We start from the raw sequence: 144,179 nt of genomic DNA on the forward strand, positions 1-144,179 counted from the left end.
TATAACAAGATGTCATAGTGATACATTATAAATATAATATTACATATTAATTTAAATTTCTGGGTGGGTTGTTTTACTCCAAGGGACTTAATTGCATATCAATATTTAACTAGTTTCGGTGCCTAACTTCAATCATATGGAATAATGATTAAATTTGTGCAGGATTGCTTCTACTCATTGAGATGAAAATACCAATGACTTGAGCAAGAGATAGACAAAACCATACCTCTTTTATTTGTCAGCAATTTCCTTATGTCTCAGAGAGTTGCTAGTCTAAAATACTCTTTGTCTTGTAGGGTGAATTTGTGGATTGTCACTTGAGTGCCATAACTGAAACTCAAAGTTAAATAGACATTGTTGACCAATGTATAAGCACCAGCCATAGCAGGAAAAAAATTGATGAATCAGCGAGCCTTAAGTGTGGTGGATTCAACTCAGATCACCCTGTGCCCAACACCAGTGTGATTGGGAGGCGGAATAGGAGGTGAGTAAGAGTTCTTGATCTGCTGCAGCATTTGAACTCTAGTGTCACCTACTATTGATGGTGTGGATTCAATTAGGGGGGAAATCCAATGGTTTGACCCAGTTGCTAGCACCAGGAAAGTCTACACATATCCTTGCAGATAACTTTAGAGGCACCTCCCAAGTGTTCAAATCTTTCTACAACAAAGGAAGGACTAAATTTATTGAAAATCAGTTGTCATACATTTTGTACTGCCTTTATACCAACTGTTTACTTTTGCAAGCATATTTCTTTAATTTGTTGGAGTTATATGTGCTTCAACTTATATAATGCGAGTTTGGGTAATTCACAGAATTGTTGGTTTTAAAAATTTGTGGAATAGTTAATTCAATCTGATCTAAATATTCAATCACTATGGAGTAGGGTTAACAATTTTCATAATTTGTGGACACTTGAATTGCATCGATTTTCATAAACCCTAGTTCTTAAATTACAGTCTGCATCATTTTGAATCTCAACCCTGAATCTGAATTTAGGACATATTGAAGTATAACGATCTGAGGGATTTTTTTTTGATAAGGAGGCTGACACTTCCTTGGTTGATTGCTACCTCTGTTGATCTCTCCTGGGTGAGAGGTTTACTTGATGAATATGTTGATTAACTATTTAATTCATCCAAAAGAATGCTAAAGGCTAACTGGCTCTGATTGTTCTGTTGTATATTCTTCATTTTTCTGTTAGTTTGTCCTAGCTTACAACCTAATGAGAATGCTATTATAAACTATTGTAATCTATAAGTTTTTTGTGAAGTTTCCTACTTGGGGCCCTTTTTTTAGTTGACTCCTTGTGAGAGGATTGCCTTTATAGGGTTTTTTGACTCTTTGAGGACTTGCATGTTGAGCATATATAATATACAATTTAAATCTAATAATCTGCAACTAGGAGTCTTAGTTTCTCAGTTTAATAATCTGCAACCACATAGACAACAAATTTGGACTTCTCCCTTCTATAATGACAACAGAAAACAACAGCCATGAATAGTTTCCTAATCAGGGAGATGTCAATCTAGGGAGCAAGGCACTAGAAGATAAGTTTTTCTAGTTGGAGTAAGAACTCATATTAAAGAATCAATTATGATATGAAATATCTAGGTACATGAATAAATTCTGTACATATTTCTTTTGGCATAAAAAAACATATTTGTGATTTTTTGAAAAAGAAAGCTTATATGGTTTTTTTCCCTCAGTTTCCTTGAATAGAAAATGCAAATTCTGTTGCAATTGGAGGCATGTATATGTTTTTTAAATGTATGTTTCTTATAACCCTTCATTAGAAAATCCTTCAAAGTTGAAATTCAGTTAATACCAGAAGAGACGATATTTCAACAAACTGTACTAGAAATTGAAACACAAGGTATGTTGTCCTACAGAAGCACTCCTTAGCTAGCAACATTGTTGTATCAAGTTTTAAAGAAAATGACGGGCTTCCGTATTGATGATGCAAAATCATTTTAAAATCTTACCTAGTTCTATCGACATATAATTTTATTTGTTCAAAGACATTTAGAAAAGTGGGGAACTATTTCAAGGTAATCCTGATGGAAGCCATTGAGAAAATTGAGGAGATTTCCAAAATGATGTGAACATAGATTTGGAATATGTGCAGGGTAATCACACCTTAAATAACAAGAGACCTAGAAGAAGTTTCACCACATAAATAGATCCTTTTTAAGTAGCATCAACTGGTTTGAACAAACTTTTCTTTTGTTAAACAAAAAACTCAAGGTCGCTGGGAAACAGGAAGACTTGGAGGACTCATGTACTTGTACTGGTACCAGTACAGTTATTTTTCAAGATAGGGTATTTAGAGATGGCAATTATTTTTTAGTACTTTAAAGAGTATAATACTAAATACAAAATAGTGAACTTGTAAAACTAAATGACTAAAGAAAATACTTATAGTAATATTATTTTAATATAGAATCAAATAGTTCAAAACTTTAAATATCTCAATCATATCTAATTTTTGAATATTGCATATGATCATCATCATATCAGATTAATAATTGCTAAGATTAATATTGCATAATCAAATTTTGAATTCAAAATTATATAGTTTGATGCTAAATCGCTAATATGCAAACAAAAAACTTAGAACTATACAAACAAAAATAAGAAATCAATCTAGTATCTAGTATGATGATGATACTATCATCTACTCCACAAGGTTGTGATCCACAACTTTAAGTTTCAACAAATGCCCATCATTGTTGGTAGGGTTGGGAATAAAAATAAAAATAAAGAATGAAGTTTATAAAATAAAATATTTCTAATGTCCTTTATGTTATTAAAATAAAATATTTTTAATCATCACTAGCTGGGTTGGATTCTGGAATTATGGAATATAAATGAAAACTGTTTGTAATGTTTCTTAAGTTATTGAATAACACATAAAAATGACTTCAATGATTAAATCATTTAAATTGCAATTAGTTTTGCATCAAAAAACATTACAATGAGGGCCAAAATATATTGAATAATTTAGTATTATATTTTAAATTTATTTTTTATTCAGGAGACTTTGGGGAGACTTCGCTTTTTAGATTTGGAGACTTGGATTCTTCAAGAGACTGTCTTGAAGTCTCAAAACTTTTTTGAGGTCTTCAGAGATGCGAAAAATCTTTGAGATGCACCTCCAAGGGGAGACACGTCTCCCTATAACACTGAAAAAATTGAGTGGGAGTGATTTTTATCATAGTTTAAAAACTCGTTATCAGCAATATCTCGGCTGGCCCAAAATTTTTGAAAAACTTGACGAAAAATTTGACAATAAATTGGCACTTTTATCAAACATTTGAGAATATAAAATTTCTTAAAATATTCTTAAAAACACATACATACACCAAATTTGTAGAACATATAAAAATTTGAAAATTGAGATATCCTATTATCTACCATATATCATTCAAAGTTTTTATTAATTAGTTACCTTAACAAAAAACACATTTTAGTATTTTACAAAATAAGCTATAGTTTAAACAAAAATTATCAACAATATATAAAAAAATGTCCAAATCACTCCAGACAGACTCCAAGACCTAAGGTCGAATGCAGACTAGAGGTCGAATGCAGACAGTAGATTGAATGGTAGGCTGGAGGTCAAGACTCAAGAGAATATCGAACATTGGAGGTCGTTTGCAGCTTTGCTTCACCGACTGAAGACAAATGAGGCTCAAGTTCGTTAGGCATCGTAAAATATCATAAAATAAAAAACCCTAAAATCGTGACGACCTATCAACAAAAGCAGCGAAGACTTTTCAATGGGTTTTTGGGTGGTATTTTGGTTTATTCCGTGATTTTAACCTGTTATGTACTGCATTTTTTTTTTCATATATCGGTGCCGATATATGACACGATATATTCAGCCACCTTAGATGCCCGCGATATACCGCGACTTTGGCAATATATCACCGTTTTTTAAAACTATGATTTTTATATATTAACTTTTCAGTTGGACACTACACAAGGTTTATCTGCCAAATGTGTCCTCTTGAATATGGATCTATGCAGTTTTGAGGCATGAAATTTAGGTAGCAACACAGAAAAAATGTAACACAGTGGAGTAAGGACCACTGAAAAAATATTTAATTGACTTAATTTCAGCTAGCCAAGGTAGATCTTCAAAAAAACTAAAAATATCTCAAAAGATACTTTGAGACAAAACTCTCTTAGAAGAGAGGTGTGTGACATTCTAAATTACATCACACAAGATTACCAGGTAGAAGAATGTAATGTCCCTTCCAATGATATTCCTGATTTTTGCTTTAAGACAATTATCCTTGCTCATAATGATAATACCTTTGTCAAAGATTAAGAATTGATTATAATATTCGGATAAATAAGTTAGTGTGACTCCCTATGTCGATTTTATCTTAAGTTCTTTGAAAATGCTTTAAATTTTAAAAATCTACAGAACTAGAGGCTGTTGTCCCTGATTCAACAATGCTAATATCAAGGGTTTTCATCATTAACTCACCAAAAGCATTTAACAGTTTTTATCCTTAAAACTCTTGGTCTACCTTGGTGGGATTTTTGTCCTCCTTGACCAAAATTTGGATTTCTATTCAAGCTCAAAATGAGCAATAATCTTAAATTGTTGTAGACTCAGAAGAGATTTCATCCTTCCTGTTTGCAAGATACTTTCTCAATTTAAAAACTAATATGTCTGGTGGTTATAAATAAATCTATTAACCACTAAGAAAGCATAACCAAAAGGTCTGTGTGCTCAATAACTACTCCACAATATTTAGTAAAAGAGTCCAATAATTGTTAAAATTCACAACATAGTCTAAAGGAAAAACCAACTAAAAAGTTGGTATAGGGTAGTTATTTGGTTTACTTTGGTTCCCAAGGATGGAACATGCATATAATTGATTGTAATTCTTGGAAGAATGGGTGCTAGTCGAAACAATTTAGTTTGGAATGAATAAAGAATTACTTTCTGCAATATTCCATGATTTTGTGCAGCTTTACAATCCATTTGCAAGCCATTTTCATAATAATTTTGTTAGTACATAGTCCAAACAATTATTGGATCTTGTGGAGACATGAATTCATCAATTGATTTGGATAAGAGTTGAAAATGTTATGACATTTTTTGGTGTAACCAACCTTTGCCTTAAAATCTGCATCATTTTCATTCTGAAAACAGTCTGTTTCAAGAAAATGATCTATTGGGATATGTGACATTTGGTTCGATCCTTTGTCATATTTAATTAAGGTCTGAATTTACTTATTCTTGTCTTTTATTTCATCTTATTACAAGCTGTGAAAGGAAAGATGTTCAAGCTTTTGTGTAAAGGTTATCAAAACTCTTAACTAGGGCATGCTGAGATTGTTCAAAATGCAATATTTTTAATATTCACTTTGTTATGACCCCAAATTGGGCATGTAAGTGGATTTATTTGTATATTACATGTCTTTGAATCTGCAGGTGACCATGCAGTAGTTTGCACTTTTTTGCATAATAGAATAAGACTATGGATATATCTCTGTGATAATATATCAGAGACAGAGTTAAGTTTGAGACTTTTGTCCACACCAAGAGTAACGGAAAATATCATGAGAGTGGAGAGGAGTGTATTGATAATACAAGAAAGGGTCTAAGAGGTTTGTAGGGGTGTGATCCCTAAATCAAAAGAGTAGTTTTTTAAATATTGTAAAGAAATGTGTAGGACTGTTATGTGTCAAACAATGAGAAGTTGAAGTATTGTTCATAGTCAGAAAATGCCCAAGTTGATAGGGTGTTATGTAGAGAGGGAAGTGTGGGAAAGAGTCATAGAGGTGAAGTATTTAATCCCAAGGTCAAGGGATTTAATCAAAGCAAGGGTTTTTAGAATTTTATAGAAAGGGACATACACATGCCAGTTCACCATTTAAGGGAGATTGACTTGGTTAATAGGCATTGGGTAGCCTTAAGGACAAGGGAGTTTGGGCATGGTAAGAACCCTATGAATGAAAACAAAATATTCTATTAGGATCAACGGGAATGAAGGATCCTAAGGTGACCATGCAGTAGTTTACACATTTTTTGCGTAATAAGACTGTGGATATATCTGTGTGATAATATATCAAAGACAGAGTTAAGTTTGAGACTTTTGTCCACACCAAGAGTAACAAGAAATATCATGAGAGTGGAGAGGAGTGTATTGATAATACAAGGAAGGGTCTAAGAGGTTTGTAGGGGTGTGATCCCTAAATCAAAAGGGTAGTTTGTTTAATATTGCAAAGAAACGTGTAGGACTGTTATGTGTCAAACAGTGAGAAGTTGAAGTATTGTTCATAGTCAAAAAATGCCCAAGTTGATAGGGTGTTATGTAGAGAGGGAAGTGTGGGAAAGAGTCATAGAGGTGAAGTATTTAATCCCAAGGTCAAGGGATTTAATCAAAACAAGGGGTTTTAGAATTTTATAGAAAGGGACATACACATGCCAATTCACCATTTAAGGGAGATTGACTTGGTTAATAGGCATTGGGTAGCCTTAAGGACAAGGGAGCTTGGGCATGGTAAGAACCCTATGAATGAAAAAAAAAAAAATCTATTAGAATCAATGGGAATGAAGGATCCTAATCCTCTACTGAATGATTGGACAATTGGTATGGTCATGGGAATAGCCTATACAAAATGGATAGAATCAGTTATTATTCAAATATGTGATCAGCACTTTTAGGTGTGATTAGAGGATGAATGTTGTCAAGATGTGAATCACTTTTAGGTGTGATCAGGTGAAAACTAGATCCTTCCAAGGATTGGCCAAGAAGTAAATACACTAGAATAAGTTGTCACCAAATATGTTGAAAGCTATAGTAGTATGCTTAGCAGTAGCAGATGTACACAGTCCTTAAGTAAACAAAGGTTGCTTCCTTAAGTAGACTAACCTATCTCTCCATGTAATATGAACTATAAATTCATTGTTTAACTTGCAATTTCTTGCCATAAGAAGCACCTCTTGAGAATACTTTTTGAGAATCATTTGAGCCTTGGAACATGAAGGCTTATCATATATAAAATGAATGAGCTAAGGAGATCTATAATGAATGCTGAAGATATTGCATATATGGTAGTAAATGAAGTGGACTTAAATGTAGGGGAAACTAGCATAGTTCAATCAGATCACTACCGGTGCTGGTGACTTAGTTGGAATTTCAGATGCACCTAGTTTTTATAAGTGATATGCATTCAAGAGGAGTGTTCTTGTGAGCTATTATTCTTGAAATATGGATCATAAAAATGATTTCATAGATGAAATTATTCAATCTTGTGGAAGGACAGTTCTTGTGGACTATTCTTTGTAAAATATGATTCATGAAAATAATTTGATAGTAACAAAGAATAGAATCCCAAATGATAATAATAAAATCTAAACAAAAATTTAGGTTCAAAATGTCAACCAAATACATACGTGCATATTAATACATGATTCACCTTGTAACACTATACACAATAGATTGAAGCTTATTCTGAGAAGAATTAATCTGGATAACCTACAAAATTAACGATAATTCCTTGGATATATGAGCTAGTGTACATGAACTTAAAGAACTTAATGCACTCAAAACAAGGGAATTATTCTTCTCTGTGGCATGCGATTACCTGATTAATCATAAACATATAGTGATATGCAAAGTAACTTTGTATGCAGCTATTTAGCTTATCTATTATCAGTTTACAAAGAGATCTAATTTCCTCTTTAGGGAACATAACAGAGAGATATGAAGTGATGTTGTCTTGGATCCTATCAGAATTGTTCTTATCTCCCCTCATGTACTCTTTAGCAAGTTTAGAAAGGTGTGAATAACCATCAGGTGTCAAAATACCAAGTTGCCAAATTGCAACATGTACAAGTAATTTCAATTTAACTCTCTGTTTCTCTAGACAAGAAGTTAGCTAACAAGAATGAGTTCCCAAACACTAATCTTGGAAAGGAACCACACCCCCTTTTAACTATGAACAATAAAAAAAACTAGCAGATCTGTACAAATATTATAAACTGGGAGGTTCTGGTACAAGCTTTAAGAGTAAAAGAATAAGATCTCAAACAAGGTAAAACAACTTGAGAGAAGGATGTAGATAAAAAACTTGAGAATCCAAGATGTGTGAAACTAAACACACCTACATATTCCCCAAATGGCTCAAGCTTCTTGACATGGCCACCTTCTGTCAGATCTATTAGTGGCACCAACTTATCATATTGCTGAGGCCTCTTAGAGGTTTTATGTATATAAAGTTCTTTCAGTATTGTTTGTGCTACTATAAATAGCCCAAGAGTTGCTACAAGAATATGCATATTGTCTGCAATAGTTTGTTCAAGCCATGTAAGTGTATTGAAAAACAAAGAAAACCATAAATGATTATGCCTTTCCAATTTGTTAAAATGGATATTTCACAAACTCTTGTAGAATAAATACTTATAAAGTTTTAACCAAGCAGCGTATATGACAACATAATAGAGATGTTTGCACGCAAACTCATCCCTCTATATACAATCTAAAAATTTAAATGAATCAACCAATATAGATAAATATGAAGGACATAGTAAATCTGCAATATATTATGGGTTGAATCAATTTTAAGTGAAAGAAACTTACTGGAGTCAAGTGTTAATGAATTAGAGTATTGCTTTCACAAAAGTTCTTGTAATGAGTCAATGAAGTGCTTGAATTCATATATTTAGGCCAAATATTAATCAAAAGAAGTGTAGGACAACACTAAGATTTTTAAGTTAACTTTAGAAGACGGATAGCCTTGTAGAAGGTTGTAGTTAAAGAGGGATTGTAGCCAAACTATGAAAAGGTGAGAACATCTGGATCAAACTAGTTTAAATGGGTCATGTAAATCATGAAGTGACATTAAAAGCATTAGTTTTTTTATGTAATCTGAGCAGCAAAAAGTCCCATGCATTCTTTGTATGGCAGATTTAATTGATCTACTTTCTAGTTTTAGATCCTGAAGGAATCTATCCATCTTAGGACAGGGAAAAAGTTGCATATTTTTCTCTATTCATATCCATGAAAGATATGATTTGATTACATATTTCCTATTTCACATTACTTGTATCTATCAAATATTTGATTTAAAACTCTGATATGATCTAGATAAGATTTGGTTTGATAGGATTAACAATTTTCTTGATGACCTAGTCTTCTTTCTCCAGGTACAGGCTTATCCTCCAATTGCAAAGTTGTTCCATAAGAAGAGTGTCCTGAGCTGAACAATGATGGATAATGGATAGTACCAAACTAAGATGAATCTAATGTTTCAAATAATGTAGTTGATTCAGGGGAGGATGTCCCAGAGGATTGTGCATCATCTTCCTCCCCATCTAATGCTTTTAGAAGTATTTTTGCCGACATATCATCATAACTGATAGATGTCGAAGAGGTTAAGTTTTGTTCTTCCACTTTAGGAGCATCAATACCTACTCCTGTAAGATATTCATTTACCAGGTTAACACCTAGGGCATAGTCACCCAATAAACCATCACAGAGATGTGCTACCCATGCATTTGCAGTTTCCATACTGGCTGATGTATATTGAGATTGCCCAAGTTTTCTATCAAGAATGTTTGATCAAAAATACCTTATGCAATAGCTAGATCATTAAAGATAGTTGCAACACCTATATGGTGATGATTTTGATACATATCAATCAATTTAGAACTTATTAGACCAGGAGGAAAATACTTGGATCGAGGAAGATAACAAAATAAAGAGACAAGATCGAGAAGACACTTGTGGGTCTCATAAAGCTTTCAAAGTTGATCATCTGTCCACTGCTACTTATTGCTCTCATGATTCCTCATCTCTTTAATCAACGCATCTTGTGATTTGTACATCTCATCTAGGACCCTAAACATTGGAGCAATTATAGAACTAAGGTCAGTGCCACTTGCTTCTTGGTCTTCACCATTACTAAGTTGTTTCTCAGTAAATTTTGTTAGCATTCCACATTGAGCTAGCACATGAAGGAACTCATATATTTGCAATCTAAAAGGCTCACCTAACCTTATCTGTATTGTAATGAGAGTTTGGGCTGCTATAATCCTTACCTCCCAGCCTCAACTAAATTCCCATTTTTGAAGGCGCATCAAAGCTCCACCAAGTGTTAAATTTCTAGAACTAGCAGCTGCTACCATTTTATCTGCATCCAGCATCATCAAAGTAGTGCTAAGTGGTGTAGCGAACTCCCAAGCATACTCAGATAGAACATAATTTTCATTCTCCCCCAAAAACTAGACAACAACCTACACTAATCATTGCAGTGCAAGTGTAGACTTTGGATCTGAAGTAGAAACACGATCGATGAATGAGAATCCCTCCATAGATTCATGTTGCAGTGGTGACAAATCAAGGACTATGGTAATTGCTTCCAAAGCAGTGTGCTTTCCACTTGGACTAGCTCCAACAAGACATATTTTCCACAAAAGTTGAAGGATGTCTACATCTATCTTCCTAGGAACTTAGCTACAAAAATCCTTGCAATTTCAAGTAATGTCACAACCATTTTTGAGTAGCCTTGAAGCAAGCACGAAGGGTAAGCAAGATATCATTTAGTAATGAGGATGACCAGAATGGATCTGAAAGCTTATTGGCAATTATTGCTTCAAGTTCATCAAATGACTCATTTGCACTCTGCATCCATATCAAATCCTTTATGATTATAGCCCACACATAGACACACTCACGTGCAACAGTGATGCACACTACCTCCATGAGAGATGCTAACATACTTGCAATGGACTTTGAATCCATATCAAAGCCTTTATGATTGTAGCCCGCACAAAGACACACTCACAAGCATCAATGGTGCGCATTGCCTCTATGATAGATGCTAACATACTTACAATGGTCTCTTTACTTGAGGGTAATGGAGCAATTTTTGCCTTGGTACCTTCATAAGAAGAATTATCTCTATGCTCAATATATGTTGATTCGGACAAATCCCATGCTTTCATTTTCCAAAAAAGCTTCAGGATGGCTATCCTTGTCAATTGCATAAACACACAAAGAAAATGTTGTAACTCAGGTTAAATGTTGTAGCTCAACTTTTTCCCATCTCTTGAACCACCCTTGCTACTGCATGTAGCACTAGCCTGGAGAAGCTTTGGAAGGTCGAGTCCAACCTTCTCATGACTAATTTGATTAGAGCTTGTAGCCTTCTTAGTGTTGGAGTAGGTCACCCATTTTGAACTTTTGGAGGAAGTCCATCTTTAGATTGAGTTGCATTAGATTTTATGTCAGGCCTTTCATCCAGTGCATGAGCCTTGGACAAAGTAAAACATATCCTAGAAAGGTACACCCTAGCTAGAACATCATGTAAGTAGAGAACCTCTTGTAAGGCACCTCCAGGAAGAGAAAGCTTGGCTACAGTCATTTCCACAGCATATGGATCTCTAGTTGCTATATCAGAAGCCATTTCCAATGCATGTCTTACCACAACAGGATCAGCAAATGAAATCCCTTATATAGCTCGGTGCAGAAAGGTTTGATTCCTAGGATCTAAAGGCAATTGCCTAAGAGAACTAATGGCTACATATTGCAGATTACTTTGGATGGCAGACTCTTTATCTAATGTTTGTCTCCAACATGACGTGGCTATAGGAATGCCTAAAGTGCACACCATTTATAGAAATAAAGGTTCATTGGAGTTTTCCACAGGATTGTAGCAAAAAAAAAATCAAACTAGCAATCACACCTTAGTGTGCAATAGGTACATCGTAGAGTTGTGGAAGGTCATTTTTGTTAGGATAAACCACGGATAGAAATAAAAACTACATAAAAATATAACCAATAACAGAAAATAATAGATCACACAAAAATGAACACAAGGCACCAAGATTTAACATGGTTCACCTAATCCCTGGGCTACGTCCACCAAATAGCAAGTCCGATCTTATTACAATCCAGTGATTACAACCTAATTACAATCCATAATCCCTTACAGCTCAATACTGCCGCAAGAACCAATTTTGCATCACAACATAATAAAAAATACCCAACCCTAAACCCTTTTATACAAGTATTAAACCGCTTTAGGGTTATAACATGCCGGCCATAATTAGCCATAACTTTAGTGGCGAATCTACGAATGGCGAATAGTACCAAAACAATTGGCGAATAGTACCAAAAAATATATTTTCCCGAACCCCACTAATTATGAAGTATGTACAACACTTTCCTGATCAGTCACCACAATCTAACAATTTTAGTCTCTCTCTCTCTCTTCTCCCATCCTCTTGATATTTATATGTATCTTAGTCTTTCCTATTCCCCCTACATTTCTAGACATGTCTCCCCCTCTCTATCCATCCATCTCACTCCATCATCTTATTTCTATTTCTTTAAATCTCTACACCTCTATATTTCCTCATGATATCTCCCTCTATCTCTATATTGTTATCCTTCTCTATTTCAATATATATCCTCCTTCCTACCTCCCTCTCTATCTCACTTTCTACCTCTACATGCAAACATGCATATACAAACATACACACGTGCATACATTTATTGTTTGACCATCTAGACACATCTCTTGTTCTCAACAAACCTACTGTGGCTTGTCTCTTGACATTACACTTATGAATTCAGCCCTCAAAGTAGTTGAGCCTAGAATTTTGAAAAGTATATGTAAGAAAGATTATACTTGGAAATGCACAAAGAGTTATGGTATAAAGATTAAAAAGGTGCATGCATAAGAAAAGTTACCCAAGTTCAAACCACTAAACTATAATAAGGAAGACTTAAACTTGGAAGCCACATGCTAAATATAATAGTGTACCTAGAATCCTATTTCAAGAATAGCCTGAGGCTAGTGATCTTTGTTGTTATAATTAGAGTACAAAAGTGAGCATACCTTGTAATTCAAAGTATTAACTTCTACACAAATGGGCATCTAAGATCCATGAGTACAAGACAACTACATATATTCAAGTTGCTAACCTTATTTGCATTCTATAAAGAGAGAGTACCTAGCCAAATTTCTTTGCAAAAAATTCTCTTGCAAACTAAAAGTATCCCTCGTCATATAAATGTTAGGTGCCCCTTTTATTAAAAATAAAGAGATTAAGTGCATTGAGATAGGAAATAGACATTCCTAATCATCAACCATATTCAACACATCATTGATGAAAATATTACAATCTAGTACACTAAGTACAATGTAAGGATGAATTACATATAGCCTGTAGGAACTATTAGACTAAAATAAGAGGAGCTGACAAGTTTAAAATAGGCCATTTCGAGGGTTGAACCATTTCTCATATTTCCATATTTCATAGGTCCCATTTGGATTTTTAAATCAATCACCTACCAATAGACTGAATATCCAATAAACTCACAGGTTCACTTTCAGATTTAAATTCAAATATATGGTAAAATCAACAATCTTATATTTGATTTCCAATGTATCTTGAAGGAAAACGAATTCCTCAAAACAAATCCAAACCTTTAGAAGAATTTTATTTAGCTAGAGTACAAATAACTAGAGAGATAATTGTAACTCACCAGTCTTTGTAAGAGTTCTTCCCTTTTGTTTACTTCCATCTGACATCTGTGATGTTGAGAGAGATAATTATCTAGTGAAAACTTCAAAGAGTCAACTTCTTCAACTACCTGCTCCAACTTTCTGCAGAGACAATACAAACCATGTAAAAGGTCTCCATGGTCATAAATTTGTTTCAAATGCCCTGTCCTCACAACAACTAACTCAACTAGCTCTGCTATCAAAAAAGGACTTGGATTGCATTTTATACATTGTGATGGAGCATTAGCAGCATAAGTAATCACATTTGGGTTTTCTAGGGTCTGAGTTATTAATATTTTAGGTGCTACCCAATGGGCCAACTGTACTATTTCTTTCACAGATCTAAATGAGATTTATGATCAAGAATATTTATTCATTTAATTGTCTTGAGGGCATTGACTTATTTAAATTGGTCATACTATTTGATTCCTTAGCTTTCACTTTTATAGTGAAGGTTTCATCTTGTAGCTTTATATCAATTTAGCTTAACCTTTAGGAAAGGAGTTCTTGAAATTAACATAGTTGACCTTAGGATTTCTAAGATTCACTCAGCCAGTGAGCTTCAATAACTTTGAGAGAGTATTATGATGGGACTCAAATAAAAACTTTCTTACTGTCAACTGGAGATTCATCCATCGAAGAAAATGGTGCACTTATAATACAGTCAACCCAATAATTTTTTCAAAGCTATATGTCAATCACTAGATCATGACAGTTTTTTAACCTAGGATTAAAATTAAAATGTCTTTATTGATGTTATTGATCTATTAGGATGATTTTCTAAGGTTTTCATGAGTAAACCTCAATAGAGCCTTTTATTGAAACAAAATATTAACAACAAAATTCAAACCAATAGTTTCGTAGATAAGCTCAATATCTCAGTGAATCTCTATTAGAAAAGTTTGATTTATTTAAATCTTTAACATAGAGAACTCTAATTAAATATTATGAATTGGGGTTTGTATGTAGAAATGGAGGGAATTTGAATGTTACTTCCATGGATATATATGATGACCTCTTCAATGGAGTGAAGGACGCTTGTAGAGAAAAGAAATTTCTTAACATGAGTCCTTGATGCCCTATTTCAGCCACCTCGATGACTTACAGGCATATGTGAATAGCCTTGAATCTTCTCTATCAAGTTGGGAATACGTATTCCATGTCCCTACCTCAACAATTTCTCTCCATTACTCTTTGCATCAATGTCCTCTTAAATCACTCACTGATTGAAGAAAAAAAATAGAGCCAATTCTCAATCAGTCACAGATTGGAGGAAAAAAAATAGAGCCAAAGCAATTAGGGATTTAGATCAACTTCTCGCCATTCCTATTTCTTCCGATTCATTAACAATATAATGTTTTTGATAATAAAAGCAACCAAAAGCAAGGGGGTCGGCCCAAATACCATCAAAAAGCTGGTAACCAGCACATTACCAGCTAGAAACACCAGTAGTCAAAAAATTAACTAAGAAAAGATCCAAAAGTTTGCAACCATGAACAAAGACCAGCAACTAAGCTAAAACCAACAAAGCTACAAACTAACAACTAGATTTCAACACTGTCCAAAAAGGTACTTGAGCCAACCCAAGTCCTAATTACAGTTGATAACTAGCAAAACCAATACTGCCAGTAAAGTTTTAAAAGTCTTTGGATCCAAAGATCCCAGTAACTGACAAGAACATAAAAAAACTTAGTTTTCCTTTTTCCCTTTCCCCTTTGCATGTAGTAGGATCTGGGTCCAGTCATCAACAAGAAACTTGAAGAGCAACTTATGGTCCTCCATATCCAAGCCCGCATCCTCCTTTTCATGTGCCAGCAATTGAAGGGTTGTTGCCGCAACATGGGTAACTTTAATGCCAAATTTGGAGAAGGTGAAGAACACCTCCTCCAAAGCTTTGACCCTTCTTTGTAGATGCATGTATCACTCATCCATTACCTTGGTCCTATCTTTAGGTCCCTCGTCTCCCTTTGCAGCAACCTCCTTCCTTTTTTGCACCTGTGATTTATCCTACAAAACCCGTGGGTTAGAGGAAACCTTTGAATTCTCCTTAATAGGTGATGAAATGGTTATGGGGGAATCATCATTCTTGATACTCTCTTCACAAAAGGTAATAGGTTTGAGGGAGAAGTTGGAAGACACATGGGTGGTCTCAGTTTTTCCCCACTTTTCCATCAGACACCTAGGTTTGAGTATCATCCACCGAATTGTTCCCAGAGTTAAAAATTTTCTCCCCCTCCTCATTACCATCATCCTTCTTGGAGTTGGGAATATCTTCCTCCTCCCTTCTATCACTGTTGTTACCAGAGATATCTTCTTCTACCTCCTCCACTGGATATGTAAGGGACTTCTGTTTGCACCTAGCCTGGGATTTGGCAAGCCTACCAGACCTTCTTCTAGGTTTACCCCCATTATCCTCCCCCAAATCCTCTCCAACAACCTCCACTAATTTTTCAATTTTAATCTTCTTGTTTCCCTTTTGTTCTAAGGCTATGTCAAAAAATTTCTTTTTCTTAGTTTCCTTACTAGGGGATGGCCTGGGGGTGTGCATTTTCAATCCTGTAATTGAGCTCAGGGGGGAGTTCTAACCATGGCGTGGGTTTTCCACAACCACCTCACTGGGGGGGCATAAGGCGAGGTGAAACTGATAAAGGTGAGAAATTAAGCCTTGACGAATAATGGTAAAATTTAAACCTTTACTCTTTTTTTCCATAACATTAGCAACCATGTCTTCAAGAGAGTGCAACAAAAAAAAAGAAATAGAAATTAAGTCCCTATTTTTGAAATGATTCAACAGAGGAAAATGGTTGTAATAGCATACACCAAACCTGCCCTCCAGCATCAGATACCTCATAAGGACCAGGTACACATCATCCCAAGGAATGGGTAACTTGTCTCTTTTAAACCTGCCTCTGTAGCGAATTAGCTCCTCACCCTTCGCAAAAAAGCTATTCATGCTAGCCTCATCAATAATTTTAATAACTTTCCTCCATTTTTTTCCCTTCATGGAGAGGCCAGTCGCCATTGCAATAAATTCCTCTGTGACTTGGAAGGTGATACCATTGATGGTCACCTTCCTATCATTCCAACTATTCACAAACTGGTGTGCGCAATTCTCATCATATCCAGCCATTGACATCATGTGGGGCAAAAAACCCCCTTCCTTCAGTAAGAACCAGGTAGCCATTCTATCCTTAAAGTTCTCAATTTTCGTTGGCTCCAACCTATTCAGGTCCCCCCCCATTTCAATTTCTTCAATTTTTGACTCCCCTTCTTCAGAAATATGCATTTGAAATTTTTCAGCTTCGCTCTTTCTGTGACTACTCTCCTTCTTAACTCTTTTGAAAAGATAAACATAAAAAGTGTAGACCTGTGTTTGATGAGCTCCAAAATCCCATACCAAGTTATTATGGGATTCATGGAAGTGAACAATCATAATTTTCTCACCCCAATGATTTTTGACATCCTGATTAATGATATCCTTCGTACTTTCCTTTGGAGAGCAATTTGAAACTCGCAACAGGTTTCCATAATTACAAAAAGACATTTTTCTTAATTCATAATCACTTCACTTGCCGTTTGTATGGCCACATCTGCCCTTACCTTCCAAAACACAATAGTTTGATTTAGCGAGAAAAAATTGCCATCTTACCAAATTTGGCCTTACATTTAAAGTTTATAGACTTCATCTTGAATTTATCCCACCTTTTTCCTTGGATATCAACACCCTTAAATCTTCGTTGAGATCAAGCTAAATTCTCCCAACACATGATTTTCATTGCATTAAACCCCATGGCAGCAGCCGCGTCTGCCACCTGATTGCCCTCCCTGTAGATGTGCTGCAGGTGGGCCATTTTCATTCCATTCAAGATTTGCTTAATATCCTTCCCAATTTAGCCTCCCCCTTAACCTAATCAATCACTAATTTGGAGTCCCCTTTTATTATTAACTCCATAATTTGTCTTTCCCTAGAGATTTGAAGACTCCATAATAATGCCATAGCCTCTGCCACATTATTGCTACTATTCCCCACCTTACCTGCATAAACCAATAGCACATCACCATTCCTGTCCCTCAGTACACCTCCTGCTGCTCCAAATCCTCCTTTTGTAGCACCATCAAAGTTTAGTTTATACTATGTTATGGTGGGAGGTCTCCATTTTGTCTATTGTCTCCTCCTCCTAGCTAAGTTATCAAAAAGGAAGAAATCCTCTTGACAACCCCAATTTTCAGCCACCAGGCCTTCAAGTCTACCTGGCTTCTCCTTTGGCATTTTGCATTTAGCCACTCTTATATTTTCCTTTAACAATTTATTCACTAGTACAATTTTGGCAAATAAATGACTACATGACTAAAACTTTTAGTCACAAGACTAAAATTTTTAGTCACGTGACTAAAAGTGATGAAATTCTAGTAATTGTTTAAAATTTATAAGTGACTAAATAAATGATTAATTTGGTTAGTGGGTAAAATCAAAAGGCTAGAAAAAGATAAGTGACTAAATAAATGATCAAATAAATGGTTATTCATACTTAGTCACCAAAACAAAGGACTAAATGAATGATCAATAATTTTTTAATCCTATTAATACATTCTTTTAACATTTTCATATCTTTTATTACTTATTGATGAGGTTTTTGTCCTATACATATATCATTATCAATCTTCCTCAAATATCATCTCAATTGATATTAAATTAGAAATAAACTCAAAATCACCTCAATATGCACTCTAACTCCTCAAAATCTATCTCTGTACTCATAAAGAAAATAAAGACCCTCCATGCACTCAAAGGAAAACTTCAAGTCTATCTATGCAAAACAAAAAGATTAATTATCAATTAGGTATTTTACAATCTCAAGATATAATTTCTATCAATCACATTAATGTCATGTAATAACCATCTTTATAAATTATAACATTATTTTAAAAAATTATTACATTTAAATATTATAGTATTTAGTAAATTGTGAGAACCATGGTTAATGGATATTAAACCATGAAATAAAATGATTTAATAAAAACAAATTATGATATAAATTATATTTATTATTAATAATCAAGCTAATAGATTTTTAATTGTGGGAACCACAATTGGCAAAAAAGTGTTGGATGTGAGAAAAGTGTCAAATATGAGAAAAAAGTTGCACTTTTTTTGTGAGTATTCTTTTACGAACAATTAAGAGAACATAAATGAATCATGGAACATTAAAATACATGAAGGTGACCCTTAAAAGTAGTTAGTTATAGTCGACCCATCAATCATTGACAAAAACTATTTGGTAAAATGTTTAATACTAGAAAAATGTACATGTAGATTTTTCCATTAAAATTTTTGTTAGCTTAACAAAAAACTCTCTGCTAACCCCTCTTTTTAAATATTATTTTTGTAGTCCTTTATAGTTTTCTCTCAATGGAAGAATTGTTAATGCAATTCAAAATATTGAGTAAAAAAAATCTAACATGATCTGTCCCAAAACTTTTTTTTTCAAATAAAACATATGTCAATAGTAGAAATTTGTGTTGAATGATGGATGGGACGTAGAGTTTCCAAAAAAATAATTTAATTGTTTAATTAAATTGATTTTTTTCCTTACTTTTGGGATTATTAGTGCCCCATGGGGGTAAATCCAAGGCCCCACTAACACCCTATATAGATGAAATAAGGTTATTTGACACATTTTCATTGCACATCTTGTGTTCTAAGTATTTTTTCAATTTGGAGACTTCTACACCAACATCAAAGATCCATAAATAAGTGCACTAAATAAACAACATCACTCCTTTATTCTTATAACATTTGATAATTAAACTCATTAATTAATTAAAATATTTAGCTCTTTTATGCTTATAACATTTGATAATTAAACTCAATAATTAAAACAATATTTCAAATAGAGAGATTGCTCCATATAGAAATTTTTCCCTATAGGTATGACACAAACATTGCATCTTTAATCTATGTTACTTTTTAGTTTTTCTCTATATAGAATTTTCTTTTTCTTTCCTTCTTAAATTTGGTTTGCTTCTTGGTAGAAGACAAAGTAAGAGGACAATTTCAAAGCTTGGAAAGAGATTTTTGTAAATAAATTTGAGATCTAATGAAGAGGGATATCATTTCACAAAACCCTTGTCCACTTCACCATCATATTCCTAGCTTTGTACATAGTGTGGTTGTAGCTGAATTGGTAATCTTGTTCGACTACCAAATATTGTATTGCATGATTTATTGTATGGTTTTTTCTCCATTGATTTGCAAAATTTTTGTGCCCATAAAAAAACTAAGCTTCAATTAGCCCCTATGAAAAATTCTATGTTCTTCAACCTTTTTTGATATTTTAATTTAATTTATATATAATAAAATGACCTATTATTTTATATTTTTAATATACATTTTCTTAATATATATTTTTATTCTTATTTTTAAAAATTATTTATGTCATTTATATTTAAACAACACCATATACTTAACTCATTTTATATAAAATAAAATATAGATTTTTCTTCAAATAAATTAATATTAAAGTAATAAAAATAGAAATGACAAATATGTTGTAGACTTTAAAACAAAGCTATTTCCAATCTTAATTTGGAAAGCCTAAATCTTTATCAACTATAAAGTTTTTTTAATGATTTCTGCAAAATAAAATGTGAAATCGAAATCCCCATCAACGTTGTTGCATACTATTTGTGAGGAGGATTTGGGATTGCACGACTCTAATCATAAATCTAGGAACAATAACAAAATTTGTAAAGTACCTATAATCTTTAGCCGATAGGATTTTTTCCCTAAGGCCATAGGCCACCAATTTCATCTCACAATGCCAGCTAATATCTCATTTCATGGCAGTCTCCCTACCTTTGGCCACATTTGACCTAATCGTATTGGCAGGTGCATTTACAGCCTTCGTAAAATGAAAGCATGCTCAAGAGTGCATTGGTGCTGCCAGAGAAGTGCTCACCACTATCGGGCCATCAGTTGTGGGATCCAATTGCCTCCCTCTTGTAAACCACGATGTTTAGAGGAGCTTTCCACGGTGTTCACATGGACATACCCATTTGTATTTGATGATCTACACCAGTGCTTAAGAAGTGCTTGCACAAGTTTGTTCCTCATTTCTTCTATACTGACTTTGTATCTATTCTCCCTTCTCTCTTCGTAGGTTTCTTCATAGGTCTATCTAATAAAGCCCTATCTATATAAGGAATATGTCTAATCCATATATGTTGATGGGTATGGTTATGGTGATTGAGATTGATAGAAGGATGATTCCTGCATATAATGGGGCATACACGCTTTTGTTATGCATCATTCCTTAGAGAAAGAGTCCCAGAGGGGATGGTATGGATGAGATTCTTAGTTCCTCTATATCAATTATTCTTTCCATTACACTCTTCTTACCTCAACAAGGGCTTTTTAATTCCATCTTCCCTTTTTTGATTTTCTACAAGCTTCACATAAGCAAGAATGGTAATATAAGTGTTAACATTACATAATATGAACTATTTAATAACACTTGTGAATAAAAACTTGTCCTCACATGAACTGTCAAGATTGTGAGATAGTAATCATTGTCATCAAAACAATCAACATTGGCATATGACTAGTTTCACTTGAGAGATTGTTAATCAAATGTGATTGGCATGTGTAAAGCCAAATTCCCCAACGTTTTTAGCATCCTCCCTGCCTATGCCAAATTAAGAGCTTTGGAATAGAGATGGACATCCATAAAAGCTACGGAATAGAGTGTGGACATTGACCAGAGCATAAGGGAAGGGGGATTTTTAATAGACACTAAGTTGTAACTATCTTGGTAGATATGAATTCTAAATGTAGAAGCATAGATGTACTATGTAAACTATTTGACATAATGCATCGAAGAGATGTCTCAGAATAAATTTGTTGATAAAACTTTAGAAACTTTTAACCAGGTGTAATAGGCAAGAATAAAACCAAGCTCCAAGGTAAGACACTACAACTAAAATATGATGATTAGTAAGCCACTATCGAGGAGTTTCCTTATCTATTCTCTTTCCTGACCGAAGTTATAGTGGGGCCAAAAAAGTTACTATGACATTAGTTTTGACCAAGATGATAATGGTAGAGCTCAGTCTGGGCATGGCATTGGCAATATGCATATTCATGTAGCCCTTCCTTCTTCTTTTGCTCCTTCAACTTCTCACTATACTTGCCCTACAAATTATGTAGCTCATCAAAAAAATGGGTATTCTATGGCTTCTTTAGGTCATGTTCCACCATCATCATCTTATACAAATGTGCACCCTACTACAGCTCTTCATTAGCCAACAATGATGAGCGATGACTACACTCCATTACTACTAAATGGGTCCCTATCCAATTTGTCAGATTCTTCTCTCAATTCTACTCTTGTGCCATTGCCCACTCCAGCTAATGGTCATGGTCATGGATACTACATGGACTCATGCCTTGATGAGAAGTAGAGGTTTTTAAGTGCAGAGTTTGAGAAAAGATAGAGTTTGATTACTGGAGCTTTGGAAATTCAAGTATTGTACATGCTTTTTTGGTTTCTTGATTATTTTTCAAGAGATGCAAAATTTTTCCCTCTTTTTGTGGCTAGTTATCATCATTAGAAATATCATGTATCTATATTGGTTAGTTTTTCCATTCCAGCGAGAGCAGGTCTATGGAGAGTTTGATTGTAGAGACATCTCTTTTTTAAGACAATTTGACTGCAAATATTCAAGTAAGCATTACTTTTGTTTTTCCCTTAATTCAAGGTTTCAATTCCCTCTTGTATGTTTGGTTTTATATCAAATTCTAGTCATGTCCTATCATGACAAACCATTGGATGTCATCAAACACTTGTTTGAGAATCCCCCAGACAGTTTCAAAAGCACCAGAGGTTTCACCTTTGTTGCAATAGTTCCCTCTTGTATGTTTGGTTTTATAGCAAATTCTAGTCTTGGCCTATCATGAAAAACCATTGGATGTCATCAAACACTTGTTTCAGAATCCCCCAAAAAGTTTCAAAAGCACCAGAGGTTTCACCTTTGTTGTAGTAGTTTCGTTCATCTTGTAGACAAACCTGAGATTTCTTTGTAGTTAACCACTACTAGGATATTTCAAATTGATCATTCTTTTTTTTTTGGAAAAATCAAAGGAATTATTTTTCTCAAAATATCAAATAAGAAAATATTTTCCTTGACAAGAGATCAAATACCCATCTACAAATTCTAGATGGAAAACTCAAGTGAACTTGCACTAGCTCCTAGCATATTGGAAATTGTAATTATTTTAGCAAAATGGTTTTATTATAAGGAACCAAAAAAGTTGTTCAAACTGCCAAAAAACAATGTCTAAATAAGTTGTCATCACCATCATAATATTAGCCTTCATCTCAACCGTACTTCTTTCCAAAAAGAATTAACTAAAGCTGGTCATATCCAGCCAAGACTCCAGCACTAGCAACAACTTGCAGGATGTTTACACCAGCACCCTTGAATAGAGACTTGCCACCTTTCTTCTTCAAAATCGATTGAAAAGTATCCAAAGGACTTTTGTATTTCACCACCTCACCAGATGTCATCATCATTCTTCTATGTATAGTGTTAATAGGATATGAAGCAAGAGCAACACCAATTGTAATACCCCAACCAAGAAGAAAACTTCCAAGGAAGTTATTTTGAAGATCCCCAACCAAAACAACTGGCTTTAGGGAATCATACATTTCAAAGTATAGACCACAGTACACAATAATCTCCACACATGAGATGTTGAATCCATGGTATATGTATTGAATTGTCTATCTCCACCTTTCTTTGCAGCCATTAGCCAACCTTGTTTGAGCAGAGTCCAAAGAATAAACAAAAAGAGATGATGCACCAGCTACACCACTAGAAGAATGATTTCTAGCAAATTATTTCCAGTAGCCATCCTTATATTTCTTAAAATCTAACAAGTTCTTAAAGTAATCCTTTAAGGAAAATTTGAGCACTGAGTGGGGAAATAGTGAATGACATTGGCAGTATTTCGTCTCCATAAAGGAATGATACCTTCATCCTTGAATATTGTTTGACCAAAAAAATCTCCAATACCTCTGTATGGCTTAGAGAGATGACTAGACTTCCACATTTCATCCTGATTCTTAATCAATAGCTCGACTCATTCAATGGGGGCCGCTGCCATTTTGGATACAACAGTAGAGACATGCATCAAAAAAATCAATCATGAAACCTTTCACACCTTTCTCTGAAGGTGTTGAAACATAAACCTGTGAAAGCTTTGGAGTTGCCACAGTCAGATTTGTCCATTTAGATGCATGGAAGAGTGCACTATGTGAACAACCATAACCCTGCAAAGGGGTTGATAGTTGTCCCTTAGGACAGAGTAAGGAATTTTGGCTAACCTGCCAGTTTGGTGAAGGTCTTGAACCAAGGAATGTTTGACTCGATAACTTTTGCACAACTAATAAAAACTAGTCCGCTCTGACATTGTGAGCTGAAAAACATAAAAAATTGATTTACAAATTTTCTATTGATTGCAGTATGGTATTCATAGAAGTAAGATGCTAGCCACAAAATAGATGAGTGGAAATTTTGAAAAATGTAGGAGACTATATTAACTTTTATAAGTCTCAGTTTTCACACATATAATTTCCTAACCTATTAAAGAGTTTGAAAGATTATGATGTCTTTAAACTTTGATGCATGTTCAAATATACTATTTACAAGAGAATAGTGGAAATTTTGAAAAATACGGGAGGATTGCAATCACGTTCACAAGTCTCTCAGCACTCACTCTAAAATTTCCAGATTTGTTAAGAGTTTGACAGATTATAATACCACAAACTTTGATTCATGTTCAAATATACTATTTGCAAAATAGATAGATTCATTTGACAATCAAAACAGTCATATCATCAAACAATGTACATGCAAAAATAGCTGGAGAAAAGAGAATGATTTTGGTTGCATGCAGAAGACACCTAGATGCTTGGAGTGGACTCTAAGATATCTGCTTGTACAATGGTGCAGTGGGTTTTAGTTGGAGCATATTTTTACATATGATTTTTCCTATATTTCTAAGGCTTGTTTGTATGCAAAGTGGTATTTTTGTCCATTATTGGGTGCATTTCAGACTGGTCTTGCCTTACAAAGTTTCTATGTTTTCTGGTCTCCCTTGACTGGATAAAAGTAACTCCCTAAATCTAAGTTTCCTTAAATGGATTTAGATCTATCCTATTGGGTATTGTCCTCATCATATTTTTGAGCTCCTTATGAAGATAATAATTTATCTAGAGCCTAGTTTAAGATGGAGCACAGACAAGGTTATAGAGAATATACTTAATGTACATAGAGTTTGGACATTTATGCAATGCTACCCTTGTGCCACTACCCTTTTTTATGATCCATAACTTCTGAATCTCTTTAAAAAAATTAAAATTGCAATTTGTTTGGACTGGAATATTTTGTTTCTGTATTATCTTTCATTTTTCCTATGTAGTTTGACAATTCATCATGCCTTTTAACTTTAAATGTGCCTTCACAAGCAAGACAATTTTGTTTCTCTTTAAATGTGCCTTCACAAGGAAGACAATTTTGTTTCTATCTTGAAGATGGTCATGTTATTGGATTGGGAAGAACCTATTAATGCATCAAATGGTGATGAGAATGATCTATCCAATCATTCACAAGCACTGATGGAAAGGCTCTTAAATGGGTTGCTCTTTAAAAACTCCCTACTTATGATAGTCTCAGAAAGATCATTCTCAGTGAAGTTGCTGCAACTAAAATTTCAAATATGAGAATGTTGAAGTCACAACACTTTTCATTGAAATGCAGAGGACGTTCATTCATAGAGTGTTGCAGGTTGCTGAAGTCGATAGTAAGCGCTTTCTTTCCAATTTCAAAGAAAGAGTAGAGAGGTAAAATTAAAACTCAAATCTTTTTGCAATAATGACATTCAAAATGGAGAAGGGTAATAATAATAAAAATGGGTACAATTACAGTGGGGATTGAATTGCCAAGTATAGAGGTTTGGTTCAATCACTAAACTATTTTCTTCTTGGTCCATCTAAATGTAGGAAAACTATACTACTAATAGCTTTGGCTGGAAGACCTGATCGCTATCTCAAGGTAGCTTGAAGCTCTACTTGTTTTATAGTGCATTGAGACTCTATTTGTTTTTTAGAGAATCTCTGCTCGTTCAGACCTATTCAAATGTTTGCATACATTTTTTGTCTTCATTTGGTCCCATATTAACACCGAGTTGATGTATGTGATGGCAACAACTTGTATCTTTTTATCTGTTTCTCACAAAGAAAGCAATCATATGCTTTTCTCCGGATGCCAGAACTGTGACATGCAAGGGACACTTGTTAACAGAGTTTGCACCTCAAAGAACATCTACTTACATTAGCTTGGGAGATCTGCACAATGTGGAAATGACTGCAAGGAAAACACTAGATTTCTCTAGACAATGTCAAGGATTCAAGTCAAGATATGGTGGGTTTTTGTGCATGCATTGTGTTTCACTCAATCTTGTAAGCATATTTCATACTAATATATTTGTTTCGTGCATACCTACTGCAAGAAGTTTTGAGACATGAAAAGGAAGTAGGCATCAAACCAGATCCATTTATAGACATCCTTATGAAGGCAAGTACTTCTCCTAGAGCATGAGATTTATTAAATGTTGCTCAGTGAATTGTTTGCTTTATGGTTTTAGCCACTTATTGTACATTGGAAGTTGCACAATGGCTACAGGAAACAACAATTGAAGGCCAAAAGACTAGCTTTGTCATAGACTATCTATTGAGGGTTTGTCTTAAAAAATTCTATATCAAGAGGTACAAGGTCTTCCAATGTTTTGAATTTTAGATTATTCATCAAGTTAACTGGACCCTTATGTGTTGTAGCTTTTGGGACTAAATATTTGTGCTAACACAATGATATGAAATCAAATTTTTTGCTTTGATTTTATGGAATTTGGAAAGAAAGCTTTTAAAAAGAAATTTATTTTGGATAATATTGTGACAACTTCCAAATGATTCATTATGTTGAAATCAACTTTTTCCCCCAAATTTACTTTTTAAAATTCATGCTAATGTGGAACAAATGAGTTAGCAAAAAGGCTTGCAAATCATAAAACAATCATACTTTGGGTAGAAGTACAATAGCTTATTTCATTCATTTTCACAAAACTAATTGTAAATAGTATAAATTATTGTCTCTTCACACTAGTTTGATCGGTGGTTATTCACAAGCCTACATATTGCTGAAATTATTGTGCTACAATACATTATATCACCTCTGCCAAATTTTGCAAAATTTATACTGACTAATTTCTCGAAGTTGGATATCATGGCTTTATACCAAGTACTTCATTTACTTTATCAAAGCCATCAATTTTTTATATATTAGCCTATTCAATCTAAATACTTACTTTTTTTGAAGTGAGGGACTTCTATTTAAAATCAAACTATAGATGTTTAAACAATGCAAGAAGCAAACATTATAAAGCATTTACTATTTTCAATCCAAAAACATAAAATCTTTTGCCTAGTGGTTTGAGATATCCAAATAAAAAATCTAGTTTTTGATTTCATATGTGATTTAGTATTATTAGAAGTTTAGATGTTCTGTAATTAAAACATTTTCATGTAATTTTAGTGTTTTTTAAGAATGTTTAATTGAGTTACAATTGAAACATCCTAAATACAATTCTATTTGAAAATTAGAAACTATAGATTAAAAAATATTAATTTAGGATGAAATAATTAGAAAAGGTTAAGTAGTTTTATAGTTGAGTTTTTAATTATATAATTAAAACATCTTTGTAAACATAAATCTATCCAATAAAAATAAAAATATGAGTTTTAGTTTTTTAAATATCACATTTTTACATAATAATTTAGTTATTTAGTAACTAATTGAACCTTAATACGAGGAACAACACCACTTAATATATAATTTTAAAAAGCTTTAATAGATACTTGTCTTGATAATTAAAAATAAATGAATAAAAAATATAATAAAAGAAGAATTCAACCTATGTAACAACATAACTAAAAATATTTAATTAGAAAGAGTGGTTTTTCATTTTTTTTAGTACATAAATAATCATTTAGAATATCTATTGTATGATTTAGATAGAATTACAAAATAAATAGAAATATTATATGATAGTAGATCTAATGTTGGGAAGACAACTTTGTTACTTTTTTGAATAATTCTTTAAAGGGTACTAGCTCAATGGAAGAGCACCTGCTTTATAAGTAAGAGGAAGGTGGTTCAATTCCATCGTGCCCTAATATGACTAAATTAATGATTAAATAAACTACCAAATATATTACCAAATATACTACCTTATATACTACCCAAAAAACTACCAAATCAACTACTAAATATACTACCAAATCAACTACCACATATACTACCATATATACTACCCTAAAAACTATCAAATATACTACCAAATAAACTATCAAAATGACCAAATAAGCTACCATATAAACTACCAAGTAAAAACAAAAAATGACTAAATCAATGACCTAATCAATGATTAAAATAGTTTAGTCATAAATTTGGTTGGGAGATAAATGTCTACCAATAAACTACCATTGGTCATGTGATCAAAATTAGTCACATATCTACAATTTTTAGTAGTTTATTTAGTAATATATTGTTGTTTTTGTACTAGTGATTCATTATTCCAAAAACGACTTCCACTGTCTTGCTTTCGTCCCTAAATATCCTGTTATTTCTTTCTTTCCATATGTGCCAGCAAACATATGGTGGAATAATATTCCAGAAAAAAACTAATCTTGGGTGGTAAAAGGGGTAATCCCAACACTCCACAAACTGACCCAAGTTATCCTTCATAACCCAAGCCACACCAAATCTTTCCCAAACCTTAGTCTAGATCCCTAAAGCAAATTGACATTCTATGAAAAGGTGGGAAATACTTTCTTCCTTTTTCCTTACACAGACAACAATGGTTTGTTATATAGAACCCCTTTTTTTCAAATTGTCAAGTGTTAAAATTTTGCCATGCTGTGTCGTCCACCAAAAGAAATTGATTTTAGGAATAAGGTTAGTGATCCATACGTTACGCCACAGAATTGGGCTAAGATCCTTACTGAACATGAAAGTATATGCAGATTTTATAGTGAAGTTCCCATTTGGGGTTAATTCCCAAGCCATAATACCCTCCTGAGGCAGTAAGGGGAGTCTCTGTTCTTTTATCAATTCTTCTGGTTCCTTTAAGAGAACAACATTCTCATGTGAGTAGCCCTCCTTATGTAGCTTCTTCCACCTCCTCCCTTGATCAATATAGTCCCCAACTTTTTCCCCTATATCCTCTTTGAGAAGTTCCATTAAACCACTATATTTACTCAAGGCCAACAGTTTCCCATCCATCCATCTGTCTTCCCAAAATCTGATATAATGTTATTTTCTATTCATTTGTGAATTTTATACTATTTATTTAAAACAACTAAAGCAATATTTGAAGTATTTAAGAAGAAATGTTCAACAATATTTAGTATTTAAGTATTTGATTTAATAATATTTATTTTTGATATTGTAATTATTGAATTTAATTTAATGTTAAGAGTAAAAGTTATAATTAATGGTTGTAAGGTACAATACTTGCTAAAGGTTGTTTAAGTGTGTTTAACCTATAATGAATTTGGCTCTGAAATAACTCTTCTCAATACTTCTATTAAATGCATTTGACTAAAATACAGTAAGATGCATTTTTTGGATTAGATTATGTTGAATATTTTTGCATCAACATTTCAAGTCATGTTCAATTTTGCATCTAGATTCCATTGTTCTTTTAATTACTGCATTTTGTTCCCTCAAATGTATGAGGGTTTAGAGTGATGTCCTCTTTCACAATGACTAAGCATTCTTAGAAGCCATTAATTTTAATGTAAAAATAGAGTTATTATATTATCAAATCTTATTATAGAGGATTAATATTCATTCATTTACTAATGTATTAATTAACAAATTTCTATAAAAAAGATAATAATAATAATAATAATAATAAAAGTTGAGAAGAACTATATCTAGAAATGGCTCCTTTATAATTTCTATTGTCTGATCAAGGGAATAACATTTTCTTTTTGTTTTCCTTTGTTAGTTATTGTAATATGCTAGATAGACAAAATAAAGAAACCTAATTTATTACAACTTAAATTCGATAAAATAAACGTCCTACATAGTTAATCTCATTGTCGTATCTACAAATCTATGGTCTAAGTCCTCAACCAACCTAGTGTCATTTTTAAAAGCCATACAAAATTAAATTATGACTCAAAATGTGTTATTTACAAAAGAAAACAAAATCGTAACCATAAGTAAATGTAATATATAGCAATATGAACAAATAAAGCAAATTTGTGCTACTTTTAGAAGGGTGGGCTTATTTGATGGCATTTACTATTGACTTAAAAAGCAAAATGATAGATATGGTGGTTCTATTTTTGTTGGAAGTGTGGAAACAAGGCCATGATCTTCAGGCTTGGATGGAAAATAATACTTTGCAGAGTTAAGTAGGCATCTTTGAAAAGGAAAAAAAATGATGATTCATAAAGTGAAATATGAAGGTTTAGAAGGGTGAATATTTTGCAACACGGACATGGATTTTTCACCCAGTAACATCTTATTGATCTATGTAGAGATCTTATTCAATCCCATATAAAACTTGATGAAATATATAATATACAAATCAATTGCAAGCCTTCAATATTGATTCACAATTGAAAGCAATTTGAAGAATGCCAAAAAAAAAAGGTGAACACCAAAGAAACAAGTGACCAATCTAAACCAAAAGTTAAAAAACTACAAATTTGTGTTCTAATAGAGTTGTAGAATATGTGTTGTTATGATGTTTATATCAAAATTTAATTGTGTAGTTTTTTTGGGTCAAACTCATTGACCCATAGTTCATTAGTAGTGGTTCACAATTGGAATCCATCTCACAAGAGAAAGAATGTAACACTTAGCACTCAGTGGATCTAGGTGATTCTCGGAGAGGTGTTGCACTAGGACTTTTAGGAGGTCACCCATCTCAGTACTAGTCCAGCTTGAGCGCACCTAATTAATTATGGAATTTCCTTCATGCATGGGTTAAACTCACCTTACTTGCAACCCCATTTGCAAAGCCTTCACCAATTGTTGTACATTATGAATATATAATTCTTTTAGATGTGAGTAGTGGAATAAACAATTAAGAATCCAAATGAGTAATATAACTAGAAGACAACTAGAAATTAAGAAAAAAAAAAATTAATCCACCCATTTATTGATATACCTCTTAGAAGAAAATTGAATTAGTTTGTAATATTGTCAAAGAGCGCAAAAATGCTAAATAAATTTTTTCAAGCCCTTTAACAAAGTATCATGTATCTGGGAAGATGCAAAGTACTACCATGATTAGTATGAGTAAGAGAAGGTCCAAGGGCCATGAATGAGTTATGGAAAATAAAATTAACCTAATCCATTAATGAATAGATCTTAGAGCAAAGGAAGAGAGAAAGTGCAAATGACTAATTATCAGTGTCTATTTTTCAGTCATTTATTTAGTAGTCTATTCAGTCACTTGTGTTTTGGTGACTAATTATCCAGTCACTTATTGAGTCGTTTATTTGGTAGTCTATTTAGTCATTTATGTTTGCTTGATCTTGTTATTTTACCCAGTGAGCAAATTAGTCACTTATGCCTATAAATGACAGAGAAATATTAGAATGTGATTAGTTTTAGTCATGTAACTAAAATTTTTAGTGGTGTGACTAAATGTTTTAGTCACGTAGTCACATATTTGCCAAGATGTACTAGTGTTTTGTGTTAGAAAAAAGAAATAGACACCTATTTTAGGAAAAATAATATGAGAAATAATAAACATTAATAGAGAAAAGATGGTACTTTTGAATTCAAATGATCTATTCTATCTTAGATAATTCTTATTCTATCTATGATATATATAAAATTTTGATAGTTTATTTTTTTGGACAATGGATTACAATACTATTACCATCCTATTCAAATACTTGTTTTTATCAAAACTCTATTTGAATCATGCCAACCTTGTAAAATCTTAAACTAGCAAGTACTAACACATTATTTATGACACTGCACTCTGCAACTCTGTTGCCCATTGCTGCTCCTTTTCAAAATTTGAATTCAGTCTCATGGCGGGCCTTGAGCCTCCTGACCCTCCACCATGCTTGGACTTTTAGATGGTGTTAACCCTGCACAGGGATTTGGATGTCCCGAAAAATTGGTGTGGGGATGTAGAAGTGGAGAGGAAGACATCCTCTGGCCCTACCCCCTTGGGAAATGGAAAACTTGTTGTGATCTTGTGGAAGACGGAAAAAAGCTGACGGATGGGACCCTCAGAGGATGAAAGAATGCACTTGTGGATACCAATGTGGCTAGATATTCAATGGAGGATCCCAAGATTGCACATAGTGCTAATGGGTCAGTGATCTCCCTTCCAGATACTTTGTTGGACAATGTTACTTCTAGCCTCAAACTATGTGTAGTTGGTAGATTTTTTGCCTTCAGACCCATAATAGAGATGGTTTGAAAGTGGGTAGGTCAAAAATGGAAGATTAAGGGAAGCGTTGGTATTTTTGCAATGCCAAGCTGCCTTTTTTGTTTCAAATTCACTACGAAGGAGGATATCAATTTAATACTTTTGAGAACTTTGTATTATGGAAAGCATTGCCTTGCCTTAACAAGCTGGCACGTGGGATTTGACACTAGTGTAGAGCTCAACAAGATAACTCCTATCTAGGTAAGGCTACCTAGGTTAACCCTTGAATTCTAGGATGAGAAGATTCTAACGTAAATAGGGAATTCCTTCGATCATCTTGTTACTATGGACATGGTGACAATGCAAAAATCTAGACTGATGTATGTCAGATTTTGTGTGAATGTGGCATTAAATCGAGCTCTCCTGACTGTGGTCACTCTATAAACTAAATGGGGAGAGAAATACCAACCTATAGAATATGAGAATGTGGGACTTTTTTGTCAAAAGTGTGGACAATTTGGGCATGTTATTGTGGACTATAAAGCCTAACTATAGAAGGAGAAACAAAAAGAAGGATCCCTAGGAATCATAAAAGAAACAATAGGGGAATCCTTGGAAGCTCCAAGACTGGAGGAGTTTGTTGCTGGCACTCAAATCTTGGAGGCTAACAAGGTACAAGATACCCCTGTCATAGGGTTTGGGGGGCTAAGTAAACTCGAAGAGGGGGAAACTTTAGAAGAAAAGAAGAAAATGGAAGAGTATCTATTTAGATGTGAGATAGAGGAATTAATAAGGCCACCTTTGGGGGGACCCCAGGAAGGCGAGATGATGGAGGAAGGTGAAATAGTGGTACACCACTCCCTTCCTAGTTCTCCAGCAAGTTTGAGAAGCAAGGGCTTACAGGAACACAAGTTTGTTGACTATGTTACCTAGAAGAGGTTATGCACCCCTCTAAGAATAATGAAGGCCTCTCCAATGGAGATAGCAGCAAAAGTGATGGCAAGTTTAGATAAAGCTGAAAAAGAACTAAGCCCCACTTCCTCACAAGCGGGTGATAATGAGGAATGGGAAGTTCAAAAAAGGAAGAAAAGGGGGGGGGGGAACCAGATTTAGGAACTTGTGGTACAGTTGGAAGACCAAGCAGCAGAGCAACCAGGACAAAACAAGCAACAAGGGACGTGGCCAGTGGTAAGCAACTTACACTGGAGATTGTAACAAGAGGTAAGAAATGAAATTTCTTTCTTGGAACTTAAGGGGGCTAAATAAACCACAAAAACAATATGCTTTAAAACAGTGTATATTCCAGGAAAAGGTTGATTGTGTGTTAATCCAAGAAATCAAAATGTCTAGTTCTAATTTTGATAAACTAGTGAGTCATGTTTGGCCTGTGGCTGCCTTCATGCATATGGATGCTGATAGAGCCTCAGGGGGTATTGCTACCATGTGGAACTTGTGTTCTATGACTGGGTTTGAGATATGGAAAGACAATTTTTCTAATAACTGAGTTCCAAACTAGTAATCAAAGATGGGGGCTTATCAATACCTATGCTACTAATAATAAGATAGGGAGAAAAGAAACATATGGAAAGCTGGAAAGGATAATGGGCATTGTGAAGAATAAACAGATGATGTGTAAGGGAGATTTTAATACCCCCCTCTACCATTCATAAAATTTGGGTGGAAATAGAAATTGCCTTGAAAGCTTGCAAGATCTTCATGATTTTATGGGGAAAATGGATTTAATTGATGTAGATTTGAGAGGGAACCCATTCACCTGGACTAATAATAGAAAAAGAAGTGATCTCATTCAAGTAAGTCTGGATAGACTGATGGTGATGGGGAACTCGAATCGACTAAGTGATTCCCTTCTGGAGAACCTCACAAGAACTGCTTTTGACCATTCCCCTTTAATCTTTCATTGGGATGATGGTATGAAAGAAGGTCCAAAACCTTTCAGGTATGAAATAATGTGGGAATCCCACCTGGAATTCAAAAATTGAATCCAAGAATGGTGGAACATAAGGATAGACGATACTGCAACGTACAAACTAACTCAAAAGTTAGATATTATATGGAGAAATGTTAAGGGCTGGGCTAAGAGTTCCTTTGGAGATTTGTTCAAAGTCAAAGGAGAAGTGGAGGAAAAACTTAAAAAATTGCAGGGGGAGATTGCTAAGGGTAATAATTTGGAAGAAGCTACACAAGAAGAAGAAGAGCACATAAAAAATGGAAGGACATCATTTTGAGAGAGAAAATATTTTGGAAGCAAAGATCGAGAGTTTAATGGTTAATTGAGGGGGACAGGAACACTACTTTTTTTCACATATTGGCCTCAAACCATAAAAGAAGAAACACAATCAACAGGTTGGAAGGATAAGGGGGAATAGAATATAAGGACCAGGAGGAGATGGGAAGACATGTTGTGGAGTACTTTAGCAAGGCTTATAAAAAGGAAATAGAATAGGAAATCAAGTAATAAGAAGAAGTTTGATAAATATGATCCCACAAGTGCTAGGAGAAGTGGAAAATAATAACATTCTAGGAAACATCACGGAGGAGGAAGTGAAACGGGTTGTGTTTTCTATGAAATATTACAAGGCCCCGAGACCTGATGGTTTCCCCCCATCATTTTTCCAGCAATTCTGGGAGGTTATTAAAAATGAGCTGCTTTGGACTACCAGAGATTTCTTTAAAACAGGGAAGATGCTAAAAAGGATAAATAAGACTTTTATTGCTTTGGTCCCTAAGACTCCGACACCCACAAGTCTCCTGGACTTCAGACCTATAAGCCTTTGTAACATAGTTTATAAGGTTTTTGCTAAAGTAATGGTCAATAGGATTAAGTCCTTCTTGAAGAACATTATAGGAACACCACAAAAGGGTTTTGTGCCAGGAAGACAAATCCTGGATGCTGCGATAACCACTCATGAGATCATACATTCAATGGAGAAAAATAAAATACCTGGTATGGCCTTCAAGCTGGATGTATCTAAGGTGTATGATAAGGTAAGATGGGACTCCCTTTATGATGTTCTTGAAAGAGTGGGGTTTAATGAAAAGGTCATAAACCTTATTAAGATGATGGTGAGTACTATCTAGTATGCAGTCCTACTAAATGGATCTCCTTGGGGTAATTTTGAATTGGGGGGAGGATTAAGGAAAGGAGACTTGCTATCTCCCAGCCTCTTTATTATGGTGGCAGAGGTGTCGGGGAGATTATTTTCCAAATTGGAAAATACAGGCTGTGTAGAAGGTATTAAACTTGCCATTGCTGTTGAAACTAAAGTGTTACAAAAATTTGTAAATGACACTTTTCTTTTTGTAGAATCCTCTATAGTGGAAGCCAAAGCATGGAAGAGTATCCTTAGAAACTACAAAGACAACTCAGGTTAGTAAATAAATTACTCTAAAAGTAAACTTTATTTTTTTTTAACATCGATGTTTTTATGTAGAGGAAGATTAGGAACATTTTAGGCTGTCAGTTGGCTAACCTCCCAGGTACTTATCTTGGTTTACCCTTAACCACTAATGAGGTAACAAATGACTTATGGAATACCATTGTTGAAAGAATTCAAAAAAGCTGGCAGGATGGAAAGGGAAAATTCTCATTAATGCTAGAAAACTTCAGCTACTCTATGCGGCTTTCCAGGGCATTCCAATTCACTTTCTATCCCTTTTTAAAATAAACCAAAACATGGCAGACATAATTGAGAGAATACTAAGGAATTTTATTTGGTTAGCAATAGAGGAAAAGAACAAATTGAATCTAGTCAAGTAGGAGGATGTTTGCAAACCAGAGAGGGGGGGTTTGGGAGTGAGGAGACTTAGAAATTTGAATAAAGCCTTTCTTGCTAAAGTTGGATGGAGGCTGGGAGAAAACAACATGGATTGGAGCAATATCATGAAAGCTAAATATGTATCTAACTCCCTATTCACTCATAATCTTTTTAACAACGACCTCCTAGGAGGATCCAAAATATGGATGAATATTGTCAAAAGTAGAGGTATAGCAAGGGAAGGGGTGAGGTGGATTATGGGTAGTGGGCAAAACATTGGGTTTTGGGAGGATAATTGGATGGGGGGGAACCACTGGTTTACATCAAACTTAGAAGACTAATTGAAACATTGAAGGTAGAGGTGGGGTTCAGAGTGATGGATTATATTGACCCTAGAAGGAAGTAGAAGAAATTACAAAAAGATACATGTCTCCAGAAGGATATCCAACTTCTTAAAAAATTGAAAGAGTTGATAGAAGCTCAAAGACTCCCAATTCTAATACAGGAGGATAAAGTGGTGTGGGATACAACCTCTAGAGGCCATTATACTATCAAATCTACTTACAAACTCCTCTTCTGTAAAGACTTTTTTCCCACAATATGGCGTAAAGTCTGGATTAGTAATCTTCTGCCCAAAATCAACTTCTTCTAGTGGACTATTCAACATGGTAAGATAGTAATATTGGACAATATGAAAAAAGGGGTTTTTATATCACAAACAATGTTATCTTTGCAAAGAAAAAGAGGAGAATATCTCTCAACTTTTCCTTGAATGCCCGTATGCTCTAACGATCTAGTTGCTGGTGTGGGAAAAATTTGGACTATGTTGGGTGTTGAAGGAAAATATGAGTCAATTTGTGGAAAATTGGTACTGTCCCTTTTATCACTCCAAGATGGTATTCCTATGGAGAATTGTCCCACCATACATTTGCTAGCACATTTGGAAGGAAAGAAATAATAGAATCTTTTAGGGAGAGAAAAGGCCTAAGGAGGTAGTTATGGGAATTATGGAGAAACTGCTAAAAGAAAATATAATGATTGCCAAATGTAAGGTACCAAAGGAAGAACAAGGAAGGAAAGAATGCCAAATAGCAAAAAGATGGGGTATTCATTGGAATTTTAATCATTTTGATAACTCTAAGGCAATAAAGAGGCAACAGACAAGATGGAAACCACCAACAATAACACAACTTAAATTAAACTTTGATGGTGCTACAAGAGAGGGAGTTGGGGTGACGGGTGGAGTGCTAAGGAATGGAAATGGTGAAGCACTGCTAGTCTATTCTGGAAAAATTGGTGAAGGAAGTAATAATATGGCTGAATCAATGGCTCTATTTTAGGGCCTATAATTGATTAGTGAAATGCAAATAAGGGAAATAACTATAGAAGGTGATTCTAAATTAATAATTGATATGGCGAAGGGAATCTCTCAGCCAGGTTGGAATATCCAAAATATTGTCACGAATATTAGACATATCCTAAATGGGATGGAAAAAGTCCAGTTGCAACACATATACATAGAAGGTAATATGGTGGCAGATGTCACTACTGTCATGGGTTTTGAGTTAAAGGAAATGACGTGTTGGAGTAGCATGGATATCCTAAAGGAGGAGATTAAGGCCCTGATTTGCAAGAAAAGGCGGTGGGGGGAGGAGCAAAAATTGAGCATGGCTAAACAAATAAAGATTAGTGCCAAATTTGGCAGTATCATATCTAGGAAGGTGAAGTTTGCTAAATTTATTAAAAAGTATAAGGGAATGATGAGGAGACACTGTCGTACAGATTGGATAATAAATATATGCAATTTGAGGCAAGAGTTACTTCACAATTATGGTAATATAATGCAAAATTCAAAATATTTTCTTTTTGAAAATACAAAAATATCATTACTAATATTGTCATAGATTTTAGGGATGTTAGAGTTATGATGCTAAGTACACATGAATCACATAATGAAAATGTATGGGATTTTGAAGCACCTAGAAAACTTGCTTGTAGGATGTTTAAAAACCCTATAGATTTTATTTTGAACATCAAAAAAATATCCCTGTTGGCAGCAAGCTTGAGGGCAAGAAGGTTCATATGCAAATTATTGAGGTTGGGGGATCAGGAATTAGTGGGGAAGAAATCGGTGGAGATTTGAATTGATTAGAGCCAACAAAGATAGAAAATTTTAAGGATAGGATGGCGACCTAGTTCCTGTTAAAAAAAGGGGGCTTTCTTCCTTATATGTAGGTAATGGCAAGTTATGACGAAAATTGTGCTCTTCGATTTGTGAATGGGTGGAATGACCGCAGGGTAACCATAAATGGTATCATGTTCCAAGTAAGTGAGGATGGTATTGCGATGACCCTTGGGTTGTCCATGAAAGGGAAGAAATGGAAGAAGGTTACGAAAATAGAAAATGAGGCCAACATGAATAGTATTTTTGCCGAGGATGAAGAACTTGTTCGCTATAGGGGAGGCTTTCAGAGGGATAAGCTACCAACTCCTTGGGATGATGTATGTCTGGTGATCAAGAAGTACCTCATGCTCGAGGCAGGTTTGGAGTTTATTATTATTATCACTTCCCCCTACTGAACCATTTTAGAAATAGAGACTTTATTTGCATTTCGTTCTTTCTGTTACATTCCCTTGAGGACATGATAAGTGATGTTAGGGAGAAGAGAAGGAAGGGTAATAATTTCACTATCATCTACCAGGGTATGATTTTTAGACTTTACCAGTTTCATCTTGCCCTCTATCCCCCTAGGGTTGTTGTTGTTAATAATCAACACCACCATTAGAATTCCTTGCCGAGTACCAGCACTGGAACTAGAATCCACATGCCACACCCTTCCCCTAGTAGGGTTAATAAGAAAAAGAAAAACCCAAACATGGTTTTTGAACAAAAGGATAGTAAAAAAATCAAAAAGTGGAGGTGGACATTGGGGATTCACAGGAGGAGGGAGGAAAGGGTAGGAGAAGGTTAGGTAGGTTAGCCAAAACATAGGCAAGGTATAAACATAAGGCAAATAGATTTAGGGTCGAGGAGGCAGAAGAGGAGAGTTCTGAGAACAATGAAAGAGAGCTGGAGGAGGAGAAACATTCTAACCCCAAGAGAGAAATGGGGAATGAGGAGAAAGAAAAAAGTGAAAATTTTGTTGATAATACCTGTTGTCACTTAGGTTTGCACCCTTGTCCAAGGCCTATGCGCGAGGACAACCTAGTGAAACATGGAAACAACCTCCAAGCTGTGGGACTTGAACTACGAGGTTGAGTCTCCGTAGAAGGCCGGCTTCCTCTTACTGTCAGGGCGCACCTATCTATTCTCAGAAGGGAAAGGGAGAAAGAGAGCGTTAAAGCAAATCTACCTAGTCTAATCTAAGGCGGTGATGCACCAAAACAGAGTGTTCAGACTCATTCCTGCCCATATATACACTACAAAACCAGGGTAACATACAAAAGTCATACACATCCAGACTTATATCGATCAATAATCACATACAGATTAGAGGACCAACTGAATGACACCAGGAAAAGGGGATTTCACTTGTAAATTATCCAATAGGCCAAAGATAGATACAGTATGCAGATCGCTGATCTCAACAATACACCAATGGGAGGCAAAATGATGCTCATGCACACTGATGGCTGAAAGAGATGATACAGGGTATTACATGGCTCAAAGGCAAAGGGATTTTACACTGCAAGTCTGCAAGTAGTAGCAGAGAAAATCAGGAAGAGTCCCCCAAGAATAGATCACAAAATTGCCTTTATAGCTCAGGCATAACTGAAGATTTCTGCATTACATTCACTTCTCACCTACTGGCATTAACTCCATACTGAAAATCCAATCGGAGATCTGATTGAATCTTGACTTGCATACCAAGAAATATCATATCCTTCTGAGAAGGAGCCCGGAGGAGACAGAACGGTGCCACAACATTCCCTGACAGGGTAGATGAGCCGACTGAATGGGTGGAGTGTCCTTATATCTTGCATTTATTCCTAGCAGGTCAGAAATGATCGCGAAGATCAGATCGCAAGATAACGTCGATCATCTCTGCTTCTTGGTTCATGAATCGACCTAGCCTATCAGTCGACCAGGCTTCTTCTATGTCGACTAGGCCACGCGGGCCAATTGTATCTCTTTGTTTTGCCACCTGGAGAGTCCTTCCGCGGTTGACCACCTTCATCGGACTGACCGCGCCACCTTTAAATATTGTCACGACTGCGACGGTTACAATAACCGCTAACCGCCAACCGTTAGCTAACCGGACCCGCGGGGACACGTGTCCTCCGAGTGCTAACTCGCCATTGTAAAATCCGCGCAGTTCCTCTATGGCGAGATAACGCCGACCCTAGATTTCTGCAGATCTGATGGTGGAGAACCCACCCCTTAATGCGCTGGTCGTATCAAGAAATTTGGCCCCTCGACATATCTGTGTTCTGACTCGGCACACATGGTTGTTTCTGATTCGCCGTGGACCCTCCTTCCTGCGACTGGGCCCATCCGAATCGGCGCCACCTCAGTGATGCATCCGACGAGACCTAACCCCACCGACACGCGTCAATTGGGCGCGATGTCGCCATGGTAAAAATCTTGCAGCTTCGCCATAACGCGATGGCGCCTGCCGTCGATCGGCCCTGATCTGACGGTCACAGATCTGACTTCTCGCGACCTTCCATTTCTATTGATTCACGGGGCCCGCGGATACGTGGCATCTGTCCGTTGGTTTGTCGATCATCCAACCCTAACTACTTCTAGCGGCATGAAATGCAACCTCGCCAGGACACGTGGCGCATGGGCGCTATGTCGTTGATGCTAAAGTCTGAGCAGTTCCCGATGGCGAGGCAGTGCCAGTCGTAGATCTGTCTCCATCCAACGATCACGAAGACTCGTCGTGCTCTGTGCTGTCTTTACGCCGGGACCATTGTATCTGGTGACACCTCAGCATCCACACCGCACCTGAATGACACGTGGTAAATGGGCACTATGTTGCCATGATAAAAAACTCGTAGCTTCACCATGGTGAGATGGCGCCTGCCGCCGATCTCTTCTAATCTGACGGTCACAGAACTTGACCTCCCGTAACCCTCCATTTCTATTGACTCACCGGGCCCGCTAATACGTGGTGTCCTCCTGTTGGTCCGTCGGTCGTTCAATCCTCGGCTGCATGAAATTGGTCCCACCAGGACACGCGGCACACGGGCGCTATGTTGCCATGATAAGAAACTTGCAGCTTTGCCATAACGCGATGGCGCCTGCCGTCGATCAGCCCTGATCTGTCGGGGAAGATCTTAAAGCCGGCTGTGCTAGCTGTGCTGTCAGAAATTCTGGCCTGGTTACACGTGGTGGTTCCTTACTCGCCCAATGAAACACCACCAGGAAAACTTGCGACTTGGCCTCACAGGGGTGACCACGTGTCGACCAGGCGCCATGTCGCTATGGGAAAATCGAGGTTAAATTCCCATAGCGCCATAGCACCCAACCGATGACATGTCCCTATCCGTGTGTGGTCCCTTCTGATTCGCTGCTGTGGCACCGGGCTCTGCCAACTGGGCAGATGAGGTACATAATGGGGCCCAATGTTTTGCCTGAAGTTCTCGCTGTTTATCTTCTCTGGCCCGCCAACCTTTACCCGACCGCCGCAACATTTTTTCGGCAACGTGACTTGCCCGCCGACGTGAGCATCTCCGCCGGGCGCTATGTCGCCATGGAGATTTTCCGATCGGCGTGCGATAGCGCCATAACGCCTGCAGCGTCGAGAAACTTTCCCGACCCGCCCTCCGTTGTAGCTCGCTCGTCGGGTTCACCAGATGCGTGTCAATTGGGCGCGATGTCGCTGATATAATCCTCGCGCAATTCCGCCATAGAGAGATAGCGCCCTTCGCTGATCTCAGATGATCTGACAACCAGAAACTCGCGGGTCGTAAGAATATATTATAAGGTTTAAAACATTGGTAATTCTAATATCTCCACGGGTATTTGAATATGGGCATATCGAAGGCGAGAAGGGCAATATAAAATGCGAATTTTGGCGGGAAGTGGAAATACAACAATACCCGAGCGTCTGCTGGTAATGTCAATACCATAGAGACTACACATGTGACGACGATTTTTTCCTTGCAACCTATTACCTTCTATGAGGACAACAATAAAGTGGATACCTCCCCTATCACCATCTCCTCCCCGACAAAGGAAAAAACCAATGTTTTTACTAACCCTCAGGTTTTGTAGGATGAGAACCAACCATTGACAAAGACTAAGGAGACACATAAGAATGTAGAAAGAAAACAAGGAGAAAGAGAAGGAACATAATGAGAAGAATGCACAAATGGAGAAAAGGGTCAAATTCTTAGAGGATGGGTTTTACTCCTCTAAATTTGCATTGAAGGTAACCCATGCTGCTATTACTACCCTCCAATTATTGGAGTAGGAGAAGGACGAGACGGGACTAGACATGGAGGACAACAAGCTTCTATATAAGTTTCTTGCTGAAGATTGGGTTGAGGTGCTTTTGGCTAGGAAAGGAAAAGATAAGGATGAGAAATAATATGGTAGTCTCTAGGGGCTTTTTAGCGCTAATTTTTTTTTTTTTAATGCTGCTACCTGGTTTGCTAGTCTACAACTTATTCTCAGACTTGGGTTGGCTTGTTTATGCCAATAGTTTTATATTCTAAACTTTAATAGTATGTTTAGTGCTATAGTCTTTAGAATTAGAATAGATGATACTCTGGTAGGTGTAAATGATCGTGTGCTGGTTTCGGGGTGGGTTGGTTTGGTTATGCCAACAGTTTATATGTTGAACAATCATAGTATGTTTAGTACTATAGTTTTCGAGTTAATATAGATGACTCTCTATTAGTTGTTCATTTTTTGGTTGATAGCATAGTTCTCTGATGCAGTGACTGCCATCTACTTGTTTTTGCTAGCAGTGTGCTGGTTGCCAACTTTTTGTTTGTAAGGGCCGACCCCCTTGTTTTGGTCGCTTTATATTTAAAAAACACACTATTTATACCTAAATAACTAATAATGAAAACAAAAAAAATTCTTATTTTATTTTTTATTTTTAAACATTTAATAGAATTGTTCAAAAAGAATTGTATTATTATTGTCAATATTGAATATCTATTATTATCATTCATAAAATTCACAAAACTATTATATTATATGCTCTTGTATTAAATAGAACTCTATTTGATTTTTCGTACTAAAGCTGACCCTCACACAAAACTCCTACATTTAAGCCTATAAGCTTAAAATTAGAAATGAGGCTAAAATTTTATTGACCCATCATTCAATTTGTTGAATAATCCTCTTCCTAAATCCATGGATTCCTCTTCAATTATATTTCAAAGGGGAGGGCCCAATTGAACCCTAATTTTCGCGGATAGGTACACCTGACCCAAACACATGTTGCGTGCAGGGCTCCTTTTAATAATTCCCCATCGACACTTCATTAAGGAGGCCTTCATTAGCCACGTAAGCCTGTTAATTCAGCGAGGCACTGACACGTGGCCCGCGATCTCTGCACACATTGATCCTCTGGTTACTTGCGTGCACGAATACTCTAGACCACTGACTCTGCGACGTATCGCGTTCGAATCCCGCAAGCTTTACTTCTTAATCCCAAACTCACCAGTGGGCCTCGGAAGCCGGATGTTTTGGAATTAAATTTCTTCGGACAAGATATATCTCGGTGAAGTGGAACTAGAAGGTGGCATTTTTGTTGAAATAGATACTGAGGGATTAATGCTCGTAAATGTTGAATTGTAATCTGAGATTTTCCTCGCCTATGGAGACGGTGGCTTGCAGTCGTTATGCTCCAGTGGCCTTTATCCCCTTAAATTTTCAACATTCAAGGATTAGTAAGAGTTTAAAGCTATGCAAACTCCCGGGAGCGCTTTTCAAGAGAAATATCAGTAAGAGGCATAGGTTAAGATACAGACCTCTTGTAGCAAGTGCTAAAGGGCGTCTTAAAGGAGATCCCGATGAAGAGACCAGAAAACCGTATTTGGTAGATGAGAATGACAGTACTGCAGTACAGTTCAATGAACATCCCTTGGCTTTTGGGTCTTCAATTTCTTCCATGGAGCCATTGATTGATGATGATTGTCTTTTTCAAGAGGAAAGTGTGGGCGAGAAAATAGGCAGAGATCTCGCTGTTATGAAAACTAAGCCCTCCTCGGTGATTCAGATTCCTGGCCTACCAGATGGGAACAACGCTTCTAGTATCACGAGTGGTTCGTGGGAGTGGAAACATAAATGGATAGTGAATTATGAGAAGGCAGGATCTCAGAATGTCGGGGCTCCGGCAGTGTTGTTTTTGCCAGGATTCGGCGTGGGATCCTTTCATTATGAAAACCAATTACGTGATCTCGGAAGGAATTTTAGGGTCTGGTCTGTTGATTTTCTAGGCCAAGGTAGGTCGCTGCCTTGTGAAGATCCCGCACCTCCGGTCAGAGAAACAGATCCCGCACCTTGTGAAGATACCAAGTATTGGGGTTTTGGTCCACAAGCGGAGCCGTGGGCAAGTGAGCTTGTGTATTCAGTGGATTTGTGGCGTGATCAGATTCGCAATTTTGTAGAGCAGGTGCGTATTAATTCCAATGACTTGATATAAGTGCTTAATTTAGGAATTAGCAATCCAGCAGAGAAACAGAAAAGTTTAAAGACCATAACGTTTAACAATTAAAATATATTGTATAGCTTCTCTCATGTTTTATATTAGTTGCATGCTGAACGTGATACAAAGCTGCTGGAACTGTGCACAACTTACATAAATACTGTTTTTTATGAAATCAATCAATATCTAACAAGCGGTCCCATTGAAGGGCCTTAGACTAACTCAAACGCCTTTTCTAAGGAATTAGAAAAACGCTGCTACAACATTGATCTCTTTCTTTCTTTAAAATATAGATAAAGTGTTTGAAAGTTTCCTCCACTAGTTTTAGGAGCTTTTATATCTATGTGGCAGTCTGTTTGAACTTTTTTGAAATTCTATTTTTATTATTTCAATATAGTGGCTTTATTTGTTTTCATTTATATAACTTTTGTTTGTACCCAAAATAATATAAAAAATTAGCAACAATTTAAACACCTGCGGGATCCCTTTGTTTAAGACGATTCGTGTTGAATGTTTAAATTTTTTATCTGCTAATGGTTGGTGGACTAAATATTCTATTCTTCAAGAGGAGTAATCTTGTACTAATTTTTGGGGTTGAGTTTCAATTCCTGATTTGACAGACTTCCTTGCCGAACTCTTGTAATTGATTGAATAGTAGACTATTAATTCTCTAATTCTTATTTCTAGAAAACATTTGGGTTGTTCTTATCCTGTACTTGTCAATGGATGAGCTAAAGGGATTTAGGATGAATGATTTATAAGGTACACCATCAGGTTTTGCCCACTGGCTCATAAGCTAAGTGGTTTTCACCTTACAAAAACTCTATGGCTAAGTTTGCTTGAATCGTAGTAGTAATTAGAATGGTGACTTCTGGTAAAACCTAATGCATCAAACTTATGATCATCACCTAGATGTGATAAGTATTCACAAGAAAGATGGATTCACAAAAATCACTACTAATGAAAAATGGGTCAATGAGTTTGAACTATGCTTTGATTATTATTTTTTGGATCAATAATAGTTATATTTTTATTAATTCAAAATATTTCCATTACATTTCATTGCCAAAAGATGGCCAAACACTGCATCACCTACCCAGCAAAAAACTCAAGCCATTAACTTGGCTGATTTGCCCAAACAGCACAGAGACACCCCCAAACACAAGCCACTAAATTGGCTAAAACACAGTGACAGACATTGAGGACAACCACAAAAACAAGCCACTAAACTGGCTGATTTGCCAATACATTCACACCCCGACACACTAAACAGACAGGAACAAAGAAATGCAAAACACAGAGGTCTGTGTGACACAAAATAGCCATCCAATCTCCCTTCCTGCTAGTCACATGAACCAGCCCAGCGCTTCCTCCTGTGTAAAGCTCTGGATCCCGTGACCCACCTCAGCCTGACCTCTCTCACCAGCTCCACCCACAGCCAAACCACTTGCAGCCCGCATCGCAAAACCACCATCCATTGTTCAAAGATCACCACTGGGCTCATCCCCGCTCTCGGCTTTTGATTTGACTTGACTCCATGGCACGGGCCTGCCTTTTGCATCATGAGGAGCCGTGGACCCCATCGGTGTCACCCTCCTCCTCCTATGCCCTGCTTCCACTGTCGCACGCTCCTCCATTCTCTGTAGGAAACTCAGCAGAGCTTGCCAACCCTTCCGAGCCTTCACCAAAAGTTTCACCATAGGGCATGTGGAGGTGAACACTACTAGTGGCTGGAGGTCCCCAGCACCTCCAATCAAATGCCACAACCCAGGATGCAGATGGATCCCGACCCCAACCACCGCCCTGTTCACAGTGCATTCTAACCCTCCAGTCCATTTCGGTGCCAAGCATGCATGGGCCACCCTTAACACTTCTTCCTGCAATGCACCCACCAAGAGTGCAAACCCATAAATAGAGAAGAAATGTCCAAGTTGTTCCTCGGACGAAGGTAGGAATTGAGAAACTGCTCATCGAAAATGTCCAACATAGCTTCCCAAAATTCAAGATGATCAATCTTGAAGATGTTCCTCATGTGATGCACCAAAATGGGACCTTTGAAACTAGGAATCTGGCCATTGGAATCCAAAGAGAAGTTTGCTTCCATAGCTTGTTACACCAGTTCACACTCAACACAGAAAACACTCACAGAAGGGTGAAAAAAACCAGGGCTCACAACATTTTTTGAAGGCGATGACATGCCGTGAAAGACTCCTAGCTTGTGCGAGCTGTCACAAACTGCCTTTCATGATGTACACCGATAACCTCAACATGCCTTTTCATAATGTACAACGTGTAAGGTCTCTCCTTGCATGTACTTATTAAATATGAATTTCTCTGTTAAATCTGTTGTAGGAGATTATAATGCATATGGAGTAATGTTGTATGTTTTAGATGTCCTAATGAAAATTGAGATCAGCAGATACATCCATGTTTTAATACTTAAAGATTGGAGAACTACTATGTTATCTCGACTATTCAAACATTAATTTGCACTAATGATGATACAAGGTGTTTCACTTGATGATGATTTCATTGACTGTGGTACCTCAATGATTAGGATTATATGCATTTAGATAGTTCAGTATTTGCTCTTGGTGATGTTATGATGTTTAGGTATATGCATGCCTAACGATGATTATTCTAGTGCTTAATCTGAATTAATGAATAAGTGATATGTTATATTGATTATGTAATTATTGATGATTAAATGTGTGTAGAAATGAGAAAGGATTACTTAAATAAAAGATTTATGTTTTTAGTTATGTGATTATCCTGATGAAGTGTGCAGGATATTTTAGCCGAGAAATCTAACAGAGAAACGGAACTGAACCCTATGTACCGTTTGTGGAAACCAGGGTCGAGTCTGATAGAAGATGCAAACCCTGTTGTTTGTATTTTATTTGTATCGTGGTGTGAATGAATGTATCATTTTGTAATCATTAAGTGTTAATTGTAATGTCCCCCACTTAGCCAGTTTGGAGGTATGTTGTCGTTAGCCCATTCTTGTATGGTCTCGAGGGCTAACCAGGACTTCAAAAGGGATCCTGAGGTTATTTGGCCTAGTCAAATTTAATTACAGGCCAAACGGAGTTCGTTTGTTGGGTTGTCAGGAAGACTTACTATTTTTAGTAAGCCAATAGGGGGATGCAGTGCCTTCAATTTTCAGTGACAGGATGAGATGCATTTTGTTGGGCTCTTTCTAAAGAGCTATTATATGTGGGATTTCGAGTTTATTTGGTATATTATTTTAATGTTTGAAGTTACAATGGTAAAGTGACTATTTAAATTCAATATTATAGTGTTTCATAAAGTCACTTTATAAAAATCAAGAGTCCCCCTTTTGAGTACATACATGGACTTTGTAAAAAAAAAAAAGAAGTGATATTAAAAGTCATGTATTATCCCACATTGGCAAGACGGAAGCGTGGGGCAAGTGAGGAAGGGATTAAAAGGAAGAGGATAGCTCTCATTTATTCAGGTTTGGAAATATCAAAGAAATTGGAGAATTTTCTGGAGATTATTACTCAATAGTTTGAAAGACGAAATCCCTTCAAGCTGGAAATCTTGACGCCATTGAAAGATATGGTTTTGAGATTCAACATGGTAGCAGTCTGAAAAAAGCAGATACGAAAAAGCAGCCCGAAAAAAGCGGAACCGAAAAAGCAGGCGGAAAAAGCAATCCGTAAAAGCAGTTCAAAAAGCGGAACTGAAAAAGCAGACTGAAAAAGCGGGTACGAAAAAGCAGGCCGAAAAAGCAGTTCGAAAAAAGCAAAGCAGAAGGGGCAGCATAGAAGGAAATTATTTCAGCCATCTACAACCAGGTTCTTTTGTTAGTATTGTTTTTAGGGTGTTATAAGCTTTCAGCTGTAAGTGTGCATTATACCAGCATTATCATTTTGTAATCCATGTAAATGCCAAAGTCGTGGCCATATTTCATGAGCATTGTAATTTTCATTGCAATTAAGAAGATAATAGTTGCTGGTGTCATTTAAGCAATTTAATATTATTATTTATGAGCTAGTTAGTTTGCATACTAACTGTTTGTAAAAATGCCAGTTGGCTGTAGGTGTTCATTTCTCATGCTTAGATCATATATATGCCCTGAATATTGTCAAAATTAGTAGCACACTCATGTTAGGTCATTTGTGTAGTCTATTGTAGTCTTCTAGCACAAGATTTTCATTGATGCAAATTGTAAAAAAGTCATTTGAAGCTAGCTGAAATACTATATCAGTCATACGTCCCTTGCATGTGAATTGTTTGATGAAATTCCTTGAGCTTTCATCAGCATTTTTGAGGGCAGATTTGAGGAGGGTTATTACAGTGGTATCAGAGCTATAAGTCCTGCCATCTTGTGGAGGTCTTATAGGGAATTTGAAATAGCCAGATAGAGGGGAAAGTGTTTGACGAAATATCAAAACACTAAAATCAGAGCATTTATGTTTGAGCATGCGACAGGGGCTTTATAATTTCCGCAATACCAGAGCAAGACAAAATAGGATTTCAGACCTGCAGAGCAAACAGTCTAGTTCATCCGTGCAGGTGGACATAGAATCCAGTCATAGAGACACAGAGGAGATATTCTTTGATCAAGGTGGCAATATGGGAGACAGGAATGCTCGGGATCCTGGAGAGGAAAGATTCTTACAGTTATTAGAGACCTTGGCACAGGGACAGCGATTAGCAGAACAGAGGGCACAGGAACAAAATCAGAGAATGGAGCTTATGATGCAGATGATGGCTCGTCAAATGGGGTTGAATGCTAACATGGGTGGAGGAAATAATCAGAATGGTAATAATCAAAATGGTAACAATCAGAATGGGAACAATCAGGATGGGACACATAATGGAGGTGAACAAGTTGGGAACAATTTCGGTCATGCACCCCAGCAAGCTAGGACCGTGAGTTCAAGGCCCATGATTCCCACATTTCCTCCTAGAGCCCCAGAGCAGCCCGTACCAGAGCCCCAGATCACTGATATACAGGACCAGTTGAGAAGAGATTGGGAAGCCGGAGGTCCAGATTTTACTGCTGCAATTACCTTTAGGGAGTATATGGATGTGCGGATGAAACATATGCCACGTGGACATGACAGGAACCAGAGCTATGAGCTACGAAAGAAAGTAGGGAAACTTCAGTTACCATATTATGATGGCTCGGGGAAGTCTACAGCAAGAGCTTGGGTTCAAAAGCTTGATACATAATTTCAATTGAACCCTATGCTTGAGGAAGAAGCTATTAAGTATGCAACAATTCATCTGGATGGGTTAGCACACGAGTGGTGGCATCATGGTATGGTCACTATGGGTCATGCACACATTACCTCATATGTGGAGTTTACGGAGAGACTGATTGAACGTTTGGATAGGAAGGATCTAGAACTACATTTTAAGGAGTTAGCTCAGCTTAAACAATGGGGATCATTGGAAACATACATTTTAGAATTTCAGAAACTTGCAGTGTTAGTAACAGATGTATTTGAACGGAGGATACTGGTGCTATTTATGGATGGGTTAGCTGATCCGTTGAGAGGGTGGATTAAAGCTCTCAACCCTCCCACTTTGCAGGAAGCCATTAGGAAAGCTCGTGACATGGATTCCTCTTCAGCTTCTAAAAATAAATTCCAGGCAAAGAGTTTCCCTTCAAGGAAAGATAAGGACAGTAAACCTTTTCGTAGAGAGGGTCAGCCACCTAAGGAGGAAAGTAAGAGGTTGGACAATGAGACACTTAATGATCTCAGGAAGAAGAAGCTTTGTTTTCATTGCAGGGAGCCTTGGGATTTGTCACATAAGTGTCCATTGAAAGCAAAAGCCAAGCAAATGGAGTACTTTTCAGCCGAAGAGTCAGTGGATGGAGATTCAGAGCAGTCATCAGAATCAGATGGAGATGATAATTCTTCACATGAGGAAGCACACAGTGATAGCACGATAGCTCAGTTGTCCAGTATACAGGAGGCCGTCACTTTCAGAGTTAGGGGAATTTTGGATGGACAAAGATTTGTGGCACTCATTGATACAGGGGCAACACATAACTTCATTGATGAAAAGTTTGTGACACGTAGAGGGCTACATACAAAAGAGCATAGGGGATTTAAGGTGATGGTTGCCGACGGCTTCTAAATCGATTGTACCAAGAAAATCTCCAACTTGTAGCTTCGTTTGGGAGATTATGACATGGTGGGAGATTTCTTTGTTGTCAACATTGGTGATCAGGATATGGTGCTTGGGATGAATTGGATGAAATCTTTGGAAGAGTTTACATTTAACCTCCAGAAAATGGAAATCAGGTTTGAGGCAAATGGTAAGAAGATAGTACTCAGAGGTTTGTCAGATGGGAGACTACGAGTGGTGTCACTCAAGCGGATGCAGAGTTTCTTCAGACACGACCAGGTGCAGTGGACAACAGAGTTCAGAGTAATGCCTGAGGTGACAGAGCAACATAAACAGGAGTATCCCCCTGATGTACAAAAAATAATAACCAAACATACTAAGGTGTTTGGTGAGATACCTCCAAGGAGACCCCCGGATAGGGGAATTGAGCATGTTATTGAGTTAGAGGAAGGGGCTAAGCTAGTCATCATCACACCCTACCGCCATCCAAAGAGATATAAAGATGAAATAGAAAAGGCAATCAAGGAGTTGATTGACATGGGGCACATACGACCAAGCAAGAGTCCTTTCGCTTCTTCAGTAGTATTGGTGAAGAAGAAGGATGGTACAATGAGGATGTGCATTTATTATAGGGAACTAAACAAGAAGACAATCAAGAACCGATACCCTATTCCGCACATTGATGAGCTTATTGATGAATTGCACGGTGCCTGCTACTTCTCTAAGATTGATTTGAGATCCGGCTACCACCAAATACGGGTTAGAGAGGTGGATGTGGAGAAGATAGCTTTTAGATGCCACTATGGACATTTTGAGTTCTTAGTCATGCCCTTTGGGTTGACTAATGCCCTCGCCACTTTCTAGTCCTGTATGAATAGAGTATTCAGAGATCAGTTGAGGAAGTTTGTGTTGATTTTTTTTGATGATATACTGATATACAGCCGTACTTGGGAGGAACATTTGAAGCATATTGATGCAGTGCTCAACATTCTAGAGAGGGAGTCATTATATGCCAAGATGAGTAAATGCGAGTTCGGGATGACAGAGTTGCTCTATCTAGGGCATATTATTAGTGCAGGAAGTGTTCAAGTTGACTCAGACAAGATCAGGGCCGTTCTGGATTGGCCACCGCCGAGGAACATTTCGCAACTCAAGGGATTTCTTGGGTTTTGCGGGTTCTACCGCAGATTTGTGAAGGGATTTTCACAGATAGCAGCACCACTTACAGATTTGACACGGAGAGACAGTTTCAAGTGGTCAGAGTAGGCTCAGGATTGTTTTGACAGGTTCAAGGAGCTGATGAGTACATGCCCTATTTTAGCCATTCCAGATTTCACTAGGTCTTTTGAGCTGCAATGTGATGCCTCAGGAGAGGCGTAGGAGCTGTCCTCATGCAGGACAAACATCCCATCGCATATGAGAGCAGGAAATTACGAGGTGTTGAGAGAACTTACAGCATCTATGACAAAGAAATGCCAGCAATCATGCACACGCTAGCTAAGTTCAGGCAATACTTAGCAGGGAGCCGATTCACAGTAAAAACAAATCATAACAGCTTGAAACATTTCCTTGGACAGAAGGATCTCAATGACAGGCAACAGAAATGGGTGAGTAAGTTACAGGCTTATGATTTTGACATAGTCTATGTCAAAGGGAAGAAAAATATCGTCGCAGATGCTTTATCCAGAAGGCCTCATTTGCTTGCTGTTGGGATAGTCATGGACGATTGGAGAGAGTTGATCTTGGCAGAGTATGCCAAGGATAGTTGGGCATCTAGTGTTATTGAAGGAACTATTCAGGATAGTCGATACACTGTTGTAAATGATTTGATCATCTACAAGGAAAGGATTTATTTAGTACCCGGGTCTGCTATGAAGCAAAAGATTCTGAGAGCATTTCATGATTCACCACTGGCAGGACATCCCGGATTTTTTAAGACATATTGGCAGGTGAGAGAGCACTTCATTTGGAAAGGACTCAAAATAGAGGTGCTTCAGTTTGTTAGGGAGTGCCCAGTATGTCAGTAGAACAAACAGGAACATTCCTTTCCAGGTGGTTTACTACAGCCCCTACCCATACTAGAGAAGAAGTGGGATAGCATTTTCATGGATTTCATTACAAGCCTCCCCAAGGTACAGGGTTGGGATTGTATTTTTGTTGTGGTAGACAGATTGACGAAATTTGCACATTTCTTGGCGATTTCGTCCACATATTTAGCAGTACAGACAGCAGAGCTATTCTTTCGAGAGGTATTCAGATTACATGGGATGCCACAGAACATAGTCAGCGACAGGGATAGTAGGTTTATGAGCCACTTTTGGTAGGAGTTGTTCAGGTTGTGTGGAACAGAGCTAACTCCGAGTACCAGTTACCACCCCCAAACTAATGGGCAGACAGAGATAGTGAATAAATGGGTTGAGGGGTACCTTCGAAACTACATTGTAGGAGAGCAGAAGGCTTGGGTGAAGTGGCTGCATCTAGGGGAGTACTGCTATAATACCTCTTTCCATATGTCTATTCAAATGTCCCCTTTCATGACACTGTACGAGTATGATGCTCCTAATTTTCTGGATTTGTTATTTGGGGACAGTAGGGTGCCTAAGGCCAAGGATATATTGTAGGAGTGTCAGGACATTATGCGATCCTCGAAGGAAAATTTGCAAAGGGCACAAAATCAGCAGAAGCAATATGCTGATCAACACAGGGTTGAGAGATCTTTTGAGGTAGGAGACATGGTGTACCTCATGTTACAGCCGTATAGACAGTTCTCTCTCAAGAGGAGTGGAGCAGAGAAATTGAAACCACGCTACTATGGACCATTCAAAGTAATCAGGAGAGTGGGTGAGGTAGCTTATGAGTTGGAGCTGCCTGTAGACAGTAAAGTACATAACGTGTTCCATGTGTCACGCCTTAAGAAGGCATTGGGGCATAATGTGGTACCTTCAGTAGTATTGCCACCTCTCGATGATGAGGGAAAACTTATCTTGATTCTTGAGGCTATACTTGACTCCAGGGAGAGGGTGCTTCGTAGGCGGACTATCAAGGAGTACCTAGTAAAGTGGAGGAACCTACCAGTTGAGGATGCGACATGGGAGGCAGAGGAGATTATTCAGCATCCTGAGTTGAGATTGCTTGGGGACAAGCAATTTCAAGAGGGGCGGACTGTAATGTCCCCCACTTAGCCAGTTTGGAGGTATGTTGTCGTTAGCCCATTCTTGTATGGTCCCGAGGGCTAACCAGGACTTCAAAAGGGATCTTGAGGTTATTTGGCCTAGTCAAATTTAATTACAGGCCAAACAGAGTTCGTTTGTTGGGTTGTTAGGAAGACTTACTATTTTTAGTAAGCCAATAGGGGGATGCAGTGCCTTCAATTTTCAGTGACAGGATGAGATGCGTTTTGTTGGGCTCTTTCTAATGAGCTATTATATGTGGGATTTCGAGTTTATTTGGTATATTATTTTAATGTTTGAAGTTACAACGCTAAAGTGACTATTTAAATTAAATATTATAATGTTTCATAAAGTCACTTTATAAAAATCAAGAGTCCCCCTTTTGAGTACATACATGGACTTTGTAAAAAGAAAAAAAGAAGTGATATTAAAAGTCATGTATTATCCCACATTGGCAAGACAGAAGCGTGGAGCAAGTGAGGAAGGGATTAAAAGGAAGAGGATAGCTCTCATTTATTCAGGTTTGGAAATATCAAAGAAATTGGAGAATTTTCTGGAGATTATATCTCAATAGTTTGAAGGACGAAATCCCTTCAAGCTGGAAATCTTGACGCCATTGAAAGATATGGTCTTGAGATTCAACATGGTAGCAGTCTGAAAAAAGCAGATACGGAATAGCAGTCTGAAAAAAGCAGATACGGAAAAGCAGCCCGAAAAAAGCGGAACCGAAAAAGCAGGTGGGAAAAGCAATTCGTAAAAGCAGTTCAAAAAGCAGAACCGAAAAAGCAGGCTGAAAAAGCAGGTACGAAAAAACAGGCTGAAAAAGCAGTTCGAAAAAAGCAAAGCAGAAGGGGCAGCATAGAAGGAAATTATTTCAGCCATCTACAACCAGGTTCTTTTGTTAGTATTGTTTTTAGGGTGTTATAAGCTTTTAGCTGTAAGTGTGCATTATACCAGCATTATCATTTTGTAATCCATGTAAATGCCAAAGTCTTGGCCATATTTCATGAGCATTGTAATTTTCATTGCAATTAAGAAGATAATAGTTGCTGGTGTCATTTAAGCAATTTAATATTATTATTTATGAGCTAGTTAGTTTGCATACTAACTGTTTGTAAAAATGCCAGTTGGCTGTAGGTGTTCATTTCTCATGCTTAGATCATATATATGCACTGAATATTGTCAAAATTAGTAGCACACTCATGTTAGGTCATTTGTGTAGTCCATTGTAGTCTTCTAGCACAAGATTTTTATTGATGCAAATTGTAAAAAGGTCATTTGAAGCTAGCTGAAATACTGTATCAGTCATACGTCCCTTGCATGTGAATTGTTTGATGAAATTCCTTGAGCTTTCATCAGCATTTTTGAGGGTAGATTTGAGGAGGGTTATTACATTAATGTTTTGTAACAGTGATTTTTCAATGTCGCTTGACATTCGTGAATTGTATATGCATTCCAGCATGATAGTTAGGATTAATCGAGTAACCTAAAGATCTAAGTTGGACTAGGTTAGTGACCTTTTTGCTAATCAGTTAGTAATCAATATTTAATTACCCTCATCAGGATTAGTGAGTAATCTTCTTTTTTGAAGGTTGTTAGAAAGTCCTAAAAATTTCAAGCTTTTAATAGGTCCCTAATTACTCCTAAAGGCTAAAAATCATGAAATCTAAGTACCTAAGTAGTATGGGTATGGGTTGGGGGCATTTTCCACCCCTCCAACCCTTTTTGTTGACTTTTATGGTCACTTAAATATCCTATTTTTGCTTTATTGCGAAATTTGAATGTTTTCATCATGAGTTGGATAACTTTAACTCCACCTTGAGGTTAGCCTTGTGTCTAGTTGAGCTAGAAGACTCTAGAACTTTTAGGCAAGTGGGTGAGTTATTATATTTTGAAGGTGGTTGAGTTTAGGATCTTATTTAGAGGCAAATTTGAGAGGGTTTGAGGGTTCACCCAACCTCTAGGTTTAGAGAGCATTTTCAAGATTGAAGGAGAAGGAGAAGGAAGGGAAGCTCATCTCAAGTTTTCCAATTACCATAACTTTATTGTGAAGGTAGGAATCCCTTAGCTCATGTTGTTCATGTTTTGTTTCATGCTTAAGTTATTTTGTTTGCATATGTATGTTTGTGTCTGTGTTTAGTATGTTTGGGGAGGGATTGAAATGGTCTTTTTGAATGGTTTTCCTTTGTATTTTGAAGGTATTGTATGGGTGTATTGACATTACTCAGCGTCAGATAGGGCAGAAGTGGCCATGTATGGGAGGAGGTCTTTAGTTGAACTCCAACAGTGCAAAGTCTCTTCTCAAGACGAGACGAGGGAAAGAGAGTAGGTTGTTATGAGCCCCTACTCGTCAGCACAACCCATGTTTTGAGTTCTAGAATTTGAGAAGTGAAAGATCGAAAGTCCTTGTGATATCAGCCTTGAAAGGGCATCTGTGAAAGAACGAAATTTCTTGAGATTTTAGCCTCGAAAGGGCATATGTTATGATGTTCTGACCGACGTCTCCTATTGGAAAAATCCACCTTCTCCCTAGTTTGGTTCAATGATGAACATATTGTGCAAATCTGGATAGGAGTGAATGTTTTGAATTTGTCTTCATGTTGAGTTTGGTTGTCTCTCGGTCAGTTTTCGTTCTCTCCATGATCACCATGATGTGTTGCAGAAAGTGGTAATGGTTTCCCTGTTGTGAAGCCAAGAAGGAAATTTAGAATTGTTATTGAAATTCAGTTATGTTGAGGAGATTTCTCCTTGGGATATTAATCTTGTGTAAAAATGTTATATTTTAAACTCCTTGTTGAACCTTTGAATCAGGTGGTTCAATAAAATAAATGAAAAATGATTGAACCACATTGTTGAAAAAAAAAAGAGTAGTATTCTTGCATATGAGTTGTGTAATATTTCAATTTTTCTTGACATATGTTTACTTCAAATTTGATGTGATGATGTTTTACCTTTGACATTAGGCACTTCGAAATTTCATTCACTTGATTTATGTTAATTGGACAAAATAATGGTATATAATTAAGCAGTTTAAATTCGAATTATGTCAATTAAATTTGAAGTTACATGAATGAAAGTTACATCTCGAAATATCATATTTGGTTAGTACTTAAATTTTGTTATTATACTTGAGTATGAGGTAGTTAAGTAATTCTATTCGAATACTTATGTATTACATTTAATCCTATTATCACTTTAAAAAAAAATTGGTGTGTTTTTGCCCCTATATTTTGGGCATGACACAACACTATCTTCAAGCCAGCCTCAAAATCCTTCCCACCAACTTGAAACATGTCATCACATCACATCAACATTCATGGAATGTACGACCCTGCCTCTATTTTGATAAAAGCATTCATCATTGAATGTTGTGATTGAGATGGTCACTCAAGTCACATGAGTTGCCTATGATTAGGTGTCTTCGAATTCCAAAAAATAGAGGTTGTCCTAAAAAATTTCAAACTTGTCCTCTAGTGAGCCATTCACACCTATGTTGGAGAGTTTATCTGCCATTTTATTGGCTTCTCTCAAAACATGCGATACTTTAAAATCTTCAAAGCCCGATAGAAGGGATCTAATCCTCCTAATGTGTTTAAACTTTATTCAAATACCAGGTGTCCATATTTCTTTTGATGATTCCATTCACCGTTAACTGGTAATCTCCTTCGAGATGCAGCTTCCGTACTCAATTTGTTTGGCCATCAGTCTTGCCCCTACCGCAGCTAGACATTCCGCTTCGTTGTTTGTTCCATTCGGCAATCTCTTGGCTCCAAGTGTTATGGAGCTGTTTGCGTCACATGCATCAAACCTTGCGCTTGACCTTCCCGGGTTGCCCTTAGAGGCCCTGTCAAAATTGACCTTGATCTAACCATCTTTTGGTGGGCACCAATTATAGGGCGTAACCGTTGCGAGAGGTTGAACCCTTGAAGACCAATTAACAGGTCTACTATGCTTTGATTTATCATCATAATAATATATACACATCTACCATTTGAATACATGCCTTCTCTTGACCATTCTCAGCATATTGGATGTCGTAGCCAAATTCTATGCAGAGGAATGAAGTGCATTCCATTATTGACATGCAGGAGCAATACCCAATAGCACTTATCTTGGTAGGGGCCACCCATTAGGGCCCGAAACAGAAAAACAATTCAGTTATACATATATTGTTAGTGATGATTCTTCTATAGATTAAAAAATAATTGAGTTTCTGAAATTGTACTGGCTTTGTGGACTGATATTCGAGATATTAGGGCACAACAATGCTTTTACCTGGCCTACAAGTATTCTTGTTTTTTAATTCTATGTGTTTTTCCTCCAAAACCTTCTGTCATAGTGAAAAATTAGTGAAACACCAAACTGAGCTTACATGGGTGTGCTTGATTTTCTCATATTTTCCACTCGCATGTTGTGCTTTTGATGTTTAGAGAAGTCTATTGTGGCCCTGCTCATGTTAGTTCCCTATGTTGGTGTTTTCCTCTGATGAAACTGGTTGTCATTTGTTATTTAATTCCATTTCATTTTAATCTTTCAACTGATTTTTTGTTATATTCAGTCTCTACCTGCTACTTAGCCCAGAACATTATCCTATGCATAGTCTGCAGACTCAGACTCAGAGTACTTGGCAAACCCTGAATTTTCGGCTCAGTAAATACTTGACAATTTTGTTTGCACAAATCAATTACAAAATGTAGTAAATGTAAAAATTGATATCTCAAAAGAGAAAATACATGGTTTATAGTGGAAAAAAATTGTGGTAAATACATTTAAATCATTGTTTTATCCATGTCAGCAATTTGAGCTTTGTATTTCCTGCATCTGCAAGAATTTGTGGAGCACAAAAAAAAAAAAAAATCTGCAACTCGGACTGTACTCGCAGTGTTTGCAAATTATATTGTGCATTTTTTAATGAAATAGAAGTGTGGCAGATTAGGGAGCAAATATATCTAGCATGCAACTAATTAAAGAGTATATCATCCTTTCCTAACGAAAGATACAATCAGAGAGGTGCATCATAAACAATTCCGGTGCAGTCCTTTCAGATATACGTGTTTGAAGTTTGATGTGAAACATGGAAGGTGTGTTTTTGGTTTTTATCCAGTGGTCTTATTAAATTTTGTTATTTCCTGTTCATCTCGCAGGTTATTGGTGAGCCAATTTATGTCGTAGGCAACTCATTAGGTGGATTTGTGGGACTCTACTTTGCTGCATGCTATCCTCAACTAGTAAGGGGAATAACACTGCTGAATGCTACACCATTTTGGGCTTTTATTCCAAATTCTTCAAGGTCACCTAACATGGCAAAACTTTTTCCTTGGGCTGGAAATTTTCCTGTCCCACCTATAGCAAGAAAGCTCATTGAATTTTTGTAAGTTTCTGCTTTCAAAATACAAAAGTACTTACGTTGTTACCTCAGTTTTCATGCATTGAATTATTGTCATTTGGAGACCTTTTCTAAATTTTAAGAAATTAGAATGCCGTCAACCACTTTACTATTTTGCTGGAGGTTTCACGCATTTGTTTTATTTTGTTAGGAATTGGACATAAGCTACTTAAAACGCATTAGGATGCAAATATAATGAAATAGATGTGTGTGATGGTTCTTGTATAATCAAAATTGAAATGATCTTCTCTTTGTTTTTGATGTGAAGCTGGAGCAAGATAAGTCAGCCAGAAGCCATAAAGAATGTTCTTAAGCAAGTTTATGTTGATCATTCAGCCATGACTGATGAACTTCTTTTGCATATACTAGAAGCAACGGAACATCCTGCTGCAGCAGCTTCGTTTGCTTCAATAATCTTTGCTCCTCAGGGCGAGCTTTCATTTAATGAAACTCTTTTGAGGTTCACTCAAAACTGCATGCTCAAGTTGTGAAATTTTGTTCCCAGTATTGTTAGAAACATTGTGTAGTTCGGAGCAAACATGCTCTTTTTGTTAAATTTTTATCTCTGTGTGTGATTTATTTTATTAAAAACTTTTTATCCCTATACATATTTGCAATTTTCAGACTTTTGAGGATGTGCAGATGTCAGGAAATGAACATACCAATCTGTCTGATTTATGGGAAGGAAGATCCTTGGGTGAGACCTCAGTGGGGTCAGCTGGTGAAGAAGCAAGTGCCGGATGCTGTCTACTATGAAATAAGCCCTGCAGGGCATTGTCCTCACAGTGAGGTTCCCGAGGTGTGTTTTATTCCTTTTGAATGTACTTTTCATATCTTTCTCAAGTGCACGAAAAAAATAAACATGCAAACTTGTAATGATTGAACTTTAATACCATGATAGCATTAAACAGAAATAATTCAATGCCTTCCATTATATTGAAATCTTTGATTTGAAAAGATATTGTGATTTAGCAAGAAACATTTGATCTTCTTCTCATGCATGCTGTACATGTTACAGTATCATGATACTTAATAAATAGATGAAAGCTGAATAGTATATACATCCCGTGAGAAAAATAATGTCAAAAATTCCATTGGCTTTGACTTCCCATTTGTTGGGAAATGACAGTTAAATCTATTGCTCATCTTCCTTTAGGGCTATGAAGGAGACCATTGTGAATAGAGATTGTTTTCTCACACACATCTAAATTCAATAGAATTGATATCTGAAGTGTTAGTCAACATAATATTTTGTAATGTCCCCTTTTGTTACTGCCATAATTTTTGCCCTAAATTACAAATTCCATGTAGAAAATGAAGTAGAATGGAATTAGTAACATTATATACCTGGTTGAGGTCTCGTAACATGCTAGGAAATCATTGAAATGTAATCCACAAATTAGATCTTTCTTATTAGAGACATTAAAAGCATAGATCTTTCCTAGAGTTAGGAACATTAGTTTAGTCATAAGATATATTTCATTTATTGATGGAGTTTAACCACATGAGAACCAAAAGTAGGAGAATATTAGGGTGCCTTAAACAATCCTCTACCTTAGGCCCAAGAGCGGATATCATCACTCTTGGCCATTATTTAGCCCTTTACCATCCATATGAGAGGGCGTATCTAGTAAGGAAGCCCATAGCCATTCCCCTCTTCCATTGTCACCCTTATCCTCTTTCTTATGGTTAGAGCTCCTTAAATTAATAGTTAACCATGGTAGGGAGGAAACTACAATAGGGTGTCTAGAATGTTCTTCCCTCTACGTCCAAGGGAAAGGCACTCCTTGCACTCTCTTGGCCCCATTACCATCCATATGAGAGGGCGTATCTAGTGAGGAAGCCCATAGCCATTCCCCCAGTGTTCCATGGGGACGCGTCCCCTATGGTTTTGGGGTCGTATCTGTACCGGGGACAGATTTTGGTTGTGCCTTGAGTCATCCCCTTTTTGGCAAATTCGGAAACGTCCCCAAAATGACAAATTTTTTTTGGCAGGAAACTTGGGGACGACCAACAGTGTCCCCAAAACTGCTGGCTGCCCCCTTTTTTCCAGCCAATCTTGTAAAGGAAAAACACTCCCAAAAAATCATTTTTTTCCAATTTTTGCTGTCCGCGCGACCCCTAGTCATCTTAAAGACAATATAAATATATGCAACCCATATTTGGTCCATTAAAACACTAACTCTTCTACTCATTTTTAGATTTGACATACTTGCTAAGAGGAAGAAAAAAAACATAAGAGCAGTAGCAACAGTGGAAATATTGTGTTTAGTGAGGAAAGATTGTGTTTAGTATTTACTAATTATTTTAGTTGGACTTCTCTTTATTTCATTTTGATTTCACCATGATATTTGGAGCCTTTAGGCATTTTGATTTTTTCTATATATATATGTATGTGATATTTTTATAATGGAAGTACTTAGTATGCCATTTGATAATATTCCATGTATTGATCTTCTAAAATGTTTATGGTGAATGGTTTATCAATGTTATGATATGCATATTTGAATTTTGTCTCTCTATATAAAAAATTCTCCTATGTTTTTAATCGCCATCCCCTAAGGTCCCGTCCCCTAAATTTTGGCTTTGACCCGTACTAATACTGGAAACACGTCCCCATCCCGGAAACTCCATGGAGCATAGCATTCCCCTCTTCCATTGTCACCCTTATCCTCTTTCTCATGGTTAGAGCTCCTTAAATTAATGGTTAATTATGGTAGGGAGGAAACTACAATAGGGTATCTAGAATGTTCTTCCCTTTACGTCCAAGGGAAAGGCACTCGTTGCACTCTCTTGGCCTCATAGGGCTATCTGCCACCGCCATGAGGTGGAGTACTTGCCTCATGTCTATTTCCCCTCTTATCATACCCCTATTATCCTTGTTATGATTGATTATAGAAAGCATATAAAGAATTACACATTATTGCTTATTGGCTACATTAAAAGATCACATAATATCACCTGCTGACGGGTGTTGTATGACCGCATCAATATTGAATAAAGTGCCAAAGATATTCTATCCTCTCTTGATCAAAATCAGCACGCATGCTTAAGATTGCAGAGAAGATCATATAGGTGACTCCAAGGTTGAAATTGCAAACTTGCGACTTCAGTGTGTATTCCAAGTAGAATGGAATTAGTAACATTATATCCCTGGTTGAGATCTTGTAATTGCTAGGAAATCATTGAGACATAATCCGGAAAATAGATCTTTCTTGTTAGAGACATTAAAAGCATAGATCTTTCCTACTAGAGCATAAGATATATTTTATTTATTGGTGGAGTTTAACCATAGGAGAACCAGAGCTAGGAGCATATTACAGTGCCTTAAATGATCCTCTACCCTAGGCCCAAGAGTGGATATCATCACTCCTGGCCATTATGTAGTGCTTTTCCATCCGTATGAGGACGTGTACCTAGTGAGGAAGCCCATAGCTAGTCTCGTCTTCCATTGTCACCCTTATCCTCTTCTTACGAGTAGAGCTCCTTAAATTAAATGGTCATCCGCAGTATGGAGACTACAATAGGGTGTCTAGAATGTCCTTCACTCTACATCCAAGGGCAAGGCAGTCCTTGCACCCTCTTGGCCTCATGGGGCTATCTACCACCGCCATGAGGTGAAGTGCTTATAAGAAGGCCTCATAACTATTTCCCCTCTTTGTATAGCCCTTATATACCCCTAATATCCCTACCATGATTGATTATAGAAAACACATGAAGAATTACACATTATTGCCTATATTTCTACATTTATAGGTCACATAATGGTACCTGTTGATGGGTGTTGTATGACCATATCAATACTGAATAAAGTGCCAAAGATACTCTATCTTCTCTTGATCAAATCACCATATGCTTTAGACTGTAGAGAATATCATAGAGGTGATTCCAAGGTTGAAACTGCGAACTTCCAACTTTACTGTGTATTCCAAGTAGAATGGAATTAATAACATAATATGCCTAGTTGAGATCTTGTAACATGCTAGGAAATCATTGAAACATAATCCACAAAATAGATCTTTCTTAGTAGAGACATTAAAAACATAGATCTTTCCTAATAAAGTTAGGAACATTAGTTTAGTCATAAGATATATTTCATTTATTGGTGGAGTTTAACCATAGGAGAACTAGCAATAAGAGCATATTACGGTGCCTGAAACAATCCTCTACCCTAGGCCCAAGAGTAGATATCATCACTCTTGGCCATTATGTAGCCCTTTGCCATCCATATGAGAAGGCGTACCTAGTGAGGAAGCCCATAGCCATTCCCCTCTTCCATTGTCACCTTTATCCTCTTTCTTATGATTGGAGCTCCTTAAATTAATGGTCAACCATTGTATGGAGGAAACTACAATAGCGTGTTTAGAATGTTCTTCCATCTACGTCCAAGGACAAGGCACTCCTTGCACCCTGTTGGCCTCATGGGGCTATTTGCCACCACCATGAGGTGGAGTGCTTATAAGAGGGCCTCATAACTGTTTCCCTTCTTTGTATACCCCTATTATCCCTGCCATTGTTGATTACAGAGAACACAAAGAATTACACATTCTTGCCTATATTCTACATCTAAAGATCACATAATGGCACTTGTTGATGGGTGTTGTATGACCACATTAATACTAAATAAAGTGCCAAAGATACTTTATCCTCACTTGATCTAAATCACCACGTATGCTTAAGACTGCAAAGAAGATCATAGAGGTGAATCGTAGGTTAAAACTGAGACTTTGAAACTTTTTTAATGGGCACCCTGGAAATGCCCAAGAACTGAACCAATTGCTGAAAGAGATTTGAATGTCTTTGCATAGATTTAAAACCACATAACATGAACAAGAAGGAATTTATGCAAATTGAAGATTGAGCTACTGTTGAAATAATATTGGTTTTCAAACTAATAAATTTAAATATATAGCAAACTCTTCAACTCACTAATTACTCCAGCATTATAACATGATATTCTAGTAGTGACTTCCCATCTTGCTGCTATAGTAGTATGAATAGTGTTGTGCTACAGTGCTGCTATAGTAAAAAATGCTTTCAATCATTCCAAGATCCCCATAAAATCATCCCTCCACAATGGCATGAATGATATGAGCAAACACCCAATCTGCCTGTAGCTGGAAATGCGCCCAAGCTGCCTATTAATAAAGTTGATAGCAATGAATTCCAAAGGCCAAACCCCAAGGGAATGACATCTAGAATTTCACAAGAGAGGATAGACGTCCTCTAATACCAAAACCAGATCTGTAACTTACATATCCATTTTCTTCTTATAACCAACCTGCCTAACAATAGCCACAAGCTCTCCTTTTATTCCTACTTCATAGGGTCGACCACTTTTCACAAGCAATGTGGGATAAATAAAATAAAATAAAATAAAATAAAATGCTAACGGTCACACAATTGGACAACTGCTAAAGTGGGGACATTATAGTCCGACCCCCTTGAAATTGCTTGTCCTCAAGCAATCTCAGTCCTGTTTGCTGTAACACCTGCTCACTCTCCCAAGTAGCATCTTCCTCTGGCAGGTCTCTTCATCTGACTAAATATTCTTTAATCACCCTGTTTTGTAGAGTCCTCTCCTTAGTATCCATAATAGCCTCATGAATCAACACGAGCTTCCCTTCTTCATTTAATGGTGGCAAATCTGTAGAAGGCACAACTCTCTGACCGATGGCTTTCTTAAGCCTCGACACATGAAACACATTATGCACCTAACTGTCCTTTGGAAGCTCAATCTCGTAGGCAACCTCACCCACCCTGCGAATCACTCTGTAGGGACCATAAAACCTAGGCTTCAACTTCTCTGCTCCGCTCTTTTTGAGTGCTAATTGTTTGTATGGTTATAGCCTCAAGTAAACCATATCCCCAACCTCAAAGCTGCACTCTATCCGGTGCTGTCAGCATACAATTTCTGCTGATTTTGGGCTTGTTGTATATTCTCCTTGAGCACCCTCAAAATATCCTGACTATCCCCCAAAACCAAAGCCATGAAACTAGGTGCTTCATAACCGTACAGTACCATGAATGGAGTCATTTTGATGGACATATGATAAGTGGTGTTGTAGCAGTATTCTCCCATATGTAGCCATTTGACCAAAGCCCTCTGTTGTGCAATCACATAGTTCCTCAGATATCCTTCCACCCATTTATTCACAATCTCTGTCTACCCATCTGTCTGCGGATGATAAATAGTGTTATGTGTAAGATCTTTACCACACAACCCAAACAATTCTTGCCAAAAAGTACTCATAAGTTTACTATCCCGATCATTGACAATGAAACTAGGTAGCCCATGTAACCTGAATATCTCTTTGAGGAAAAGATCGACCACCTGTGCTATTGTGTAGGTGGATGGAATAGCAAAAAAGTGAGCAAACTTCGTCAGCCGGTCAATTATCACATAGATGCAATCTCTCCCCTGTACTCGTGGTAACTCGGTGATGAAGTCCATAGAAATACTTTCCCATTTCCTATCCCGAATGGGTAAAGGTTGTAACAACCCTGCAGGATATGTGTTCTCTCCCTTATTCTGCTGACAAACTGCACACTCCATGACATGCTTCTGAACATCATCCTTGAGCCCTTTCCATATGAACTGCTCACAGATTTGCTTATAGGTCTTAAAGACCCTTGGATGTCTAGCTGTAGGTGCATTGTGAAATGCCTTCAATATTACTTCCCTAAACTGTGATGAAGGAATCAGATATATCCTACCTTGGAACTTGATCAATTCGTCCACCACCACATAACGATAATCGTGTATGGTGCTTGCAATCACTTCAGAAGCCCAAGTGTCCCTCGCATACTCTATAGTATTCCTATTTCTCTAGTCTTTGGTAATCTCAGCTAGAGCACAAATATGAGGTCTTTTGGATAAAACATCTATCACCACATTCTTCTTACCTTTGACAAACTCAGTGTCAAAGTCATAGGCCTGCAATTTTGTAATCCACTTCTGTTGTCTATCATTCAAATCACGCTGGCTCATGAAGTATTTGATGCTGTTGTGATCAGTCTTGACAACAAACTTCCCCCCAACTAGGTAGGACCGAAACTTGGCCAATGCATGCATAATAACAACATCTCCCAATCATAGATGGAATAGCTCCTCTCCACTCCACAGAGCTTCCTACTCTCAAAAGCAATGGGATGCTTCTCCTGCATCAAGACTGCCCCAATCCCATCACCTGACACATCACAATGAAGCTCAAATGGCTTCGTGAAGTTTGGTAGCGCTAATACTGGACATGATGACATCACCCTCTTGAAATGATCGAAGCATCTCTACGCTGCCCCTGTCCATGTGCAGGCTCCTTTCCTGGTAAGGTTTGTCAAGGGTGCAACGGTTTGTGAAAATCCATTAACAAATCTCCTATAAAACTCATAGAGACCAAAGAACCCCTTAAGCTGTGTGAGGTTCGTTGGAGTAAGCCAATCAACAATAGCTTTAATCTTTTTGGGATCTACCCAAATTCCATCTGCGCTAATGATATGCCCAAGATATAGTAACTTAGTCAACCCAAACTCACACTTAGATTCCTTCGCATATAGTGACTCTTTCTCCAAAATGGACAACACCATCTCAAGATTTTGTAAATGCTCCTCCCAAGTCTTACTCAAGACCAAAATGTCATCAAAGAAAATCAGAACAAATCTCCTAAGCTGCCCCCTGAATACCTGATTCATGCAACTCTGGAATGTAGCAGGGGCATTGGTTAGCTCAAATGGCATAACCAAAAACTTGAAGTGGCCATAGTGACATTGAAAGGCTGTCTTCTCAATGTCGTCCACCCTCATCCCGATCTAATGATACCCTGATAGTAAATCAATCTTCGTAAAGAAGCGTGCACCATGCAGCTCATCAATCAACTCATCTATCCGCGGGATGGGATATGTGTTCTTAATGGCCTTCTTATTTAATGCCTTGTAATCGATGCACATTCGCATCATCCCATCCTTCTTCTTTATCAATACTACTGTTGAAGCAAAGGGGCTCTTATTAGGCCTAATATGCCCCATCTCCAACAACTCCTTGATTGCCTTCTCTATCTCATCCTTTTGTTTCTTAGGATGACGATAGGGAGTAATCATAACTGGTTTGGCTCCCTCCTCGAGCTCAATAACATGCTCTATCCCCCTGTTAGGAGGAACCCCATGTGGAATCTCGCCAAAAACCTTAGTGTGCCTGTCAAGCATCTCCTAGATATCTGGTGGACGACTCTTCACTTGTGGCTCTTGTGAAGCTGGCATAGTGAAATATTCTGCTGCCCACTCTATGTCATTATGTTGAAAAAGTCTCTGCATTTTCCTCAGGGAGACTACTCTGCAACTCATATCTGAAAATCCTCTAAGTACAACAATTCTGCCCTCATGCTGAAACCTCATCTCCAATTTTGCTAGGTTGAGTGTGAACTCGACTAGTGAGGCCATCCATGTCATGCTGAGGATGACATCATAGTCTCCCATGTCTACTACATAGAACTCACCCTCCAACTCATAGCCATCTCCAAACCTGATGTGAAGATTAGATATCTTTCGAGTGCATAATAATTTGTCACCATTAGCTACCATGACTCTAAACCTGGCGTGCTCCTCGATCTGTAAACCTCTCTTGGCTACCAATCGTGCATCTATAAAATTATGTGTAGCCCCAAAGTCAATGAGTGAGATCACTTTCTGCCCCTGGATAGTACCCTTGACCTTAAATGTGATTGCCTTCTAAGCCCCCGTTAAACGTGCCAATGACTTCTCATCCTTAGGAATGTTGCTCTCCTCTGTAGTGCTATCCTTGTTTGAATTAGAGTGCAGATCCTCCCTCTCTGACTGTGACTCCTCTGCTGAGAAATAGTCCATTTGATTTGCCTTAGCCTTGAGAGGACACTTACGAGATAAGTCCCAAGGCTCTTTACAATGAAAACATAGCTTCTTTCTCCTCAACTCATTCAGGGTGTCATTATCCAACTTATTACCCCTTTTCGGTTGGGCATCCATGTGAAAAGATTTTTTGTCCTTCTCCTGTCCTTCTTCATATGTGAATCCCTATGCTGAAATCTACTCCAGAAAGAAGAAGGTGCTAAGTCACAAGCCTTCTTAGTAGCCTCCTGTAATGTAGCTGGGTCATGCCCCTTGACCCAACCCCTCAAGGGATTTGAGAGTCCATTCATAAACAACACTACTAACCTCCTCTTTGAAATATCTGTGACCAACACAACTAATCTCAGAAATTCATTGATATATGTCTCAACTGATCCCCTCTGCTTGAGTTGTGCCAACTCCTTAAACTGTAACTTGGGATCCCTGGTATCAAGTCTCTTCATGACCTTCTCAGCGAACTCCTCATAAGATGTGATCTGATTATGCCCCAAGGTTACCATGCCATGTTGCCACCACTCATGCGTTGGTCCATCCAAATGAATAGCCACATACTTTATAGCCTCCTCCTTCGGCATAGGATTCAAATGCAAGTATGTATCTACCTTATGCACCCAAGCTTGTGCAGTCATCTTCCTTGGAGCATCATAATAAGGTAAAGAAAGTTTTCCTATTTTCTTTCTCAACTCAAAGTTTTGATTCCTCCCTCTTGCTCTAGGCATGTGTCTCATCCTCAAGTCCATATAATCCTTAAGGGAAATGTCCGCTTGAAACTCCAGTCCACTAGCCTACTAGTCCCTCCTGAATTGATCCTGTAACTCGGTAATCTGTGGTTCATTTACTAGTTGAACTGGATCTCTGGGTGGGAAGGTGGGTAGAAGAGGTCTCGAGTTCGCTGTTCGAGTTGGGCATGCAACGTGTCTAAAGTTATCAGCCTCATTCCCATTGTTGCCATGTCCATTATTACCATTAATGTTATTCTCAGTACCGTTGTTGTTGCCTTGGCCTCCATTATTATCATTGTCCCTATTGTTATCGTTTCCCCCATTGTTATTATTTCAATTGTTGGCATCACCTGGATTAATATTGACGCCCATTTATCTAGCCATAAGTTGCAACATCATATCCATTCGCCTATTCTGCTCCTGTTGCATACACTACCCCTCCTCTAATGTACCCAGTAACCGTTTGAACATTACCTCCTCCTGATTTGGACCGATATTCATGTCATCTTGGTCACCTATACTGCTGTCTTGTTTAAAGAATATGAACTAGACTGTTCGCTCTGCAAGTCTGAACTCCTAGTTTGTCTTGCTCTGGTATTGTGAAAATTATAAAGCCCCTCTCGCATGCTCAAACATAAACGCTTAGCACTTTTAATTTCTGCTTTTAGTGTTTTGACATTTTGTCAAACACTTTTCCCTCTATCCGACTGTTCCAAATTCCTTATAAGACCTCCACAAGATGGCAGGACTTATAGCTCTGATACCACTGTAATGGGCACCCTGGAAACGCCCAAGAACTGAACCAACTGCTGAAAAAGAATTTAATGTCTTTGCATAGATTTAAAACCACATAACATGAACAAGAAGGAATTTATGCAAACTGAAGATTGAGCTACTGTTGAAATAATATTGGTTTTCAAACTAATAAAATTAAATACATAGCAAACTCTTCAACTCACTAATTACTCCAGCATTATAACATGATATTCTAGTATTGACTTCCCATCTTGCTGCTATAGTAATATGAATAGTGCCGCACCACAATGCTGCTATAGTAAAAACTGCCTTCAATTAGTCCAAGATCCTCATAAAATCATCCCTCCACAATAGCATGAATGGATATGATAAAACACCCAATCTACCTATAGCTGGAAATGCGCCCAAGCTGCTTGTTAATAAAGCTGATAGCAATGAATTCCAAAGGCCAAACCCCAAGGGAATGACGTCTAAAATGTCACAAGAGAGGATAGATGTCCTTTAATGCCAAAAACAAATATGTAACTCACACATCCATTTTCTTCTCATAGCCAACCTGCCTAACAATAGCCACAAGCTTTCCTTTTATTCCTACTTAATAGGGTCGACCACTTTTCACAAGCAATGTGGGATAAATAAAATAAAATAAAAGAAAAAGCTAATGGTCACACAACTGGACAACTGCTAAAGTGGGGACATTACAACTTTAGTGTGTTGAAAAAGAACTAGAATGGAATTAGTAACATTATATGCTTGGTTGAGATCTTGTAACATGCTAGGAAATCATTGAGACATAATCCACAAAATAGATCTTTCTTATTAGAGACATTAAAGGCATAGATCTTTCCTACTTGTGTTAGGAACAGTAGTTTAGTCATAAGATATATTTCATTTATTGGTGGAGTTTAACCATAGGAGAACCAAAACTAGGAACATATTACGATGCCTTAAACGATCCTCTACCGTAGGGCCAGAAGCGGATATCATCACTCTTGGTCATTATGTAGTGCTTTGCCATCCATAAGAGAGGGCTTACCTAGTGAGGAAGCTCATAGCCATTCTCCTCTTCCATTGTCACCCTTATCCTCTTCTTATGATTAGAGCTCCTTAAGTTAATGGTTAACCACAGTATGGAGACTACAATAGCTTGTCTAGAATGTTCTTCGCTCTACGTCCAAGGACAAGACACTCCTTGCACCCTCTTGGACTCATGGGGCTATTCGCCACCACAATGAGGTGGAGTGCTCATAATTATTTCCCTTCTTTGTATACCCTTATTATGATTGCCGTGCTTGATTATAGAACTCAAAGAACTACACATTCTTGCCTATATTCTACATTTAAAGATCACATAATGGCACCCATTGATGGGTGTTGTATGACCGCATTAATACTGAATAAAGTGCCAAAGATACTTTATCCTCTCTTGATTAAAATCACCACGTATGCTCAAGACTGCAAAGAAGATCATAGAGGTGAATCCTAGGTTAAAACTAGGAACTTGCAACTTTAGTGTGTATTCCAAGTAGAAAAAGAAGTAGAATGGAATTAGTAACATTATACGCTTGGTTGAGATCTTGTAACATGCTAGGAAATTATTGAGACATAATCCACAATAGATCGTTCTTATTAGAGACATTAAAAGCATAAAACTTCCTACTAGTGTTAGGAACATTAGTTTAGTCATAAGATATATTTCATTTATTGGTGGGAGTTTAACCATACGAGAACCAGAACTAGGAGCATATTATGGTGCCTTAAACGATCTTCTACCCTAGGCCCAAGAGCGGATATCATCACTTTTGGCCATTATGTAGTGCTTTTCCATCCATATGAGGGGGTGTACCTAGTGAGGAAGCCCATAGCCATCCTCCTCTTCCATTATCACCCTAATCCTCTTTCTTATGATCAGAGCTCCTTAAATTAATGGTCAACCATGGTATGGAGAAGACTACAATAGGGTGGTTAGAATGTCTTTCCCTATACTTCCAAGGGCAAGGCATTACTTGTACCCTCTTGGCCTCACAGGGCTATCTGCCACCACCATGAGGTGGAGTGCTTATAAGAGGTCCTCATTACTATTTCTCCTCTTTGTATACTCCTATTTATCCTTACCATGATTGATTATAGAAAACACATAAAAAATTACACATTATTGCCTATAATCTAAATTTAAAGATCACATAATAGTACTTGTTGATGGGTGTTGTGTGACCACATCAATATTGAATAAAGTGCCAAGGATAAAGTATCCTCTCTTGATCAAAATCACCACGTATGCTTAAGAGTGTAAAGAAGATCATATAGGTGACTCCAAGGTTGAAACTACAAACTTGCAACTTTAGTGTGGATTAGTTCGTTTGGCTTGATATACGCTGGTTATACAAGGGGACTTATGCTGATTCACTCTCGATATGTCAACTTTGTTTGCGAATTATATGACAATGAGGAACTTGATTTTAAACTAAGAAGGCATGAAATACACAACAAATATGTTGAGGGTTTAGGAATCTGGTCTATTCTTAGGATGCAAGAAACCATGAATGTGTTTGTGAACTCTACTAGGCTTATTTTTGTCATCAACTTCCACCAAGCTAGTGCATTCTTCTAAGGTGAGCAATAAATGTTGAGTTCCCTACAGTAACATGAACACCATCCATAGATGCATATCAATATGTAACCTATAATTGAAGTTAAAGTTTATTAATCGTCAAGTTGACCGTGCAAGGCAAACTTACAATCAACAAATAGCCAATGGTATGGATTAAATGAGATTCACAATGATTAACTGACAATTTCTCTCATACATCTAAATTATTTTAAGTAAAAGTGAAACTAGATACTCAGAAAATTCTAAGCTACATTGAGAGATTAGAGAACCACACAACGATTAACATTTTTTGCTAATCTCACAATTCAATGATCTGATTCAATTATGGCAGTATCTCAGTTATAATTCTTCAAAAAATCCCCTTTTACAACTATGGGGTTTATATAGGAGGCCCAACTACAATGGACAACTAGGATTAATTTGAAACCAATGACCCAAATTAACCCTTGAAAACCCTAATTAGGGTTGCTACAAATATTAAATGCACATGCAATGAAAATAAAGCATCAACTATTGAGCCAGTGAGAAAATTCAATGACACTCGAACCAATAAGAAAAAAGAATAAGCTTAGTCATCAAACAACTCATCTAGAATAGGTACTCCTTTTTCCTTTTCCTTCTTAGCAATTTTGATGAACTTGCCTACGATGCCATTGTGTAGCTCCCTTGATATGCTTGGTATCACCTTTATTAACATGTAAATCATATAAGAACCATGTAAAATATCCTTGTTCTTGCCAAGTTCCTCAATTGAATGTCTAGGTTGTCGCTTATTATCTTATAGTCCAATTGATCATTATTGTTCCTATGGAAACTTCCTCTATGAAATAGAACATCCAATTTCAAAGAATGCAACTTGAGGCGTTCCCATGATGTCTCATAGGTTCACTAATCCAGCCCTCGTTTATGATGTCCACATAAGTCTCTGTCCTCTTCTCAAACATGTATTGTGCCTCTTCTTTTGTCCTTACTTGCATCCTTGGATGGTAGGGAGTCTTAAAGGTTTCCCTCACAACCTCCTCATTTAGAAATGCAAGCACTATTCCTTTCGAAGTGTTGACTGTCCTTGAAGTCTGATAAAATCTCTTGCACACTCCACCATGAGTTCATTGCTCTAGATAGCTGGTGGGAATCTTTTCACATGATAAATTCCACTCTTCATAATGTTGATGGCCATTCAGGAAGGTAACTGATCCTTGGTTCCAAACATCGTCCGCTTAATCTTCTTTAGGCTTAGGTGCTTGAAGTTGGTATCATTGATTTTCTTCCATGTGGAAGAAATCTGGAACTCTGGATAATAGCTCTTCATAAGCCTTTTTGTTTGCTATACATGTGGTACTTAAAATGCTAGCTATGAAAAGATGTATAACAATATAAGACATAAAGATGTAAACAATAAAACAGTAAATGTAAAATAATATGTTAGAATTACTAAATACATATTGCATTGAAGGTTGAAAATTGAACAAATTTGTTTACACAGTCAAATCAGAAAATGGAAGAGTTCTATTTAATATTGTAGAATAGATATCAAAAGTATGAGTATCGAATCATAAAGATGACTCCATTGAGTAGCATGATACCAGAACAAGAGATGGGCCCTACGTACCCTTAGGGTAAGAATAGAACCCATAAAACAAATAACAAATGTTTTTTTTTAAATGCACTTTATCTATCTACCGTGACAAGGGAACCATGTGCATCCCCCTACCATTCAGTAAAATTTGATGTTTTGCCTTCTTCTCAATGTTCATTATTGATAGCTATGTGCACATACAACCACTGGAAGCGAACTTAGAAGTTAGAAGTGTATTCTTGAAACCATATCCCTGCCCTGCTGCTGGTTGCCTAATTTGATTCTGCATAAAATGGTCATGAGAGTAAATCAGGTATTTCCAGATCAATTTCTTACCTTTGTGAAATTCACGTCCTTGGGAGTAAAGCTAACCTTGACCCAGACTTCACTTTTCTTTGTCCGACTTGAATTGGGGCATTCGGTGCCTTTGGGATGCTTTAGACGGATCATATCAAGTGCAGAAAAATTTAATTCTTTTCTTCCCACTGATGGTTTTCAGGAGTGAAAAGCCTCAAACTAAAACCTCATAAGGTGGGGAATAAAACTTAATGCAGAACTTGGCTCATTTCTCAAAGGATTCAAAATCAACACTTCACTCCATAGTTGCAATTAGGGAGCCAACAAGGACCTTAAACGGTGGGAAAAAAGGCCATTCTAGACCCAAACAAGATCATCACTTCAAGAGGAACCTAGAAGAGCAGGACTAGAGTTATTAAGAAAACAAAACTACAAGGGCCAAAAGGACCAAATAGGTAATAGGTCCCATCCTTGATGGGCTGTAACGCCCCGCCAAGGGATCCAAAAAAATTAACCTAAAGTTTTACTAAGTTTGCCAAACATTTTTTTTTTTTTGAAACAAGAAAGATAGTACATACCCAACCCATCAAACACATAGTAGCGGAAGCAATAACATACAATCAACTAAAAGCATACATAACAGGTTACATTTCTTAAGGATTCCAAGACATTGACTTACATTTAAATTTAGTTAATACTAAGTCTAATAAACACCTTAGCCACATGAAAGAATAATTAAAAGTCCAAAGTCCATTTAAATAATATACATTTGTTTCGAATGCCACTTGGCAATAAAATTCGGAATGCTCAATCATCCACTGTACATGTTACAGGGTATGGAAGGCTAAAAGAATATACATATGTAGAATCTAGAAATACATCATCCTCTTCGGATCCATGGTACAAGTACAATAAAGTAATGAAACCATCCACCATACATGATATATCCATCCATCATAAATGATATAACATCCATCATGAAATATAACCATCCATCATAATGATACATAGAAAGAATGAAAGCAAATGCAGACAAAGAATGTTCTAGCAATAGTTACTAAGGATAGATCTCAACGGTAAGAGTAAAAAGCACTACCACTCGACCGTGTGGAACCTAAATGGCCGACTCCCACCGTGTTGAGGAGATAGTCTCAAGCCCCAAACAGGATATCAAATCACATAACACAAGTACTCTCTAAGTCCAGGAAATCCTAAAAGCAATCTAACTCAAAGGTTCTAAGATAGGTCCACACCTATACCCAAAGACACACAAGACATGTAGGAAACCTACTATGTAAGTGGGCAAGTGTTATCGCACAAATCACGCTAGAGTTACCTTGGTAGTCTCTCAGGACCCCGGCCTCCTAGTGATCCCTATGTGGCCACTAGTATCCTCTCGTACTGACAAGGCATACTACGGATGCAAGGTCGCAACCAAGCGTTCTCCCTACTCCCATCCTAGTTTGTACTAACACTCGAGGCATGGGCGAGAACATACAAAGACTCTTATTAGGTTCATTTTAATCCCCATTTAGTGTAATGTTTTCACTTATTAAACTACTTACAATGGGTTACCCTGGGAACCACTTAGGGCCCTGACTCCCATTGCAAGCCACTTTCCGACACTACAAGTAGATAACCTACCCTAGGCTCATAAAAGTATAAATCAAAGAATCATATAAAAATCACCTCAGTCCTATACAAGTGACTGGAAAGCATCAAGAGATAATTCACAATAATCACATTAGTTCTCTACGAGCAACTGGAAAGCATCCCAAAAAATAATACTAATCGAAGATTCATAATGGTTGAGTCAAACATGTCACAACATGACATCACCAAGAACAAAGAAAATAAACACCCCAGTCCCATCAAAGCGACTGGAAAGCAATTCAAATATAATTGATCAAGGACTAAAACTGGTTAAGTCAAGAAGGTCATACATTCACCTCAGTGTCACACAAGAACACTGGAAAGCAATAACAATCAATAGATCATCATACATCATAGAGCATACCAGACACATTACCATGGTTGGGTTTAAAAAGATCGAGATCAAAACATCATCATGACATCACAAACACAAAACCCCCGAGCCTCTGGTAACATCCTAAGATTGGTCAAAGCTAGTCAACCCCAAAACCCCAAAACATAGAGAATACACAGATAACAAAGCAGTCTTATAGTTTGGTTTGAGTTTAAGAACATATCATTGAGTTAAACAACTACGGTTTTCAATTTCCCATTTAATACATGTTTCAAGTACATAAGTCTCATAGTTCACCCTTACAGTTAACCCATTATTATATTTAAAAATTTGCGCAATTACCCCTATATTGATTTTAAGTCAATTTTCTAAAATATTACAAGAGCAATTTATTTATTTAAAATATTAAATAATACTTGTTGATTTTCAAATAAAATAATCTATGATATTGTTAAAATCAGTATTATAATAATTTAATAAATTTAAAACTTAATTAAATAGCTTCCATTATTAATTAATCTTAATTAAATTTCATTTAATTAAATTAATTAATAATTATATAAAATATTCATATTAATTCACAATTTACGATTCTAAATCATTTTAATAATAATGACTTAATAAAAAATAATACTTAAATATTATTAGACTCCTCATTCATTATCAATAATAATAATTGTTTATTTAAATTAATTTGTATTAAATTAACAAAAAAAAAAAAATAATAATAATATAATACTAAATTATCAACATTTAATATACTAAATTTATTTATTTTTTTTAAATATTAAAAAGGCATTTAACAAATTTAATTGTTAATTAATTATTAATAAAACTAAATTATAATAATAAAATTAATTAATAAATAATTAAAAAAAAAAAAACTTAACAGTACCTACCATGGGCCACAAGAAAAAGTAGCTGCGGACTGCACTTAGCAGTCGTGGTCTACTCAAGCAGATGCGGTCTACCTTAGGCAGTTGCGGACTGCTTAGCAGCCACGGTCTACATAAGCCGCAGCCGCGTGCGATGGAAGAAGGGGAGTGGGGGGGGTGGTGGCTCCTGCCTCCCAAAATTATATATATATAAAATTTTAAATCCATTAAAATTTATAAAACAATTTCAAACAATATATATATATATATATATATATATATATTTTTTGTTTAAATATATATTTTTTATTAATTTTGTAAAACAATAAGCCCCCCGAATAAAATTTAATATATGTATTTTTTTATATGATTTATTTTTTAATATCATTTGCGAATATAGTCTGATAGAATAATTACCATCAACCATTCGAATTTCCCATTTTAGAATTTTCTTTTCTTTCGAAACCCTACCTAGATTTAATTTCTCAATCTTAATTCTACGGATGGATGATTGCTCTAATGTTTTAATCTTTTCATATACAGACCAAAACAACATGCATATAAGAAATTTCAGATTAAAAGATTGAAAGAATTGTCATAGTAAAACACAGACAATTAATCCACATTCACGACGAAGACAGGTAAATAAGAGCGTAATAAATTGAGCGAATAAATGCAAGCGTCTACCTGGACACTGAGGCTAATTGCTACGCCCAAGAAGATTATAGAGAATTTCCTCCCTTCAGAACCTTCTCCTTTCCGAAAATTCCTTCCTTCTCCAAAATTCGCAGTCCTTTCCCAAAACTTCGGTCCCCCGAAAATGAACCCTCAATTGGTGATAAGGAGTTTTCTCTTAAATTCGGGGCACTAATTGTGCGATCACCCAAGAGAACTCATTGCTCACCAAACTTCCACTCTAAATTAACTTTTTTTAATTTTTCTTTAATCTTTTCCATGCACGTTTAATGAATTATTAAATTACTTTATTTAATTTTTACTTGACTTCTATTTTAATTAATTTATTAAATTTAATCATATGCACACATCATGCAACCATGAAACTTCTAATAAATTAATATTTTTTTCACTTCTTAATTAATTTGTTATATTTTAATCTCATGCATACTTTATGCAATATTTAAATTAATATCTTTTCATGCTTTAATTAATTTTCGAACATTTAATTGATAAAATATTTATCAACTTAAATAATAATAATATTTAGCATTTATTAAAAATAAACTCTAAATATATATATTATTATTAAATTAAATAAATATTATCACGTTCTAAATTTATTCTTATAACTTTTATCTTCAAATTTAATTCTTTTTATTTAATTAATTTCCCAATTAATTAATTATAATTAAATATTAAAATATCATAATAATTTTTCATTAAATTAAATCATTAATTTAATATTTTAATTAGACTTAATTAATAGAAAATTTACCAAGGACTTATAAAGTAAAATACGAAAACCTATCATAGCAAAACATATACAAAATCAAACTAAAGGGTTATAATCACGAATTAACATCATTCGATGCATTCGGAGAGTAATCAACTCAGATACTTGTCCTAATTTTCTAGGACAAATGGCTTTTAAAGGTTTAGGATTTGGACTTAAGAATTTATCTCCCCTCTCTTACCATTGAGATAATGCGATAGGGTATGCTCATCCTGGCAATTCGGGGAAGTCGATACCCGATACTTGCAACCTGCATAAAATCCATGCATGTACAAACACAATATTCTAAACTAAATAGGCAATGGCAGGAAGTGTTGCATCGTGTAGATCCCGACTAGCAGGTGACTACGACTCCCTTCCTTAACCACATCAGAAACGCCATATATAAAGAAAACAAACATGCACACCATACACATGCAGTATGGGGTAAGTATCCATAAGAAAACACATATGATAGTCTATCTAACTAATCATCATCAATAACTGAAAATCATTGTAATAATCATCATGCATAGATGAAATATAGAGCACCAAGTAATCTCATCATATATCAACTGAATCTGAAACAATATCTGATAATCTCAAAATAATGCTACTAATCATCAAACATAAAACTGGCCTAAAAGAGTTTGGCAATAAAAGCAAAAATTCAAACTAGGGCAAGCACTACATGGGCGATGTGAGAAAACATCACAACAAGACTTTTTGCCAAGACTAAGTGAATTTTGCTTGATTTTGAAATATCTAGGCCTTTTTTATTTCTACTAATTTCTACAATTGGATAGAAACCAAAATCACAACATAGTTTATTTCATGGGATTTTTGAAAAATGAAACACTGATAAATGCATCATTTGGGTCATGAGAATGACTTGTTATAAAATGGGAACAATCTGACCTTTACTTGTGACTTAGATTAGGAAGAGGTGAATACATAATATACTGCTGTATAATTCTGGAAACACTAGCTTCAAACTCATGAGAAGCTGCGATAAAAAAAGCTGCTTGATATTGGTCTCTGCATGTGATTCTCAAGGCAGGACTCAAGAACTAAGATTCCATTTGAAGGCTGCGTTTTGTACCAAGTGTCAGGCTTCAACCTTTAACATGAAAAATCAGATTAACCTGTCCTTGTATTTAACTGAACCACGTCTACCTTCTGAATGGGGTTACTGAATTTAATGATCCTGTTACTCTACACTTACAAAATTTTGAGAAGATTATGGAGTGGAAAGTCCTTGCGGTCAAGGGTTTTCCCTTTGTCCTTACGGAGGCAGTTTCTCCACTAGTTCAACACTAGAATATTTTTAGGCCTGAAATGAGGAAAGTCCTTGTGAATGAAGAATCTCCACTTGACCTGGTCTTTATAAAATTTCCACTTTGTCCTTGAAGGACTATGTTTCTCACCTGGATTATGAGGATTCCAATCTATCCCTGTATCCATGTAATCTCCCTAGTCCTTGAGAGGGTTGATTTCCCCCTTGAACCATAATGTGAATCAATGAGAAAGCAGAGTGTGAGAGTTTAGTTAGCCCTTGAACACATCGATTTTCCCTTGGGATTTTCATGTTGTTTCTACATTTTCTCACTTAGGTTAGGATTTTATTTATGTTGATTAGAACTAGTATTTAGTACAATGAAGGATGTCTTAGATGCAGTTTTGTTGAACTCGTTTAGACCAAACCACTAGGTGCTTGCTGATTGTAAGTTCGCCTTGTGTGGTTGAATGACATATTTACGAACTTCAATTATTGCTTGCACATTGATATTCATTGATGGATGTTGTTAATGGAATAGTGATAGTATGAACAGATCTACCTTTTGAGATTGCTCTAGCTTGGTTAATGTTGATGGTTAAACTAAGTCTAGTAGATTTTACAAAAAACATTCAGTTTCTTGCATTCTAGGAGCAGAATAGCTTTCTTAATCCTTTCCTTCTGTTGTTTGTTTGATTGAAAGTAGTTGATATCCATTGATTGAATAACTTGAGTCCCTTTGTGATACCAGCATATCACATCATTAAAATTGAGTGGAAGTCCACAACATGAAGGAACCTTGAGGTTGCCTCATTTGATGACGTGATTCGAATACATTGTTTAGCATATGAGCTCCTTGTTCAAGAGAGCAATGGGGATTTATTGTTTCATCTTGGAATATTAAGTATTTGATTCTGCATGTAGTGGCATAAAACCCACATCAATACAACCCTTTGAAAGTCACTACCCTTCATAACTTTTGCCTTTTGAAGGAGTCATGTTATTATTTTCTTCTCTGTTTATTCTTTCTTGATTCACCTCTTCCCCTTTCTCTTTTTCTTTCCTTCCCATTTCAATTGAAGTTTTCTTCTCCCTTTTCTAATCTCTCTCCTGCTTGAGGGAGTCATGGCTTCTCATCTCATGCCTTTTGATCATTCATTTAACTTAAGTAAATTTAAGTTACGGTTGAATTTTATTCTTTTATCATCAGTGTTAAATTATTATTTAAAATTTGTTAAGTTTTATTTTCATTAGTATTTTAATTATTAAATCCTATCTTCAAAAAGGGGACATTACATATTTCCACAGTCCATGTTATTGGAATCACTAATGCTTCTAGATGCAATTGTGTGAGTTTTTCAACAGTTGATATTGCAAATTTGTTCCTGCTGTACTATTTTATATCTTTACCCCTGTATTTTTTGTGTTTGTTTGAGAAAATAAGATGAAGATGCAGAAAGTGTTTTGTGTCTGAAATCTTGAATTCATTCACCTTGTTTGTTGCATATATAGAATAAGCATTGAAATATAGAAAAATGGACTATTCATTTGCATTTAACCATGCATATTGTAATTACGAACTCAATAAGCATTCAGTAACAAATTGAAATCAGATTTGTATTGTTATTTATAGATCTAGAAGTGTCACCAACCATAAATAGAATGCTCAGAAAGTGATCAGCACCAAACTAGGCACCAAAATGAGACTAAGGTAATTCTCCAGAAGATATTTTAAGCCTCCAAACTCAGTCAAATAGACTCCAGCATTCTCAATCTTCAATCAGCACTACAAAACACCAATGCTAAGAGTTTCCAACACCCCAAATGCAGACCTAAACCAAACTCCAAAACTCATGTGACAGAAGGAGAGTCTATGGCCATCTAGGAAGGGCAATTTGCCTTAGAAAATCAGCACTTCACCAAAAACCATAAATGAATGCTCAAAAGGCAGTGCACAACTTTGGGGAATGCAATGAAACGATACCATAAGTGAAAACTCACTCTTACTGAGTTCTGAGCAAAAATATGATATCCAGTATTTCTGAAAAAGCACACCAGCAAACTGAAAACACAACAAAACACTATAAAATATAGTCTGAACTCCAAGAAAGCTCACACTACACCAAAAACTAAATACTCAATTTAGAATTTTTTATAAATATTCATCATCTTAAAAACCAAATCAACAAACCAAGCTAACATCACTGTCAATCTCAAACCAAGTACACCAACCAGCTAGAGTGGATATTCCACCACCAAAACCAGCAACCAAGAAGGTGGTTTTTGTCCACAATCAGCAAAATAACTCTTAGAGCTCATTCCGGTAGGATCTCCTTAAGTTGGCAAATTCATATATCTGAATGAGAGTTAAATTTGTGAGAGGGAAGAATTAGGGCAACAGATATTTGTCATTTGAATTTGAATCTATTCCTCCTCATCACACTTTCTGAAATGGGATGAAATTCCCCCATTAGGTCCAACCCCTTTTAAGCTCACAACATAGTTTTTTTAAATCACTTTATCTTTCCCTAGTCAATATCTTTTAGTTCAATTTAAAACTCAGTATTGGAGTCTAATTTGCTTTTTAGAAACAACTTTAAAGGATCCTCTTCCCCTAGGAGTAGGTATATAGGGAACACACTATAAAGTATAAACACAATACCCTTCACTGTAGTTATAAAATGACTTTGTTAAAGTACATGTAAGTGAAATAAATCAAATATTATTTTGGTAACCTTGGAAATCTCCAAGGCAACAAACTAGAAAGCATTGCTCTCTGAGCTGAGACGAGATAGAAACCAAGACAAAGTGCTAAATGTAACACTTATAAAAAATAGCAATATGCTAAGAATAGAAACACTTGTGGAAAGCACTGAAAAGACCTGCAAGAGCTCTCCTCAATAGATTGAGTCCCCTAACCACATCCACTTAGCCTACGAGAACTCAAGACTGGGCTATCAGAAACGTCAAATTGACTAAGTGTAAGAAGGGGACATTACACCTTTTTTATTCTAATAGGCTTTTCCAAAGTTTCCCGATTCTACAGCACTGAATTTATTAAGGAATCCACTGAGACTTCATATGAACAAAGACATGTTTTAGAGTCCACAGGGTAGTAACTTGGGATGACATTGTAACATAGGATACACGATTATATAAAAAAGGTTATGCCTTTCTTACATTTACATACCAAAGATGTGAGTGTTGTCCTGTTAGTGAAATAAGGTTCCTTCCGGCAAAGGTTGATGGTACACTGGTTTTATCATCACTCTGGAAGTGATCAAGAGTTCTTTTTCATGAACTACTCTGCCCTCTTTTTGATATTAGGAAAATGACCTTTTCAATTCCATGGAGGGAGAGTTACCAAATCCTGGGTTCTTGTTTTCTGGTAATTGTTTTGAGTTAAATCCTATTTCATGTAAGGGTTTTATGCCTGCTAGAATGCATGGTGACATGCCAGCAAACCACTAAACTACAGATGGACCGTTTCCACAAAATATTCTTAGCTACATTGGTATGATTATTTATGTTTTATCTTAGAAAAGCTATTACATTAAATGATTGGGGAAGATACACAGATGTAAGTAATAAACTATTGAGTGGAGTCACTGAACGTTAAACATTTATACCAGTATGCACATATAAGATAGCTTGAACCAGACTAATGGCAGCAATGATGATTTATAACTGACATACATCCAGGATATCCAGATTCCATAATCTCTTGGAGGAGCAGTGGGTTCATTGTGTAGTCAACAATGCAATTCCAAAGTAACTTTGATATAGTTTTCAATGTGGGGAACATGGGCTAAATCTGTGTTTACATCCCGTGTTATGATTCAGTTTTTTGGGCTTGGGGTTTCCATACCAGTCAGAACAGCGCCATGTTTGCATTCACATGTTGTTGATTCTTGAGGTTGCCAGCATCCCACTTATCTTGAGCTGAAACAGTAAGGACTTCTTTTAATAAATTAGGTACCATTTTAGGCCGACAATTAAACATAAAAAGATCCCTGCGCTTGTAACTATAGGTCGTATATAGATACTGGATACAATATGAGAACTCTTTATTGATGTTGATGTTTTGTAGCTTTTGTCAGATAAATTCTAGCGTAGATATGTATATATATTTAATATATGTGAGATGCGCGCGCGCACACACACACACACACATATATACATACACACACACGTATATATACACACACCCACACACACACGTATATTTCATTATTATTTATATATTAGAGAAAGAGATTATATATATATATATATATATATATATATATATATATATATATATATATATATAAAATTTGTGTATATATAATTATAATGATTATTATTAGGAATGGACATGTCCCTGAAGAGATATGTCTATTCATAACTCATTCTCCATATAAATATAATGGATTGCTGCAATTGGAATACACATACCAAAAACATGGCAGTGCTATTACATTTGCAGTGATCCCGGAAAACTAACATGGTATTAGAGCAGGGCTGCAAATGTAAGAAAATAAGAGATGCAATAGAAATAAATACCTCAAGAAGGAGATTGAAACAAACGTCCAAATTGCATAAAAGCCATTATGATGCACATTTCCATTTCTAGTGCCTGAATGTGCTAATAGTGCAATGTTGTTCTCTTCTAATTTGTGGGATCCCCTATTGACATAATTAACAAAAATAAAAGAATAATTCAGTGGGAAAGCTCCACAGGTCTGGCTCGACTAATGTTTTAAGTCGTGTCTACATTGCAAAATATATATGAGATCACATGAAATGCCTTAATTTGCGACTCACTCTGTACTTTCTACCTTATGCACTGGCCACATTATTCCATTTTTGTTGTCAATTGTTTAAAACCCCCCTGGATCGATTGTGGAGAAAAAAGAAGAAAGAATCATGGTGACAGAATTGTTAAGCATTCAGCCTAGCGAGCTCATGTTTCCATTCGTAGTTGGTGAAGCTTGACATGTGTATTGGCGATCTTGTAGATAAGATGCCACTTTTTTTTTGGCATTTTAGGGCCTTTTAAATGCAATTGTCGGTAATACAGGGTATGTCTGATTTTGTTGCCCCACGCCAGTTCAGCTGGTTCTAATTATGATGCTGGAGGATCGTGGGGTAACCGATAAGGGACTCATAAAAGTTATCAGATATATGAGGAGGAAATTCAAGAAGTCTGTGTGAGTGGGAAAATATATTCAAAGGTGATCGGTAAGGTCAATCGATCCTTTCTACATGATAGGAAATGACATGGATCCCTCCAAAGTGGGAAATGTTTGGACGACATATAATGAATTATACCAACTGCTCGGAATCAAGGGGGACCCACCCAACACAATGAAGGTATAATATAAGGAAAGAAGCACAATTTCAAACATAGAAATTCCTCCTTAACCATCGCACACGTCTTGTGGGTACAAAGGGAACTAGTGACAAATGAGCGGGGGTTGAATGGGGTAATTATTAGAAGTGTGAATTAATAATTAAAGAGAGGATACGTTATAAATATAATCATACATATTTACATGGCATTTATTTATAATTGATAAATATTTGATAAGAGACACTGATTGATAAGTAATTATTATGAGAGTCATACTAAACTAAGACAATTGTCTAAAACTATAAGAGCTATATGCCCTGATGTTTTCTTCCAAGTATGTTCTTGCAGGAAGAGGGAGATTGAGATTTAGAGGGAGCCTGCCATTTCATTAGAGACAACCTTGAAAGAGAGGGATGATGCAGGAGCATTGACACATGCAAGGATCCCTATATAAGACAAAAGATGGATTAGGGGCAAAGAAGACTATGAACCAATAAATTGACATGTGTTGAAGCCAATCATGGCCTTAGGAGGCCTTAAGGATGCTCAAAAATGTAATTAATCCTAAAGGGCCTGTTAAAGACCTTAGGATCTTTAGTAGTGAATTAAGGGTAGAAGGGAGATATGGATTCAAGTAAGTCTTTAGAAGTCCTAGAAGGATTTAAGATCGGTTAAATTAGTCTTGAGGACCTAATAGATAAGTTTGAGGAGTTAAATAGTTGTTTTATGCAATAAATTGTAAGTTGGAGAATTCAAATATTTGAATCCCAATGGTTAGTGCATTTTGGGGGGAAGGTAATTTTAAAGAGTTTTAAGCCTAACTAAGCATGGAAACCGATTCCAGTCGGTTGGGATAGTTGCTAGGAGAGTTTTTAAGTTCATTTGGAGGCATTGTATGGCAGGCAACATTGCGAATCATTCATTTTTTACGGACTGTGCAAAGAAGATCAATAGAAACTCCATTTTGTTGATGAAATCTTGAAGTTTTCTATTTAGTTTTGTGATCGAGTGATGTCCCGAACATTGTTGGACATTATACCTTGTGTGGATCCATTTTAAATGCTTTGAAGTCCATTGTTGATCTCTGATTTTGCAATTTAGTGCTGACAGCATTAGGAGTAGTGCTCTTTTTACTAGTTTTTGATAAGAACTAATGGATGGATGATCATTCCATGAATGACATTGCTGATTCTCATGGAATGACTCATCCCGGACTTGTACAATGATATTCTAACACTGACATGTGTAGATGAGAGTTTGTTTGATGGTGATCATCCAAGAAGGAAGTGTTAATGGTGAATGGAGATGTAGGTATGGAGCAGCAGTAGAGAATCTGTCTGAAGGAGGGGCAAGTTTTATGATTTGGTGTCTAGATACACCCTATACAAGGTGAATCCACTCTTGTTTGATCCCAGAAGTGTGGGGGCAACATTTAATTAGAAAACCCTAGTTTGAGAGGGTTTTGGGGGGCAATTTGGGGCTTTTGGTGTTGCAGAGACTTTGGGTCTAATTCTCTTGGATTTGCGACATTCATGACCTTAGAAGAGACTGTCTAGAGTGGGGAGTTTGGGGAGTGCAAAGAGCTTAAAGTTCCTTTGGTAAATTGCTCACTTTCTATGCATTTTAGAGCTACAGTATAGTGACAGAAGGGTTTGGTCCAAAGGAACCCTAGGTAACCTTTTGATATGTTGAAATATGGCCAAACGGGTATATGAAAATCTATAGAGTTAGGTTTGGACTTTGGGAAAGTTGGGAGGAAGTTAAGGATCTTTATTGTTGGAGGTCTAATAGGGGCTACTAGGCCTATAGTAGGCAGTTTGAAGGGATCAGAAGGGTTGGAGAGTTGAGAATAGTTTGAAACCCTAAGAATCCTTAAATCTAAGCTAATACCATCAAAATATATCAACCCTATCACTTGACACCTTGGTGAGGAGTTCTTGTTAGGTTTTGAAGACATTGAAGTACTTGAGGCCTTGGGAAACATTGGTTAACCTTCACAAATTTATAAGCGTGTAGTTGGGCCATTCATCCACCACCCTTACCTCTGCATCAAGGGAGCAGAGAGAGGATATGGTTCAGTCAACCTTTAGTGATCTCAGTCATATTGATTCAAAGGGAGTAGACTATGTTGAGATGGATTCTCCAGTGATCAATGAATTGGTGCAGTCAAGAGGACTATGATTCATGAATATACTTCATGACTATTTGGGCCTAATTCTTGTGTACATCACGAGGAATTGATAACTTCCAAATGATTATCCCTTGTATCTGTAGAAGTTATTGAAAGGTGATGATCTTTCAATAACTTGACCTTCTATTGTGATATACATTTTATGATATTTGAATTAGATCATAATAGATTATAAACTTGCATAGTGGGTTAAGTTCCTTCAACCTATTGTGATGGACATCTTATTATGTCTAAGCAGATCACAATAGGAGATTACTTGCATTGTGGATTAAGTTCTTTAAACAGACCGTGGCTGTTCATATGGTAAGTATCATTGAGAATGCGTGTGTACATATCTTCTGAATTTTTTAAGTATTTGGTGAATACCATATGTTGATATTCTAGAGGCCAATACTTCTGATATCAAATGTGATACCAAAATGTGAATATCTTCTGATCACAGATATTCTTATATTACATTGAAGTAATACCTAACCATGTGTTTATCCTCCCTAACTAAGAGGTAGTGTTGATGTTTTGTAGCTTCTGTCGGATACATTCCAGTGAAGATATGTATATATATTTAATATATGTGAGATATACATAAATATATATATATCTATATATATTTAATATATGTGAGATGTATATAAATATATATTTCATTATTACTTATATATTAGAGAAAGATAATATACATAATCTGTGTATATATAATTATAATGATCATTATTAGGAATGGACATGTCCCTGAAGTGACATGTCTATTCATAACTCATTCTCCATATAAATATAAAAGATTGCTGCAATTGAAAAACACATACCAAAAACATGGCAGTGCTATTACATTTGCAGCGATCCCAGAAAACTAACAATCGAGACCAAGCAAATGAAACTCAAACAAACTCTGAATACTGTCATTCTGTGCTGGATTCATAAAATTGTTTGGTGCCATGAGATTGGGATAAATGTTTTCTTTAATAGGGTCAGCTTCACAGCCTTCCACATGCACTAGCTTTCCCTCAGATGCTATTGATCTACCTGTGCCTTGTAAAATGCGGAGTTCACTCTTTGTATTTGTCAAAGATGATCTACAAAAGCTTCTGTATTAAATTAGATAGCTTAGAGTCTTTTTCACGGTTCCAGTTTCAAATGAAATTAGGTATACTAATATGATGCCATCCATTAAGTCTGAAATATGATGACATACCAACTAGTATACATAATTGTATAATGAGATTGATAGTTGAAATGGGAAACTAAAATAAAATGCAGAGGTATTTTTAAAACAGAGTGGACCAGCTTGCATTATCTTGGTACATTTGCTAGCAGGTAAGACAATGGGCAAACTAGAATTCTTTAGAACAGAGTATTAAAGATAGGAACAAGTTCTTCTGTTATAACTTATTGCTAATTGTTAGTGGGGAGAAGGGCAATTGGTGAAGTATTATTTAATTTTCTGTTCTGGATGGTTCAGCATTGATCATATGAACACTTGATAGCTGCATATATGTATGAATATCGTATCTTGCATGTTGTAAATCTTTCCACATAAAGATTCTTTCTTGAATTGCTAGAGTAAAAAATAGTGATCAGTTGGTTACAGTTTGTTTCACTTGATCTTATGCATTTTATTGGTCAGGATATTACATCGCTGCCTACAGAGACATATATGTGATTGTTGAATTTGTATCTACTCATCCTGATTCCCGTAGCAAATAGCAGGATTTTTTTGTGAACAGACAAATTAAGATCGAAGGCCTCCCTCATTCAGGGACGAATATACTAGAGAACAAAAATGTATGATAGGTGTTAGAGGCTGTCACACTTTTGATTGTTAATGGCTCAATCCATAGAAACAAAAATCTGCGAAAAATCACGATTATACTTGATTAATCAAGAATCGCAAATGCTGCTAGTTTATTCCCCCAAAAGTTGTGGTACAACTATCTGGTCAACAATTATCAACAATTTTTGTTGATCTTGTCAACAATTATCAACAATTTTTTTTGCCATTTTTTGGGTGATTAATTTGTTAAAATTCATGATAAATAGGCAAAATGTTCCTATACAGTAGTTTTCACAGAGTAAGTGCAAATTCAAGGGGCATTCATCAAGAAAGGGATTGCATTAGAGGCAGGTTTTCATGCATATTCATAAAACCCTACATGACGGTATTTTTCTGTTTCTTCATTCAATATTTGTGAGAAAAAATTCACATTGAATATGAGATGTCTTTCAATGTTAGAAAGGTTCTAGAATTTCTTTAGATATTGGTGAGATCGAATAACAGTGAAGAGCTTTTCTTTCATGTGTTTGTTGCATTTGATTAGTCATATTTTTTAAAGATATGGACAATGCTATTGGATTGATAGGGCAGATCTATTCACTTATTTTAGAGAGGCAGAGATATCAAGGGTCTGTTCATAAAGAGTATCCACTATCTCTTAAAAGTTTATTACACTGGTCTAGATAAGGGTTTCACCCCTTTTTCAAAGTTTTCACCCCTTTTTCAAAGTTTTCACTGTGTATCATTTTTTTTTTTCCCTCAAAATCTTGGTTCAATTTCATTCGTTAAACAGAGTATGAAACAGATCCTCCTCCAGGATTTATTTATGTTTTGATGGTTATCAATGAGTGTTGTATGAAAAGATTGATTGACTGTCCTTGAAGAGTTTTTCTCACTATTTGAATGGAACATTCACTGTCAAAAGATGTGATCTATTCATTGTTAGAAGAAAATAGAGATCTGAACATATGTTAGGCAAGGAATAGATATAGTTGTAAAGAGTACTTTTAGTAATATGCATAAGGATACATGTTATCATGACAAAGAGAAGCAATATGCAGAACAGTCCTACTGACTGTCATAAAAAGTGAAAGGAAGCCTTGCTACCTGTGTGTTCTTGTCAAAAGATTAAGACAAATGTGCAATCTAAAATGTAGAAGTGATACAAGGTCAATGAAGCTTACAAAAACAGTGATTGGGAAACCACACAACAGGTAAATTTGTTGTCAAGAGAAGAAATTTGCAAGCGAATGCATAATGATGCAATGAAGCACAATAACTCCAGTACAACACAAGCATATGAGACCAATTTGTTTTGGAAAGATTGGTGATGAATCTCAGCATTAGAGAGAAGCCATCCATTCATAGAAAGACTCCCATCTTAGGAAGATTAGAGAAGAAAGAATATGTAATACATCAAGATTCAAGATTTCTAGTACAAGTCTTTATGCTTTCACGTAGTGAGAAACAAGTAAATAGGAGTTTAGACCTAATAGAAAAGCAAAATTCTCTCCAATGAGATTGTAATGATCAGAGGAAATCCTGTGGTAAGTTAGGTAATGGATTTAGTTCAGGTTTTGGGTTTGTTGCAAGGAAATGGAAAACCCACTAAAGAAAATTCATTGGGTTTTATACAATCCCTTCTATTTTCTACATTTAATGGGTTGAACTCTATTTTTATTTTCTTTCAGTATATCTATGCTATAGAAATGGCTCTGAATTTTAAAGAAATAGTTTTGGATTGCTTTTCTTTGTTTTTTTTCTTTTTTGGTAAATCCCAAATTATCCCCATTTTTCAACAACTCCTACACTTTTGGTTTGGTGATTTATTCCAACAACGATTAATGCTTCTATGGCTCAATCAACAGACCCAGGACGGAATGATGTAACTTGTCAAATCTCCTCTCAAGTATGTTCGTCTCAACTATTTTATAAAACAAATCAGGAATGTGATCATCATTTCTTCATGTTGAAGAGTACAGCCACGGGGAGCAGTTAGCATCTTCCCCATGGATCCCTGTAACACAAGAATTTTGTTTTCAAAGAACTGTGTTTTGTAAGCTACCCAATCTATATAAAAGGGACTTTTCTTCTAATACTGTATCTGAAGGCTTGCTGCAAAGGGGGCAATCAGAAATTGAATTCATGTTTAGCTTGGAAGCAGTTTCTAAAGACCTTCCAATACTACTGTGAAGCCATAAATCAAACCTACTAGGTGCCACCCTAATGCATTGAAATACATAAACTTTGAATGCTATATTGGTTTACCACTTTCTTTTCAAAAGAGATTTGAGATTTCAAATGAAGTACAACAAAACTGACAGTTAGACTATTGCTACTAGTATTGAAACTCCATTTGTCCTTAAGCATTTGATTTCCATGTTAATAGAATAACCCCATGTCCCTAAGCTGCTGCTTAAGTGCATTCTCATGGAAAATTAAAATCTTTTCCTATTTTTGCGGAGCAGCTTGTCATTAGGGAAATGAAAATAGTTGTGAAGAAAATTGGGGGCTTAAAAGAAGCAATGGCTTCTTATTAAAAAAATCTGTTAGGTGTCTTCATAAAATTATTTGAATTTCCCTCCTTTATTTGCTGCTAAATTTTTACTCTTTCCTGTATCACCAATATTCCCTCCAAATTTTATGACAAAAACAATATTAAAATGCTAAAAAAAAGCTGCAAAATTAGCAGTTGCCTGGGGCCACCAGCTCCACAAATTATTCGTTAAAATATTATGCAGTGACTGCTACCCAAAATAAGCTAGGTACCTGCACGGGGCCTTATATTATTAATGATTAATTTCAAGACTGTTTTGTGTTTTATATTCATATTGTGGGATCTTTTATGAAGGTGAATGTTCCCAAGAGTTATTATTATTTACTGTAACATATTTGTTTTAGCTGTATATCTTTCTCCGCCTTGCTTCAGCTCCTCTTCTCCAAATGTATTCACATTTTTCAACTATTATCAAATAAAGTATTTCCGACATTCTCTGAGGATGCATCCCTTGGTCCTAATGACATCCCCAATGCCCTGACATGGGGGACTTGGAGGGGGTGCCTCTCCTTTTCAAGATCCACAGCTTGCTTCTACCAGTTCATAAAAGTAATGCAAAGGTCCACAATCCTAAGAAGGAAACAATGCTGAAAACCCTAAAAAGTAAAAAGAGAGTATAGAACCACTCAAGTACATGCATAAATAACATTCATAATTAGAAAGACAAAAAAAAAATTGTTTAAATTTTAGTTGATCATTTGTAGACTCATCCTCACCTCCGCGCCCCCTCATCCTCATGTCGGGGACATGGCATTCTCAAGCCCTCCACCACCTCCTATGTGCCACCATATTGCCGCAAGGGGTTTCTGCAAATAAAAGTTGCAGCTACAGAGCAACTTTGCTATGTTTAAGTATTTAGTATTATATTTTAGCAGTTGTTATACTATTATATATCATTTCATAACTAGCATTTCAAGTACTCTATGTATAGTATATTACAGAAACTCCAACCCCCGCCACCATCTCCCCACCATCCCCCTGCTGTCTCCAAATTGAAGTCCTTTTCCCCCTGTCCTGGAAACATGTCCTAACGTCCCCCAGTACCCGTGTTACACTGTTTGTAACTAATTACTAGATAGCTTATAAATTAATTTGTATCTTGTATCTGCATTTTATTTTATGCTTAAATTCTGTTGATATTTCATTCAGAGATTTAATTATGCTTTAAAATGTGGGATTACGTTCAATATATTTTTCTTCAAGATATAACTGAAGGTCTTTTTTTTGGCCATGAACCATTCTATGGTAGGCTGTAAATATTTGTGCCTATAGGCCATTCGACAGATGCTCTTATAAGTAATTAGACTAGATATGTCTCGATCTAGAAGGCACATAGATAATGCTTCAAGAATCAAGAATAGTAGATGTGGAGATAACTTTGAATGGTAGACCTGAAGATAACTTTATGTTAAAAATAACTTTGACTCATTATTAATATAAAATAAAAGATGCTAGCAACTATGTTTGATTCCCCAACATAAAAAAAACAGTGTGTTTGATTCTCATATTAAGTATTCAATTATAGACAATGTACTTGGAATAGATTGTTTCTGCATGTATATAGATAGAGAGTACTAATTTTGTGTGTCTCACTATTTTGCTAGTTGGTTCCTGTTGCCTGCCATTGGCATACTTATTCGTAGTTGTTCTTCAGTTGCACACGATAGAAAATCAGTTGCTTCCGGGTGATGGTTTATTAAAATGTAGTGATAATTGTGATCTGGGAGGGAATAATACTTGATAAATTATGTGATCTGACTAAAATATCACAGGTTGATTTGATTTGAACTTTATTCTTCATGATTGACTGCTGCAGTGTTTTTATGTGGGAGAGAATGATAGGATGGTTGTGCATCAGAGAAACTAACTATTTATTCAAACAGGTGGTGAATTTTTTGCTACGAGGTTGGATTGAGAATAGAGAATCACAAGCTTCTGTGGCTTTGCCTCTTTATGATGATCCTAGTCTGCTTCATTTGGACCTCTGGAGGGAGATAGAGTTTGAGAGGAAGGGTTTAAGGAGATCGGTGCAAGTACGTGTGGTTAGAAGCAAATCTCTGTTTTGGAAAAATTGGAAAAACTTACTATCTTTGTTTCAACCGTTGTTAAGAATATTTGGAGGTAAATCTCATAAGACACGGATCTAAATTATTGAACGATTTTGTATACAATGTATACAAAATGATTAAATGAGATGTGTCGCAACTCTCAAGTTCAAAGTTGCCTTTGTGATGATATGTGCTTAAACCTGCTTGGAATACGCTTCTATGGAAGTTTGCTTTTTGTTTAAGTAATTGGCCAAACTATGAGAGGTACCTACGAGAAAAATTAGAGCAAACTATTAGTGAATAAAACTCCACGTACTCGTAACAAGTGGCTAATTTAGAATTAAGATTTTTTGTTCCTGAAATGAGAGTGCCATAGAATACAAAAATGGACCTCTAGCTAGATCAGCGATATTCATTTGTTCAAAACATTCAGTTTTACTAATACCTTAGCAATCACAAGTAGCTCTTCAAATAAAATTAAAAATAAGTTGACAATATTTTTCAATGAACTCTAGATGCTTGTGAAACTTAATGTTCAACCTTCCATGCGCCAGTCTGATAAAACTTAGTAAAACTTGCCCAAAACTCTGATGCCCAAGTTTTAGTTTTTCTAAGTCAAATTAATGCAATAATTTTAAGATATCGCTCTCTGTTTATCATACTAATACGAGAATGATAACAGTCACGATAGCAGAATTCACACCCACAAAAATAAAATGGTAAATTTTTTTTTCATACCTACGAAAAATAAACAGTACAAATGTTTTTCTTGTTTTCCAATACAAAGTATCTACTTGTAGCAAGTACTTTTCCCCTTCACCTTCTAAGATTTCTATCTTGACATGCACTCACAAAGAAACATAGAAGTAATAAATTAATAATGATTACTTCATGCTCAAAAGGAAATGAAATTATCAAAATTCAAAATCATCGGTCCATGCTTCGAAGGTTTTTAAATATAAAATGAAGAAAATGATGAGTTAAAATTGTACATTCGTAATTTCTAATAAATTTGAATAGGACGATGTAATAAATAGCTTGGATTGTATTTAAAATACGTTAAAATTGCTAAGGAACAAATGCTTTTAGCGTCGATGGAAATATTTAATCTAATTCTACCTCAATGCTAAACATGGTGACATCTCTATCAGATCTTGCGTAGATGTGTTTTTAATCCGTTTTGGATAACATCATAAGACTATCCTCATGTATCAGCATACAGTTCTTGTGTCTCTCTGTGCAACCTTCCTCATGCATATGATGTGGTATTGTACATTGTGGTATCTATCCAAACCACATGGAAGGGGAACTTCATATCAACGTGCAATGTTGCCATACCATGGCAGCATTTATTTGAGTTTGGGGTCAATCACCAGCCCGTCCATATGACAAACCATAGGTGTGTGATATCTATTAGTATATTTGTGGAGCATAGTTGACTACTTATTTCATAAATACTAGCACTGTACAAATGTTAGGTAGAGAAGAACATTGTTAATCTTTTACCAACGCCACACAATTCGTCAAAAGTTTATACAAAGGTTGACTAGTGAACAATCATTGATAATTTTTACCAACAGAAAACTAGTCTTCCGACGTCTATGCAAAGGTTGGGTAGCGAAGATAAATGATGATAAATACCGTCCTTGACAATTGATGATAAATGAAAGTGGCAGTCACAGGGACAGACACGGTAAAAGAAGCACTGAAAATCCTTTTTTTTAAAAGGTTGAAATCATTCATGATTAATAGAAAATTACGACAGAATCATTACAGCGAGAAAAATGGACTACAATGGTAATTTTGATATTGGTATTGACTGATAAGAGGATAGCTCATCATGAAGACAATACATAAAACCTCTGCTATATTAAACTTGGACAAACGGTCCTATGAAAAGAGACCTAAAGCAAGATGGCAATGGTGGAAAAGGTAAGTACTAAGATGCTGGACAAGAATGCAAGTGAATGAAAAGTTCCAAAAGACACATCTTAGGATATTTCCCAAGGATATGTAAATTAACATAGGAAAATCTTGGGACAGTGTAAGAAGATGAAGAAAGGCACATGACCACGAATAGTGAGATATGCTCAAAGTTCAGAAAGGCAGCCATGAAACATAATCAAATGGCAGACCTTAGCACAAGGAACAGCGGCAGAGAATGGCAGGGATACATGACAATATTGATGGTAAAAGATGAAGCAATATATGCGAATTGTTTTTTTGTAAGTAGAGGAATACTCAGTGTCAACCATGGTGATGGCAGTGGCGCTGGAAAGATGAAGGTGGTGACGTTGGAAAGATGAAGAAGGTGATGTTGATGTTTTATTGTGTGCCATTTCAATATTACTAGAAAATTGGGTACAAGAAGTTGAAGAGGAGTGGAAAAATGAAGAGGAGTGGGAAAATGATGTTGCTACAAAAACATGTCATTCAACATTTACAATGTTGGGATATTGCTATCAGGATTTAACTGTGTGATTTTGAGTCAAACTCATGAAACATGGTTCAATGAGTTTGACTCAAAATCACACAGTTAAATCCTTATATCAATATCATAATTTGACCTGCTGTGGAAATTATCTCCTACTTATCAATTTACAATGTGCTTAGTTCAGATAAGTTATGTTGGAAGGGAGATGGAACATAATTTTTATGCAAGAATTCTGCTCTCAACAAAATATTCTCCTAGAACTTTACGAGGCTTTGATGGAGGTCATTTAGGATTTCTGAAGACAAGTCAACCAAGACATTTTTTTGGGAAGGCTTAAAAGGGGATATTAGAAAATTCGTGGGTGAATGATTTGATTGGTAAATAAATTAACATGAGAGAGTTAGGACTTGGGTGTTTCAAAGCCCTTAGCTATTTCTAGCTAGTGTTGGGAAGAGCTCTACATGGATTTCATTACAGTTGTCCTAGTATCTAAAGGTCAAAAAAGTCATTATTGCTATGGTCGATCTCCCCACCAAAGATATCATTATAGGTCTCCAGTAGTTAGGGAGGGAGGGAGAGAGGGAGAGAGAGAGAGGGGTATACAGGGGGAGAGGTATTGGGAGGAATAAAGAGGTAGGGAGGAGGAGAGTTAGGTAGTGAGAATCATGTAGAGAGATAAAGAGAGATTGATATTACAGGTAGTTAGGGAGGGAGGGAGGGAGGGAGGGAGGGAGAGAGAGGGGTATACAGGGGGAGAGGTATTGGGAGAAATAAAGAGGTACGGAGGAGGAGAGTTAGGTAGTGAGAATCAGGTAGAGAGATAAAGAGAGATTGATAATATATAGGGTGAGGGAGAGTTAGGTGGAGAAATAAAGAGCGGTGAGAAAAAAGTAGAAAATATAGAGATATAGAGTGTGATGCAGAGCTCTTCAATGGTTGTATAAAACTCACAATCCAATGGTTTGAATTGCACTCACCAAGACATCAAACCTAGGAGAATCATAGTCTTCTCCATTTTCTCTCAAGAAAGTCTCTTTCACCTTGCTTCCTTATGTCTTTGAGACTTCACCTTAGGCTTTTCTCTCTCTTTTCCCTTAGCCTAGTCTGTTGGCATCAAGGTTCTCTCGAGTTTCAACTTGCAAAAGACAAACACAAAACTCCAAAACTTCTTCACTTGCGTAGATGTTGTGTTAGGGTCATGTCATAAGGTCATTCAATAGGTTATGAGATGATGACAAGTTTATTTAGTAAAAGTTGTCAAATCTTGTAAAAAGGTTATCATTAATTTGTAAAAAAAATATTCAAGAATGTGAATGGGAAGAGTATAAGTTGCAAATGAGGGATGTTGGTTGGTTGTAACAATTGGAATTAGTTGCAAATGCATAAAAGTGGCCTCCCAATTCAAACTCGTAGGTTGAAGAAGTTTGGGAATAGAAGAAAACTTGTTTTGAAGCCATTGCATACTAGTTTTATGGCTTATTTATTTCCTCTAAAAACTTTGATATTTTGCCTAGTTAGACTTGGCACAAAATGCTAGAGATATAAAACTTATGTGGTTGGAAAGGTAAATGAGTTAGCTTTCATTTAATTTTTATTTGGTTCAATTCATGAAAATTTGCACAAGTTATGACCATTTTTGCAAGTGCCGATAGGAAACTATCCTAGGGTTACCAATTTTGGATAAACATTAGAACTTTCATTTCCATTGTTGGATTTGTCTGAAATTGCAGAAAACATATGTAATAGTTCCCATATACAATATCAAACAAGCAATTGGCCTAATTATATGATTTGTAAAAGTTATCAATGGTTGTTCTTAATTTGCAACATGGATAGTCAAAATTTAACCAAGTCTATACAAAGTAACCTATCCACTTTTAGTAAATGTTAAATAAAACTAAAATGGGTATCTGGAGGTGTGTTTAGATTTTTAAGGTGAAATCTACATTGAAAGTTATGCATGGTCAAATCTAATTAGGACGACTATAAGGAGAGAGATCTAATTATGAAGAAAAGTTAAAGTAATCCCCATCCTTTGCATTAGAGAGAGAAGGCTAGAGGGGAAGGAAATGAATAGAGAGAGTTAGAGACAGAGATAGATAAAGAGGTTAAGCTAGAGATAGAGGTAAAGAGGTTGGGTGAGAGAGAATTATGTGGAGAGAGAAGTAGAAGTAGATAGTGAAAGTTACACCTAAGGGGCATAGATTATACCCCAAAATGGGGAATGTATTAACCTAAAGAGATTCTAGCTCCAATAAATGAATATATGATAAATGAACTCACATTCTATAGACTATGGGTGCAATGGAAGCTTATGGAGCTTCAATTACCTTCTACTAAGTGCAATGAATGTGCATGAGCAATAGCTACCAAAGGAATTCAATTACACATGGGATGAAAGTTGCAAATGAGGAATGTTGCAAGGGAGAGAGGTAAAGAGGGAGGGAGAAGGATAAAGATAGAGAGAAAGAGTAAGTGTAATGACCCCATCTTTTAGCCTTCACGTTCTCCAAAAGCTAAGTGGAGCATAAGAGGAAATTAAATTAATTTTTTATAAAGTCATTAAATAAATTAAAAATTACAAGGGAGAAGCTTCTAGAGTGTGTATTAATTATTGGAAAGGAGGAAACCTTTAGTAATTTAATTTTCTAGAAGCACACTTAATTATTGTATTGCTAGGGAGGAGTTTCTAGAGAATGCATTAATTATTGGAAGGGGGAAGCCTCTAGTAAATGCAATTAATTAATGTTTTAGTTCCTTCTAGAAGAGTGAAGGAAAATGATAAATAAGGGTGAGAGTCTCATTGTTTAGCATTAGATGATTGTGAATTGCATTTGATAAGAGCTTGGATGTGTGAGTCACATATCTTTCTTAGCATTTGAAGACATTCATCCTCTCTTGTAACATTCTAGACGTCATTCCCTTGGGGTTTGGCCTTTGGAATACATTACTATGTATTTGATTTTATCATTTTGAGAACTAATAGTATTTCAGCAGCAGTTCAATCTTCAATTTGCATAAATTCCTTCTTGCTCATGTTGTGTGGATTGAAACCTATGCACAAACATTTAAATCGCTCTTAGCAATTGGTTTAGTTCTTGGACATTCCCAGGGCGCCCATTAAAGTGGTATCAGAGCTATAAGTGCCCATTAGAGTGGTATCAGAGCTATTTCTAGGGTATCCATTATAGTGGTATCAGAGCTATAAGTCCTGCCATTTGTGGAGATCTTTAGCATCTATGTTTGAGCATGCGACAAGGGCTTTGTAATTTTCACAATACTAGAGCAGGACAAAGTAGGAGTTCAGACTTGCAGAACGAATAGGGTAGTTCATCCATGCAGAGGGACATACAATCCGGCCATACAAATACAGAGGAAATATTCTTTGAACAAGACAACAGTATGGGTGACCGAGATGATAGGAATATCGGTCCAAATCATGAAAATGTAATGTTGAGGTTACTGGATACATTTCAGGAACATAATAAGCGAATGGATATGATGTTGTAGCTAATGGCTAGATGGATGAGCATCAATATAAATTCGGGTGACGCCAACAATAGAAACAACAATAATAGGGGCAATGATAATTGAGGCCGAGGCAACGTTAATGGTAATAATGGACATGACAACAATGGGAATGAGGTTGATAACTTTAGACATATTGCACACCCAGCTCATACAACCAGCTCGAGACCTCTTCTACCCACCTTCCAACCTAGAGATCCAGTTCAACTGATTAATGAACTGTAGATTACTGAGTTACAAGATCAGTTCAAGAGGGATTGGGAGGCCAATGGACTAGAGTTTTAGGCGGACATTTCTCTCAGAGATTACTTGGACTTGAGGATGAGACACATGCCGAGATCAGGAGGAAGAAGTCAAAACCTAGAGTTGAGAAAGAAAGTTGGGAAACTTTCTTTACCTTATTATGATGCTTCAGGGAAGATGACCACACGAGCTTGGGTGCAGAAGATGGATACATACTTGCAACTGAATCCTATGTCTAAAGAGGAGGCTATTAAGTATGCGACTATTCACTTGGATGGACTGACACATGAGTGGTGGCACCATGGCATGGTAACCGTGGAACATAATTAGATCACATCTTACGAGAAGTTCACCAAGAAGCTCATAGAGAGATTTGATACTAAGAATCTCGGATTACAGTTTAAGGAGTTGGCACAACTCAAGCAGAGGGGATCAGTTGAGACGTATATCAGTGAGTTTCAGAGGTTAGCTGTGTTGGTCATAGAAATGTTAGAGAGGAGGTTGGTAGTGTTGTTTATGGATAGATTCTCAGAACCCTTGCGAGGTTGGGTCAAGGGCCATGACCCAACTACGTTGTAGGAGGCCACTAAAAAGGCTTGTGACTTAGGACCTTCTTCATTAAGGAGCAGATTTCAGCACATGGATTCTTATGTGAAAAAGGACAAGGAGAAGGACAAAAAAACTTTTCACAAGGATGCTCAGCCCAAAAGAGATAAGTTGGATAATGACACCTTGAATGATTTAAGAAAGAAGAAGTTATGTTTTCATTGTAGAGAGCCTTGGGATTTATCTCATAAGTGCCCTCTCAAGGCTAAGGAAAATTAGATGGAGTATTTCTCAGTAGAAGAGTCACCATCGGAGAGGGAGGATCATCACTTTGATTCAGATGAGGATAACACTATAGAGGAGAGCAGCATTCCTGAGGATGAGAAGTCATTAGCACGATTAATGGGGGCTCAGAAGGTAATCACATTTAAGGTCAGGGGTACTATCCAAGGGTAGAAAGTGACCCCACTCATTGACACGGGGGCCACACATAATTTTATAGATGCACAATTGGTAGCCAAGAGAGGTCTATAGACCGAGGAGCACGCTGGATTTGGAGTCATGGTAGGGAAGATATCTAATCTTCACATCAGGTTTGGAGATGACTATGAGTTGGAAGATGAGTTCTATGTGGTAGACATGGGAGACTATGATGTCACCCTCAGCATGGTATGGATGGCCTTGCTAAGAGTTGTTACTTAACCTAGCAAAATTGGAGATGAAGTTTCAGCATGAGGGAAGAACTGTTGTACTTAGAGGACTTTCAGATGGGAGTTGTAGAGTAGTTTCCCTGAGGAGAATGCAGAGACTTTTTTGGCATAATAACATAGAGTGGGAAGCAAAATGTTTCACTATGCCAACTTCACAAGAGCCACAGGTGAAGAGTCATCCACCAGATATTCAGGAGATACTTGACAAGCACACTAAGGTATTTGGCGAGATTCGGCATGGGGTTCCTCCTGACAGAGGGATACAGCATGTTATTGAGCTCGAGGAGGGAGCCAAACCAGTTATGATTACTCCTTATTGTCATCCTAAGAAACACAAGGATGAGATAGAGAGGGCAATGAAGGAGTTGTTGATGGGGCATATCAGGCCTAGTAAAAGCCCCTTTGCTTCAGCAGTAGTGTTGGTAAAGAAGGATGGGACGATGCACATGTGGATCGATTACAAGGCATTAAATAAGAAGCCCATTAAGAACAGATATCCCATCCCATGAATAGATGAGTTGATTGATGAGTTACATGGTGCATGCTTTTTTACAAAGATTGATCTACGGTCAGGGTATCATCAGATCAGGATGAAGGATGAGGACATTGAGAAGACATCTTTTCAGTGTCACTATGGCCACTTCGAGTTTTTGGTTATGCCATTTGGGCTAACTAATGCCCCTGCTATGTTCCAGAGTTGCATGAATTAGGTATTCATGGAGCAGCTTAGGAGATTTGTCTTGATTTTCTATGATGACATTTTAGTCTTTAGTAAGACTTGGGAGGAGCATTTACAACATTTTGAGATGGTATTGTCCACTTTGGAGAAAGAGTCATTGTATGCCAAGGAATCTAAGTGCGAGTTTGGGATGACTGAGCTACTATACCTCGGGCATATCATCAACATAGATGGAGTTCAGGTAGATCTTGAAAAGATTAGGGCTATTGTTGATTGGTCTACTCCTACGAATCTTACACAACTTAAGGGATTCCTTGGTCTCTGTGGATTTTATAGGAGATTTGTTAAAAGATTTTCATAGATTGCTACACCCTTGACAGACCTTACCAGGAAAGGGGCCTTCACATGGACAGAGGCAGCTTAGAGAAGCTTCGATCATTTCAAGAAGGTGATGTCATCACGTCCAGTACTAGCTCTACCAGATTTCACAAATCCATTTGAGCTTCATTGTGATGCGTTAGGAGATGGGATTGGGGTGGTCTTGATGCAGGAGAAGCATCCCATTGTTATTGAGAGTAGGAAGCTCCGTGGAGTGGAGAGGAGCTATTCCATCTATGATTAGGAGATGTTGGCTATAATGCATGCATTGGCTAATTTTCGGTCCTACCTAGTTGGGAGAAAGTTTGTTATCAAAACTGATCACAACAGCATCAAATACTTCATGAGCCAATGTGATTTGAATGATAGACAACATAAGTGGATTACGAAGTTACAGGCCTATGACTTTGACATTGAGTTTGTCAAAGGTAAGAAGAATGTGGTAGTAGATGCTTTATCTAGGAGACCTCATATTTGTGCTCTAGCTGAGATTACAGGAGATTGGAGAAATAAGATCACAGAAGTGTATGTGAGGGACACTTGGGCTTTTGGAGTAATTGCTGGCACCATACATGATGATCGTTACATGGTGATGGACTGATTGATTAAGTTCCAGGGTAGGATATATTTGATTCCTTCATCACAATTCAGGGAAGTAATACTGAAGGCATTCCACGATGCACCTACACTTGGACATCCAGGGATCTTTAAGATCTACAGGTAGATCCATGAGCGGTTCACATGGAAAGAGTTCAAGGATGATGTTCAAAAGCATGTTAGGGAGTGTGCAATTTGTCAACAGAACAAGGGGGAGCACACATATCCTCCAGGGTTGTTACAACCTTTGCCCATTCCAAATAGGCAATGGGAAAGTATTTCTATGGATTTCATCACTGGGTTACAACGAGTATAGGGGAAAGATTGCATCTATGTGATAGTTGACCGACTGACAAAGTTTGCTCACTTCTTTGCTATTCCATCCACTTACACAACAGTATAGTTGGCCGATCTTTTCTTCAGAGACATATTCAGGTTACATGGGCTACCTAGTTTCATTGTCAGTGATCGGGACTGTAAATTTATGAGTACTTTTTGGCAGGAATTGTTTAGGTTGTGTGGTACAAATCTTACACCTAGCACTAGTTATCATCCACATACAGATGGATAGATAGAGATTGTGAATAAATAGGTGGAAGGATGTCTGAGGAATTATGTGACTACATAATAGAGGGCTTGGGTCAAATGGCTATATATGGGAGAGTACTGTTATAACACCACTTATCATATGTCCATCAAGAGATGACTCCATTCATGGCACTGTACGATTATGAAGCACCTAGTTTCATGGATCCGGTTTTGGGGGATAGTAGAGTGCCTAAAGAAAAACACTTCTTGTAGCATAGTCAGGATATTTTGAGGGTGCTTAAGGAGAATATACAACAAGCCCAAAATCAGCAGAAATTGTATGCTGACCAACACTAGATAGAGCGTAGTTTCGAGGTTGGGGATATGTTTTACCTGAGGCTACAACCATACAGACAGTCATCACTCAAGAAAAGCAGAGCAGAGAAGTTGAAGACTAGGTTTTATGGCCCCTACAGAGTGATTCGCAAGGTGGGCGAGGTTGCTTACGAGATTGAGCTTCCAGAGGGTAGTCAGGTGCATAATGTGTTTCATGTGTCAAGGCTTAAGAAAGCCATCAGTCAGAGAGTTGTTCCTTCAACAGAATTACCACCATTAGATGAGGAGGGAAAGCTCATATTAATTCTTGAGACTATTCTGGATACTAGGGATAGGACTCTGCAAAGCAGGTTGGTTAAATAATATTTAGTCAAATGGAGTTATCTGCCAGAGGAAGATGCTACTTGAGAGAGTGAGCAGGTGTTACAATAAATAGGACTGAGATTGCTTGAGGACAAGCAATTTCAAGAAGGGGGGACTGTAATGACCCCATCTTTTAGCCTTCACGTTCTCCAAAGGCTAAGTGGAGCATAAGAGAAAATTAAATTAATTTCTTATAAAGTCATTAAATAAATTAAAAATTAAATGGTGAATTTATATTTAATTAATTCAATTAATTATTGTATTACAAGGGAGAAGCTTCTAGAGTGTGTATTAATTATTGGAAAGGGGGAAGCCTCTAGTAATTTAATTTTCTAGAAGCACAATTAATTATTGTATTGCCAAGGAGGAGTTTCTGGAGAATGCATTAATTATTGGAAGGGGGAAGCCTCTAGTAAATGCAATTAAATAATGTTTTAGTTCCTTCTAGAAGGGTGAACGAAAATGATAAATAGGGGTGAGAGTCTCATTGTTTAGCATCAGATGATTGTGAATTGCATTTGATAAGAGCTTGGATGTGTGAGTCACATATCTTTCACATGAGATTGCAGTGTGGAAATGGGACATTATATCTATGGATTTTATTGTTGGTCTTCCTATGTCATCTCGTCGCCATGATGCCATTTTGGTGATAGTCGACACATTGACCAAGGTTGCCCATTTCTCACCCTTGCGTACTACATTTACAACACGAGACATAGCTCAGGTGTTCTTGCGGGACATTGTTAGACTTCATGGTGTTCCCCGTAAGATCATATCTGACAGAGACTCTTTGTTCACTTCTTCATTTTGAAGAGAGTTGCAGTCGGCTTTGGGCACTAGGCTCAATTTTAGTACAGCGTACCATCCTCAGACCAATGGCCAGACCGAGCGAGTGAATCAGGTTTTGGAGGACATGCTACGTATGTACGTGATGGACCATCAGGTCAAATGGGAGGAATACCTTCATCTTGTCGAGTTTGCCTATAACAATGGGCATCATTCTTCCATAGGTATGCCGCCGTATGAGGCTTTGTATGGGAGACCGTGCAGGACACCCTTGAGTTGGGATAGGATCGAGTATCTATTGGGCCCCAGTTGGTAAAGGAGATGGAGCAGCAGGTGACCCTGATTAGACAACGCCTGAAAGAGGCACAGGATAGGCAGAAAAAGTATGCAGATGCGAAGAGGACAGATCGAGAGTATCAGGTTGGTGATAGAGTGTTCCTGAGGGTTCGACCACACAAGAGTCTGATTCGTTTCGGAAAGGGCTCTAAGTTGGCACCCCGGTTTGTTGGGCCGTTCGAGATCCTTGAGAGGATAGGACCTGTTGCATACCGCTTAGCTTTGCCACCTAGCCTGTCATGCATCCACGATGTGTTTCATATTTCAGTACTTAGAGGATACATTTATGATGAGTCTCATATTATAGATTGGGATGCTTTACAGGTGGAGTCAGACGGACAGCTAGCACTAGAGCCTATCCGCATTATTGCCCGACGGACCCTAGCACTTCGAGGCCGAGAGCTGGACCAGGTTAGGGTCCAATGGGATTGTTACGATGAGGTCACAGCTTCATGGGAGGATGCAGTGCAGATGCAATCTCAGTACCCGTACCTTTTTGATGAACTCCAGGAGGAAGTTCATGCCTAGTGGGGGAGGATGTGAGGCCTCGCCCCGACCCATCGTAGCATAGTGATACATTACTCTTATTTTGTTATCTGCGACTCGAGATGTCGAGACATTATCTGATGCTTAGAACATATTTTATTATTTCATGTTGTGTGATGTTATTTCCAGATATATTTGATGATTGTCATTTAATGTTCATGTATATGTATGTTGACGAAATCAGTAGATGTAGGATTGAGATTTGATTTAAGATATTTCAAATGGTTAAGAATTATGAAGGGAGAAGAAACTTTATTAATGTATGTTTTAAATTATGAAAATTTCTGATACATATACGTTTATATACATGTGATTTTACGGGACTACTAATGTGTGCAATGAGTGTGCAGATATTTAGCCAAGAAATCCTATGGAGGAACAAAACTGATCTCCATGTGCTAAAATTTGGAAACCCTATTGTTCGTAATTATGCTCTTTCAGTGTCGCTTGACACTCGTAAAATGTTTACGTGCTTTATTTGCTAGTTAGAGTTGTTAGATGGACCTATTTTATTCCTAGATTTTATTTTGTCTCTTAACCTCTTTCCTAAGGCTTTTAACATGTTTTTATTCTAACCATAGGGTATGGGTATGGGTTAGGGGTCTTTTCTAACCCCTAAGCCCCTAGCTTTGACTTTTGAGGGCACTCAAAAAGTCCCGTTTTGCCTTTGTGCGAAAATTGCAAGTGGTTGTCATGAGTTGTCTTACCCCACCTCCTTTTAAGGTTTAACCATGGTGTAGGTTGAGTTAGGAGTTTCTAGTGTGGCTAGTGGGTGGAAATAGTTATTGCTCCTTTTGGGTGGTTGAGTTGGAGGCTTATTTAGAGGCCTTCCTTGGTCTAGTGGTGGGGGTTACCCAATCTCTACATTTAGAGAAGGTTTCTTGAAGCTTGAAGGAAGGAGGGATACTCTACTCAAATTGGTTCATTGCCATTACCTCTTTGTGAAGGTAGGAAACTCCCATCTCCCTTATTCAGTTTTTATGTTTTGTTTCATGTTCTTGTTACCTTGTTGTTGTTTTACTGTTGTGTGGTTGTGGGTATGTTGGGAAGATTTGTAAACCTTGTTATTTTGGTTGTTTTCCTTTCTTGTTTATGTTTGCAATTTTGAGTTTCCTTGCATGGGTGTTTTGGTATTACTCACCCTAGGAGAGGGTAGAAGTGACCAATTTCGGGAGAGGTCTGTTTAGTTAGACTCCAACTTGTGTAGAGTCTCTTCTCAGGATGAGAAGAGGGATAAAGGGTAGGGTGTTATGGGCCCCTACCCGTCAGCACAAACCTGGTATGAGTATGACAAGTTTAAATGGAAGAACGAAAGTTCTTGGTTATTGGCCCCGATTGGGCATTTGATTTGGTGTTGTGTTTGACTTCTCCAGTTGGAAGAATCCACCTCTCCCTAGTCTTGATTCACTGTGAATCTTATTGTGTAAACCATGTATGATTATGCATGCTTGATGTTCTTTTGGTTCTGCTTGGTTGTCACCCGATCACTTATTGGTTTCCTCCATGGTTCTTGAAATGAGATTCAGAAAATAGTACAAACTCCTTGATTATGATCATGAGGAAAATTTGATTTAATTGTTGAAATTTGGGATTGAGATCCTATTGTAAATTGTATTTTAAACCTTATTGCAAATGGCAACGAAGCCGGGTTTTCTTCCTGATTCTTTCTCGGCTGAGCCTTGAATCAGGTTGGCCAATAAAATTGGTGTTGAGTAAAATTGTTTGTCATATGATGTAATCGTAAATTTTAAATTGGATGGATGCATATCAAACATGATGAAAATGATGGCATTCAATTATGCAAATTTTGAGTTTCAAGTATGTTAAGAAAAAGAAAATAAATGGAAATGTTGTTGTTTCAATTAGGCAAAAACTTCATGTTTCTTTATATGTTGAAAACACGATTAATCATATTTTGAATGAAAAATTTAGTTTCTTGATTATTGAAATTAAATCAATTCTTGCATTGTGGCTCAAATGGATAATTAAATCTATTGGTTTATTAATTTGCAAGTGGTCCTATTAGATTTAGTTTTTAAAAAAAAAGGGGGAATAATTTTTCCCCCCTTTGGTTACTAAATCAATTGGAAAATATAGACCAAAAAAAAAAAATGTGCCAAGAGAGCAAAAACTCTCTGGTTTTTGTATGGGGAGCAATTTAAATTCTCCCCTTGAGACAGAGAATATTCTTAAAGATATTCCAAGATTTAAAAGTTAGATATAAATAGTAATATACTTATAATAACATGAAAATGTATAAATTAACATTATCTAAATTACTATCCTAAATATCCATTCTCACCAACTTTACTTTATACATTTAATCCTACGTATCCTAGGCGCCAGCATTGAATGGGAGCGGTGATTTAAAAGTTGAGTCGATGGGTTTATGCCAAGACTTTTGGCTACCTCGTGACGTTCCGTTCACTCCTCCCCTTTCAAATGTTGGGCGCAGTGAGCAAGTTAATGGAGAGTGAGTAATGTTTTAAAATTTTTGTGGCCTGTCTCCATCTTCTTTTTGCCTGATGTTTTGTTGCCCTTTCGTACCCGCGGTCGGACCTGTACAAGGCTTTCGCATGGCATGAACATTGGCCCATGTGAAGAGTCTTGGGAGGCGCCCAAGGACATGGGAATTCGCAGCTCCTTGTGTAGGGTTGATAAGACTCTTGTTTTAAAAACTATGTCTTATGGTACTCTTGTTGGGTGATGTCACCCCTCCCCTACCTTCCTTAAGTCGTTGTCCTTCTCATCGATTAGTACGTTTTTCTTTTTTTATTTGTTTGGAAAGCAAATCTGCTTTCCCTTGGGCGGCCATCTTGGTTCCCACCCAAGTCATGTGGGGTGGAAGGCTTGTCACTGACGCAAGGTCAGTGTACTTGGCAGCACGCAGGCCTAGTAGTAGCTTTGGGAAGTGTAGGGTGTAGGGGGAGTTGAGAATGGGAGGTTAGAGTAGGATTGTTAGCATATAGTTAGTCTAGAGTTAGGAGTTAGTATAGGATGTGGTAGGTAATTAGAAGTTAGGTTAGTATTAAATTTTAGATTGATGTTAGTTATTTTGTTTTGTCATTTGTTAATAGTGTTATTTTAAAGTTGTTAATTTAGGTTAGTTTATTACTAAGTTAGTTAAATTTTAGTCATGTTAATCTGGTTTAAATTGTTGTTTAAATAAATAAATTATATATATATTTCTCTTTATTAATGTCTCTACTTTAGAATAGATTCTTATTTCAATCAAAGGATTTAGTTGATACATTTTGTCATTTGAAAGCTGTTAATTTGATAGTAAATAATTGAATTAGATATTATTAATTTGTTGATGTATGGATTAAATTAGAAATATAAATTCTGAATTGTTGATAGTAACTTTAAATTTGATTAGTCGATAATAACTTAAGATAATGGTTGATTATTAAATTGGTTTATCTAAATTGAAAAGTAAATTGGTTAGTATTTACTTGTTTAGTTTTGTTTAAGTTAAGATAGTATAATATGTTAATTAATAGATTTACTAACGAATGTAATTTAGATTTGGTTCTATTCAATGTAAGTTATATTATTATGTCATCGTTATCTTAGAACGTTCTTAAAATTCTAAATGTCTTTAGTTTTAGTATTAAAGTTCATTTAGATTGTTGAGTATTAATTAGTGTAAATTTAAAGGTTAATTGGCTTTTTAAAATAAGTTTAAATAGGGGGAATTTATTTAATTAGATTTTTACAATTAATTTTCTTTTCATATACATTGTTATTTAAGTTAATTTCGTATGTCATTATAAGTTAATGTAATATCATAAACTAATGATCGATATCAACTTTATAACCAGAGTATAAATTTAACAGCGTAGAAAACCTTTACTTAAATTGTTACCACAACTTATCAAACTTAGTATTTTTTTTTAATCATTAATTTTTGCTAAAAAAAAAATAAATATTAGTCCTTTTTTGCCCTCGTGGTTTGGGCATGACATTTTGGTATCAGAGCCCGTGTTTCAACACTAGGAACCTTAAACCATTATGCTTCCTAAACTTAACTTAAACTTTTAACTGTGTAGATGCCACTTGTTACTCGCAACCGGCGAGGCAGGGGTCATAAGGCTGGGGGTGGTAGAGCGGGACAGGAAGGTGGACCACCTCCACCACCACCTCCACCTCCACCACCACCACCACCTCCACCACCACCGAACCCAAACTAGGACATAATTGATGCACTCTAGACTTTGATCGGTGTAGTTCAGCAGAGAGTGGTACCTATAGTTCAGCCAGTCCAACAGATTCCAGTAGTGGAAGCAGAGGGACCCGGAGGAGGTAGGCCCAGAGTCAGAGAGAGGACTAGGATTCCCCCACCGAGACAGATAGAGGGTCAGGGTGATCACGAGGAAGAGTCCATACACCAGAGAGAACCCCCTTTTGACAGACCTCCTAGGCATGTAGGGGATGACATCAGGGAATTGATTCGACTCGGACCACCATTGTTTATCGGTACCACTGAGGGTTCAGTAGCAGAGGCATGGTTGCAAGCTTACAACGGTGCTTTGGGTTACGCCCTTATGGGAGTAATCTAAAAGCACGACTAGCAGTTCATCAGTTGAGAGGGGATGCCTCCAACTGGTGGCATGAGGAGGAGATCATTGGTGGAGTGAGGATGGACACCCTCACATGGGAATCTTTCTTAGAAAGATTTTGCGAGAGGTACTTGTCAGAGCATTTTCGGTAGAAGCAGATAGAGGAGTTCCATTCTCTTTATCAGAGAGGCCTTACAGTGGCTCAGTACGAGAGTAGGTTTCTCGAGCTCCTTCCCTATGTGGAATACATGAAGGACGAGAAACTACGGGTGCATCGCTTTATCATGGGTCTGAATTTCTCTCTTCAGGGCCCAGTTAGGATGGCCTTCCCTACCACTTTCAGACAGGCAGTGGAGATAGCACTGGTTGCTGAGGATACTTGAGGGAGGCAGGAGTCACGGGATCGGCCTCAGAACCGAAACTCCTTCCAGCAGAAACCCCCTTGGAAAGGGAATCAGAATTATCCAGCAGGGTCCTCTAGGGGCCAACAGTCTCAGCAGCCAAAACCCCAGCAGCAGCAGCATAAACCTTATCATGGTTATCAGGGCTCTAAGCCCAAGCAGTGACAGTCACAGGGTCCTAGGCAGGAGCAGAAAGTACAGGTCCCAAAGTCTCAGTTAGTGAAGACTTAGCAGTCTTCTAGGGGAGGATTCAGCAGCTCTAGCAGATCAGGAGGCCCACAGCAGTTTGGGTCACAGGGTGCACGATCTTATACTTGCGGACCATGCTACACTTGTGGTGGCATGGGTCATATAACTAGGGAGTGTCCGTAGGGACAGGTATCCAGTGGTCAGAGCAGGGCTTTTTCAAAGCCGATAGTTGGTGACATGGGTAGATCCCATAGAGTTTTTGCAGCGGTTGACAACCGCCAGGCTGAGCATCAGGCCATAGTTATCGAGGCTACAGGTATTATACAGGGCCATATGGTTGCAGTTTTATTTGATTCCGGAGCTACTGACTCTTTTGTATCTCCATTTGTGGTGGAGCGTTGCGGGCTAGTGGCAGTTAGACAGGATGTTAGTTGGGAGGTAGAGTTAGCCTCGGGAGCTAGAGTGTTAGTTAGTTCCATGGTGCGGAGTTTTCAGATGCAGATTGGAGACATGTCCACTAGGACTGACCTACGCATTACCCCTCTAGGTTCTTATGATGTTGTCCTTGGCATGGATTGGCTTTGTGCCCACAGTGCCAAGGTGGATTGTCGACAAAAGAGGGTGGAATGTGTGGATGATGATGGTATCTCTAGGGAGATCTTCGAAGTGAAGAGGCCAGTGTCCCTTCGTACGATTTTCGCTATGCAACTTAGAAAGTGTATGCGAAAGGGTTGTCAGTTATTTGCTATCACTATCAGTGACCGAGAGGAAGATTCAGAAAGGGAGCCATCCCTTGATGATTTTCCAATCCTTCAAGAGTTTGTAGATGTGTTCCCTTCAGAGCTTCCTGGTATGCCTCCACCGCGAGCAGTGGATTTCCACATAGACCTAGTACCAGGAGCTGAGCCAGTTTCGAGAGCACCATATAGGATGGCTACTCATGAGCTTAGTGAGCTAAAGGCTCAGTTGGAAGAACTCTTGGAGAAGGGGCATATTCGACCTAGTGTGTCACCTTGGGGTGCACCGGTGATTTTTGTCAAGAAGAAGGATGGATCACTAAGGTTGTGTATTGATTATCGGCAATTGAACAAGGTGACCATCAAGAACCGATATCCTCTTCCCAGAATCGATGATCTCTTTGACCAGTTGCAGGGTGCCCGAGTATTTTCAAAGATTGACCTAAAGTCGGGTTACCATCAGTTGAGAATTGTGGATAGTGATATCCCCAAGACAACTTTTCGTACTAGGTATGGCCACTACGAGTTCATCGTGGTACCTTTCGGCCTTACGAATGCTCCAGCTGTATTCATGAGCCTCATGAATGGAGTATTTCATACCTTTTTAGATAAGTTTGTGGTTGTGTTTCTTGATGACATTCTGATTTATTCTCATGATGAGAGAGAGCATGAAGAACACCTGAGACAGGTATTGCAGAGGCTGAAAGAGAATCAGTTGTTTGGCAGCTTGTCGAAGTGTGCATTCTTCAGACCCGAGATACACTATTTGGGTCATGTCATATTGGGTGATGGTGTCTCAGTAGACCCATCAAAGATCAGGGCTATCATGGATTGGCCAGCACCCACCAGTGTTACCAAAGTGAGGAGCTTTATGGGGCTAGCAGGGTATTATCGACGCTTCATTTCAGGATTCTCTAGGTTGGCACACCCCATCACTTCTCTTCAGAGGAAGGGGAAGAAGTATGAGTGAACGAAAAAGTGTGGTAGAGCTTTTGAAGAGCTCAAGAGAGCCCTCACGAGTGCACCAATTCTTGCAGTACCAGATCCTGTTGCAGATTTTGTGGTGTGCACCGATGCATCTTTAGATGGTTTAGGAGCGGTCCTTATGCAGGAAGGACGACCTATTTCCTTTGAGTCTAGGAAGTTGAAGACTCATGAACTCAATTATCCTACTCATGACCTAGAACTAGCGGCAGTGGTTCATGCCTTGGTGAGATGGCGACATTTCCTTCTGGGTCATAGATTCGAGCTTCATTCAGATCACCAGAGCTTGCAGTACATATTCTCCCATTCGAACCTTAATGCTAGGCAAAGAAGGTGGATGGAGTTCCTGTGTGAGTATGATTTTGATGTTCATTACATCAAGGGAAAAGAGAATGTGGTTTCAGATGCCTTGAGTAGATGGCGCCATGAGCTTTCGTCTGTGACTACTTGCACTGACTTGAGAGAGCGGATCTTGCAGCACTTACCAGCTGATGAGCTTTATGCAGAAGTAAGTCAGTTAGTACATTCTCAGAGACCCTTGGAAGGGAAGTTTACAGAGTATTCTTTAGAGTCCGATGGACTTTTGTGTCATAGGGGACGTATGTATGTACCTTCCATTGGAAGTTTGCGCGAGCTCATTGTACTTGAGGCTCACAGAGCACCTTATGCAGCGCACCCTGGTGTTAAGAAGTTACATGCAGATTTGAGGCTGTTGTATCATTGGTCAGGCATGAGAGTGCAGATTGCTAGCATAGTTGCGAGATGCCTCGAGTGCCAGAGGGTGAAGGTGGAGCACCGTCATCCTAGCGGGCTTCTCCAACCACATGAGATTGCAGTGTGGAAATGGGACACTATATCTATGGATTTTATTGTTGGTCTTCCTATGTCATCTCGTCGCCATGATGCCATTTTGGTGATAGTCGACACATTGACCAAGGTTGCCCATTTCTCACCCTTGCGTACTACATTTACAGCACGAGACATAGCTCAGGTGTTCTTGCGGGACATTGTTAGACTTCATGGTGTTCCCCGTAAGATCATATCTGACAGAGACTCTTTGTTCACTTCTTCATTTTGGAGAGAGTTGCAGTCGACTTTGGGCACTAGGCTCAATTTTAGTACAGCGTACCATCCTCAGACCAATGGCCAGATCGAGCGAGTGAATCAGGTCTTGGAGGACATACTACGTATGTACGTGATGGACCATCAGGTCAAATGGGAGGAATACCTTCATCTTGTCGAGTTTTCCTATAACAATGGGCATCATTCTTCCATAGGTATGCCGCCGTATGAGGCTTTGTATGGGAGACCGTGCAGGACCACTTGAGTTGGGATAGGATCGAGTATCTATTGGGCCCCAGTTGGTAAAGGAGATGGAGCAGCAAGTGACCCTGATTAGACAACGCCTGAAAGAGGCATAGGATAGGCAGAAAAAGTATGCAGATGCGAAGAGGACAGATCGAGAGTATCAGGTTGGTGATAGAGTGTTCCTGAGGGTTCGACCACACAAGAGTCTGATTCGTTTCGAAAAGGGCTCTAAGTTGGCACCCCGGTTTGTTGGGCTGTTCGAGATCCTTGAGAGGATAGGACCTGTTGCATACCGCTTAGCTTTGCCACCTAGCCTGTCATGCATCCACGATGTGTTTCATATTTCAGTACTTAGAGGATACATTTATGATGAGTCTCATATTATAGATTGGGATGCTTTATAGGTGGAGTCAGACGGACAGCTAGCACTGGAGCCTATCCGCATTATTGCCTGACGGACCCTAGCACTTCGAGGTCGAGAGCTGGACCAGGTTAGGGTCCAATGGGATTGTTACGATGAGGTCACAGCTTCATGGGAGGATGTAGTGCAGATGCAATCTCAGTTCCCGTACCTTTTTGATGAACTCCAGGAGGAAGTTCATGCCTAGTGGGGGAGGATGTGAGGCCTCGCCCTGACCCATCGTAGCATAGTGATACATTACTCTTATTTTGTTATCCGTGACTCGAGATGTCGAGACATTATCTGATGCTTAGAACATATTTTATTATTTCATGTTGTGTGATGTTATTTCCAGATATATTTGATGATTGTCATTTAATGTTCATGTATATGTATGTTGACGAAATCAGTAGATGTAGGATTGAGATTTGATTTAAGATATTTCAAATGGTTAAGAATTATGAAGGGAGAAGAAACTTTATTAATGTATGTTTTAAATTATGAAAATTTCTGATACATATACGTTTATATACATGTGATTTTACGGGACTATTGATGTGTGCAATGAGTGTGCAGCTATTTAGCCAAGAAACCCTACGGACGAACAAAACTGATCTCCATGTGCTAAAATTTGGAAACCCTATTGTTCGTAATTATGCTCTTTCAGTGTCGCTTGACACTTGTAAAATGTTTACGTGCTTTATTTGCTAGTTAGAGTTGTTAGATGGACCTATTTTATTCCTAGATTTTATTTTGTCTCTTAACCTCTTTCCTAAGGCTTTTAACATGTTTTTATTCTAACCATAGGGTATGGGTATGGGTTAGGGGTCTTTTCCAACCCCTAAGCCCCTAGCTTTGACTTTTGAGGGCACTCAAAAAGTCCCTTTTTGCCTTTGTGCGAAAATTGCAAGTGGTTGTCATGAGTTGTCTTACCCCACCTCCTTTTAAGGTTTAACCATGGTGTAGGTTGAGTTAGGAGTTTCTAGTGTGGCTAGTGGGTGGAAATAGTTATTGCTCCTTTTGGGTGGTTGAGTTGGAGGCTTATTTAGAGGCCTTCCTTGGTCTAGTGGTGGGGGTTACCCAATCTCTACATTTAGAGAAGGTTTCTTGAAGCTTGAAGGAAGGAGGGATAATCTACTCAAATTGGTTCATTGCCATTACCTCTTTGTGAAGGTAGGAAACTCCCATCTCCCTTATTCAATTTTTATGTTTTGTTTCATGTTCTTGTTACCTTGTTGTTGTTTTACTGTTGTGTGGTTGTGGGTATGTTGGGAAGATTTGTAAACCTTGTTATTTTGGTTGTTTTCCTTTCTTGTTTATGTTTGCAATTTTGAGTTTCCTTGCATGGGTGTTTTGGTATTACTCACCCTAGGAGAGGGCAGAAGTGACCAATTTCGGGAGAGGTCTGTTTAGTTGGACTCTAACCTGTGTAGAGTCTCTTCTCAGGATGAGAAGAGGGATAAAGGGTAGGGTGTTATGGGCCCCTACCCATCAACACAAACCTGGTATGAGTATGGCAAGTTTAAATGGAAGAACGAAAGTTCTTGGTTATTGGCCCCGATTGGGCATTTGATTTGGTGTTGTGTTTGACTTCTCCAGTTGGAAGAATCCACCTCTCCCTAGTCTTGATTCACTGTGAATCTTATTGTGTAAACCATGTATGATTATGCATGCTTGATGTTCTTTTGGTTCTGCTTGGTTGTCACCCGATCAGTTATTGGTTTCCTCCATGGTTCTTGAAATGAGATTCAGAAAATAGTACAAACTCCTTGATTATGATCATGAGGAAAATTTGATTTAATTGTTGAAATTTAGGATTGAGATCCTATTGTAAATTGTATTTTAAACCTTATTGCAAATGGCAACGAAGCCGGGTTTTCTTCCTGATTCTTTCCCGGCTGAGCCTTGAATCAGGTTGGCCAATAAAATTGGTGTTGAGTAAAATTGTTTGTCATATGATGTAATCGTAAATTTTAAATTGGATGGATGCATATCAAACAGGATGAAAATGATGGCATTCAATTATGCAAATTTTGAGTTTCAAGTATGTTAAGAAAAAGAAAATAAATGGAAATGTTGTTGTTTCAATTAGGCAAAAACTTCATGTTTCTTTATATGTTGAAAACACGATTAATCATATTTTGAATGAAAAATTTAGTTTCTTGATTATTGAAATTAAATCAATTCTTGCATTGTGGCTCAAATGGATAATTAAATCTATTGGTTTATTAATTTGCAAGTGGTCCTATTAGATTTACTTTAAAAAAAAAAAGGGGGAATAATTTTTCCCCCCTTTGGTTACTAAATCAATTGGAAAATATAGACCAAAAAAAAAAAATGTGCCAAGAGAGCAAAAACTCTCTGGTTTTTGTATGGGGAGCAATTTAAATTCTCCCCTTGAGACAGAGAATATTCTTAAAGATATTCCAAGATTTAAAAGTTAGATATAAATAGTAATATACTTATAATAACATGAAAATGTATAAATTAACATTATCTAAATTACTATCCTAAATATCCATTCTCACCAACTTTACTTTATACATTTAATCCTACGTATCCTAGGCGCCGACATTGAATGGGAGCGGTGATTTAAAAGTTGAGTTGATGGGTTTATGCCAAGACTTTTGGCTACCTCGTGACATTCCGTTCACTCCTCCCCTTTCAAATGTTGGGCGCAGTGAGCAAGTTAATGGAGAGTGAGTAATGTTTTAAAAATTTCGTGGCCTTTCTCCATCTTCTTTTTGCCTGATGTTTTGTTGCCCTTTCGTACCCGCGGTCAGACCTGTGCAAGGCTTTCGCATGGCATGAACATTGGCCCACGTGAAGAGTCTTGGGAGGCGCCCAAGGACATGGGAATTCGCAGCTCCTTGTGTAGGGTTGATAAGACTCTTGTTTTAAAAACTATGTCTTATGGTACTCTTGTTGGGTGATGTCACCCCTCCCCTACCTTCCTTAAGTCGTTGTCCTTCTCATCGATTAGTACATTTTTCTTTTTTTATTTGTTTGGAAAGCAAATCTGCTTTCCCTTGGGCGGCCATCTTGGTTCCCACCCAAGTCATGTAGGGTGGAAGGCTTGTCACTGACGCAAGGTCAGTGTACTTGGCAGCACGCAGGCCTAGTAGTAGCTTTGGGAAGTGTAGGGTGTAGGGGGAGTTGAGTATGGGAGGTTAGAGTAGGATTGTTAGCATATAGTTAGTATAGAGTTAGGAGTTAGTATAGGATGTGGTAGGTAATTAGAAGTTAGGTTAGTATTAAATTTTAGATTGATGTTAGTTATTTTGTTTTGTCATTTGTTAATAGTGTTATTTTAAAGTTGTTAATTTAGGTTAGTTTATTATTAAGTTATTTAAATTTTAGTCATGTTAATCTGGTTTAAATTTTTGTTTAAATAAATTATATATATATATATATATATATATTTCTCTTTATTAATGTCTCTACTTTAGAATAGATTCTTATTTCAATCAAAGGATTTAGTTGATACATTTTGTCATTTGAAAGCTGTTAATTTGATAGTAAATAATTTAATTAGATATTATTAATTTGTTGATGTATGGATTAAATTAGAAATATAAATTCTGAATTATTGATAGTAACTTTAAATTAGATTAGTTGATAATAACTTAAGATAATGGTTGATTATTAAATTGGTTTATCTAAATTGAAAAGTAAATTGGTTAGTATTTACTTGTTTAGTTTTTTTAAAGTTAAGATAGTATAATATGTTAATTAATAGATTTACTAACGAATGTAATTTAGATTTGGTTCTATTCAATGTAAGTTATATTATTATGTCATCATTATCTTAGAACGTTCTTAAAATTCTAAATGTCTTTAGTTTTAGTATTAAAGTTCATTTAGATTGTTGAGTATTAATTAGTGTAAATTTAAAGGTTAATTGGCTTTTTAAAATAAGTTTAAATAGGGGGAATTTATTTAATTAGATTTTTACAATTAATTTTCTTTTCATATACATTGTTATTTAAGTTAATTTCGTATGTCATTATACGTTAATGTAATATCATAAACTAATGATCGATATCAACTTTATAACCAGAGTATAAATTTAACAGCGTAGAAAACCCTTACTTAAATTGTTACCACAACTTATCAAACTTAGTATTTTTTTTTAATCATTAATTTTTGCTAAAAAAAAAAAAAATATTAGTCCTTTTTTGCCCTCGTGGTTTGGGCATGACATCATGATTGATTCTTGGTGCTATTGTTTTAGTTGAATCTGATATGTAATATCACACAAGAGGTAATAATAGTGTTGCAAAACATCTTTCGCGCTATACCCATTGAGTCTTGGTCATACTACATGAGGAATCTGGGATAACTTGGATCAAAGCTTGGCCAAATATGGAAGAAAAAATGGGATTGCATACATGAAAGATTGCTGCCAAAACATCACCACATAGAAGCTCCTCTTGACAATTACATGGTTTCTCTCCAACCTTGGGTAAACATGAGCACAAACTCAAAACTTTATAGAATTTTGATTTATAAAAAGTGGAATTGGAATTGGTTTTCTAATTCTAGGTTTTTATGTGGAAGATTGGTATGCTCATTTTGACAAAAAATAGAATTTGTAAATTCTAATTCTAGTTTTTTTTGTGAAAACAAATAAGGAATTCATGAATTTGATTATTGGAAAATTTCAATTCCTACTCCATTCGTGGAAACAAATGGGCTCTAGAAGACAATAGAGCTTACATTCTTCAAAGAGACATTATGGACCAAAGCGAGCCAAAAGGAGTCTTAAGACAATGCAAAGTTACATTGAAATACCATCATCGAGAAGACATTATGATGAGGCTAAAAAGATAAATAGGAGAAATGTGTTCGTCAAAGAGACATAAGATTTCACCTAGACCAAATTAAAGTTCATATGAGGCAATGAGTCACAGTGAGGAGAGTTTCACGTGTTAGTCTAGTTTTGCTAAATCAAAACATACATTGATTTGACACAGATGAGTATCTTTGAGTATTCATGAATAGAAACTAAAAGGAAACAATCAAAGATATGTAGAATTGAAGGAAGAACTATTGAGTCTCTTTGAGATGAAGGATGGGAAATAAAATAACATGACACCAAGTAAAAGTAATAATAGCCAAGGAATGTCGTGTTGACACGAGACTTAAAACTAGATCATTTAATGCACATTTTGATACAACTTAAAGGCTATATGAGACAAAATTTCTTTTACAAGTTTAAGGTTATGTTATGTACTTTCAATGCATAACTGAAACTTGCGAGAAAAAAATAGAATCCACAAAGATCAATGCACAAAAAGTTGGGGACAAATTGAACTAGTCAAAAAGGCCCAAATAAGCATCCAAACCAATGTTCATAAACTAAACAATAAAGAGTATTTTGTGTAGCAATTTATTCCTTTTTGAGAGTAAAATGGAAGGAGCATTGAAGAAACATAGCATTGAAGAAACATAGGGTTAGAAAGCATAAGAAAAAGTGCAACAACTAGAAACTTAAGAAGAAACTCTTAAAAAAAAGACACAAAAAGGAAGAGAGTTATTTAAATTAAGACACGATGGATCCATCCCCTAACTCTGGCCCTAAATCTAAGAGGACAACACAATTGTACCCTGACATGCAAAATTGAAAGATAATTTCAATTTCTTTTGAAATATGTGGAGTCTACAAAGAGTATACAATTTTATCATGTATCACAACAAATTGAGGGATATAGAAGAGATAATATGCAACCCATGGATGTACAATTTGGGAAAATTAGTGGTTTTAAATGTCTTTAAAAATGTGCAATTATAGTGACAATTTTTAAGAATTATGATATGAAAACAAAAGCCATATATTATTCCTAGGGAGAGTTGTTAGTACCAATGATTAGAGATTACATTTTTAGAGTGTTTAATTTAGACACATCCTATGATAAAACAATTATTCTTAGTGACATGGTCAATGAGTATAGCAAATTGGAGGATATAGAATAGACGTAGATGTTACCTACTTGTCGAAAAGAAGACAAGAAACTTAAGACATTTCATCTCAATGATAAGACACCATTTGATGTAGATTTATTTGAAGAGTATTAGATGCACTTATTGTTTAATTTGTCAAGTTTAGGGCATAGATGCTACTGCTTTTATAGATATTGCATAAATGATGTTAGCTATTGATATTCACACATGACATTCACCCTTTTGACTATGTTGCATACATAGAAAATCACATCAATCATGGTTTGGAATAATAAAGAGCAATCTTGGCAATATTTACTTCAAAAAAATTCAACATGCTCTTATGTCTTGATTAGAAAATGAATTTGTGTAGTAATGACCTAAGGGTTATGGAATATGATAAATATGGATTGAAAAAACTAGTGCAAATGTGGAAATCCATATCGCACAATAGATACCCAAGGACTCAATATTTGTGCTTTGAAGAACACTTCATCAAACATTGAGTATATTTTTAGGCCAATCTTGTAATTACAGACTCTAGAAACCATACAATTTCTTAGACCAAAGGATTATGATGAAATATAGATAGTGGATCACATTTTGAGAGATTGGTATGCCTCCAAGGATTAAATGAAGATAACAATTTATGTGTTTGAAGGCATTCTCTTCATCCTCCTTAGAACAATACCCAAAAAAATTTTATATTTAGAAATTGTCATACAATTGGCTACTTCTAGGGACTTTATGCTTAAGTGAATTTTTCATGTTTAGTACTAAAGTCTGTGACCTTATTGAATTTAAATTGGCTTGTTACAATCTACCATAAGATGAACCTAGGAAAAATTACGATTTCAAAGGTTTCATTAGCCATATGAAGAAATAAAAGGAAAAAAATTCATACAAGAATGTACCACTTTAAAAATATGATATTGTAAGAAATTTGGATGAGCCACAAGCCTTAGAGAAGTTGGAAGTGTGTTGCAAGATTACAAAGGATAAAGAGTGGAGGAGAAATAACAATTTGCTAGGTTTTGATGATTTCTCAAATATTGAGGTTCCTATTGCAAGAGTCAATGAGATGATTTCTTATGTAGATGAAGGAATTGAGGGAGTTCAACCATATATCTTTCGAAGAGGGTTTCAAGGACCAAGAGGAAAAGGTATTAAAATCGTATCACCCTTTATGCATTTGTCACCACAACCCCTCTAAGTTGGAAAGTGCTACTCAATAGATGTTTGTATGAGAAGGGGCATATGTTAATTTTGATGAAGACTCTTAAAAGAAAGTCTTGATCCTCATCATAATGGAATAATTTTTAGAGAACCACCCTTGATTGATGAGAGAGATGATGTTAGAAAGTTGTCTATAAATAATTTGTTTCAGATAATGAATTTGTTGATGCTTTTAAATCTAGATCATTCAAGTATAATGGTAGACTAGTCAGGCAAAAGGTGAAATAAATCACCTTGACAAATGAAGATGACCTATTGAAGAAACTGCAAGAAAATGTAGATTCAAAATTGAATAATATGACCCCCAAAAGGGGAAATCAGCTATTACAAGATGCTGGTGTTATTATCTTTCAAGGATGGTTTATAAGGTCTATTATTATTTTTTATAGCTTTTTAAAGAACTATAAAAAAAATAAGGTGTTGCTTGAAGATATTCTTTTCATAGATATTTGGGAGCACAAAATCAACCATACAAAACCTTGTCCTCCATTGTGTCCCATACATCATGTGACATAGTTTAAGGTTTCATCAAAAGACATCACAACCTATAGATCTCTATGTACACATCTCAAAAATTTGGCCGTTAAACTTTTCCATTTGCATTATGTTGGATTTTCTTTCCACATCAAATCTACAATAAGGTTATGAAATCTTTCATTGAAAAACTCCCACTGAAACTAGATCTACTTAGAAGATCCTTCTACCCAAGATTAATACGAAAGATTTTTGATACTAGGGGTGAAATAAATGATTTTAAATGATAAATGTAATATAAGAGACATAATATAAAAATTTCTTACAAACCTTTAACTACAATTTATATAAACACATAGAAAATCAAATGTAAACAAATAAACTAACAACACAAGGTATAAGTGGCTAAATCCTTCCACGAAAAATTGTCACTTTAAAATATTTTTTTTATTGTATTATTGACACCAACCAAAGGTTACAATACAATACCTAGAGCCATTTCTCTTTAGTCTAGTAAATACAAAAACCACAATTCTAGAGAAACCCAACACATATAATCGACTCAAAAGATACCCCACCTATAATACAAACTATGATAAGAAGCCGCATATTTGTAGAGTTCAATACAAGTGGAAAGCAACCATGGTTTCCAAAACCATGGAAAGCACCATCGTCGATACTAAATGATAGCTCCCGCTCACGCTCATGATTTTCAAAATGTGGATGCTCCCACCCACTATCCTCTTGCTACTACTGCGATTGCTCACTGTCTTGCTACTACTGCTCATGAGAGGTTCTCTACCCATTATGATGCATCTCTTGGTGGGTCCTTTGGGCTATCTCAAATGACCCTCTTTGGGTCTCAGGTTACTGCAGGGAGGTCTACGATCTCTTATGTGGATGTGGCTACTTTTGGGCAGTCCTCGGTGGTCCTGCTTTGGCTGGGAGAGGGGGACTACATCCATCAACTGTGCTTGTCTCTGTAACTAGCTCCATTGTGATTAATCTAGATTCAGAAACTATTGATGAGATTTCTAAATATGTGGAGGATTACTCTTCTATTGTTGCTATTTTTTCATTTCAGGGGTTTTTGCCCCTCTCTTTTGGATTTACATGCTTGGATTTCCAAACATTGGGAACCGATCATAACTAATATAGTTCAAATTTACCTTGTGGCAAGGGGTTTTTTAATTGTGAAATTTGCAAATGTTGCTTATAGGAAAACCATTATGTGTAGTTGTTTCTCTTGGGAGGAGAAGTTCCCCCTGATGGCCAAACCTTGGTATCAGGGATTTGATCCAACTATTGAATCCTTTAATAAGATACCTTTATGGGTAAGATTGCTGAATCTTCCCCTTTACTTTTTTGCTGGATTTAGTCTTGGAGGCTTTGGAGGAGGCCATTAAGGATTTCTAGATGGTTGATTCAGAGTCTTAGAATGTGTTTAAGACAATGTATGCTTGCATTCTTGTGGAGGTTGATGTTTCCAAGGGTTTTCTTGAACAAATTAATTTGGCTTCTCTAAATGGTTCTTGGACCCAGAATCTTGATTATGAGGGTATTCCTTTCAGGTCCAGGAAATGTCATAAGATTGGCCATCTCACTGCACAATGTTCCTCTGATAATGTTAGATTGAAGAAATCACCTTATTTATGGTTGAGGGTTTCAGATCATCACTATACAGTTTAGAAAGTTTCCAAGGAAGGGGATGGGGTGGGTAGCTCATCTCAAAATGATCTTTCTCTAGCAGATGATACCGTTGCTGTCTTTGATGATACATATGCTGTCTCTAAGGTAGCTTTGGTTTAGAATGTTAAAAATCATCCCTTCTTTTGTTGATGACTCTATCCATAACATTGTTGCTAGTGTTTATTTAGCTATCTTATCTCTTGTTTTTGTGGGTATTGAGGCTCATGTTTCTTCCATGAGGGTTTTGGGGATTAGCAGCGGTGCTAACCCTTTCCCCCCTATGGATACTCTTGCGGCTTGCCCTGGTTCTTTAGGTTTATCTTTGGGTTGGCAGATAGCTTCTGAAAATGTGGAGGATGGATGGACATCAATTAAAGGAAAAAAAGTCAAATCCTTCAAACCTTCATTTGATATGTTTTTACATTCTCAAAAGACTAAACCAAAATGTAAATCTTGATAGTTTTTTCTTTTTTTTTTCTTTTTTTCTGGGTTGGTTTTTAGCCCTCTTGTTGGAAACTATGGTTGGTCCCCCTAGTTTGCTAGGTGGTGTTCCATAGTTGTACTAAGATCCTTCATTGATATATCTTTCTTGTCTCTTTGTACAAGGTTTTGGGTCCTTTCAAAACCTATTTTTACTTAATTAAAACTTTAACACCAAAGAGGTATGTGGTGTCATAAACAACTTGTTAATCTCATGCCATGTTGGACATAAGATAAGATAAATTTATTAATGTCCAACAGGAGACCAACGAGGGTCTAAGGGACTGGAAATAGTACAAAGGGAAAACATTAGTAAGGGGGGCACCAAATGGTGTCTACAGAAAGAGTGTGAAAGAAAAACAACAAAATAACCAAGAGAAGGAAGAGCAACAACTAAGAAATCCTCATAGGTAAGAAGTAGTCAAGAATGGAAAGGTGTGCATTAGAAAAATCAGGCACTCTGGAAGGTCGCCTTTGAGCGCTACATGAAGTAGTAGTAGTAGAGAGACGCTATTAAGTGTGATCTCTGCGGGTCTCACAGATCTAGTGTGAATCAAGATAGTGCAGAGAGGCCACTTCAATCCTTGGGCAAGAATCGTAGGACTAAAAAGGGAGGTGATGAGCTGCAAAGGGGTTAGTGTCAAGCAAAGCTGGAGGTGTAGAGTGTGCTCACGAAGCCGCATGGTCTCTTGAAGGTAGAGTGCAAGATAGTGCTAATCGATATATCTAAAAAATGAGGGAAGAGATCGACACTCTTTGAATAGACAGTAGAATCTCCCCTAGATCTCATACTAAATGGGGCAACAAAAGATAAAGTGAGACTCGATCTCAACCTCCCCGAGGTGACAAAGTTGACAGATCTTATCTTCCTTGCTATTCTGGTGATCAGTCTAAATATGTAGCTAGTGGGATCCCACTCTAAAAGATCCCAAGGAGATGCGAAGAGCATGAGTCCAATGACCAGTGAGGTACTAGGGGTGTAGGATGATCCCATCTTGGATATCAAGGAAGTGCTCAGCATAAAAGACCATATGCGAATGAAGCCCTCCTAGGGGATTCCTCCAAGTCGTGATAACATATTGTCTATAGATGTCAAGTCTAACATGTTCATTCAACTCCTGCTGAGGTGGAAGAAGGTGGGCTAGAGTGTCTAGAGAAAATTGAAAGGGGGAAGATGATCCATACTAATACTAATCAAACCCAAGAGGACAGAGGCCTTGACATACTAGCAACGAGACTTGTGACCAGATTCCAAAACTGCAACTTCCTTAGAGGAACAATAAGCCAAGTAGGAATATCTGTGATGACTGTCGAGGGAATCAGTGAAGCTCTAAAGCTAGTGAGGAAGCCAAACTAAATCAAAGATGGTCCCCAATATGAAAGGGTAAGCTCCAAACTCTGCTAGAATGATATTGTGTGGTGTGGACCAATGGCATCTAATAATGCGTCGAAGAAAAAGAGTTTGGACTCTCTCAATAGAGGCCCAATTAGACTCCAAGAGGGAGGGGCCCTAAACAATAGAGCAATAGAGGACAATCAACTTGACCAGGGAGTCAAGAAGGGACATCTTAGTTGTGGTGTCCTAAAAGTGGTGTCGAAAGTACTGTCACTCAAGAATACCAAGGGAGTTGAGCCCCTTATTGACTTGGGGCTACATGGCTAGTCTTAGGCTGAATTGAGGTCCAAAAAACTTAACCCCCAAGTATGTATATGAAGATGCAATCTCGATCTCGGTCTAAGGTCTGAAGACCACAACTTGAGTCTTTCCTAGATTCACAACTAGCTCACGTGAGTCACAAAAAGAGGCCAAGCCATCAAGGAGCCGCTGAAGACCATTGGGGAAAGATGCTTGGAGAATCACATCATCAACGAATAGGAGAATGGAGATCAACACCTAATGTAAGTAACAACCATTGCCAGGGAGTAAGCAATCATGGAGGAATGCCTCAAGCTCATCGATGTAGATACCAAAAAGAGTGGGAGAGAGAGGGAAACTCTGTCTCACCTCAATAGTGCTCTAGATAGGGTTAGAGAAGCCCTTTGGAGTCTTGAATCTACCCACAACATACTCGTATAACCTCATAATAGTTGTAAGGAAAATCTCTAAGATCTTGATGTCCCTAAGATGCTGAAAGAGAGCAACTTGAGGAATAGAGTTGAAAGCTTTGCGAAAGTCAACAAAACAACAATAAAATTTTACTGAGCAGTGGCGAGCCATCTGCATGATGGCCTATAAAGTCAAAATGTGATCAATGGTCTAAAAATATATACAAAAGTTGACCTGACCCCTAGCTCCGCAATAGCTTTGATTGAGCTCTTTGGACAAGATACCATTTAGCACACTCGCATAGAGTTTGGAAAAGGTATGCCCAACCATGATGGTCTTGTAGTTCCCAGGGTAGAAGCTAGACCAGACTTATGGATCAGATAGATAATATGTCATGATCAAGAGTCAGGGAAGTCAATGCAAACCACTCAATTAAAAAGCACTGTAAGAAAGGGGCCTAGGACAGAGATTTCCACCTTGAAGAATTCATCTTGTAACCCTTCCTCATCCAGTGTTTTTCTACTGTTCATAAATCTAACTACCTTATTGATATGGGAGAAGGAGAAGAGGGGAAAATGGGTGGGGCAAAGATGAGATGGAGAGGGGGCTAGCCAGGGATATCATAGAGGGTGGAGGTGTGGGAGGCAAGGGAGTGATGGTCCAGAGTGGAGGGAGGCCGGGGGATAGGGGTGGTGGTGACGAGGAAACATGGTGCACCAAAAGAGCTTTGGAGACTAGAAGAGTGTGGCACAAAGGGATCTACACTACAACAAAGTGAACTTTTGTTTCTTGTGGCAAAGAAAGTAGTGGTAGTTGAGCCTCAATAGAGAGGAAGAGGAGGAAGAAGTGGGTGGAGTAGAGAGAAGTATGTGGTAAAAGGATTTGCAGTCCTCATCGAACCACTGGTTCATGTGGCAAGATCTATGAGTGGGACGAGGGGTAGGGGAGGAGGTGCAGTGGGGAATGGAGAGAAGGGAAGACTCCCACAAGGAAGATGCAAGTGGAACATGGAGGTGACATCCCTAGAGTTGGAGAAGGGATCCTAGGGGAGAAGTTGTCTGAGGTGGTGGATGAAGAGCTCTGTGTTGCCATTGGTGAAGTGAAAAGAAGTGCAAGCATGGGGGGGAAGAGGGAGGAGGTTGCTAGAAGAGGGGATGGAAAGAAGTGGAGAAGCAAGGGAGAGAAGGTGTCAGGGGCCCCAAAGGGTGATGCTAAGGAGGGCATGGTTAGCTAGAGGAAGGTGAGAGATGGTAAAGTGACAAATGAAAGGAGGTAGTAGAGAGAACATAGTCCAAAATGCTAGTGCCACCACCATGGGGTCAACAAGTGAAGAGTTCAGAGCTGGGAAAACAAGAGAGCCCATTCAAGATGATTAAATTTGAAGACTCGCAAAGCTGTAGCAAATTACAACCATATCGAGTGAAGGGCCCTTGACAATCCTTGGAGAGGTGGTGCAAACCCATAGAACTTGGATCATAAACAATTGTACCCATGGGATTAGATCTAAGATCATGGAGGGGAGCTTGTAGGTCTTTGGTCTACGTGTTAAAGTCTCCCAAAATGATGATGTCCCCCATGGAAAAGAAATTGGCAATGTGTTCAATAAGGTCCTCATAGGGGTCCCCACCCTCAGTGTTGTGAATTGCATAGTACAAAGATGCTGGTGGGAAGTAGCAGACAATGATATAGGTATCCCAATAGAGTGAAGTCCTTCAATTGATACAAATCTACATGAACCTAACATAGCTGTCAGAGTGAACCAAAGAAATAGTACTGAAAAGGTGGTCCCAAATAAGACATACAACCCCACTAAAACACCTGACCTTGTCTCTAAAAGAGGAGAGCCACTGATAGCTAGTAATATCGAGAAGAGGATGCATGGAGCTCTCATGTCTCTTTGTAACAAAAAGAAGGTCAGTAGAACTGAAGACCAGAGGATACCATTACCGTTCCAACAGTTGAGGCACATAGCAACTTCCAAAGTAATAATATATAACTCATCCATAATAGTCATTTTTCCATTTGAAACACCTACTTCACACTACTTGTCAAAAGTGAACTCCAACATAAATACCAATTGCCAATATCTAAATACTAATGCTCTACAACTCTTCCAACAAACTAGTAACTTTTATTGTCATACTAAAAAAAATTAGAGTTATGACATAACAGTTTGTGAAACTAGTCCCTAATTTTATTGTAATAAAAATAAATAAACAAAACATGTTTGGACTCTAAAGTTGAGACACCTTAATACTCACTATAAATAGCTTTCATATTATACCCAACACCTTTGAACAAATGAGCATATGTACCTTGTTATTTCTAGTAATTGACAACCAATGGTAACTATTTTATTTAAAGAAGTCTTACATTTTAGGTCAAGTGGGATCTTGGAAATTTAAAAAATCACCAAGAAACATGAAAGAAAATATGATTAGTATTTTGAATATTAGGAAACATGAAGTTCAAATAACGAAATCATCAAGTGAGGATGTAAATAAACTTCTAGCTGAATTTCTCCACTTGGAAAATTTAACCAAATTATAGTCTAAAATGAACCTATTGCTTCTCAAGATATTATAGAATCTAGAATTAAAAATGATAGACAACACACACCACATAAATATATTTAATTTTATTATTAAGAAAATAAAAATAAAAATATACACTCAAATTGTATGACTATAAATTATAAATTAAAATTTATAGAGTAATTTTCAATACTATATATATATTTTGAAATTAATTAAATATATAAAAAGTATTTTAATATAATATAATTATTTATAATTTGATAAATATATTTTAATTTTTTGAAACAGTATACAACTATTTTTAACGTTAAACAAAAAATGACTAATAGTAACTAAAACTCCCCTAAAAACTATTACTTTATAAAATAGTTTGTTGGTAGAGAAAATGCATCAATATGCTTCGCAAGTTCCAATGCTTGAAAGGAATGGAATAAAAAAGGTGTCTTCAATATTAAAAAAACTACCCTTGCACACATCTCATGTTATCAACAATTTGAATCTGCAACTTCTTCGCACATTCCTGCTCGATTGGTGATTTGAATTTTGATGTGTGAAGTTGGCCCCCAAGGGCCAGGCTTGGTCTTAAATTCTTGCCCAAAACTACAACTTGTCTTGATTACATCTGGGGTGACCCAAGAAAATGCAGAAGTTGTTGCTCTGATGGTGGGTTGTTGGTGGAGTCAACAGTGGTACCAATGGTGGGCTAGAAGGATTTAGTGAGCCATACAATGGCTCTAGGATGGAAGGAAGTGGTCCTTGGAGAGAAGGCAACTCATTCCCTGTTGGAAGCACCTAAGGTGATCAGGGGTGATGAGGGGGTGGAAATTGTTGTTTCAGATAGCTTGGTTGACAGTGTGTCAACCAACCTGAAGCTCTGCCTGATCAGCAGGTTTGTTGCCTTTCATCCATTGATTGAGATGGTCAAGAAGTGGGTTAGTTAGAGATGGAAGTTGAAGGGCAATATAATGGTTTCAGCCATGGTGGGGGGTTTGTTCTGCTTTAAATTCAAAACATAGCCTGGTGGTGGCTAAGTGGCACCCAGTGCTAGATCCGACAAAAGAGCTGAGCAGGATGGCACTGGTCTGGGTCAGGCTTCCAAGATTCCCACTCAAGTTGTAGGATGAGAGTCCTGAAATCAACTGGAAACTCCTTTGGACATTTTTTTGTTGCAGATAAATTCACTATATAGAGGTCTAGGTTGGTGCATGCGAGATTCAGTGTGAATGTGGCAGTATGTACTTCCTTACTTGAATCTATTACTCTAAGCTCGAAGTGGGGCAAAAAAGTGCAACCCATCATGTATGAAAATGCGGGGCTATTTTGCTAGAAATCCTCATCATTTGGGCATTTGATTGTGGACTGTAAGAAGATCAATAAGATAGATGAGGAGGTGATAAAAAGGGAAAAGGAAGTGGAGGCAGTTCCTCTGAACATAGAGGAAGAGGGAGATGTACTTGAGATAGAGAGTTGGAAGAGAAGGGAGAGACTTCTTTACCCATGAAGGTGCTGGAAGATAAGAATGTTAACCCTCAAGTAGAGATGGTGAGGGTTAGGACACAAGCTTTGGAGCCCCACCAGAGTAAGGGGGAGCCCTCTAGGATGAAGGTCTCTAAGAAGCCTTGTGAACTATAAGGGCAATGGGGTGGGTTAGAGGAAGGGGAAATTTCCTTAGAAGAAGAGACCCTACCCTTTCTGCAAGGTATTGAAGATCTCCTAAGCACTCCTTTGAGAAACTTGGTGATTGAGTGGGTGCTTGGGAATGAGAGAGATAAAGGAAAGGAAAAAGACTTGGTGGAAGGTGGGGAGGTGGCTAGAGTTCTTTGCCAGAGCGAAGAGGATCTGCCAATTCCCAAGAGGGTGGATTGTTTGGCCTTGTTAGAGGATGGGGAAGGGAAGTGGCAAACTCAAAGAAGACAGACTAGAGGCTCAAAGAAATCTGAGGTGGTAGTGGAGTTAAAGATGGATGTAGGGAAATCTGGGAAACAGAGTAGAAGAACGAAGTAGATGGTAAGGGAGGTGGCAAGTGGTAGGCAGCCCATCTTGGAGTCCCTAACAAAGGGTAGAAAATGATTATTCTATCATGGAATATGATGGAGTTGATTAGCCCTCCAAGAAACAACTGTCTAACCTGAATATTGATATCCTTTTGATTTAGGAAGTCAAAATGACCATGTCTAATTTGAAAAGTATTGCTAGTTATCTTTGGCCAGGGGCTGGTTTCTATTATAGTGAAGTGGAGGGGGCATTAGGAGGTCTGGCTACTTTTTGAAACCCAAGTGCTGGTAAATGAAGTTTACTTCACTGTTCTAGATACTATCTTATTACTGAACATAAGAAGGGTGATAAGATATGGTATATCATCAATGTGTATGCTCCTAATACTAGGCAAGGAAGAGTTTGTCTTTGGGAGGAGTTGTCTATTTTTCTCTCTCAAAATAAAAATAGTTTTTGTATGGGAGATTTCAACTCGCCTATGTACCCTTTAGAGAATGTTGGAGGAATGGTAGATTTTAATGACAGCATGAAGGATTTGGATGAATTCATTAATAAAAATGAGTTAATGGATATGGAGATGTGTGGAGTGAAGTTCACATGGTCAAACAATAGGAAGGGAGCTGACCTTATCCAAGTCAAGCTTGATAGACTTTTGGTTCTGACTAGTTGGGAGGGCCTAACTTCCTCCTCTCTCACGAGATTACCCAGGACTGTCTCGAATCACACTCCATTTTAAATTGGAAAGAAGAGTTCTAGGGGGGCCAAAGACCTTTTAGATATGAAATTATGTAGCAATCCCATCTTGATTTTAGTGCTAGGGTGGTGGAGTGGTGGGGGATTCATGTGGAAGGGACTGCTATGTATAGACTTTCTACTAAGTAGGAGAATGTTAGAAGGAATGTGCGGCCCTGGAAGAAGAGATATTTTGGTGATATCTTTAAGACTAAGGGAGAGATGGAGGAAAAGTTAGAAGAGCTTCAGAAAGAAATGGGGGAGGGCCTTGCCATGGAAAATATGATTCAGGAAGATGACAAATGTAGAAAGGTCAAGAAAGATACGATGATTAGAGAGGAGACCTTCTGGAAGTAGAGATCTAGGGTTTTATGGCTCAAGGTGGGAGATAGGAATATTGTATTTTTCATAGATCAGTCTTAATTCATAAAAGGAGGAATACTATTGATAATATCAAAGATGAAAACAACGTGAAGCTTACAAAAATTAAAGAAATAGGAAACTGGGCAACTGTTTATTTCAAGAACTCTTATTTGGAACAACAGAGAAATATTAGGGAAGTGGATAGGCAATGGTTAATTAATTCCATGCCCATGATGATCTTAGTTGAAGAAAATGAGGAACTTGCACAACTGGTCACTGAGGAGGAAGTTCTCAGAGCTGTCTTCTCTATGAAAGCCTATAAGTCCCTGAGACCTGACGGTTTCTACCCAATGTTCTTCCAACACTTTTGGGATGTTATTAAACTGGATCTCCTCTGGGCAGCTCATGACTTCTTTAGAACTGGGAAACTTCTCAAACAACTTAATAAAATGTTTATTGTCTTGATCCCGAAGGTTAAAGACCTAGAGGTCCTATCCGATTTTAGGCTGATAAGCCTCTGCAACACTACTTATAAGATTTTCTCAAAAATATTGGTGAAGAGATTAAAATCGATGCTACATAAATTCATTGGAAAAACCCATAATGGGTTTGTCCCAGGTCGTCAAATCCTTCATGCCGCCATAAAAAATCATAAAGTTTTGCACTCAATGGAGAAAAGTGGTAATTCAGGTATGGCTCTGAAACTCGATATCTCTAAAGCTTATGATAGGATTAATTGGTTTTTTTTGTATGAAGTTATTAGTAAAATTGGTTTTAGTCAAACAATTATAAGGATGGGGAAATTGATGGTGGAAACTGTCAACTACTCGGTGATGGTGAATGGTTTGTCTTGGGTGAATTTTGACGGGGAAAGGGGACTAAGATAGGGTGACCCTATCTCTCCCTATTTGTTTATCATGGTTGCTGAAGTTTTGGGTAGGGCGTTCTTGAGAGAGATGGAGGGGGGGGGGGGGGGGGTGATTAAAGGCATTAGACCTACATCAACGCTTCCACTTGAGGTGATATAACAGTTTGTGGATGACACCTTCCTAAGTGGGGAGTCCTTGGTGGGAGAAGCCAGAGCTTGGAAGTCAGTGCTGGAGATATATGTGGCTAATGCAGGATAGGAAATTAATTTGGATAAAAGAAAAGTGTTCTTTTTTAACACCCCCCTGATATACAACATAGGATTGTAAATATTTTAGGTTATAATACTGCAGAGTTACCTGACACGTATTTGGGCCTCCCCTTGATGGTGAAGGATGTAAGTAACAGCTTCTGGAATTGCATTTTGGAGAGGATGGAAAAAAAATTGATTGGATGGAAAGGTAAAAATCTAAGCAGTGCGAGAAAGCTTCAACTTTTGATTTCCTCTCTCTAGGGGTTACCTGTGTACTTTTTGTCACTATTCAAAATTACTCAGAGTATGGCCAATAAATTGGAGAAAATACAACGTAATTTCCTCTAGTCAGGAGGAAGTGAGAAGGTAAGGCTAAGTCTAGTTAATTGGATATGGTTTGTAAACTGAGAAGTAGAGGAGGTTTGGGAGTGAGGAAGATAGCTAATTTGAATAATACACTTCTCACCAAGATGGGGTGGAACTTGATGAAGGAGGTATCCAATTGGTGCAATATTATGAAGGCTAAGTATCTTGGGAATTTGAAGTTCTCTCATTGCACCTGGAGAAATGATCTCCCTAAGGGATCTAAGATTTGGGGAAATATTGAAAAGAACAAAACCCTTTTGAAAGAAGGTGTGAGGTGGTTGGTGGGAAATGAGAATTAGATTAACTTCTAGGAGGATCCATGGATTACAGATAAATCGTTAACAAAAACAAAGTTTGGGCCCCTTTGGAACCACCTTTAAGAGCAGGGGGGAGGAATGGTAGCTGATTTTATTTGCTTAGGGAGGAAGTGGAAGAAGGCCAAGCTACAACAGAATGCTATAGTTGGAGGGGATTTGATGGAAGAGATAAATATTCTGCTGGAAGGGTACAAAATCTCGAGAAGGGATTAGAATGATGAATTCATTTGGAAGGCCACTCCGATGAGGGAGTTCTCTGTTAAGTCTGCCTATAAATTAATGTTTGATAAAATTTTGGAACCTAATATTTGGGGTAATATATGGTTTAATTATCTAATACCTAAGATTAATATATTCTGGTGGACCACTATCCATGGGAAAACACTCACTATAGTCAACCTTATGAAATGGGGTTTCCAATTATCAAATAGATGCTACTTGTGTAAGATAGAGGAGGAGAATATTCCCCACTTGTTCCTGCACTATAGGTATGCTTCTAATGTTTGGGGGAGGCTTTTATAGAAGTTGGAGGTGGATTGGGTGTTTAATAAGGATTTGGTGCAATTTGTGGAGAATTGGCAAGGCCCCTTTACTCACCCCCTCCTTATCAAGTTGTGGAAGATTATCCCCCCCATGTCTATTGGGGTATCTAGAATGAGAGAAATAATAGGGTGTTCAGGAATGAAGAGAGAGAGGAGGAAGTTGTGGTGGAAAATATATATAAACTTATGGTAGAGAATATGACTTGTAGCAAGTGGACAAAATCAACATTCCCCCTAGGAGTGCTAGAGGTTAGAGTGGCTAGGGGTTGGAAACTAGAGGACGAGATAATGGAAATTGATAACTCCAACTTGTTGACTAGGAAAAGGACTAGATGGGAACCTCCGCCTATGAATTGGGTAAAGCTTAATTTTGATGGTGCTGCTAGGAAGGAAGGCTCGGCGAGAGGAGGAATGGTCAAGGATAGCAAGGGAAGGATGCTATTAGTGTATTCTAGATAGCTAGGGAAAGTATCTAACAATACTGTGTAGGTGATGGCTCTATATTGGGGGTTTAAAATTGGTGATGAGTGTGGGATGGAGAAATGTGGAAATTGAAGGTGATTCTAAAATCATCATAGAAATGGTTAAAGGTAATATGAGAGAAGGATGGGTCACAAAACATGTGATAGAAGACATCAAACACCCATTAGCCAATTTTAATAGGTTTGATTTGAATCATATATTTTGGGAAGGAAATAGTGTGGCAGATGGTATGATGACATTAGGCCTAAAGGCGAAAGGACTAAGATGTTGGAGGGAATTTAATGCCTTGCCAAATTTTGTAAGAGATTTAGTGAGTCAAGAAATAAAGAATGATGAATCCTAGTTGGAGAGATATTTTAAAATTTTGTATCATGCTGTTGAGTTGGCAGAAAGGACAAAGCTAGGAAGGACAAATGGCTAGGAGTGAAGGAGATGGTACTAGTAATAATAAATTCACATGGCTCAAAAAAGAAAGATTTTTGAAGTTTGAGAAGAAAGGTTTTTTAATGTTTTTCCTATGCGTGTGCTTGTATGCTGGGCAGAAAAAAAGTTCAAATTTTAAATGGTTAGTGTGTATTGGGAATGATGGAAGAGATTGGGAGGAAGATAGAGGTGTTCGACATGTGATATTAATTTCTACTAAGGACACTAAAATAGTTACTAATAATAATGGCCATTATTGTTGCCTAAGGGATTTTCGGCTTAAGTGTCATTCATAGCAAGTGTTTCTGGGTTTCGATGAAGAAGAGAGGTTTAGGAAAATTTGTAGAGATGGGTGCAACCTTATGTGCATTGAGCCATCCATGATTGAGGAGAATGCGAGGAAGCTACTGGTGTGGTATATGTTGAAGGAAGACAATTTTGTGCCATTTATGAAGGCGCTTAATGGGCATGATGAAAATTGTTCCATGCAATTTGTTAATTCCTGGGAGGATTGTAGAGTCACGATAAATGGCATATCCTTCCATATCTCTAAGGAAGTCGTTACTTTGGTGACAAGTTCGGCCATCAAGGGTAGGAAGTGGTAGAAGATGACAAGGGTGGCTGATGAAGTGAGTTTGCAATGCTTCTTCTTGGATGGGGAGGAACCTATTTGGCACAGAGGTGGTTTTATTTAGGAGAAGCTCCTTGAGCCATGGAATGAGGTCTATTTGATGTTGATGAAGTACCTAACTTTGGATTGGAGGTATGGTGTCTGTTATTACTACCACTTTCCCCTCCTAAATCATTTTTGCCATCGTGATTTAATTTCTATTCTGTTCTTTTTGTTGCATGATTTAGAGGACACAGTTACTGATGTAAAAGAAAAAATGAGAAAAGGGGTTAATTTTACCATTTTACATCAAGGGTTAATTTTTTGACCGTATCAGTTCCACCTTGCCTTAGTCCCCCCTAGGATTGTGGAGGTTGATATTCTAGCTCATTCCAACCCCAGACCCCAATTGGTTCCCCTTAGGATCATAGGTCCCAAAGCCCCTACCCCACAACCTTCGCCTAGCAAGTCCCCTATGGAATTAAAGCCCACTCCTTTTGAGAAAAAAGGGAAACATGAAAAAGGGAAAGAGAAGGAACCGGTGGAGTTAGAGGAGGAGGAGGTCTGGCTTGGGAGAGGGTTTGAAGGAGAGAAAGGAGGTGTCACATGTTTCGACAAGCATTGGGCTAGGGTGTGTGGACTTAATGAGGGACCAGTTCCTTGATATGGTGGATAGAGTGCCCTCCCCCATAATTATTTCCTCCCTTGTTAAGGTTGTTTCAAAGGATAATGCTAACCCCCCAATTGTGCAAGAAGTTACTATGATGCAGGCAGATGGTTTTCCAAGCGACATGCAGGAAGTCAATGTGGAGATCACAAAGAAGGCTGGTAGTGAGGTGTGGGAAAGAATTCATGCTCTAGAGGAGAGAATGTACCTACTAACAAAGTTCACTGTCAAAGTGACACATGCAACTGCCACCATACTGAACCTGCTTAAGGACTCAGAGGGAGACCTGCCAAAGGAGGATACAAAAATGTTGTTTGACTTCCTTGTGGAAGACTGGGAAAACACCCTCCTAGGGAGAAAGGAGACTAAGAAGCCTTAATGGTTCTTTTTTTTTTTTGTTTTTATGTTGGTAATATGCCGGTTGTTGAACTTGAAGGGGCTTAAGGCTATCATACCTTTATTTATATATTTCTGTAGCTTTACTAGTTTTAACATAAGCAGTATGTATGTTAGGCTTGCTGATACTCTTTTAATTATGGTTCTGAACCTTGATTTTGTTTTATTAAGTGGTAGGGGGTAGTTTGGGTTGATGCTTATCTACTGGTTGTTGACCAGTTTGATTCTATATGGGCCAACCCCCTAGTTTTGGTTGCTTTTAATTCAAAAGCAAAGGTCTCTTTACAACAGTTTTATGTTAATAATTTTACTAAACTTTAAAAAATAGTTATAAAATGTATCTGTGAATAATTTTATGGTATGCATTAATTTTTATAAATAAATTATTTTTATCTAGTTTTTAACACACAATTATAAATTTAGAAGAAAACAAAATCTAAAAAAGCAAGCTGTCTCAATTTTGAAACTGTTAGTGCTAAGTTTGAGTATTTTTCAAAAAGACATTATGATGGTACATTTTGAATTCTTATTACACCATTTTTTATGAATGAAGATTCTTAGGATTTTTTTAAATTTTTAATTAATTAAATTAGGGGAGCTATATTCAACAAGAGATGTGACATAGACACATACACAAATTCTTCATACCTAATAAAGAGAATAATTGAATATTCATTAACATCTTTGAGTGAGTATCATAAGTGAACATAGTCAGTTGAGATTTGAAACATAAAGAAATTAAAAATATAGTTTCTGCAATTAACTATGTATGTATTTTTATATCAGATCGTATATACAGCTGATTTAACAAGAACAATGCAACTGAATCAACAGACAATTGTGTATACTATATTAAATGTGAAATAACAGTAAATTAGAATAGCACTCCCTACAATATTTTCATAGCATATGACTTGAACTAGATGGGATAGAAATTTATTAACAAAATTCTATTCCAAAGTACTTTCATGATGAACAACTTAATATATTTTTATAAACTAGCTAATCTTCGAAGAATCTCAATTTTCCAAACTCTGTCAAAATTCTCACACCTCTAACATTTAGAGCATGCTTGACCACTACTTCGGGTTTTTCTGCAAATTAGGACCTTGCTGTTATAAGATTTTGTTCTGATGTTATGTTTGAATTTCTATAGAACTTGGTTATATTACTATTTTTGAATCATGAGACTGTTGCTGAATGTATTTTCTGTGAAGAACTATGTTTTTAGCAATAAATATGATTTAGGATTTTATGAATTGAATTTGGCATATTAATGATTTCATGTTGATAGAGTATCGATTATGTTATTATGTTTTTAACTCTTTGTTTTCTGCATTCTGTTTCATACTGTATGTTAACTTGATGTTGCAAATACATTTAAATGGTAATGTGCTATATGCATTCAAAATCCTTCATTGTAATTTCATATACGTAACTATACGGGGATTAAATATTTATATTGTTTATACCCTTGAGATGGTTTCATTTTCATGACTCATATTAACTTGTTTTTGAGGGAACCGCAGTTTGCATTCATATATGTGTGTGTGTGTGTGTGTGTGTGTGTGTGTGTGTGTGTGTGTGTGTGTGTGTGTGTGTGTGTGTGTGTGTGTGTTTTGTTAAAAGGGTCTAACACCCTAAGTGGAAGTTGGAATATACATTTCTATTTGTTTTAAAAAAGAAGAAGAAGTTAAATTACCTCTTAAGCATTAAGCATTAAGGTAACCCTAAATGGGTATCGATTGCAAAGAAGGAGGGAAACATAGTTATTTTTTTTGAGCCAAATTCATGGCGGTGGACTTGGTACTACCGAATTTATGGAACTATGATTCATATGGTGTAATGAATGCTTGTTATGGGGTTTTATGGCACCAATGGTTTAGTCAGCCATTTTGTGTTGTGAGTTGGGTTTTTTTGCAGATTATGGGCCGAGTACTGGGCCGCATTACTCTGTTTGGTTTTACATCTATGATCTTTTGCTGAGATATCGACATTATTATGGGAGTTGGTTGGAAGGAAAACTTGCATATTGGGTTTAGCTCGATGGAGTTATTCCTTAGAAGTTGTTTGTTGTTGTTTATGGGTTTTCTACTTCACCCCATTGTGAAGTCTTCTGCAAGTTGTGTGAGTTGGCATTGTAGAGTTTGCTCACCAATTTTGGATTCAGCTTTTGGGGCTTTGGCATCGAGTTGGATTGAAGAACAATCTTCCATCTTCAATTTTACAAGTAGGGGGAAATTTCTTACCCTACTCTTTCACTCTATTTGGAAATGCCATGTTATTTCATTTAGCATAATGTAAATAGTTATCAGTTTTACATATTGTGAATTTACATTTAAGGATGAGTATATGTAGAGCATGGCATTGCGTGCGATGCTTAGTTCTGCATATATCCACCTTTGAATGTGGAGTTATGGAGAATTATAACTGGATGTTGCTTCATGTATGTTTAATTGGCTTTGCCCCAAACATATGTTTTCCACCAAGTTGAGTCTTGTGAGAAACATACGGTTGCGGTAGTGAGCATGCTGGCTGTTGTGTTAATGGAAAATAAGTTTTGTGCTTCCATTGGGATGAGCTTTGTGAGAACCCATATCTCAAGCTTACTTGGTATTTTATAGCAAAATGTGAGTGGCTCGGCCTCAGTCTTGAGTATGCTTTAAAATAACGAGCTCGTGACTGCTGTCAAGGGCAGAGGCATTTTGTCAAATAGATAGTGTGAAACCATAGCAATGTTAAATTAACATGTTATTTGCATAGGATTTTTATGGGTAATGAAATGTTTGAAAATTTTCATGAATCATGTTCGATATACTGTCTAAACATTATTAGTTCGAATTCCTTTATGACAGTTACCTTGTTTGATGATATTAATGATTAATACGAGGGTTTTGTCATTGTTTTAAAAAGAGAATAGTATGTTGAATCCGATAGCTCGGTTAATTTATATATATTGAAAATAGTAACTTAGTAAACAATATGTCATGGTTTTGGAAATGACATTTTGTCAAATATTTTAAATGAAAGCTTGATTCAAACAGGGAACTTCCTGCGACAGCATAAATTATCCCATAATTTAGAATGGAAATTGAGTGCTAAATAACTATTGTTGTGGAATTGGTTGCAAATGAATAAGGCATTCTTTTCAAAAACATAGATATAGATAGATGTTGTTATATCGACAGGATCATTATGTGAAGAGATTGTGTGCTTCTATTAGCTTAGGGATTGACATCCTAATTATTTCCTGCTATTGGCATGATGTAAGTTACTTTGCATATTGGTGAAGTGTATTTTGAATTAATCTCAGATATTATATTTATTTCTTTTATTTGCTGATTGTAGTTAAAACTAGGTGGAATCTTATTATTAAATAGCGGTAAAACTTCTACAGACATTTGAATATTCAATGATATTGCAAAGGATCTTTTTGGCTGCATTTGGATTCAATTATGTTTAGTTTAGGCTGTGAAGTACCTTATAGTATTTAGGGATTGTTTAGAGATTAAGTGTTTGAAATAGAATTCTTTACTTACAAATATATTTTAGTTTGTGATTAAAATGTAAGTTATTTCATTTGTGAAGCAGATTTATGATATATGTTTGATGATTTGTCAATTAAAGTAAGATTATCATATGTGTATTGTTTAATTATCTTGGTCAATTCGAAGGATACACTTAGCTTGTTATAATAGTAGAGATAAGTAGTATAGTACTACAATTAGTAAATATCGTTAAACTATTGTAACAGTTTAGTTATATTTACGAGATCGTAATATTGTAGTATTTATTTCTGTTATTAAAATAACCTAAGTTTACTTTCAAATTTGACAGTAGAAGATGAGAGTTTTAAAAGATGAAGAATGTAATATCACGAGAAAGATAACTTGTTATTAGTTGCATGTACATTCTTAGAATATCTGATTGATTTGTATGTTAAGGATAGCTGTAATGAACATATATTGAGGTGGCTGAATATCGATTTATCCTATTCAGTTAATTAATTCAATGATAATTTTAAGATGAATTGGGAGGGTTAATTATAAAAAAAAGATAACTGTCCTTACCTATGACTTAAACCAGTAAGGTTAAGTACGAAGAACAAGGCAGGTCTCTATTGCATCATTTCACAAGTATTATAGAGAATCCCACTATGTGTTGTCTAAGGGCTTACCATTTATCGATGCAGTATCTTAGCACCATGGTGATGACACCTCAGTATATATATGGTTCATTAACTAGTTATTCTTAGTGTGAGTTTAATTTTGCATTGTTTAGAAGATGTTACTTCTTGCATAGTAATATTAGAATTGCACTATGTTATGTGGTTAGATATTTGCATTACGATTTTATATATATGTTTATTCTAACGTGTATGTAGGTGGACTATGCTTTTTAACTCAGTATGTACTGAGCCCTCTTTGTGTTGTGTTGCTTGTTTGTGTAATTTTCAGGTGTTCGAGTTGAATAATTAGTGCTAAGGAAGACTGTTGAAGTTACTTCTATAAACTGAATTTGATACTTGTAAAGTTCATATGTTGGACCTAGGCATCTTTGAATGATATTGTTCATTATTATTGTACTAAACTCATTAAGTATAGGCATCTTTATGGAAATCTATTTAGATGATATATTCTTATATTTTGAGGTCTACAATTTGAGAATGATTCAATCATTGTACTTGTTCTTGTAATATGATGATAATTTTTTTTTTTTCTAAGGTTCTTTATGTTTGTCCTTGGTTTAGTTTTATCTTTGTTAGTGGATCATTACATTTAGCCAAAATAAAAAATAGGTTGTAAGTCATCTTAGTTATATGATGACAAAAATTCAAATATCACAATAAAAATCATTAAGAATCCATGCAATAAATAATTCTTCAATATTTATTATACTGACCATGATAATTAAATATAATTAACTATATTGAGGTATCTGATGATCAATAGGGTTTGATTTTAAACATGGAAACAACTTATACAGTAAAATTTAGAAATAATTCACATTAATATCATGAACTTCAGAAATTATATATTTGAATTCAAATACCTCTATGAAAACCTGAATTCAATTTTGTAACCAGCATTAATGTGAAGAATAAAAGCATAAATTCCCTTCCTATCATATTAGTATATCTAATAATAGAACTTGATATATCTAACAATATGATTCAAATACTAAAGTCAGCAAGTTCAAAGTTGTAAGGAATATTTATGCAACTAATGCAAAGGCAAGCAATATACATAAGATTCTACTCCTTACTCTAGCCTTAAAAAATGAATACCCAAATAAGATTATCAATACTTTTAACAATTTAACTATATCTAAATCCTTCCCTATTATTAATAGTAGGATTTAGGTAAATTTTTTAAAATACCCGACAACAAGATTTATAAGCTACAATCAAGAAGCTCAAAGCAGCTACAAAAACTTATCCAAGAAATCCAAAGGTAAGCAATATACACAAGACTCAGCTCCCACATTCAGTAATAGTTTTAAAAGTCTCGATTAAAAAAAAATTAAAAAATTCACATTCAAAACATATCAATGCACAGAAACCCACAGAACAAAAATAACCTTCTAGTACCTACAGACAGACTTCATTGGTGCTTAAATAATCAAAATTCTTTTTCCATTTAGCAATGAAGGAATAAGAATTCCCTTCAATATTAATTGCAAAACAAACCTTTCCTATTTTTTACCAATCCAAATGATCAAAGAATCCAAGTTACTAAACAAACAATACCACCCACCATGAATAAGAGAAGAAAGAAATACAAATTCTCTATCTATATCAAAGCCAACGAGCAATACCACCCTCTATGAAAAGAAAAAGGAAGGGATAAGAATTCTCTATCTATGTCAACCACAACAAGCAATACTAAAGAATTATTTATTGCATGGATTCTTACACAAAATGTTTAACAGATACCCATCATAGATGATTCTTTCTTGAGTAAAACAAAGTATACATTTACAACTTTGCTCAAAAGAAATTACATTTCAAATTTTGTCATTCCTATTACAACCTTCAAAAGGTGTTGATCCTTCTATAAATTCCAAAGAATTTTCTTTTGGATTTGGTACTAGAGCAAACATGACTTACAAATTACATTTGAAAAGTATTCAAGAGAAAAGAAGGTGAGGTCGTAAAGGCTAAGGAAGAAATTAAGCTTGAAAAATAAGTCAACTATGACTACTTAACACTTTTATTTTAAGAATCAAGCCTTAATGTATGATGTTTAAGCAATAAGAGAATCATAAGATGTTGAATGGTCTGTACCATGTGAATTGGGCAATAGTGGGACAATACTGAACGAAATGGCCTCTCTCCCTACATCTCCTACACACATATCTCCCTCCTGCTGGTTCCATCTATTTCTTCCACTCTTCATCACTCTTTCTCAAAAACTCTTCAATCCTCTTCTCTTCCACTTCTCTTAGAAGTGGAGGAGGAACATTTTTCACATTTCTCACCTCCATTTTGATCTCAATGCTAGATTTCACCATAGGAGGAGGGATGAAAGTATATTGAACATAATTATAGCTCCTCATGTTCAATCCATCCTCATCATCACCGTACATATTTCCTCTAGGATTGTACTCATTCATATCAACACTCATTCTTTCTGCTGCCATTTTTGCCTTCAACTCTGCAAAACTTAACAAGAAATGATGAAATACAAAATGCTGAATGAGTTTATCTGAGAAGAAATTTGATACAATTTATAGGCAATACATGGAGCTAAATTTAAAAATTATGCTCAGCTTTATTTTGTGTTATAGTTGTTATAAATCGGTTCTTTATCCATGCACGATCCCAACCTTCTTTCTTATGATGTCTTCGGGCCTTGCACTCAGCAAGACTTAATCCCTAGTGACTTCTTTTTGAGCTATTCAACTTCCCCAGTAGACCAAGGGCCATTGACAGAAACATTAGCTTTAAATATATTAATCGTATTGCTTTTTTCTTAGTATGCATCGATTTAACATACTGTTGTAAATTTGGAAAAAAACAAACAAAACATTTCAAAAAAGAAGCCATCTCAACTTTATAACTACCACTGGCACTCATGAAGTTTGAGGATTCCACGAAAAGCATTAGGGCCTATTTGGCCATGGGCATAGGAATGGAGAATAGGCATGTAATATTGGGAATAAGAAATGGCTATTCCAATAACAACTATTTTTCGGAATGGGTATAAGCTCATTTTAGAGACAAAATGGGAATATGTATTCCTATTTCCTATTCCAAATGATGAACCAAACAAAAAATAAAAATCGTATTCCAATTTTTCTATTCCTATTCCATCAACCAAACGGGCCCTTACGGGTTTATATTTTTTTGAATTCTTGTTATATAAATTTTTAAACATATTTTATAATGTCTTAAATGTATTAAATATTCTTTTAAATAAATATATAAAATTAGGGGAGATATGTTGGAACAAACAATGATATTATAAAAATGGCGAAAAAAATCTTTCTTAATCAATTTCAATCAATACTTAAAAATATTATAGAAATAAAAATAAAATAAATATAATATTAAAATTAAAATTTATCTATTTTTAAATAATTATATTTTTATTATTTTTGAGATTACTTTCAATTTCTTTAATTAATTTATTTTTTGAAAAAATAAAATTTTAATACAGTAACATAAAATTGTTTAAATTATATTCTTATTACAACAAATATAAATCAATATATTTA

The 144,179-nt window shown here is 36.7% G+C and overlaps 1 protein-coding gene and 2 pseudogenes across 1 annotated transcript; 1 reads left to right on the plus strand and 2 right to left on the minus strand.

Moving 5' to 3' along the window:
• Positions 1-9,137: 9,137 nt before the first annotated feature.
• On the minus strand, positions 9,138-11,436 carry LOC149542431 (uncharacterized; annotated as a pseudogene).
• Positions 11,437-22,919: 11,483 nt separating this feature from the next.
• Positions 22,920-28,941, minus strand: LOC149542432 (ADP/ATP translocase 1, mitochondrial pseudogene; annotated as a pseudogene).
• A 14,309-nt stretch (positions 28,942-43,250) lies between these two features.
• Positions 43,251-93,691, plus strand: PPH (pheophytinase). Its single transcript, XM_089797371.1, has 5 exons — positions 43,251-44,423; positions 58,882-59,108; positions 59,392-59,583; positions 59,766-59,922; positions 93,285-93,691. Exons 1-5 carry the CDS (start codon positions 43,593-43,595, stop codon positions 93,546-93,548), a joined length of 1,671 nt encoding a protein of 556 aa, XP_089653497.1. The 5' UTR covers positions 43,251-43,592; the 3' UTR covers positions 93,549-93,691.
• The last annotated feature ends 50,488 nt before the right edge of the window (positions 93,692-144,179 follow it).

The sequence above is a fragment of the Cupressus sempervirens genome, chromosome 8 (assembly GCF_028749045.1).
Source record: "Cupressus sempervirens isolate cs-2001-9-10 chromosome 8, ASM2874904v1, whole genome shotgun sequence".
Taxonomy (NCBI): domain Eukaryota; kingdom Viridiplantae; phylum Streptophyta; class Pinopsida; order Cupressales; family Cupressaceae; genus Cupressus; species Cupressus sempervirens.

Bases quoted from the DNA above. Each gene is read 5' to 3' on its own strand.
- PPH (XM_089797371.1), top strand. From the start codon at position 43,593: ATGTTGAATTGTAATCTGAGATTTTCCTCGCCTATGGAGACGGTGGCT. The intron at 44,424-58,881 runs GTGCGTATTAAT...TTCATCTCGCAG, and splicing joins TTCGCAATTTTGTAGAGCAG to GTTATTGGTGAGCCAATTTA. The intron at 59,109-59,391 runs GTAAGTTTCTGC...TTTGATGTGAAG, and splicing joins AGAAAGCTCATTGAATTTTT to CTGGAGCAAGATAAGTCAGC.